The sequence below is a fragment of the Carcharhinus amblyrhynchos genome, chromosome 13, assembly GCF_965287045.1.
Source record: "Carcharhinus amblyrhynchos chromosome 13, sCarAmb.v2.hapA, whole genome shotgun sequence".
NCBI lineage: Eukaryota > Metazoa > Chordata > Chondrichthyes > Carcharhiniformes > Carcharhinidae > Carcharhinus > Carcharhinus amblyrhynchos.
In genome coordinates, this window is record NC_137336.1 from 30500930 (window position 1) to 30645108 (window position 144179).

The following is a 144179-nucleotide window of genomic DNA, read 5'->3' on the forward strand; positions in this document are numbered from 1 at the left end:
TGCCCTTCAAGGGAATGCTCCTTGATTGCACCATCTCCGCTTTAAAGGCATTGTTCCATGCACTTTTTCGCCAGTTTTTTACTTCAATTTGCTGGGGATGGATCTGTTCTCACCCCCATTCATAAGAAGTAGGAGCATTTGGCCCCTCGGGCCTGCTCTGCCATTCAATAAGATCATGGCTGATCTTTTTGCGGACTCAGCTCCACTTACCTGCCATTCACCATAAACCTTAATTCCTTTACTGTTCAAAAATTGTAAATCAGCCCTTCTTCATTTTGGTATTTTTGAAGTAGATTGCTCTTCATCCTTTTCCATGGCCAACCTAACCTTTATGATACTATGATCTGGCTGGAAAGTTCCAAAACTGCAATTTGACCTACTTGATTCAGCAGGACCATATCTGTCCTTCTTTATTGGGTCAGAAACATAATTATCAGGAAAATTCTCCTGATTATACTTCAGAATTTCTCCGCCCCCAACTCCCCACCCTGTACTACTAAGTTAAATTTATTTATTAGTGTTACAAATAGGCTTATACTGCAATGAAGTTACTGTGAAAATCCCCTAGTTGCCATATTCCAGTGCCTGTTCAGGTACACTGAAGGAGAATTTAGCATGGTCAATGCACCTAACCAGCACATCTTTAGACTGTGGAGAAAACCGGAGCACCAAGAGGAAACTACACGCAGACACAAGGAGAACGTGCAAACTCCACACTGGCAGTGACCCAAACTGGGAATCGAACCCAGGTCTCTGGTGCTGTTAGGCAGCAGTGCTAACCATTGTGTTATCCTCGGTCGATATTGGGTTAAGTGAAGTCCCCATTATCATCAGCTTTTAGTTGTCCTTAACGATTACAGCCACCTCCCTCCTTTCTTTCATTCCTTTCTTTCCTTCACATATCATACCCAGGAATACTTAACACTGAGTCATAAGGATGGTGTTTACAGTGGGGAATTCCAGAGTGTGGGCCAGAACATTGGGACTATAATTCGGACAAATGCTCAGGTTACTTTTCATTTTAGGGAATAAATGATTACATTGTCCTTCTCAAAGTCATTAAGAATGGGAAATAAATGCTGGCAGAGACAACCGTGCCCACATCGCATGAACAAATACATTTAACAAAGTAAATATACTTACCATTCATTCACAAAGCAAACAAAAGATTTTGAATTAAACCTCACATCCAAATGCGGGATTTACTGCTTTCTAATATTTCTACTTACTTCAACAAACCACTGAAAGAAGTGTTTCACACCCTTCAGTTGACAGAGTTGCCAAGAGGCATATCACAATGCTACAGGAGGAAGACAAAATTGTGAAACGACCATTGTGATAATTACAATGCATATTAAGTTTGAAAACAAAGGATAAGACGATAAATTAGGTGAAGGTTCTTTAAAACATTTTAAAATAATAAGGCAATGGTTTCTTGAGCATTGCAGGCATGAAAAGGTTTTGAGAAACTGGAAAATATTTGGTCAACCGCAGACTTTTATTTAGAAAACTGACTCAGTGCAGTTCTTAATTGTGGTTGGTTTAACCCTGAGCACAAAGTTCTATTTTCAAAACTTTTATAGTTCTCTCATGTTCTCAATGTAATATTGAGGGGGGACAAGTCAGGGGGAGGTGCAATTGTAATGATAGTTGCACTAATTTAAATGTTCAAAACATTAATGAAAATATTGAAATTAAAATTTAAAGTTTTTGATTGTTTCTTTCATTAAATGTTGTAAATAATTATAAAATAATAACTTGTTGAAGTATCCTTTTTTCCAAATCACAGAGAAAAGTGCTGGGACGTGAGACGAGATTCCTTCATGAATGCTTTAGCCAAAGTCTTGAAGAGTTTTCAAAACATGGACTACGCCTGAAAAGAGAAAAGTGCACCTTTCAATCGATGAGGTGGCTTATCTAGTTTATAGATTGGATGCACAGGGAGGATCTACGGAGGACAAAATGAGAGCCAGTAAGGGAGTACTGGCCTCTAGGAACACTTCCAAACTCCTTCCCTGGGCTAGTCAACTACTATGGATAGGTGATTCCTCCTCAGTCTTTAACATTGCTGGCACCTTTGAATGTACTGTTGAAGAAACAATAGAAGTGGTGCCTCAAAAAGAGGCTTTCAACCAAGTGAAGCAAGCATGATGATTGAATATCATGCTGATTCATGCATTTTGACCCCAGTAAAAAGTTGGTTCTCACTTGTGATACATCGCTGTATGGGATAGGAGCTATATGAACACATAGGAAGGGTGATGGGTCAGAGTCAACAATCTTCTCAGATATGAAAAAAGGGTATTCTCAAATTGAAAAGGAACGTCTAGCCGTGATTTATAGTATTAAAAATTTCATCAATACATCTATGGGAGACATTTCGCTGTCACAACTGACCAGCTTTTTAAGGAAGACAAAGCAATTCCCCCAATTGCATCTGCTAGAATACAAGAATGGGCATTGATATTGACGGTTTATTAATACACCTTTAAACACAGGCCAGCAGCACACAGCGCATGCAGACACCCAAAGTCATCTCTCATCGCCAAAAAGCCCATCACCCTTCCAGTGCCTCAAGAGATTGCAATGGCCTTGAACATATTAGATATATTGCCGGTGGCAGCAAATCAGTTAAGCTCTAGACTAATCAAGATCCACCATTATCAAGTATCAAAAGCACGATTGGTGGAATGAAAGAGCTGTGGAACAGATGAAGCCTTATCAACGGGAAAGGAGAAACTTAGTTTCAAGGATGGTGTCATCCTGTGGGGAGCAAGAGTGGTCAACCCCCATGTCTGGAAAGGAGTTATTGCTTGAAGAATTACATAATGCCCATTTGGACATGTCAAAAATGCAAACGTCAGATTGAAGATATATAGAGTGGCCTGGCATGGATGCTGACATTGAAAAGATTGTAAAACAGTGCCAACTACAACAAGGACTATCTGCTACAGCCCCTTTGCACACCTGGGATTGGCCAGATCGGCTCATATTGATTTTGTGGGCCAATTTATGGATAACATGTTACTTTTACTAATGGATGGCCACTCGAAATGGCTGGAGGGATGTGAGATGAAATCCACAACGACCTATGCAACAGTTGCAGAACTGTGCCAGTACTTTGTCATCAACAGATTACCAGAAGTATTTATTTCGGACAATGGAACAACATTGATGAGTGCAGAGTTGCAAAACGTCATGTCATCCAATAAACATAAGAACATAAGAACATAAGAAATAGGAGCAGGAGTAGGCCATCTAGCCCTTCGAGCCTGCCCCGCCATTCAATAAGATCATGGCTGATCTGTCGTGGCTCAGTTCCACTTTCCCGCCCTCTCCCCATAACCCTTAATCCCCTCTCTTATCAAGAACCCATCAACCCGCTTCTTAAAAATATTTAGCGAGGCAGCCTCCACCACTTCAACGGGCAGAGAACTCCAGAGATTCACCACCCTTTGAGTGAAGAAGTTCCTCCTCAACTCCGTTCTAAACCGCCTCCCCTTTATCTTGAGGCTGTGCCCCCTAGTCCTACTGTCTTTTTTGAGCGGGAAGAGTCTCTCCACCTCTATCCTATCCATCCCATTCATCATCTTATACGTCTCAATGAGATCTCCCCTCATTCTTCTAAACTCTAACGAGTACAAGCCTAGTTTATTCAGCCTCTCCTCATAGCTCAATCCCCTCAACTCCGGTATCAGCCGAGTAAACCTCCTCTGCACTCCCTCCAGGGCCAAAATATCCTTGCGCAGGTGCGGCGCCCAAAACTGCACACAGTACTCCAGCTGCGGCCTCACCAATGCCCTATACAGCTGCAACAAGACCTCCCTACTTTTATATTCAATCCCCCTCGCTATGAAGGCCAGCATCCCATTCGCCTTCCTGACCACCTGCTGCACCTGCAAGCTGGGTTTTTGCGACTCATGCACAAGGACCCCGAGGTCCCTCTGCACCGTCGCCTGCTGCAGTTTTTCGCCACGTAAGTAATAGTCCTTCCTACCATTCTTCCTACCAAAGTGGACCACCTCACACTTGCCAACATTAAATTCCATTTGCCATTTCCTGGCCCATTCGCCCAGCCTATCTAGATCCTTCTGCAGACTCTCCGCACCCTCCGCACAATTTGCCTTTCCCCCAATCTTGGTGTCATCAGCAAATTTCGACACCCTGCACTCGGTTCCCTCCTCCAGATCATCTATATAAATGGCAAATAGCTGAGGCCCCAGCACCAACCCCGGGGCACCCCACTAGTCACCAACCGCCAATCCGAATAGCACCCTTGACCCCCACTCTCTGCCTCCTATTTGACAACCAATCCTCTATCCACGCTAACACCCTACCCCCAACTCCATGTCCCCTGACCTTCTGCAATAACCTCTTGTGAGGTACCTTGTCAAACGCCTTCTGAAAATCCAGAAAGACCACATCCATCGGCTCTCCTCTATCCACTGCCCTAGACACATCCTCATAGAACTCCAGTAAATTTGTCAGACACGACTTCCCTTTAATGAAACCGTGTTGCGTCTGCCCTATCAAGCAATTCCCTTCAAGATGCCTCGCAATTTCCTCCTTAATGACGGATTCTAACATTTTACCTACCACAGACGTTAAACTAACCGGCCTATAATTCCCCGCCTTTTGCCTGGCACCCTTCTTAAACAACGGCGTAACATTAGCCGTTTTCCAATCTTCCGGCACTTCCCCGGAATCCAGCGACCATTTCTGAGCAGTGCTGTATTCCCCGCTCATCTAACCGTCTTTCAGAATATGTGATACAAAACTTCAAAGCTGGCATAAAGAAATTATCATCGGCATCCGTTGAAACAAAATTAGCAAGATTCCTGCTTGTCTACATGATCATCCTGTACATGGCCACTGGAATAGTTCCTGCTGAGTTGCTGATGGGTTGGAGTTTGAGGACCAAGTTGATCCTGGTAGTTCTATGTTTGGCAGGGAGGGTAGAGTCAAGGTAGAGTATACAAAAAAGGAACAATGATTCATCAAGAATTGAGAGAACACTTCAGTTAGATAATCCAGTTTCTGTAAAAAAATTTGGGAATGGACCAATTTGGATCCCAAGTGTTGTAGAGATCATAACTGGCCCATTGCCCTGTGAAGTGAAAGTTCAGGACAAAATTCTAAAGAAACACTGAGATCATTTAAGAAGACAAGAGTTGTCTCAAGGGCAAGTATTGCAGACTATTCCAATTGTGCTCACTAATAGTGTTGCCATTGGTCAAAGGAGTGAAGAAGGAAGTCAGCCTTTTGTAGAACTAAGTGTTTATCCCAGTGAAACCCTGGAAACAGTGAAAAGTGATGTGTCTGTACACATAGAGAGTAAGGCTTGAGAAAGCCCAACAGATTCTATCTCAACTGTTGAACCACACCCGTTGAGCAATTTGGCTCCCAAAGTAAAAATTCCCTGACAGAGTTTCTGATGAACTGTGTTTAAAAATACTTATTATTGTTAATGTTGGATAAATAGACATTTTTTCATAAAGGACTTAAAGGGGCAGGGATGTAGTCGCGAGCTGTTTTAAGGGGCAAGTGTCCAGAGGGTCATGTGGTTTCATGGTCATCAGTAAATTCTTAATTCCAGATTCTTTTTATTGAGCTCACATTCTACCATCTGCCATGACAGGATTCAAACCTGGACCCCCAGAACAGTAGCTGAATTTTTGGATTCATAGTCTAGCCATAATACCACAAGGCCATCGCTTCCCATCCTCACCTGTCCCTTCCCTCAGCACAATTACGCCAGCAGCTAGCGTGATGTGGAATTGCTCCAACATTCAGCAGGCCATTGTCCTCTTCCTGGGATTTAACAGGCATTGGGAGACTCCCAGAACAAGTGCTCCGGCTGGCAGGTTTCCCTTTGTAGGCTGTTGGGGGGGAGGGGCTGGCATGGACGTAGCGGGATCCCTCCTTCAAGGGCTCCCAGGGCAATCCTTGTTAGCTCAGGATACCATCCCATGATGGCTGCCATCCCCTTCCACCACAATTTGCCAGTTTGGTGTCCAGCAAAACTCGGAGACACATGCATGAAGTGCCTGAGAGCTGCCAGCCTCTGATTGGCCAGCAGCTTTTTCAGGTGGGACTTCCTGTGCCTGAGGAGCAGAAACTCACCTCCAGCCTATTAACAGTCAAGGGGTAGCTGCTGTTCCCCTCTGGAGGTTCCCTCAGTAACTATTAGCCAGAGTGGCCTGGAGAGTGGGATAGAATCCAGCACTTTATATAATTCAGACCCATGAGTGATAGTGCACACTGAAACCTGCACTGCATAGCTATCCCACAGACTATTCCAATTGTGTTCCACTAGTAGTGTTGCCATTGGTCAAAGGAGTGAAGAGTCAGCCTGTTGCAGAACCAAGTGTTTATCCCAGTGAAACTCTGGAAATAGTGAAAAGTGATCTGTCTGTACACATTGAGAGTAAAGTGCTAAAGGGATCACACCAGTGATACATGCTTTAGATTTGTAAAAAGCAAAGAAAATCCTAAACACAAAAGGTTAACGTTGCACTTTATTGTAACTACAAATAACTGGATATTATTCTATAAATACAGACATGTTCTTCTCCACAGGTCAATAACTGTAATACTAAGTGAAATACTTCTGCAAAGTGCATTGGGGTACTTTCTGATGTTAAAGTTGCTATAAAGGTGCAAGCTGTTTGTGTTTAAAAAGCAGAAAGAGACCCATTGAAAAATAACAGTGGAATTTGGAGGAAAAGCAGGAAATTAGGATTAAAAGTTGCTGCCATAGCTGGCACAATGTTACAGCAGGACTGATGGGTCTAATGGTCCACTTTGTGCAGCATACAGAATCATTGTAAAGTAAAAGTAAAAGTTTATTTATTAGTCACAAGTAGTCTTACATCACACTGCGATGAAGGTGCTGTGAAAATCCCCTAGTTCCCATAATCCGGTGCCTGTTCGGGTACACTGAGGGAGAATTTTTAGCATGGCCAATTCACCCAACCTGCACATCTTTAGACTGTGGACTTTGAAACCTGTAGCCATGGGCAGAAAGTGCAAACTCCTCACAATCAGTGACCCAAAATGGGAATCAAACACAGGTTCCTGGCGCTGTGAGGCAGCAGTGCTAACTATCGTGGCACCATGCTCTCCGTACAGTGACATAGACATACAGAGACTTCCTACAGTGCACTAGGAGGCCATTAGACCATCGAGCCTACTGTTTGATTTGTTTCTTAAACATGATTAATCCAGGGCTCTGATGAATATTTATACAATATGCTTTTTGTCCTCATCAAATCCTGATTTTAAGCCAACAGTATTTGAGCCCATGTGTCAGCTTCTTGGGGAGGGATAGGTTTTCAACTTTCCAACTCAATGTAGAATTGGAGCTCATGGGTTGATTTCCCACGATAGTAATGAAAGGCAATCTGAGGAGGTAGCTGCTATAGCAGGCAACCAATCCACAATGCCAAACCACAAGTTGGTGTTTCACAGGAAAACTTGGCTCTTTCGCTGGATTATCTAAACATGGTTCAGTTAAGCAAATATTTTAGTTAGTTAATTGGTAGGGTGGTTGGGGGCTGCGGGTTGGGGGAGGGAGGGAGGGGCGGGGGGAGGTGGGCAGTGGGGAGGGGGGTTGAGTGGTGGCGACAGGAGGCATCAAGTCATATGGCATGGCAGGATGCATCATGCTTATTGCCTACCGGCCTCTGCTGGTATTTCAAATGTGGTAAGGTAGGTATTGGGTGGCCTCCCTGGCCTTAGGCCAATTGAAGTCATTATGTAGGCAATCAATGGCCACTTAAGGGCCTTTTGGTGAGGCTGCTGCTATTTTAACAATGAAAGGTTTGGGGGTTGGTTATTCACATCATGTGGAAAGGCCACCAGGTAAAGCCAAATAAAAATCACCAACCCCGTTGTGCCAATTTTGCCGTGCTGTTTATAATGATAGCATTACTAATGAAAGTGATCATTTCTTTATCTAGCAGAAACACAGCTGACAGGAATCACTGGATCTTGATTGAAAGTCAAACCCCTGTTTGACTGTCCCCTCTCCTGTTGACCTGGCTGGAATTAGCAGACTCAATGAAGACCAGATATCAATGCTGGGAGCTTCCTGTTCTGTTTGGCTTAATGCAACACCATAAAATGCATTGACTCACTGAGCCATTGCAGTGCCACCACTATATCCATTTTGCAAATTTTACTCAAAAACAGGACAGCTAAATTCAAAATCTGAACCATTGACAATCATTCCTTTATATAAAATCTAACAAATGAGCACAGTGCTAGCTTCTTTCCCTCTGATATTTAATAAGTTCACAAGTCTATAACCTGAAACCTCACTCTAGTTTACACAAGTGAGCTTTATAAATGTAGCAGACGTTATGATGTTGTAGGAAATCATTGCCATGTTACTGGAATATCCGAACTGACAGCAATTTTTCTTCCTAATAAGCCACCGTAAGTGAGATATGCCTCTACATTGCTGTCCAAAGGGGATAAAGAAGTGTCTGTAAATATCCTTTAGTCATAACAATTGTGTAATATTTCAATTAACTGCCTAAAGTGCAGTCAGTGTTTGCTCTGATTCACACAAATGTTTGCCCACTTTTGAAATTCTTTGTCTCCCTCTGTCAATATTATTCACTGATGTTTATTTAAACCTAAACGTTTTTTAATCCACTACTAGAGTTGAAATTCTAAATTCCAAAAGCACAAACAAAGCCGAATGCAATCAGGAGTTTGCAACAAAAAAACATTCTGAACGTCTAAGATAAAAGCAAAATACTGCGGATGCTGGAATCTGGGCCAAGAACAGAAAATGCTGGAAAATCTCAGTAGGTCTGATGGCATTCAGACTCAAAATGTTGGCTCTGCTTTTTCTATTCTTTGGCTCTCTTTTCTATTCTATTCTATTCTATTCATTGGCTCGAGGGGATTTTCACAGTAACATCATTGCAGTGTAATATAAACCTACTTGTGACACTAATAAAATAAACTTAAGCTGTACTGTCTCCACGAGATTCTTCAGCATTTTCTTCAGTAAGCATGTGCCGGTTAGGAGAAAGGATGGGAAAGGTAGGATTAGGGAGCCGTGGATTACTAGAGATATAGAAGACCTGGTTAGGAAGAAACAAGAGGCGTATGTCAGGTCTAAGCAGCTGGGAACGGAGAGAGCATTGGAGGAATACAGAGAGAGTAGGAGGGATCTCAAACGGGGAGTTAGGAGAGCAAAGAGGGGGCATGAGATGGCTTTGGCAGGTAGGGTTAAGGAGAATCCAAAGGCGTTTTACTCCTATCTTAAGAACAAAAGGGTGGCTAGGGGTAAAATCGGTCCTCTCAGGGACAGGCATGGGGAATTGTGCTTAGAGGCAGAGAGAATGGGGGAGATCCTGAATGAATACTTTCCGTCGGTATTCACGAAGGAGAGGGGCTTGATGTCTGGTACGGTCATTGAGGGAGCGGTAGACCAATTGAAAGATCTATCAATTACGAGGGAAGAAGTGTTAGGGCTTTTAGATGGCATTAAAACCGATAAATCTCCAGAGCCCGATTGCATTTATCCTAGGCTGCTTTGAGAGGCGAGGGATGAGATTGCTGGGCCTCTGACGCGAATCTTTGTCTCTTCTTTGGACACAGGTGAGGTCCCAGAGGACTGGAGGATAGCGAACGTGGCACTGTTGTTTAAAAATGGTAGGAGGGATAGCCCGGGTAACTATAGGCCGGTGAGCTTAACGTCAGTGGTAGGTAAGTTGATGGAGAGGATTCTTAGGGATAGGATGTATGCGCACTTAGAGCGTTGCGATCTGATTAAGGATACGCAGCATGGCTTTGTCAAGGGGAAGTCTTGCCTTACAAATCTGGTAGAATTCTTTGAGGAGGTGACAAAAACGGTCGACGAAGGACGAGCCGTTGATGTCGTCTATATGGATTTCAGTAAGGCATTTGACAAAGTCCCTCAAGGTAGGTTGGTACAGAAGATTAAAGCTCATGGCATACGTGGCCAGGTATCTAGATGGGTAGAGAACTGGCTTGCAAAGAGGAGTCAGAGAGTAGTAGTGGAGGGGTCTTTTTCTAGCTGGAGGTCTGTCACTAGTGGTGTGCATGATGTGGGTATGCCGGCGTTGGACTGGCGTAAACACAGTAAAAAGTCTGACAACACCAGGTTTTAGTCCAACCTATTTATTTGATAATATACTCACTAGCTTTCGGGGTTACCCCCTTCGTCAGGTGAATGGAGAGTTCTGGCCTCAGACAGAGCATATAAAGCACACGCAGGGCTCAGTACTGGGACCTCTTCTCTTTGTAGTGTATATAAATGATTTGGAAGAGGGAGTAGGTGGTGTGATCAGCAAATTTGCTGATGACACCAAGATGGCTGGATTGGCAGGCAGTGAGGAGTAGTGTCTAGCAATACAGGGGGATATTGATAGGCTGGTTGATTGGGCAGATACATGGCAAATGGAGTTTAATCCGGGTAAATGTGAGGTGATGCATTTTGGCCGGAATAATGTAGGGGGGAGTTAAATGGTAAAGGGTAAGCCCGTAAGGAGTATAGAATCGCAGCAAGACCTGGAGGTGCAAGTGCACAAGTCTTTGAAGGTGGCAGTGCAAGTGGAGAGTGTGGTGAAGAAAGCCTATGGTATGTTAGCCTTTATAGGAAGGGGTATAGAATATAAGAGCTGGAGTCTAATGTTGCAGTTGTACAGAACGTTGGTTAGGCCGCATTTGGAGTACTGCGTCCAGTTCTGGTCGCCTTACTACCAGAAGGACGTGGAGACTCTGGAGAGAGTGCAGAGGAGGTTTACCAGGATGTTGCCTGGTATGGAAGGACTGGGGTATGAGGAAAGATTGAAGAAATTGGGGCTCTTTTCCCTTGAAAGACACCGACTGAGGGGGGATCTAATTGAGGTATATAAGATTATGAAGGGTATAGATAGAGTAAACAGAGGTAAGCTATTTCCTATGATAGAGACACGTAGGACAAGGGGCCATGGACTTAAGGTGAGGGGGGAGAGGTACAACACAGATATTAGACACAGAGGGTAGTGGGCGTATGGAACGCTCTGCCAAGTAAGGTGGTGGAGGCTAACACGCTAGAGTCATTTAAGAGTAACTTAGACAGGCACATGAGTGGGTTGGAGATGGGTGGATATAGGAGATTGTTTTAAATAAGGGTCATTAGCATTGGGGCGTCCCTGGTAATGTAAATGGATATGGTATGATAATAATGTTTTTCTCTTTTCATTCACAGGTTTTAAGTCGGTCTACCTCGTGTCCAACGAGGGGCATACACGCGATGGGTCGTACTGGGGCTGCTCTTGGTTGTTCGAGATTGGCCTAGTGCTTCATGTCGTTAGTGTGTGCCTAAACTGGACAAGATACTGGGCAAGACGACAGCTCAGTGACTATCGCTGATTGCTGTGCAGACACATGGATTTGGGCCGGTGTCTGTGGGAGTTTGCGCATTCTCCCCGTGCTTGCATGGGTTTTCTCCGGGTGCTCCGGTTTCCTCCCACAGCCCAAAGATGTGCTGTTAGGCTGATTGGCAGGAATAAATTGTCCCTAAATCAGATTCCCTCAATCCATAAAACATTAAACAAGGGTTGTGGGTGGAGAGGGGGACTGGTGGTGTTGAGATGGCGGCACGGGCTCGTTGGGCTGAAGGGCCTGTTTCCCGGGCTGATTTTGTTCTTTGTTCTTTGCTATCTATCCCTGCGTACAACCTTTCACTCTGTTTCCACACACATAAGCAATTACAATACCTTTTCCTCAAACCTCTGACTTTGGTACAAAACTGCTAAATAGTTTATTCATCTGCTCCACTTATTTTCTTGGCCATGGCTAAAAGTGTTCATGCTTCATTTTTTGCTCAGTGTCTTTTGATTTGATTTTTGATTTGATTTATTATTGTCACATGTATTAGTGTACAGTGAAAAGTATTGTTTCTTGCATGCTATACAGACAAAGCACAACGTTCATAGAAGAGGAAAGGAGAGAATGCAGAATGCAGTGTTACAGTCATAGCTGGGGTATAGAGAAAGATCAACTTAGTGCAAGATGGATCCATTCAAAAGTCTGATGGCAGCCGGGAAGAAGTCAGCTGGTACGCAATCTCAGGCTTTTGTATCTTATTCCCGATGGGAGAAGGTGGAAGAGAGAATGTCCGGGGTGCATGTGATCCTTAATTATGCTGCCTGCTTTCCTGAGGCCGCAGGAAATGTTGACAGAGTCAATGGATGGGAAACTAGCTTGTGTGAAGGCTTGGGTTACATTCACAACACTTCGTAGTTTCTTGCAGGCTTGGGCAGAGCAGGAACCATACCAAGCTGTGATGCAACCAGAGAGAATGCTTTCTATGGTGCATCAGTAAAAGTTGGTGAGAGCTGACATGCCAAATTTCCTTAGCCTTCAGAGAAAGTAGAGGCATTGGTGGGCTTTCTTAACTGTAGTGTTGGCATGGGGGGAGCAGGGCAGTTTGTTGGTGATCTGGGCATCTGAAAACTTGAAGCTCTCGATCATTTCTACTTCGTCCCTATTGATGTACACTGGAGCATCTTCTCCACTATGCTTCCTGAGGTTGAAGACTATCTCCTTTGTTTTATTGCCATTGTTATAATGTGCTACACTGTGTTAGTCTAGTGCAGTCCACAACACTAGCAGGAACACCAGTTAATTGTAATAAAAAAATGCGTTTGAGTCGTACACAGCAGATGTTAATTTAAGCTAGGATCTGCTGCATGCTGCTTACGTTTGTGCATATTCTGCACATCATTTCAGTTTATTACAATTATTGCAAGCAGTAATCTACCCAGGATTAAAATTTGTAGAAGGCACTGTGCATTGGATGCAGTTAGGCTGCAGCAGAGTCTGGTTGACCCTTTTCAAGTGGTGACCCTACTAAGTTCCTCTCCAAACCATTCACCATCCTGACTTAAAGTAAAAGTTTATTTATTAGTCACAGGTAGGCTTACATTCACACTGTAAGGAAGATGCTGAGAGAATCTCCTAGTCATCAGACTCCGACACCTGTTCGGTACAATGAGGGAGAATTTAACATGGCCAATGCACCTAATCAGCACATTTTTGGTTTGTGGGAGGAAGCTGGAGCACCCAGAGGAACCCAGGCACGAAATAGAGAGAATGTGCAATCTCCACACAGACAGTGACCCAAGCAGGAATTACACCTAGGTCCCTGGCACTATGAAGCAGCAATGTTAACCACTGTGCCATGTGCCACCCTGACTTGGAAAGATATCACTGTTCCATCGCAGTTGTTGTGTCAATACCTTGCAATTCCCTCGCTAATGGCATTGTGGGTCAACCCACAGGACTGCAGCATTTCAAGAAGGCGGCTTACCACCACCTTCTCAAGGGCAATTAGAGACGGGCAATAAATGCTGGACAGCCAGTGACACGTATGTCCCACAAATGAATGAAAAATAACCAATACAATACTGCGATTCCAAATCAACAAAATGATATATGTCTTCTGCTGAGCAGTGACTCCAACACAACAGTTGGAATGTTACGGCTGTTCACGCTGTTGGAATTTTCCCATCTTGCTGCCATGACTGGAAATTTGACTGGGCGCCAAATTCTCCAACCTTGCTGCAGTGGGAACATGGTGTGAACGTTTGGTACAAACACGCCCAACATTTAACATATAACTGGAACATTATATGCATCTGCTGAGTTCTTTAGGATGTAATAAATGGACGATATTAATGTACAAAAAGATTAAAAGAAAGACTTGTGACTATATGGTGCTTTTCATGGATATGGGGAACCTCAAAGCACTTTACAGCCAATGAGATACTTTCCGAAGTGTAGCCATTGTTATAATGTTGGAAAGTTTTACAAGTTTTTAAGAATTGAAGGGAAACTTGTATTCCCATGGAAACACAAGTTGGTCTTTAACTCATTTGTGTATTGACATATGTCTATGAGACTGTTCCTTTCTTACTATAATCAGACACACATTTAACACAGATTTTAGTAACTTCTAATATTTGTTAAACCTGGAACAAATTATAGTGAGAGGGAACTGTTTTATATACATAGCTGAGTGTCCAAGTAATTTAAGGACCAGCTTGTGTTTCCAAAAGGCTGTCGACAGAATTTTTTAGCTTGAAGTTATTTTAGAAATCTTGTATGAAGGAAATAGATGATGAAAATAAGAAATACAATGCATTTCACTCCAGACTCCACAGTGCCATCCATGATAATCAAGGGTAGCAGCTTCTACTGGGTAAATAGATCAAACTATTTTCCATTATCAAAGGAATCAGTTACAAATATTGTACTAAGTGTGTTGACTATTTTGGTGAGTTCCATAAGCACATAAATGATACAAACTAATTTAAGAGGCTTTGTTAACTTCACCTTCAATTGAGTCTTGAAGCAGTTCAATCAGCTATTTGCATCTCAGTAAAGTTGCAAGTACCTTTGTGCTGAGATTCTGGATGCAACAGCAAACAATTAGGAGATGCAGTTGCAAGTAAGATTTCCTGTTTTTGTCTTAACTATGTTGGCTAATTATCTTTTCATTTTTCTCATCTATCCACATAACAGCAAAATTGCAGCTGTGGGAACCGTAACTCACAAAATGACATGGCACTGTTCGAAGCATCTTGAGACCTTTATTCCACTTGTCATAAAATACAATGTCAAATGTTTCAAATCAGCTCAAACAGGAATGGGTCTCATTCTGCTTCTGATTAGGACAAAGGGTTTTCATTCTCTGTAATGGGGAGTCAACCAAATTTCACATTGTGCTCATGGCTTCACATCAGCTATTACTGGCCAACATCAGAGCTCTGACAAAGGGTCATACAGACTCAAAATGTTGGCTCTATTCTCTCTCCACAGATGCTGCCAGATCTGCTGAGATTTTCCAGTATTTTCTGTTTTTATTTCAGATTCTAGCATCTGCAGTATCTTGCCTTTAACAATTAATTTGCCCTTGTTCCTGTCACTTCTGCTGTTATTGAACTTTTTTTTGCCTACACAGGCAATTTCAGTGTAAAAGGGCGTATAGCAAGATTCTTAATACATACATTGTACATTCAATTATTAATATCAGTGGAATTGCCTAGCAGAATAATTGAAATTAATTTATACTTCACTGTGGACACTAGTGAAGAAGACGTGAAGGAATGGCTTACTTGAGTGATGGGCTCAAAAGGCAGTGTAAACCTTCAGTATAAACTTTCGAAAATGAAGATGCTATACAGTACATTGAGAGTTAAGGAGAGAGAGAATAACACACAAACTGGAAAGCTGAAACAAATCCATTGGAGACCAAAGGAAACTAACAGATGGCAAGCAGTCATTATCAAGCTGTTACTGTGGTCTCTGCTCTCTCAAAAGGGATGTCAGTTAAAATGTGGCCTAATGTTAACACAGGCTTTGGTTCTCTTGGAGAGGTTTTGTGGTATTACAACAAAGACATTTGTATAATGAACTCCCCAGCAGATAGCACAATTTTTTTTCTGAAGTCAAATCAAACTGGCGGTGAGGTTCCAGTCTTCGAATGCTCTTTTTGTGTACATGATTGGTTGAAGCATCCACTACTCTACGAGTCATGTATGTTCATGAGAACTGGCTGCCAATGACTTCAGGGCCTGAACATTTACTAGCCAAGTCTGCTGCTTGAGTCCTGAAGCATTTCTGGGTCATTGATTCAGAAATTTTGGAGAATTCATTTGGATTTGCTTGAAGAATCCACCTTCAAAGCCTGGAATAAGTCAGTTTAGGGGAAATTCAACTCGAATAGACCATGAAGGAAAAACAGATAAAATGCTGTGGATGCTAGAATCTGAAACAAAAGCAGAAAATGCTGCAAAATCTCAGCAATTCTGACAGCATCTGGGGAGAGAGAATAGAGCCAACATTTCAAGTCTGGATGATCTGAAGAAGGAAACAATGCTCAGGGTCACACCATCCAGAGATTGCTAAATCAGTGATGTAGCAGAGGGAGTGAAACACTCTAAGTTATGGATGCCCCCCTCTGGCACCTTGCGTCTAGCAGGCATTGTGCACCATTTTGTCCTGTAAGAATTGAATAGTTCTTCAGAATGAGATTAAGATCCACATTTGAGAAATGTGTGCCAAGTGGATAAGGGTGAACCAAGAGATGTGGGTGAATGAGATTGTTAAAGTGAAGGATTGAGTTTTAGGATTGTACACGCAAGCCATTACTGTAGAATGGACAGGGTACAAACTGAAAGAACCTGGCAGTGTTTTGTCTTTTGGGTGGATTAGGGGCACTAAAAAAAGTGCCATTTTCATAAGTGATGTAATCTGAGTGGGAGTCAGTTTAGCTGCACATCTGTTTTTAGAATACTTGCCCTGGAGTTAGTTTTTTTGCACTTTTCTAAGCCTCCCCATAATCTACTCACAGTCCCACTAGTCTAATTGGTTTATGGTCACTTGTCAATCCTGCCAGACATTATAGAAGTTAGTAGCCTTGCTTTACACACTTATGCCTTTGTGGTAAGACAGACTGAAGTATAAGGTGAACAGCAACTGCCCGCATCACGTGATCTGAACAGAAGTGAGGGGTTTGGTAAGTTTGGTTAGTGATTCCAGTAATTTGAAAATAGTTTGCCTTGATGTGTGCTTCAGTTTGACTATTTGCCAATGGATAAAACTACCCAAAGGCTCACGAAGCCCTCATTCCCCCTCATTTCCCTTCCCTCACCACTCTCCTCACCTAATAATTTGAGAAGTCTCGGAGCAGGTATGGCTGTTCCCTGTAATGGTGAGGTGGGGGGTGAGGAGAGAAAGGGCAGCTCTAGGTTGGAAGGAGAGAGACAGCATAATCAGGCCCCCAGGTATTAGCAAATCCCACTCCCCTACTACCCCATTAAAAATAATTTACAGGCAATTGAGCATCTGTGAGACCCTCTCTGAGGAGTTCTGCAATTAAAGAGCTTGCTTCTCAAAAGTCAGGGCATGAAGTTCTCAAACCACCTTTCATCAATCAACATCGCTCATTCAATGGCTAGGTGACTGCAGCCTCAACTTTTCAATTTTCTTTCAAGATCCTAAGGCTATCTCTGCAACAAGTCATTGGATACAGCAAGTACAGGCCTGTATCCATTTGATCACTTATGCCCTTTATAGCAGGGCAGCCTACTTCCTAAGCTTTGAGATGGCATGCTGTTGCTTTCTACAAAGGTTTTACTGGCTCTCTGTGTCATGCAGTATAACCATCAAAAATGCTTTCGATTAAAACGATACAGAGGCTTTCGCTGTGCCACAAAAGATTGGCTGTTCTGCCAGAATACGGTAGCCATCATTAACAAGACAGGGAACAATCTGTCAGTAATGAAATGCCACAATGCGGCATACAGAGCACAGAGCAGACATCTGGAAATAATTTGACTGAGGGGGAAGTCAGGACAGGCTGTGTGATGGTGCAAATCTTCCAACCTCCCTAGATTGGTTCTATGCAGGGGGGAGTTACTGCTTTGGAAGAACGCCTTAAAAGGAGAAAACACCACAAGTACATTTTAAGAAATAAAATGGCTTCTTAAAATCAAAGAGGGGAAAGAGAGGAGCAATAAAGACACTCCACCATATTAACTGCTAGCTGCATACATTCAAGATGACCAATCACTCAAAATACATGATTCTAAATATCAAATATAGATGCATTTCTCTTGCAGTGTAACAAGCATTAAAGTGCCTTCATTATCTGTAAGAATTAAAACAGCCAACTTAAACTTTATTTTTAATTACGTTTGCAGACTGTTGAGAAATGCCAGACATCTTACCGCATGGTTTGCAATTTGTCAAACTTGCACTTTGGACAAAAGACTTAATGAACAGAAGTACGTTCAGCAACATAATTCCACGTGCAGATGTTCTAAACTGTGGGAATTTTAGCCAAATACTTTCTGATACTATCAGCTTTGCGCGACAAAAAAAATTGATATCTTAAAAATCATGGGATTCAACAAAATGCTAATTTGATTCCATGCATGCCACTATAGTAAGGTTCAAAATATGCCAGAGTGACTCAGGCTGAGATAATTGATATGACTTTGATAGATAGAGTCTGAAGCTGATGAATAGGTAATGGAAAAGTTAATATAATTTGAAATATTAGCTACATATAAGAAAGATATGGAGCTAATCACACTTTGAGAGTTGCAGACAAATTCTGGACTCCAAAAATCTAACTGTTATATGTGGTTTGGGAGCCTTGTGTAATGGTGGCCTGGATTTTACTTCAATTGACATACTTGTGGTGGATAGTCTCACCACTCACCAATGTACAACAACAACAAGTTGTAATTATGTAGTTCCTTTGACATAATAAAATGCTCCAATATACTACATAGAAGCATTAGAAAGTTAAATCTGATACCAAAATACTACATAAGATGTTTCAAGTTAGATGACTGCCGAGCAAAGGATTAATATCAAAAGCAGAGATGATGCTGATAAAAATGTCAGGTTACATGACTGAGAAGTAAAAGTAGTAGAAATAAGGGAAATGTTCTCATGTATAACAAGTTTATATTCAAATAACTCAGGTCCCCCAGTGTAACTACTCTATGGCCAGCATATTTTCCACATAGCTATCTGCATCTCCAACTCACCAATCTTAATTCCAAGTCTTTACTACTTGTCCTCTTACACTCAACCCATCTAATGCCTTAATTCCTACACTAGTACTAATGCCTCTTCCAATATTTTTTGGTTTTTTTGTGTCCCTCTCTAACATTACTTCCTGGTCACCACACCCCGGACAAGACCGTTACACCCTCCTCAATATTGTGAGCTTATTGTCCCACATGGAAATTGGTCCTGGCTCTGTTTAGGTGCAACCCCTATAGTCTATACAGGTTTTATCTCTCCGAATGTCCCAAGAATCCAAAGCCTTCTCCCTGCACCAACTCTTCAGCTTTGCTTTCATCTACGCTATCCTTTTATTTCTATATTCATTTGTGTGGAATGGGGAGTAATGCGGAGATTATTACTTACCCCAACGTGCTTTACATTCCTCTCCCTGTTGTGTATTAGAGACATGCATTGGAATTTTACTGCCTTGCCCACCACAGAATTGGAGCGGACAAGGGGCAGATAACGGAAATGTCCTTAGACCTCGGGCACGAATTTCTGGTCTCAATCGAGTGAGGCCGTAAAGTCCTGCCCATGATATGTGGGACAGATTGGAAAATGAATGGAGCTTTATTAATGGTGTGTGATCTCTTCCATTGCTGCTTTTTCTCTCTCTGTTTCCCATGCTAGGTCTATCCAAGTGCATGCATTAATACAAATGAACACCAGTGAGCCAATAGGAATACAGACAAATACACAACTGCACCAGTTTTCTTCTCAGTTATTCTGGCTTGCTGCATTCATCTCCCAGTCATGATGCATAAGAGCTATACACAAATGTCAATCACGACAATGTTAAAACATAAGGATGGGGGAAAAGGAGGGTTTCCTTGACCAATGTGTTCTCAGTCAACTAGAGAGAAGACATTTCTAGATCTAGTACTGGGGAATGAGGTGGGTCAAGTAAATCAAGTGGCTACGAGGGAACACCTGAGGGGGATTTTTTTTACAGAAAGGGTGGTAATAAGCTAGAACTCACTGCCTACAAGGGAATAGAAGCAGACATGTTTAATGGTTTCAAAAAGAAATTGGATGGATACTGAAGGGGCAGCACAGTGGCACAGTGGTTAGCACTGCTGCTTCACAGTGCCAGGGAGCTAGGTTCAATTCCAGTCCTGGGTGACTGTCTGTGTGGAGTTTGTGCACTCTCTCCATGTCTGCATGGGGTTCCTCCGGGTGCTCCAGTTTCCTCCCACAGTCCAAAGATGTGCAGGTTAGATGGGTTGTCCATGCTAAATTGCCCCTTAATGTGGAAGATGTGTACTTTAGAGTGATTAGCAAGGTAAATGCATAGAGTTGCAGGGGTGAGGCGGGGGGAGGGGGGGGGGTGGCGGGGGGGCGGATGAGCCTGGGTAGGATGCCCTGAAGAGAAAGTAGAAACTCAATAGACCAGATGGCTTTCTTCTGCACTGCAGGGATTCTTTGAAATAAACTTTTGATTTGATTTATTATTGTCACATTTATTAGGAGACAGTGAAAAGTATTGTTTCTTGCACTATACAGACAAAGCATAACATTCATAGAGAAGGACAGGAGAGGGTGAAGAATGTAGTGTTACAGTCATAGCCAAGGTGTGAAGAAAGGCAAACTTAATATAGGATAGGTCCATTCAAATATCTGACGGCAACTGGGAAGATGTTCTTGAGTCAGGATTGGTATGTGACCTAAGACTTCTGTATCTTTATCCCGATGGAAGAAGGTGGAAGAGAGTATGTCCAGACTTTGTGGGGTCCTTGATTATGGTTGGACTAAACTTGGAGCACTATGGGAAAAGGTTGGGGAACAGGACTGGTGGATTTGCTCGATGGAAATCTAACGTCAGGTGGAATCTTACGAGATTTTTTTCCAAGTGTCCAGCTAGTGTGAAAACAGGAGAGTTCCTGATCCGTTTTCCGGATGGGTTTTCACTCCCAATCTTATGGACCCAGACATTGAAAATTTGGACTAGACTATTTCTAGCCACTAGAGGCGGTGGGCGGGGCTTAATTCACCAGTAAACCAGTAGCTCAGATCAGAGCCACAAACTGTGTATGCACAGGAAAGCACAAAATCAGCTGCCCCCCTGATAGAACACATAGAGCCAGATACAGCCTCCCCTTCCCCCCTGCAGATATCTGGGACCCCCCTCCCACAACATTATCGATCATCTTACCCCACCCGGCCCCAGGGCCCCCTTGCACTTGGCCCCCTCATCAGCCCCCCATCCCTGATTGCTAAGTGACATGACTCTCTCTTTCCCCTGCCCCCAATCATCACAGAGCCACATTTCTCCCACCCTACCCCCACCCATCAACACACCTGTAAGTGCTGACTTTGCCCCCCCTCCATGGTAACAAGGCAAACTACATTAGAATCGCTGGAATGTTCTAACAGGCATGTGACCTGCCCAAATTGCCTTCAGCTGATCTGCCCTGACAAGGGACTGCTCCATAAAAACTCCAAGGATGGACATACAGGCAAGCAGCAGGAAGAAATAGCCTCCGGGAAGACAGCCTCCCAATCTTCCGATGCAGATCTTGCCAGGTTGCCGGAGGCAGTGGAAGCCCCCAGCAGGACAATGCTCCAGGGAAAGGGATGGAAACCCAGCCTGGGAGGTGGTGGCAGCATGCATGAATGCCAGGCCACTGGCCAGGAGAACCAGGAAGCACTGCTGCAAAAAACTGAATGACCTAATCTGGCTAGCAAGGGTGAGTGTCTTACTTCATCCATCATCTTCCCCTAAATGACCCCCAGATCCTCCCAGCCCTAGCACCCAGCATGCCTTCAGCCCCTGACCCCCCTCACATCTCCCTTCAACCCATGAGTCTCACAACCCTTGCCCCCTGAGGCAACCTGCTGACACCCTCCACATCCCATGCCATCAGATTTTACACTGCTCCTTCTGTCTCCACAGGAGAAAAATCTCCATAATTGCCAGGAGAGGCCGAAAATAGGGTGTGGTGTGCCTGAGACCTATGTCCTCACTCTTTTGAGGAGCGGGCACTGGAGCAGGAGAGTTGGGGATCCACACAATTACTGACAGCCAGGTTGGGCTGGAGCATAGAAGTGATCACCTGCCAATCCTCCAGTTGTTGGAGATGTCTCAAGTAAGTTGTATGCTGCCCAGATTCCTCTCCCTCCCTTGCACTTTCCAGTCCAACCCCCACTACCAACATTGCTTGCTGCTTCTGATACTGGGACCCAGATTCAACGTTAAAACTAGTGGTCAGCACTCAGTCCCGGATCCGTGCTGAGAAGCCGAAGTTGGACCCCGTAAGCAACAACAGCCTCCAACTTTCACACACTCAGAGGCCCGCCTAACATGGCCACCATGAAATAACTCCCCTCTGCAGCATGGAACCGTTTGAAAACAGAGACCCACCTCCTCACTCACCCTCACTGCTCCAGTGCCTGAAGCCTACTTTTATATATGAGGTGTTTTCCTCACTGGTTGCAGCTGCGGCAAAGGCAAGTAAGCTGGGATGACTGGAAGTGAAGCTCATTAATTACATTGTGATGAATGCAAAAAAATGCAAATTAATATTTCACCTGTTTTAGGTGAGGCTCTGATCGTGCCAATTATTTTCTTGGTAAAATGGGAACAAGCGTGAAAAGGAGCGCCATTCTCGCTCGCCGGCTCACTCCCAATTTTACAACATTTTTGTGCCAAAAAGCAGGAGCAATGAGATCATAAAATTCCGCCCATCGATTCAAGGGTCAAATGATCTCCTTCCTTGCTGTAAATGACTCCATATTAATATTCCGTTTTTAGTATGGAGTTCTGCATTGCGTCGGGATCATGTAAATGCAGTAAACCCTCCACTCTGTTAGCAGCCTGATCTGTGCATTTTTAAATATATGAAATATATATGATAAGATAGTTCTCTTCCTTTCCACCCTCTTCATTGAAACATTTGTCATTAATGCTAAAATTGCTAATTCCATTCACCCGCGCTCAGTTGACGTGTTTGTGTAATCTGAATATCTGTTGAGGGTGGAAAACATCGCAGGAACCAACAAGTGATTAGAAGCCATTCCCATCCTACCCCTACTGGAAGCAAATCTTTACTGGCATTTTGGAATAATCCCAAAAGTATCTTTTGCAAAACATGATGATAACATTACGGGCCAGTGGAAAATACGAGCCAGCATGTTTAATCCTTATGCATACATTCCTGTAAGAATGTCTAACTTGTGGAGACGTTTTCCTTAAATCCAGGATTGAAAGAAATAAACATTCAGAATAGAATCGTCAGTGCTCTTTCCAGTTAGCAAGTTCAGTATCCTTTCAGTTTTCAAAAACTATGTGATTGACGATCACTGCTGTCAGTCTAATGAGGAATGGATAGCATGGAAGTTGCCACAAAAAGGAATCCGCTTTCAAGAATTTCACTCTGGGGAAGGATCATTTTCACCGCCTCTGCTGAAAGGTTTTGCCTGATTGCCAGTATGTGCAAAATACTCAAAGCCAGAATGTGTCCCAAATTTTAACATTGTTCCACTATATGAATGAAATTGCTTAATAATATGTTGTCCTATGGGAAGACAGTATCATTCTTTCCAGCGACCATCTGTTTATTTATACTGGAAAATGCATTTTGAAAATAATCAAATGGCAAATGTCACATTCTGTTGATCTCATACTGTGTTGCAATTCCAAACAGTCGGATAAACATAAAAGATCACTAAAGGAACACCAGAACTCTGAGAGAGTGCCAACATGACCCGACTGCTAGCTTCTTGACTCCACACACTTGATAACACTACGAGCAAATTGAGTTCAGTAGCCAGGATTTTCCCCTCCTTCTTCATTGCATATGTCGCAAGATCGGGCTCTGCTCTAACCCTCAGAGGAAATCCCAACAAATTGAAAAAGGTATTGAGAGGGAGAGGTGATGGTCTGGTGGTATTATTGCTGGACTATTAATCCAGAAACTCAGCTAGTGTTCTGGGGGCCCAGGTTTGAATCCCGCCATGGCTGATGGTGAAATTTGAATTCAGTAAAAAAATCTGGAAATAAGAATGACCACAAAATCCATTGTCAATTGTCGGAAAAATACCATCTGGTTCACTAATGTCTTTTAGGGATGGAAATCTGCCGTCCTTACCTAGTCTGGCCCAAATGTGACTCCAGAGCCACAGCAATGTGGTTGACTCTCAACTGCCTTCCAAGGGCAACTAGGGATGGGCAATAAATGCTGGCTAGCCAGCAATACCGATGTCCCGTGATTGGACAAAGAAGAACAGAAAAATGTGGCCTCACCCCTTTGTTTCCTGAACTTTGCACCCTGTCTCCATCTCCTCCATTACTACCGAACTTGTTTGAATTGAATGGAGATTCTGGCCCAAAGGTTTGAGTGAAAACTCTGATGCAAAGCTGGGACTCCGTGTGGCATAATTTGCATCCATGCAAACAAGTAGTGAGGGCAATGGCACCAGACCATTGATCTGCTGATTCCAGTGTCAACACTAACAAGATGTTTCAGAATGAAAGACAATTGCCTTTTCACAGAGCGGAACGGTGAGAAGAATACTTCACTGCCCCTCTCTTGTGTATTGCCTAGAGGGTACCTTTTATGCCTTTGACATAGGACAAGAACTAGGTGCACAACACAGGAAATAATTTGAGGAAAATTTAACTTGTACAGGGACACTAAACTCACACCTCAAATTTTGTCCCACATCTTATGCCATCATTCTATTCTGATTTATATCTGGCTTGATCACTTGGGTAAAAGACTGTCCAGAAATTCATTCAAATACAGTGCACATAGTGTAAAATGACACATACTGCATGAAAAGATTATTTAATGTTAACTTTTGCTATTGAGGTAATAGTGATGGTTTTAAACATGTTTAGTCTAGCATCTTGCCTTGAATTCCGTCAGTGTCTGGGCTCTCTCGACTAGCTTGGGTTCTGATTATGTCATGTATGCTAATTCCACATAGCTGCAGATACTCATCCCATTAATTAAGCCTTAAGTCATATTCCCAGAAACATTAAAGCCTCTCAGCAACTCATTAATGCTAATTCTTCACACAATATGTCGCAACTAAGTATGGAAACCGATCTGTTACAAATTTTGAATATGTTAGGTGCATGGGCCTGATATTATTTTCCAGGTGGCAACTATTAGAACGAAGGAATAACCTGAAAAAAATAGACATTTCTGTAGAATTGCTTATTAATATCAGTGGAATAGGAATTAACAATTCACTGGCCTGTATGATGTTTCCTGGAGAAACACCAGATAGAATTTTTACTTGAAATGTATTTAAGGCACCTTCTTTGTCAGAACAAATAGGTAAGGCCTTTAAAAACATTATACAGGTTCCTTTGTTTTCAAAATAGAGAAGAAGAGTAAACAAGTTATCCTAAACATTAATAAATCAGGAGTATCATATTCAACTTTGGCCTTCACATTTTCTGAAGGATGCCAAGGCTTAAGTAAGGGAACAGAGAAGATTTACCAGAATGGTACACAGGATGAGGGTCTTCACTACTGCGGAAGGACTAGAGGAGCTAGGATTCTTCTCCTCAGAGCAGAATGATTCAGATTTAAAAGCCTGAAGGATTTTGATAGAGCTTTTAGGGATAAACGTGGCAGACAAGTCGAAAGCCAAAGGATGCAGATTGAAGGGGATTGGCAAAAAAAAGGATATAAGTTGAGAAGAACATTTCTTATGCAACCATCATCATGATCTTGGATGAAGTGCCTGAAAGGATGCTGGCAGCAGATTCAATAGTAAATTTCAAAAGACAACGGAATAAAACATTCGATAGCACTGCTGCCTCACAGCGCCAAAGCCCGGGTTCAATTCTTAGGTTGGATCACTGTCTGTTTGGAATCTGCACCTGCTTCCTGCGTCTGCGTGGATTTCCTTCAAGTGCTCAGGTTTCCTCCCACAGTCTGAAAGACGTGTTGATTAGGTACATTGACCATGCTAAATCCTCCCTCAGTGTACCCAAACAGGCACAGAACAACTAAGGGATTTTCACAGTAACTTCATTGCACTGTTAATGTAAGCTTACTTGTGACACTAATAAATAATAAACAAAAAGGAAAGGACATTGGAAAATTGCACAACTCTTTCAAGAAGCCCGCACAGGAACAATGGGGCAAATAATCTCCATTTGTGCTGTCTGGTTCTATGACTCTAGAAACACATCAGTGCGAAACATTAAAGATATCAATACTTAACATCAGAACCAGACTAAAACAGTGAATACAACTGCATGCAGCAATATGATGCGCTTCTACTTTTGATCCAGTTCTTCCATTTTATTTCAAGTAAACAGGCCTGAGAAAAAAAAAACTTCAAGTAAAATTCCATACTTGCGTCAGCTAAAAAGTATATATCATCCCAGTACTGACAGCTCGGTGAAGCTGATACAGTTGTAATAATATATGTTTCAAAATGGATAGGTATTGTAGAAAGGGATTTATTGAGGATGTGGGACTTTGTTATCCCTGAAGGACTGTAGTGTGTTTAACTATGTTGGGTTGTGTAATTGATAGCTGGATTTCACATCAGAAGGTTTAAGATCAAACACTGGCAGGTTTCAGTCTGCCTTTCATTGTGCCGAGGTGCATAAATTAATATCAGGTTTTGGAACATGAGGGATAAAAGCAGGGATATATGATCTAACCTTTCTTGTTCGACTAAGGCAACATCTCCTGCCTGATGTTGGAGAGATAGATTATCATTGTATCCAATAAATGCTTCATACCAAATCAAGATCATTTTCTGTGACTAAGCTCGCTCTCTGTCTTTCTTGTGCAGTTTGATAGTATACCTTGAACATTGTGCCTATGTTTTCATACTGGTTGATTGTTTAAACAGTTCAGTCATCATTAGCGCCAAGTTGCCCTGAAATTGATTTTTTTTTACTTCTCATATCTGAGGAGTAGTGATGAGCTGCAGCAGTTTATTTCATAGAATCATAGAATTCCTACAGCGCAGAAGAGGCCATTTGGCCCATCGAGTCTGCACCGACTTATTGGCACAGTATTTCCCCCGCCCTATCCCCATAACTCCACGCATATTTCCCATGGCTAATCTATCTAACCTAAACATCTTGTGACACTAAGGGGCAATTTAGCTTGGCCACTCCACCTATCCTGTACATTTTTGGACTGTGGGAGGAAACCGCAGCACCCGGAGAAAACATCTGCAGAAAGTGGGGAAAACATGCAAATTCCACACAGACAGTTACCCAAGGACAGAATTGAACCCAGGTCCCTGCAGCTGTGAGGCAGAAGTGCTAACCACTGTGCCAGCACGCCGCCCATATGGTATGGATACACCCATAGTGCTGTTAGCGAGTTCCAGGATTTTGATTGAGCAACAGTGAAAAAATAACAATGTAATTTCGAGTGAGGATGGTGTGTGGCTTGCAGGCATCAGTGTTCTCAAGCAGCTGCTTTTCTTGTCTTTCTAGGTGGTGGGAGTTGAGGGTTTGGAAGGTGCCATCACAGGAAATTTGATGAGTTGTTGCAGTGCATCTTATAGATGACACATCTTATGCCACGCTGTGCCCATAGTGGAGAATTAAATATTTAAGGAAGTGGATGAAGTGCCCATCAAGTGGATAACTTTCTCTGGAATAGTGTTGACCTTTTTGAGTGTTGTTGGAGCTGCACTCGTTGAGGCAAGGGGGAGTATTTCAGCACGCATTGGAATGCAGAGACATGGTAGGCTTTTGAAAAAAGGTAGATCTTGGACATCTTTCAGGAGCTGGCAGTGCCAAAATGAAATATTTATTGATCTCTCAGGATCCCTAACAAATTAATTTCTCAATGGTGGGTACAGCAAAATACCTTGTCCTGCTCTCAACTTTGTAAGTTTGACACTCTGAGCTGGATGTTCACAGAGTTTGGATAACCCTGCAAACTTTTAACAATGGCAGGCCTTATGTGCATGCAGAAGTCCTGGTCCCATTTCTGACAGATCCGGTCTTTGCTAGCAGGGCATAAATCACACAAGCAGGAAACCAAATGCAGCAGGGCTTTTTGAACTACATGCTGAGTTCAAACAGACCCATTTTGGAATTTTACCGCACCGCCTGCCATGGGAATCGGAGTGAGTGAGGGGCAGAAAATGGTCCATTGAACTCAGGCAAGTTTTGGGGCAAGCGAAGCCGTAAAATCCTGCCCTTAATCTGTACATTGGGAATCACATATTGATGGAATAGACAAAATATTGTCTTGAAGGTTGGAAATTGTCTTCTTAACTGTTATGAACTGAAATCTTTAAATCCCTTGCTCTTCAAACTTAGAAAAAAACAGGCTTAAGCTGGCAGTAAGAGTTAAAAGAAATATCATCAGCATCATTGCTTTGATTTATAGGTCATCTGGTTTTGCTTAGAAAAACATAACCATCTATTTATGCAGTTTAATGAAATTATTTGTTGGTGTTTCCAAAGGGTTTCCTTTTATGATTCTGAATGTTTGGTGAGTTTCAAAAACAATTACTTTCTGTGCAGGGTTTTGAGTTTCCAGTTTAACTGACAGTTTAAGAAGGCTATTAAAGGATTAGTTGTCTTTGATGTCAGATTTGAATACAAGTTGTTTTGATAAAAGAATGAAAGTTCAAGGAGATTTAAAAGCTTTGAAAAGAGTTCACAAATGGCAGCTTTTCCACTATTAAACGAGTGTGAGTGAGAGCTATATTAGATTGCTAGAAGTTTAATTTTTTCACACTGGATCAGTAGCTATGGAGGAGGCAAGGGTGTTCTGAGGGAGCATGGGGCTGGGGAAAGCTTGAGGGTTGTTGGGGAAATGAGTTGGCAAGGAGGGGAATTGGGTTGTGGGCGAGGTGTCGGGGCATTTGGGTAAGGGACAAATAGTAGGCCTAACAGCTTCTAAAGTAACTGCAATGAAGTCCCAGAGAATTGAGTTGGGCTTTCTAACCAGCCACTCTCAGCATGCGCCTGCCACTGTTGCCACTTAGCATCCGCATCCAGAATTGAAGCCTTACATAAATCAGTCCCCATCTCTGCAGAGTGAAAATTTGGGCTAACGAGACCTTGTAAATCAAAGCAGGTCTATTGACTTGGAAAATGTCCTGACCTGAGGTACCTGACTTGGTAGTAAAATTCAGCCCTTTATCCAAGAGAAGTCGAACACAAGTTGCATTGTTAGCTTTTTGCAGCACTGAATCTACAAATATGTGTCCTGAGGTCAGGGAGTAAAGCATTTGAGCATCAAAGGATGGATCTCTGGTAAATGTGAATCAGAGCTGGTTGAGGTTGACTCTACTTAATTACTTCTCGGCTAGGAATTCTAACTCACCCGTAGCCATGGGGATATCTGGAAAAAAAAACATGCAGCAAGATTCTTTAATGCTGCTGCTCCCAGAAAGCCCTGTGGATCCATTAGTTTGAAGCTTTTCTGCTGTCCTTGTTGATGACAGTTTTTATTCACCATGGTTTACCACAAGAATCCAGTAAAATTGGATGAATTCTGAGGTGAAGTAAAATATTCTAACTATGGGCAATTTTAACCTGAGTACATCACTTGGCGATTTAGAGAGGAGGATTCAGTATAATATATTTATTGTTTCTGGTGTCTTTTACTTTTCAGTAATACTTTATTTTCGTGACTTGAGCCTGTTCAAATTTAGGAAAAACATATATGACAGGCTGCATTGCAAAAGGATTAACCCAAATTTTCAGCTTGGCAATGACATAGCAATGAAGTATTAACATTGACTATTTGGCAACTGAGTAAAAGCTGTTACTATGACAACATATCCCGCAGTTCCATTGTTTGTGCTTCAATTAGAGTGAGGATATTGAAGATGTTGACAGTGACAGATTCCACAGCTTTAGGAATACAATACCGAGGCACCTTGTTCGGAAATCCCTGTAATTTTATCATGGTGATTGTGGATGTTATGAAGGTATAAGAGGAAAGTAAGAGTTCTGGGGAATGTCAGCAGAGCGCCTGATCATCATTTTATCAGAAAACGGTAAATTTTGTGGAGGATAGGCTACCGTCTCAGCTGGGAATACCAAGTGGTATGGATTGGGAGTCTTCTTCCTCTTCTGCGATCACTTGCTAGTGAACATAATTGTCCATGTGGGCAGCGCGGTGGCACAGAGGTTAGCACTGCTGCATCGTAGCACCAGGGACCCAGGTTCAACTCCTGGCTTGGATCACTGTCTATGTGGAGTTTGCACATTCCCCTCATGTCTGTGTGGGTTTTCCCTCAGAGTCCAAAGATGTGCGGGTTAGGTTGATTGGCTATGCTAAATTGCCCTTTATTGTCAGGGGGACTAGCAAGGGTAAATATATAGGGATACAGCCTGGGTGGGATTGTGATCAGTGCAGAAATGATGGGCCGAATGGCCTCCTTCTGCACTGTAGGATCCTATGATCTATAATCTATGATTCTACCTAGGAAACACCATGTCACTGGTTGTAGGTTTTGTGGGTCTTTGCCTGGTTGATGCGCCCGATTCTAGAGCCATATCTCTGATCACACAATTGGCGGCTGTTTCTGGGAGGTGGGATTTGTCCTTGCTCTCCCTTCTCAGGCTCCTTTTTTGGGGCTTCCTCTTGTAATCGAGTCTTCTGGAAGAATTGTGTCCCTTCAAACAGGAGGTTCCTCAGATCGGTTTCTTCTGAACAAGGGTCTGCCAGGTGTTGCATTTCTTGAAATAAGCCTTCAAGGTGCCTTTGAAGCATTTCCTTTCTCCTCTCCTTGTCTAGATACCTTCCATAAGCTGGGTGAAAAACACTTGCATTTGGGACTCTGGTATCCTAAGCCTGCGGCTAGCTCAGTGGAATTGGCTTCAGATGATCATAGTCTTGATGCTGATGATTTTGGTTCCTTCAAGGGCGCTGTTGTTAGTACACCTGTCATCCCAGCTGATGCAGAGAATCTGTCTCAGACAGTGTTGATGGTACCTTGCCAGGACCTTGAGTTGACACTTGTACGTAGTCCAAGTTTCTGAGCCATACAGAAGAGTTGACAGGATGACTGCCTTGTACACGAGGATTTTTAGTGTCAGTATGAGTGTCACAGTTGTCAAAAACTCTCATTATTAGGCATCCGAAAGTGGTGCTCGTTGATTGGATACAATGTTGGATCTCTGTGTTAGATGACTGGTGGTTCCCAGGTCGGGGTAATGATGCACATTTGGGAGGGTTTCCCTGTTGATCATGGAGGAAGAGACCAGATCTTGCCCTGGGGTTGGTTGGTAAAGTCTTCGAGTCATCTTGAGGTTGAGGCTGAGACTGAATCTTCAGTGTGATTCCACAAAGGTAAAGATGGTGCCAATGGCAGTGTTGCAGAGGTCAGCAGTGATTTCTTCTCTGTCCCAGGTTTTCAGGAACAGCAGATGAAGATGATGGGTGATCTCTTGTCCTCCAAATCTGAAAATCTTTGCTGGTTAGTAAGTTTATGGACGGCACCAAGATTTGTGGCAAAGTGGACAGTGAAGAACATTATCTCCAATTGCAATGAGATCTTGATCAATTGGTCCAGTGGGCTGACGAATGGCAGATGGAGTTTAATTTAGACAAATGTGAGGTGATACATTTTGGTAGATTGAACTAGGGCAGGACTTACTCAGTTAATGGTAGGGCATTGGGGAGAGTTACAGAACAAAGAGATCTAGGGGCACATGTTCATAGCTCCTTGAAAGTGGAGTCACAGGTGGACAGAGTGGTGAAAAATGCATTCAGCATGCTTGGTCAAAATATTGAATACAGGAATTGGGATGTCTTGTTGAAGTTGTACAAGACATTGGTAAGGCCATACTTGGAATACTGTGTGCAATTCTGGTCACCCTATTATAGAAAGGATACTATTAAACTAGAAAGAGTGCAGAAAAGATTTGCTAGGATGCTACTGGGACTCGATGGATTGAGTTATAAGGAGAGGCTGAATAAACTGGGACTTTTTTCTCTGGAGCATAGGGGGCTCAGGGGGACCTGATAGAGGTCTATATAATAACGAAGGGCACAGATCAGCTGGATAGTCAATATCTTTTCCCAAAGGTAGGGAGTCTAAAACTAGAGGGCATAGGTTTAAGGTGAGAGGGGAGAGATACAAAAGTGTCTAGAGGGGCAATTTTTTCACACAGAGGGTGGTGAATATCTGGAACAAGCTGCCAGAGGTAGTAGTGGAGGCGGATACAATTTTATCCTTTAAAAAGCATTTAGATAGTTACATGGGTATGATGGGTATAGAGGCATATGGGCCAAAAAATGGGCAATTGGGATTAACTCAGGGGATTAAAAAAAAGGGCACCATGGACAAGTTGGGCCAAACGGCCTGTTTCCATGCTGTAAACCTCTATGACTCTATGAATCCTGTCCACTCCTGCAGCTTTTCCATTCTTCATGTGTTTAACATGGCTTCAACTTTATCCACGCTTGGTGGAAGTCCAAGACCATCTTTGACGGGCTTTTAGGGGTTTTCCTAGAACATGTCATCTGCAATTGTATCATGGTTTAAGAGTTCCTTGAAGTGTTCTCTCCATTCTCCCTGTGATGTTTTCTCTCTCTCTCAAAAGGGTTCTGTCCTTAATTTGCACCATTTTGAGGCTGAGAGTGTTGGGTCCATATATTGTCTTGGTTTCACTGAAGAAGACCCGGGTGTTGTGCTTGTGGGTGAGGAGTTGCAACTCCTTAGTTTTCTCAATTCACCATTGGTTCTTGATTTCCTAGTTCCTCTTTGTACTTCCTCCTTTGCTGTTTGATAAGTTCTTGATAAGTTCTCCTCTTTGTCTTGCTAGTTTTGCTGGGCATAGAGAGCTTTCCCTTTTCTTGTCAATGAGGTCTTAGATGACTTGTTTAGAACCAGTTTGTGTGTTTCCTGGTCTTTCTTTACAACTTGAGATGATGGCTCTCTTCAGCTCTTTCTACTTTTTCTCCACTCCAGTAGAAAGAATGCTTTGGGAGCAGACCATTTATCAATCCCTCAACCGTTGAATCTGCTCAGTGCAAGGATCTGATTCCGAGATATCTGGTAGATCATAGAATATGAATAGTTCACCACCTATATGGTCAATCCCCTGGACAGAGGATGGTGCATAGTACAGGATACAGAAGCATACATTGAAAAATGACGAATTTTGCTCTAAAAAAAATCCAAATTTTACCTGCTTAGTCTCCCGAGAGGAATTCACATAAAAAAAATGCTTCAATAATAAATGTTCAGCCACACAGCAGAAATAATTATTATGTACTTTTGGCTTTAATGTCAAATTTAATTTGTAGAATTAAAACAAGACATAAAAACAGTCAGTTTAGTACAAATTTACAGCATAAGACAGCTTGAGAGCATTGTTAGCATTCCTTCAGAGAAAGCCTTGACTGAGGTTTTATTGCTATGATCTCGACAGGTAGCTGAGAGAGATTTTTAAAATTTATGTCAGTGACAGCACCATCTGGAAATTGCCATAACCTTCAACAAAATATATTCAGGAGACTGAGAAGAGATAGTGAATTTACAGATTGAGAATAAAACACAGTTTTGGACACAGCTTTTCCAGGTATTAACATTTTTGTTCAGAAATCTGCTGTGATTAACCGGGTAACTATTAATTTCTCCAGAAAATTATCTTACCAATCATTTGGTGTGGCCATCTTTGTCGCAGTTTAGGTCACTCTGAGAACCAAATTCTTCTCAGATATCTGCTAAGAAAGGGAAATTAACTTCTGGTAATACAAAGAACAAAGAACAAAGATCAGCACAGCACAGGAAACAGGCCCTTTGGCCCTACAAGCCCGTGCTGCCCATTTTAACACTCAGTGAGTGCCTTATGCAAGTCTTTAGTCAATCAACGACATTTTTGTTGAGCTTTCCCCTCAACCCTAATAAAGATTTCATATAAGCCAATGTTTCTTTGTAAGCAGATTCCCAATGAAAGCAAAAATAAACAAGGATGTTAATTTCACCATGCAATGACAAATATCTTCCTGGTCAGGATAAATGGGGATGAAGTGGAAATGGTTGAGAGTTTCAAGTTTCTAAGTGTCCAAATCACCTGTCCTGGTCCCTCCCACCAACGCTTCTACTTTTTCAGGAGGTTAAGGAAATTTGGCATATTTGCTATGACTCTCACTAACTTTTACAAATGCACCATTTCTGGTTGTCTCACACCTTGCTTTGGCTCCAGCTGTGTTCAATACTGCAAGAAACTACAAAAGGTTGTGAACACAGCCCAGTCCATCACGCAAACCAACCTCCGATCCATTGACTCTGTATGCACTTCCCATGCCTTGGAAAAGCAGCCAGCACAACCAAGGACCCAACAGACCTCAGGCATACTCTCTTCCACTTTCTTCCATCACAGAAAAGACACAAAAGTCTGAAGTCATGTTCCAACTGACTCAAGAACGGCTTCTTCTCTGCTGCCATCAGACTTTTGAATGGACCTACCTCACAATGAGTTGGTCTTTCTCTACATCCTAGCTATGACTGTAACATTGCATCCTGCACTCTCTCCTTTCCTTCCCCATATTCATTATGCTTTTTCTGCATAATGCACAAGAAACAATACTTTTCACAGTATACTAATATATGTAACAATAGTAAATCAAATCAAATCAAATCAAATCAAACCAGGTCAAATATTTGGAACTGTAATGACTTCAATTACAGGTTATTGAGGTTGGCCTACTTGAATATGAACTCCTTGATTATGGAGTCAATTGATGGGCCAATAAGGGAGACTTTACCTTGTATTTAATTGGGAGCGTCAGTTCTCCTGGAGTCCCAAAGATAAACTGTTGACTCAATGGACTGCTGTTGGAATTGTAAATAAAGGGAGTTTGGTGAAGGGACTTTTGCCTCCAAAGGCTTGTTAGAGGAACCCCTCTGAAAAAGTAATTGGATAGATCTTGACTTTGTGCAATGGTGTAAAACAAAAGTCAAGATCTATCTCTTTGAGTGCGAGTATATATATTCAGTACTTACAATTTCCCACTTGTCTATTCTGAGTCTAGCCACCAGGAAAGCCTCCTCATGAGGAAGGAGGAGGAATCCCTTGGCTACCCTTCCTTGTTCCCAGCAAACAGCTGCAGAGCAGCATTGCCAGAGGCCTCCCACCCAGTTGGAATAAGCTCAGAGAGGAAAATCAAATATGATCGATGGCCTTGGTTCATGTTGTAACCACCCACATTTAGAATGTGACTCAAGTTCATCTAGCATTGGACTGCAATGAGAAAAGGAAATCATCAACAGCTGCAGATGAATAATAAGCTTTATAACTTGTGGCGACCAACTGCAAATTGCCTTAATAATACAAAGATTCCACACAAGCTAGGCAGTGCAGACGAAATAGTTTACGTTCTTCTTTGCTCTCTGCTGTTTCAGTTATGTTCAATCTGAAATGCTGTCTGGGCAGCTGCGTGACGACCAATACCACAACATGGTGGCCAGGAAATGCCTGCACACTTATAGCTGCCGTAACCCACCAAATTGGTTAATTGAGGTTGTCATGTTGGATTGAGTGTCAGTTGATGCAAGGGAACCAGACAAATTATCAAATTAAGCATAGGAAGGATGTGAAGGCATGGGAAAGGGTATGAAAAAGAATGATGAGCATGGTTCCAGGGATGCGGAACGTTAGTTACAGAGATAGATTGGAGAAACTGGGAATATTCACCTTGGAGAAGAAATGGTTGAGAGAAAATTTGATGGAGACATTCAAAATCATGAAGAATAGACAGGAAGAAACTGCTCACATTGGTGGAAAGATCGAAAACCAGACGATCTAAGGTAATTGGTTAAAGATGTAATGTGGGAAAACATTTTGTGCTGCGTATGGTTAAGATCTGGAATGTACTTCCTGAGGGTGCAGTGAGAGTTCAGGTTCGATCGAGGAATTTCAAAAGGGAAATGGATCATTATTCAATTCTGATAGTGCTGTCTGCTGGCTGAGATGTTAAACCAAGGCTTTCTCGGGTAGAGGTGAAAAAAAACCTCATTGCACTGTCTCAAAGAAGGTCAAGTGAATTCTCTGGGGTGTTTTGGCAAATGTCTATCCCTTAAATCACATCTAGTCATTCACACATTTCAGTTCAGATACCAAGGCTGGAATTTGACTGGCACGCCCGCCCCAATTCTGGGGATGGGCGACGCTTAGAGAATGGCCTCGGGCAGGATTGTATGGAACTTGGGCGGACGTGGCAGTAAAATTCCGTCCATGGTAGGGGGGGAGGGGGTGGGCAATCTTACCAAAAGAATTTTAAGTGCCAAAAGAGTGTGAAAATGAGAGAAATTATGCCCTTTTTTTGCCCCCAGGAGCACTGGCTGACTAGGCCGCCACCACCTGGGGGGGTTTCGGTGGCCTCCATTCCTACTGGTGAGGTCATCACATCTGGTCCCCATAGTGGGAACCATGTGTGATCCTTGCTGGTGAGGACCTCGGCTGACAAGCAGGTAAAGTCGAGTGAGCTGTGATGATAGTGTCTAGGACTCTCTAACTACATTAAAATTAGATTTTCAATATTGAAATCCGCTTCGTGCCCTTCGTGGGGGCAAAGCCGATTATGCCAGCAGAACAGAGTCGGGAACATTGCGAGCAATGAAAAACTAGGCACGAGCTCAATTTTTGGCCTCTCACACGATCCTACTGGCTTGCTACACCGATCGACTAGAGTAATGAGCTAGTAAGATTAGCCCCAAAGGCTGGAATTCTCTGATCTTGCCTGCAGTTGGGGCTCCTTCTGTCCCACCACACTGAATGGAGCTATGGCTGAGCACCAAACGTTCTGTTCTCGCCGGCAGCAGTGGTAGGGCAAACGAGATTGAAGAATCCCAGCCATCGTTGAGAAAAAATTAGTTGGATTTTAGTTTTGCATTACAAGTGATCATATTTTAAAAACGTCTAATTGGCTGTAAAGCTCCTTGGGAAATTCGGTGACCCTGAAAGATGCTGTGTAAATAACAAGTTCGTTCTTCAAACAGCTTCTGACAGTGAGGTCAGGTTCTGAGGATGGTGCTATTGGCATTTACTCTGCTGGTTACCTCTAACCAGGATAGCTGGATAGTTGCCTTGGGAATGCTCCTGTATATGCTGGGGCAATGTGCCTCCTTCCTTGCGCTGACACCCTAAGACCTCCACGGAGACACCTAAAAGCCTGTCCTATGAACTATGTTCCCAATACTTCTTCTTCCAGCTGAATGACAGTAAAATCGGCATCAGAGAATGTGACCTCGCTTTAAGACACACATTCCCATTCTAAACAGGCCTCAAGAGACATGCCAAACATTGCTCGGAGAAAATGCACGGGTTACCCGTTTTCCTCATGCAATCAGTTCAGCAGTCACGTTAACATGAGGGTCAGCGGGTCAAATCGCTCAGAAATCATCCTGGAGATGTCATGGGGTCTGCTTTCCTGACCTTTTTGTCCAACCAATCCACTCGGAGCGCCAGGTCATATACTGAGCTCAGTAAACCATCAGCAGCTGTCAAATGGATAGATTCGATTCAGCTGCTGTGTAAAAAAAATCAATGTAATTCTCCTTTGATTTCCATCTCCTGCATATCGAAGGCTGTCCCAATCAATGTATGTTCACTTCCAGGTCAGGAAAATCACTTAATATTGTCTTCTCGTTCAACTGAATGAATTGCATTTCAGAGGCCGTGAGGAACAAATAACAATTTTCCTTATCTTAGATTTATTTTCCCCCTTTCCTCTTTCCGATACGTTGCATTATTCAGTTGCAAGGCAGAAAACAGGCAACTTGATTTCAACCTCTGTCAATATCATTCTGAACCTTGCCATTGTGACAGCAGACTGGGATGACAATAATCTTCATTTTTCTTTCTTTATTTCCCCAAGGCAGCATCTCACTTCCATGTGGAAACTCCGCACAGATATGTGGCACAGTGGTTACCACTGCTGCCTCACAGTGCCAGGGATCTGAGTCCAATTCTGGCCTCGGTTCACCGTCTGTGTGGGTTTCCTCTGGGTGCACCGGTTTCCTCCACAGTCCATAGATGTAGGGGTTAGATTGATTGGCCATGCTAAGTTAACCCTCGTGTCAGGGGGATTAGCAGGGTAAATAATAAGTGGAGCTGTGGGGATAGGATATCCTGGTTGGGACTGTGGTCAGTGCAGACTTGATGGGCCAAATGGCCTCCTTCTGCACTGTAGGGATTCCATGTTTTATTCGATGATCCTACTAGAACCTCAATGAATGGAAACTTGCGTCCTCTCCCATGCCAAGTTTAAAGGTAGCTGGGAGACAGTTAATCAGGTGGGAGGGGACCACACCAACTTCCCACCTCCATTCCTATTAAGCCCAGGTCAGGAAGGCTCGCCCAGTTGCCAATTGAGGCCCTGGAATGGTCAATTAGGCTACAAAACTGGCATCAGTCCGGCAATATGGACAATTGTCCATGTATGTCCTCATAGAATCATAGAATCACTACAGTGCAGAAGGAGGTCATTCGGCCCATCAGGTCAGAACCAACAACAATTCCACCCAGGCCTATCCCCATAACCCCACATATTTACCCCGCTAATCCCTCTAACCTAAGCATTCCAGGACACTAAGGGGCAATTTAGCACAGCCAATGCACCTAACCTGCACATCTTTGGACTGTGGAGGAAACCGGAGCACCCAGAGGAAACCCACGCAGACGCGGGCAAATTCCACACACAGTGACCCAAGCTGGGAATTGAACCCAGGTCCCTGGAGCTCTGAGGCAGCAGTGCTAACCACTGTGCCACCATGCCGCCCCCTGTCCATCAAAAGCAGGAAAAATGCAACCTAGCCAATTAATGCCCCAACAGTCAGCTCGCGATCATCAGCAAAGTGATGGAAGGTACCGCCGATGGTACTATAAAGCAGCAGTTACTCAGCAATAGCCTGCTCACTAATGGTCCGTCTGGGTGCTGCTAGGGCCACCCAGCTCCTGACCTCAGAGCAGCCTTGGTTCAAACATGGGCAAAAGAGATGAACTCATGAGGTGAGGTGAGAGTGACTGCCCTTGATGGCAATGCAGCATTAGTGTAGCAATGAGGAGCCCTAGCCAAACAAGTTAATGGGAATCAGGGTGAAAGCTCTACACTGACTGGAGTCATACCTAGCACACAGGCTGTAGTGGTCAATCATCTCAAGCGCAGAACACTACTGCAGGAGTTCCTCAGGATAATGTCCTAGGCCCAACCATCTTCAATTGTTTCATCAATAACCTTCCCGCCGTCATAAGACAGAGGTGGGGATGTTCACTGATGGTTGTAAAATATTCAGCACCATTTGTGATTCCTGTTACAACCAGTGAGGTTCCCCAAATTTGTTAATTCTGACGACGTCACTCAATTTGTTAACTTCTGACTGGGATACCTTCAAATTTTTATTCTTTAGTGAGGAGGGATGAATTAACTCCTTTTCTTTATTCAACCCCCTCAGCTGTCACAGCAAGATTAATATATGTAAAAAAAATCCCTCCTTCTATGAATACCATTTCCCAGTTCCGATATTTATGTTTTAAGAATGAGCCAATTTAACCAGGCTTTCTTAAATTCCAGAAAGAGTGGACTTATTAATTACTAAATACAAGGAAATGATAAGCACATGTATATACTCTCATACTGATTAGAAATGAGAATAGTCCAAAGGAAGTAAAAGACAAAACAGTCCTTGACGTGTCTGTGAGGGGTAGATGATGAAACCTTGTGGCCATTGCAAGTCGTGATTACAGTAGGGTTGACTTTAGCAGGTGAATAGTCATTTTTGAGGTTCCAATGTTCTGCAGTTTAGCTGAGAAACTGCCCTGTTTCCTTCTCAGCTGTGACTTTGCTGACTTGGCTTGATTTAGCAATCAGTGAGAAAAATATCTGTGAAAAAGCCTTTGCAGGACTGTCTGCTGCTGGCTGCCTTTTTGCTTCAGTGACACACACACTGACACCCCTAGAGCTAGTCCACAGCCGACCAAGCTTTATACCATAGGATCTAGGAACAGAAGTAGTCCATTCGGCCCATTGAGCCTGCTCCACTATTCAATTACATCATTACTGGTTAGATAATTCTCAACTCCACTTTCCCTTCTCATACCATAACCGTTGCTTCCCCTATTGATTAAAAATCTGTCTATCTCATACTTGAACGTAAATAAGCCAGCCTCTAGAGCCCTCTGTGGCTAAAAAAAACCCCACCATAGATTCAGTATCCTCTTTGCAGCTGGCTTCTATCCCAATCTTTATATATTCCTTGAAGGCCAAAACCCACAAATCCATTTGGGACAATGCTTGCAGGATTATTTTGCTGAGATAATAATTAGATCCCATTATCTCCACAGGACACAGTCACTAGTTTTTTTTACCTAGTTTACTTCTTAGTTTAAAGTAGGTATCCTCGTTTGGAAAACAGATCGTGGTTCCATTGGCTTTTTTTTAGTTTCACCCACCAGCAATTCAGCCAATGACTGAATTTAAATCCTCAGCCATCTTTGCCTTGTATGCCCATCTTTCTTTTAAACTCACAGATCTTATTTAAAGGTCAATATTTTGTACATAAGTCAATGTTTTTTCATCATGACACTCCTTAGATATGGAAGCAGTCCCTGTTCAAATGCAGAAAGGCTTGGATCACATTTAGGCGTGGGCTTTATATGGCAAGTTAGATTTGTGCCACACAAGTACCAGACAATGACCGTTTCTCACAAAAGATAATACAAACAACTGCCCGGGATATTCAATGGCATTACCATTGCCGAATCCCCCACTCTCCTCCGCATCCTTGGAGGTTACCATTGACCAGAAACTGAACTGGATTGGTTATATAAGTCCCATGAATACAGGAGAAAGCCAGAGGCTGTGATTTCAGTAACACATCTTCTGACTCCCCAAAGCCTGCCCACTATCGACAAGGCACATGTTTAGAGTGTGATGGACAGTCTTCACTTGCATTGATAAGTGCAGTTCCAACAACACTCAAGAAATTAAACACCATCCATCACAAAGCAGCCCATTTGATTGGTTCCCCAACCAGCATCTTAAATATTCCCTCCATCACTATTAAAATTAATTTATTAATGTCACAGGTAAGCTTACATTAATATTGCAATGAAGTTACTGTAAAAATCCCCTAATCTCCACACTCTGGCACCTGTTCTTATTATGCTATTATGTTCTTACTATGTTCTTATGTTCGGTTACACAGAGGGAGAATTTAGCATGGCCAATGCACCTAACCAGTACATCTTTTAGATTGTGGGAAGAAACCAGAGTACCTCAAAAAAACCCATGCAGGCACAGGGAGAATGTGTAGAATCTGCACAGATGGTGACCCAAGCCAGGAATCGAACCCAGGTCCCTGACACTGTGAGGTAGCAGTGCTAACCACTGTACTACTGTGCTGCCCACATTGCTGACATATGTTGGCAGCATTATGTACCATTTCCAAGATGCACTGCAGCAGCAAATCTTCAAGGCTCCTTCAGCAGCACCTTCCAAACTCACGGCCTCTACCACCATGAATCTCTTCACTATCCCAGCCTCTACAGTGTGTGCAGTGTCAACCTCCGAGCTGGTGGCTGCCTGTGTAAAATCGAGTGATTCTTCATTTTCATGTTTGCACTGACTGAGATGGTTCCAGTTCTTGAATATCTACCATGAAAATGAGACTAGGTTTGGGTTGTGATGAAGGAAGAGGGAAGTCAGAAGCGTGTGTTTATCACATCTTAAGAATCAAAAGAGATTATGACATGAGGGAGGAGTGGAATGAGAGAACGAAAATTAGATATGCAGACACCCTCATCATCACAGTGACTGACTACAGCCTCAGCAATATTTCCCATTCCCCCTTCCAGCACTGTCACCTACAGGGAGGATGAGTGGCTGAGGAGGATGGAGGGGGGGAGGGGTGGTGTTAAAACATGCAGATGCAGTTTTCCTCCTCCAGTTCTTGCTGACTGCCTCCTGCTATGCGTTAGCTTCCACAGCAAGAAAGTAGGAAGCAAGTCAACACGTTTGGGCTGTGTGACTGCCACAGTTGGATAGCTGCCAGTGAGGGTGAACTGTGACTTGCGGGTGTGAGGCTAGCAACAGTGCCGAGTATGTGAGGATAAGGAAAAACTCGTGAATTTTAAAGGGATTTTGGGGGGGTGGGTGATGGTATGGGGGTGTAGAGGTGGGGGGCTGTGGTTGTGGTGAATGGTGATTTGAGCAGTGATTTTGTCTGATCATTTTGTTAGAATGTTTGATTTATTTGTCAGCTATGAGTAGTACAATCAGTAACACCACAGCTGCAGCCTAACTGGATCTGAGTAATGTGTGTTATTCCAACAAATTTTAACATGCCAGGTCTCTTGTCTGGCTGACTGTTGACATGGTGTGTGTCATGATATCATTTCATTAGTTCATTAATGCTTCGATAGCACTTGCCCATTTTAACTATATAAAGGTTGCCAAAAGATTCAGCTATTAAGCTGAAAGAACAAAGCTTAAAAAGAATTCTGTGCGCCACTGTTTTGATAGTGGCATTATTCAGTTTGTGCTGCACATTTTTAAGTTGGCTGTGAGTATTACTTTCAATATCAATGTCCAGGGCATTTAACACAGTGAATGCAGGTGACCATTTTGTGGACATCCTGGGAAGAACTTTCCTGTCCCACCTGCCAGGGGAGTCATAGCAGGCAGAACACAGACCATCTTAAAGTCCGTTGACCTTGGGCGGGACATCCAGACAGCATGGTGGCACGGTGGTTAGCACTGCTGTCTCACAGCGCCAGGGACCCGGGATTGATTCCCAGCTTGAGTAACTGTCTGTGTAGAGTTTGCATGTTCTCTTTGTGGGGTTTCCTCTGGGTGCTCTGCTTTCCCCCCCACAGCCTGAAAGACGTGCTGGTTAAGTGCATTGAGCCGAGCAGTTGCCGGAATGCGGGGAATTTCACAGTAACTTCATTGCAGTGTTAATGTAAGCCTTACGTGCGGTGAGCAAATAAACTTTAACTTAATTTTCTGACTTTGGGGGCGAGTGTGGCTGGAAAATCCCTAAATAAAAAAAAACAAAGAAAAAGTGGTTATTTACTTGTAAACAGAATCAGCTAACAGTGAAAGGAGAACTGCAAATGGAAGATTGGAAACGTAACACCACTATTCAATGAAGGGAAGACGATTCAGGAAAAGAGCATTTCCAAAGTAGCAAGGGAAATTTCAATGCTCTGGAACAACATTTTGAATAAATAAGTGAAGCAGAGTGGGTCAGGAAGGGCCAGAGAGGCAATAGAGTATCAGTGACTCAGTAGCATCAGGGAAAAGTGCCCAGAGCATGGAACATTTACACTAAATTAGATGAATTGATAACAAATTAATAAGATTATTCTAATAGCTATTATGGAGACAAAATGAAGTTAAAAGTTTATTTATTAGTCACAAGTATGGCTTACATTAACACTGTAATGAAGTTACTATGAAATTCTCCTCCTCACCACATTCCAGCACCTGTTTGGCTCAATGCACCTAACCGACACATCTTCCAGACTGTGCAGAGGAAACCAGAGCACCCAGAGAAAACCCACACAAACACAGGGAGAATGTGCAAACTCCACACAGACAGTGACCCAAACTAGGTATCAAACCTGAATCCCTGGCACTGTGAGGTAGCAGTGTTAACCATTGTGCCACCTTGCCACCCTTACCAAATTGGGATTCAAATTCCAGGATACTTAGCTTTTAGAAGTGATGGATAAATGGGGAAAAGGAGGATAGGTGACCCTGATAAGGAAGGATGGGATAAAGACAGAAGAGTGACATGACCTAAGTTCAGAAAAACAAGAAATAGAGTAAAGTTGAATGGAACTAAGAAACATTGGTGGGATATAGTTGAAGAGTGTGGTAGAATATAAATCGGGACATGAGGCACATGTAACAAGAGTAATACAGTTTTCATGGGACACTTTAACCTTCATACAAGTAGGAAAACCAAAAGTGTAATAATAATGTGGAAGATGAGTTCCCCGCCATTTTCAGATGGGAGGGGAATTGGGAGCAGGTTCTAAATAGCATATCCATTGTTCACTGAGGCAACTGCAAATGTTCACGTGTAACTGCCTCAATCAGATTTGACTTTGCTCGTGCCCAACCTCTTTAGACCTGGCCGGAAAAGAAAAACAGCACTTGTTATTTCTTTCTATTGATGTAAACCTGAAGACCACCATTATAGGATTAGTGCTGTGTAACTGATTTTACAACCTATCATAGTGGGGTGCCTTTCATTTCAGTTTGATTGACAGCTCAGAATGCATATAAAATCTTTGAACTGAGGCAATAAATACAAGTTATTCTTCTAAGGGATTTATGAAAGTTAAGTGTAATTTTTAATCAGAACTTTTTTCTGATGGTGAATTCGTCATTAGACATTTAAGAACTTTATCGAATCTCAGCATTGGGGATCAAATTTAGATGTGAATTATACTGTAAATGACAAAACCCTTCGGAACATTAACATACAGAGGGATCTGGGTGTGCAGGTCCACAGTTCCCTAAAAATGGCAACACAGGTGGCCAAGGTGATTGAGAAAACATATAGCATGCTTGCCTTCACAGTCGGGGCACTGAGTACAAGAGTTGGGAAATCAGCTATATAAAACCTTGGTTATACCGCATTTGGAGTATTGAGTCCAATTCTGGTCACCACACTACCAGAAGGACGTGGAGGTTTTGGAGAGAGTGCAAAAAAGATTCACCAGGATGTTGCCTGATCTTGAGGGTGTTGGCCATGAGGAGGGGTTGAATAAACTAGGATTGTTTTCACTGGAAAGATGGAGGCTGAGGGGAGACCTGATAGAGGTCTATAAAATTATGAGAGGCATCGACAGGGTGGATAGTCAGAAGCTTTTTCCAAGGGTGCAAATGTCAATTACAAAGTGGGTAGGGCACAGGTTCAAGATGAGAGGGGGAAAGTTTAAGGGAGACGTGTGGGACAGCTTTTTCACACAGAGAGTTGTGGGTGCCTGGAACGTGCTGCCAGAGGAGGTGGAGGATGCAAGCACATTAGCAACATTTAAGAGGCATCTGGATGGGTACATGAATAGGGAGGGAATAGAGGGATATGGACAGAGTAAGAGCAGAAGGTTTTTTTTAGTTTAGTTAGGCCATGATGATTAGAAGACTCAAGGGCCTGTTCCTGTGCTGTACTTTTCTTTGTTCTTTGTTTTTTGGGTCCACCCATAATGGATACTGTGTGGGGTGGGGGGTGGGGGGGGAAGTTGCACGGATGGTGTAAGTGAATGGGGTGGTGGCTGGGGGAGGTAGGTTTGCGTAAGTTGGCACTAAGTTGGCATAGGAGATTTGAAGGGGGCATGAAGGCTATAGAGAGTGGGTGAGAGACCATGCAGTGGCATGGATGTGGCATGGTGTCTGTCTGGGGGTGAGGGCTGGAAAGCTTTTGTTTTAATTCCTTTTTTTCATTGTTTCAACAAAAGCACTGAAGCTGACATTTCACCCCAGCTGTCTTCCACTGACAACTTTCAAACTCTTTCCAGGGTGGCAGCCATGACTCCTGTTTTCCTCTACCCACTCCCAATTCCTGAAGCAGAACTTTTTAATTTATGCTCTAAGTGCTGCGGCAGATGTGAAAAGCATTGGGTTTTCACATCGTATCGTTTGCTGCAGATTTTGATTAATATTCACCCAGGAAAAGCACACTGGAAAACTGGTGGGTGGCCTCATATTTGCCTGCCATGCCCTGACCTCACTGCTACCCAGCCCAGGCACCATTTTTTAAGAGCACCACTACCACTCTATGGAGCCCAGGACTGCTGGACAGCAACAACTTGGCTGCAAAAGCCATGACTGCTGCCCCAAAGTTCAGCAATGCCTCCCTGGACTGCCTGGCAGACACAGTTGAGGTCTGCTGTGATGCGTTCTACAACTTGCTCTGGCCCCAGGTTCACCAAGCTCACTACTCTTGCTTGGGAGGTGGTGGCAACAGTGGCCAATGCCAACTCCGCACACAAAAGATCCACTACCCAGTGCAAGAAGAGGAAGAATGATTCTCATCTGTGCCCCCAGGGTAAGTCCATCATTTCATTACTCCTATCTCACTGACTTGTTCACCCATCACACATTCACACTCACCCCACATACACCATCATTCACTCTCTTACATCTCTAGAATATTCTCATCCTGTCCATGGTTCCACTCACCACACACACACATGCCAGGCATCTTTATCATCTACCTTGGCATGCTTTGTCTCCATCTGTCTTTATGCAGAACAAGCTCACACATAACAACAGGGAGAGGTCCAAGATCAGAGATGAAGCGCCCAATATTAGGATCCACACTTCCTTTGAGAAGTGTGCCATCAGGCTGGCTGATGGGGATGTGGAGTATGCCTGTTGCAACTGGGAAGTGGGAGGTGCACACTAAAGTAAGGATCCTGGTCATCCCATAGACAACAACACTGAGTGCTTTGTCCTGCTTTCAAGTCATCTGCCAGGCATTAATTTGCTCTCATTCACAGGTACATCTGGAAAGTGCCCAAGGACATTCATAAGCTCTTCCCTTAGTTCCAGTTCTGAGGACACCCCAGATGAGGAACATGTGAACATCCTCTTTAAGACCTATCACAATAAGTTACAGGGAGACAGTGGCAAAGTGGTTTTGTCATGGAACTAGCAATCCAGAGGCCCAGAATAACAATCTGGCACCCGGGTTCAAATCCCACTATAGCAGACAGTGAAATTTGAATTCAATAAAAATCTGCATTAATAGTCTAACGGTGACCAGAAAACCATTGTTGATTGTTCTAAAAACCCTGGTTCACTAGTGTCCTTTAGGGAAGGAAATCTATCGTCCTTACCCCGTCTGGCCTACATTTGACACCAGGCCCACAGCAATGTGGTTAACTCTTAAATGCCATCAGGGATGGACAATAAACACTGGACCAGCCAGTGATATCCATATCCTGTGAATGAAGTAAAAAGAAAACAGCGCTCACTCACATCCTCCACCAGTGCAGAGACACACACCTTGGTGGGTTCTAGATCTGGAGCAGCCTTGTGATCACAACCTGGTATACAGCAGGCAGAGACAGGGACACTGAAGATCACCAGCGCTTGGGGAACTCAGATTCTGCTGGTTCGGAGTCAGATGACAAGCTTCCACACTCGATCACAAACTAGTTGTATGAAATGCAGCAACAGTGGAAGGAATAAAGGGATGTTAGCTGTATTCCTCAGATTGCAAGGAACAGTGAGGAATCTGTCCGTGTTTGGTCCAAGGTGATAGCACTAGCATGCCAATGCACTAAGATTAACACTTGAAAGTTGGTGACTGCCGTGGAGACCTTGGTCCAGGACATTGGTCCTGCATTGCTGCAGGTACAGCAGTGCCTTTCCATAACCTTTTGTGGCATTCATCGGGATGGTGGGGAGTGGGGGGGGGGGCAGAATGCCAGCTTGATCTCACTCCAACTGCCCCTTCTCCTCAAGAAATCAGTGAGGGGTCCTCAGGAACCTATAGGGAGGACGTTTATTAGGTACACAGCCTGAAGCCACCCACATGACTTCTGAAATGTCCATCCAATTCCAAACCCTTCTCCCTGTTCCCGCCCCCATGCTTCCAACCATCAACTCCAGCTCCACAGCCCAAAGAAGGTGCTCATACCCCATGGTAGGATGCCCAAAACAGGCTGATGCCCTCCAGTTCTGGGCTCTTGAGTGGACGCACAATGCCAAAGTAATCATAGACATCTGTGCATATTATTCAGCAGGCTGCCTCCACCTCCGCCATGGATGCTGGGAGAGCAGAAAGACATAGTGGCAATGTTAGAAATGCTTTGAACCCCAAGTTAATGTTACTTATGACTGCTAGGTAATCAACATTAGAGCGCAAAGTGAAAAGGCAACCATAGATCAAGATGTAAATTACAAAGATATAGGAGCACTACCATAGCACAGTGTTAATTACATGCTTATAATGTTCACTAATGCAACACATTTCACATCACTTTTGTGTATGTGTCCTTATGATGATCTGTGTGGCTGTTAAACAAGAGTGCCATCATATCCCCCAAATGTCACAGATATCGCTATCTTAAAAGTTAAAGTTTATTTTTTAGTTACAAGTAAGGCTAACACTGCAATGAAGTTACTTTGAAATTCCACTGGTGCCTCTTGTCTACGTGCTCTGCTTCCATCACGTAACAGTGTGTGCCATTCACACATCAATATCATCAGTGATGTATCATCTTTCATGTAAGGTTTATTGTGGGAGACCTGGCTCACATGCTTTGCATGGTCATGCATTGCTAATTCTTATTTGTGTAAAACTGGGGCTGATGTGTATTCCCAACTTGCTTGCTTTTAGGAAATTCAAGGCCTACTGTAGAAGGAGAGACTAAAACAGTTCCTCTCCGAAGCTCAAATGCGCTCCTGTGTTTCCAATGTTCCAAATGAACATGTTGGCGAGCTCACCAATAATTGTGAGGATCTTGCCACCTCAATGTACTTAAGCTATGCCCCTTTTAGTCACTTATGGTCATACCACTAATGCTTTCATCCTCCAGAGTGTATTACCTTTCAGTTGTCTGCAAGGCTCCATTCACAATGTAGGGATACAGTGTTCTGTGTAGCCTGAACTCAGCACTCACCAAGGTCAGTGATACTAATTACAAATAGTGAGATACTGCACTCAGTGGAGCTTTGGAGCAAGCTTGGAAGCATAGGATGGATTGAGAAAAACAATTGGATAGGAGTGAAGATGTAGCAAGTCTGATCAATGTTCTTTATTATCAAGTGAAGGCAGGAACAGCCATGATAGCAGACTGCCTGGGTCAAGGTGAGAATTGTTGTAGTAATGCAGTGGCTAGCAGTGCAATGCTTTTAAGTTTAAATTTATTTATTTATTGTCACAAGTGGGCTTACATTAATACTTCAATGAAGTTACTGTGAAAATTCCCTAGTCTCCATACTCCGATTCCTCTTGTGACACAGTGGTTAGCTGCCTCACAGTGTCAGCGACCCGTGTTTGATTCCCAGCTTAGATCATTGTATGTTCAGAGTCTGCATGTTCTCCCTAAGTCTCTGTGGGTTTCCTCCAGATGCTCTGGTTTCCTTCCACAGTCCCAGTAAGTAGTCTCACAACACCAGGTTAAAGTCCAATAGGTTTATTTGGTAGCATGAGCTTTCAGAACACTGCTCCTTCATCAGGTGAGACTACTTACTGTGCCTATCCCAGTCCAACATTGGCAACTCCACATCATGGCTCCCACAGTCCAAAAGATGGGATGGTTGACCATGTTAAGTTCTCCCTTGGTGTACCCGAAAATTTGTTAGATTCATGAGCTATATAGCAAAATCTTTTGTCTGATTTGTCACTGGAGTGTGAAACATTATACAAGTTGTGCCAAGGATGTGCAGTGGTATTGGGGAAAAGAACAAACAGCGGCATACAATAAAATCAAACATTGATGATGACAGCACTAGTGCTGAAGTACGATGATGTTTATGCTGAAGTCTCCTTATAGGGTGACACCAGTCAGGCAAGTCTTGGAGCAACCCTAATGCAGCAAGGACAGCCAGTGGCATTGGCATCCAGCACATTAACACGAACTGAACAACGCTACGTTCAGATGGAGAGAAACTGCATGCTAATTTGTCTTTTGTTTGGTCAGAAAAGGGGGATGTTTAGGTTTTGAAATGTAACAGTACCCCATGTTGCATCTGGTTTGCTGTAGTCAGGTGACCTTTGCCATGAGGTAATCTCTGTAAGCTGCCATCTGAGATCAGTTCAATCAAGACCGACAATGAGAAAACACCGAGAAGCTCAGCTGTCTTTAATCACAAAACATTGCCCACCAATCCATAAGATCATTAACAAGGGACTGATCAACCAACTTTCCTGCTCAGGTGGATCAGGAAAGGGTTCATGGTGGTGTTGGGAGAAAATAATATTAGGTCTTCACAGATGAGTCTGACACTAACCTTACTTGACACAGGCGTGAATGCAGCTCAACAAACACTTGATACTTCAACAGAAGTTGAAAGTCTGTCTGATTTTCACTGCTTAGCTGGGGATACTTACGTCAGTCATATCATGTTCGCACTATCCTCACTAAGATCAGCTGACACAGCAAAATCAAAGGTTCAATGTTGAATCCGCGTGGCTTCTGTGTTTCTTTTTGGCTCAGTGCCACAGGAGAACATAGGAAACTTGGTCCCCATTATACTACAAAAATATCTCCTCCTTCGATGCCAATACAGCTAGTGTCAAGATTTTATGTATTTGTTCTCCTGTCTTTGAAGTGCCGTCTACAGAGTAGAATTGTCTGAAACTCCATCCTTTGCACAGAAATTCAAACTGAGTGTTAGTTATTACTTGCAGGATTGCTCCATCACGCCGTACACCATGGGAGATCAGCCAAAAACAACATTGCTCAGATGGTCTCTTTAACTGCAAGAGTCAAACTAAAAATAAAATAATTTTGGTGTATCTGTCAATCAAAGAAGCTAGCAGATCTCACATAGAATTACTCACAATAATTTTTTATTACAACAACAATGTTATACAATCTTTAAAACCTACTGCCAATGTTCTTTGATTAAACTGATCCATTACCTTCATAGAATCCCTACAGTGCAGAAGGAGGCTATTGGGGCCCATCCAGTCTGCATTGACCACAATCCCACCCAGGCCCAATCCCCATAACACCATTTATTTACCCTGCTAATCCCGCTGACACTAAAGGCCATCTTAGCACGGCCAATCCACCTAACCTGCATATCTTTGGGCTGTGGGAGGAAACCAGAGTACCCAGAGGAAACCCACGCAGACATGGGGAGAATGTGCAAATTCCATACAGACAGTGACCTGAGGCTGGAAATGAGGCCAGATCCCTGGTGCCATGAGGCAGGGACTAACAACTGTGCCACCGTGCTGCCTTCTTGTTGGGGCGATTTCCATGGAACCTCGCTGCTGGGTTTTCAGGTGGTGGGCAGATCTTAAGTTTTACCAAATGGGCTTTCTGTTGCTCCCATGCCTACTCCTGATCTGTCTGCAATTTTACAGAATATTGAGTGGAGGGGGATTGGCGGGGGGGGGAGGCGATGGCGTATGGAGGCCAATCCTAGGGCAGCTCTCCTACCCCAACTGAGGCCCTGAAAGTGGCCAAACTGAAGAGCTGCTTCCATCTGATGTGAAATTTGGGACGTGATGGGAAAGGAATAGGGCCTTCCATCACTGTCACAATACCCCTTCCCCCGTAAGGATTGACCCCCGGGTGCTTCCTCTTGCCTTCACTTCTCCATCAAGATGCCCAATCTTATTCCTCCCACTTCACACACTCCTTCAGGTCTCCTCCCTCCTATCCCTTCAGTGACAACCCACTCATCCCCCACCTTGAACTTATCTCCATCCTGGTTCCAACACTTAGTCCCATGGATCTACCTGTACTCCAAACATTGGCACTAATGACTTGTTTTGAAAAAGAAGGGAATCACAATATCAGTGAAAAGATAGACAAGATTCCACTTTTTTAACTTTTACCATAATAAACCACCAGAATTCAAACATTAATTAAAAGGCAAAGGCTATTCCAAATGGAAAGATAACCATAAAAGAACCACAGAACCATAGCATCTCTATAGTGCAAAAGAGGCCAGTCCGCACTGATTATCTGAAAGAGCATCCCATCCAGGCTCTCCTATCTGAAATTAAGCAACAATTTAGCATGGCCAATCCATCTAATCTGACTGCGGGAGGAAACTAAAGAACCCATGGGAAACCCACATAGGCACAGAGAGAACGTGCAAACTCCACACTGACAAAAATAGCTGATACAATAAAGGTACACTTCATCTAGTTACAAATATTCACATTATTTCCTGCATATATGTGACAGCACATGATACCTCAGTTTTTGTTTCAATTTGACCTTCATCGTGTACAGTTTCTTACTTCCCAGGGAATCATTTTAGCTAGCCCTTGATTCACCTCTACCAGAAGTTGTAGTCCATCTGAAGACCCTGATGATGGTTAGCACTGATGAGGCACATAACAGCTAACACCCTCTCACTTGGGCCGTTGCAATCCTGATGGTGAAGCTATCCAGAATTCTCTTTTAATTGACCAACATACTCACCCACTTCACAGTCTGATTCTCTGGTATTCATCTTGCTCACACATTTCCTCACCCAATGTGCCAGGAGTTGTATTTTCTTCTTGCTGCCAAACAGAAAATGATTTTATTTGTAGAGAGCTCAGCTTGCTTCCCTGACACAAATTCTGTGCTCTGAACTGTCTGCTACAAGATGGTCTAGAACCAGAAACCACTGCAATTAGCTTTCCATTTACTTTGGGCTTCAACTTTCATCCCAATAACAACTTCAAGTTACATGGGCATTTATTGGATTGTAATGATGCCTTAGTCTGGAAACCAATTACTTGTCTTTCAGAATACTCCCCAGTTTCACTTTGGTCTGAAAGTGGGCATCAAACAAGAAAGAAATGTAGGCTTTTCCCAAAAGACGTGGGTCATCAGACTTAGATTAGGTGTATCTCGAATTTTAAAGTGACAGTCAAAGAATTGCAGGAAAAGAGCTGAGGACTGGGACTAGCTGAGGTGCTCCTGCAGAGAGTTGGTTCAGATGTGGCAGACTGGATGGTCTCCTTCTGTGCTCTGACCATTCTGCAAGCACAAAAATTGATTTACTGTCCTGTTCCTACTGCCAACTGGCTGACGGTGAACTGGACTTCAGCCTGAAAACGTCAGAGAGAAACAGAGTGTCTTTACAAATTGTGGTTCCCTGATATCATTGAAATGCTATTTTAACTGGGTTGGATGGAATACTGCCCAGTGTCAAATTGCTTTGTAAAGCCTTATGATTGTCCTCAGAAACTGACTGTCTGGAGTTGTTACAAGGATTTAAAAGGGAACTTATCTGAATGATTATAGAGTTGATTGTGATGTAATGTTTATGGGACTTGCACGGCATTGGTAAACTATCACATGGAGGTTTTTTTTCTCTCATTTTTACATTTAATTATCTTTACAAAGCACTCTTTTCTTCTCATAGGTGGCAGTATTGCTTATATACTGTGTTCTGAGGGACAGTTAGGAGAGGAGAGCTCCAGGAAGCAGAATAAACAGTATTTGAGCCTGTTGGAGCACAGCAGCTGAGTATCTGCATATTATTCTATCTCAAGGGAGGACAGCCAATTCAATGGACTAAATTTTGCCTGAAAAATAATAGTGTGTTTATGATGTATGCCTTTATTAATGCATAAACCAATCAGCAAATTCAAGGGATTAAAGATATACCAACCTTGCAAATCTCCAAAACTTGCTGGTCCATTAACATCGCTCCACCATTTGCTTTGTATAAACAGCACCTTGCCTTAGTCTTCCCACTACTTTTAAGAACATGCTGGATTTTCTCATTAATTGTTCATTAAACTCATTAGAGAAAGTTAGAGTAATTAAGAGTGTAAGTACCATTTTAATGAAGCGACAACTGTTAATGCAATGCCAGCCAACTTCTCTGGCCATGAAATGAAGCAATTTGAGGTATTAGAAACTAAAAAGATCAAATTTTACTTTTTAATATTTTTATTCTTACCATTCTTTCTGTTGTTTTTATACTACCCATCCAACCTTTCTTTCCTTCTCTTTGTTTCTTTTTCTATATTTGACTCAAATTCACACTGTTTCTCCATATTTCTCAATCCTCAAACCTCATTGGTCTTACACTAAGATACTAGATGCCCTTTTAGCCCCGTAGTATGTTATAAATTCACATTTCCAACAAAAATGTTTTGAACTAAAGGGTATGGAATAAAATCTATGTCAAGCACATGCCATGAAATGTCTTGCTCCAAAAGGATTTGGAGTAATTGCACTATGGCAAAACATTTACGGACCTGACTTGCACAAGGTGGCTTGGTCAGAACATCAGGGGGAAAGGAGCTGTAATTTGGAAATGCATCAGAGGCTGTGGAGTTTCAGCCAAGCAGTTTGTTATTAGTGCTAATGCCTTAATTAATGTTCCCTGCCTGGAGGCCCAGCCTGACTAATAGTTGGGTCTTCAGTTGGGCAGGGAGCCAGCCACTGATGATGGTTAGAAGAGCAGGTAACATCGCTGCTGGAACTCTACCACCTCACCCGCCATGGAATCGGCAGGATCTGACAATGGAAATCTCCACTGACCTCGGGTGGGAATTTCCAGTCTTGCCCGAACGAGCCTGAAAACTCCCACTCCATGCCTAGAAATTGGGGTGCAGTGTGTTGTGGGTGCCAGTAATCTTGCTGCAGCTGTATAGGGCATTGGTGAGGCTGCAGCTGGAGTACTGTGTGCAGTTTTGGGCGCCGCACCTGCGCAAGGATATTTTGGCCCTGGAGGGAGTGCAGAGGAGGTTTACTAGGCTGATACCGGAGTTGAGGGGATTGAGCTATGAGGAGAGGCTGAATAAACTAGGCTTGTACTCGTTAGAGTTTAGAAGAATGAGGGGAGATCTCATTGAGACGTATAAGATGATGAATGGGATGGATAGGATAGAGGTGGAGAGACTCTTCCCGCTCAAAAAAGACAGTAGGACTAGGGGGCACAGCCTCAAGATAAAGGGGAGGCGGTTTAGAACGGAGTTGAGGAGGAACTTCTTCACTCAAAGGGTGGTGAATCTCTGGAATTCTCTGCCCGTTGAAGTGGTGGAGGCTGCCTCGCTAAATATTTTTAAGAAGCGGGTTGATGGGTTGATAAGAGAGGGGATTAAGGGTTATGGGGAGAGGGCAGGAAAGTGGAACTGAGCCACAACAGATCAGCCATGATCTTATTGAATGGCGGGGCAGGCTCAAAGGGCTAGATGGCCTACTCCTGCTCCTATTTCTTATGTTCTTATGTAATGGGATGCTGTGGGGGGTTTGCTGATCCGAGGTTCTGATTGTACCAATTCTTAGAGGGAAGGTGTACAGAAAATCCTGTGAATTCTGAAGTGTTGTAAAGTATTGTAAATATACCTGTTATCGATTTGGCACTAGTGTCATCTAAGGTAAAGAGTAAACCAGTGAATAAAGATGAGTGAAGGGTGGAGCCAGTTGGAAGTAAGGACAGCAGGCTTAGTGGTGGAGGGAGGGAGACAAGGGTTTGCGGATATGAGGAAATTGGAGGCCTTAGAAGGAAAGTGATTGGTGGGGACCCCTGACTCAGAGACTCCTCAGGAAGGGACCTGGATCTGGGAAGCACGTGTGACTGCACTCAGTTCCTGAATCTGCCATTTGTCTGAAGGAATCTGCCAAGTTCTCCTGCCTGACAGTAATTAAAGTTCAAAAGTGGAATGACAATGAGGTTTGCAATGTCTTTCTTGTATTTAGAGTTCATACCTCCCTCCTTGAATCCGATTGGCCATCTTCTGTCCTCACTTAAAGCCAGAAGTAGACAGGTCGGAGACAGATTTGTATCAGGGAACAGATTCCTGACACTTTAACAACCCACTTGACACAAATCGCCTAGCTTTTCTCAGTTAATCATTCAGCTCAATGTCTATACACATGTCTACTTCCATTAGGGAACTTATAATGATCCAGTGCAGGAACTCTAGTTGATTATTCTCTCCCTGAGTTTAGGCACCAATGCCAATTCTCATGCCTTTCAAGCTCTGTAGTTGAGATCAGCTAATGCAGCAAAAGACCAAAGCTCAAATCTGTTCTTTTTCGTTTTTAGCAGCTCAATTGTTCACCACATAAACCTGCTGAACCAGCAGGGGATCCGAACATAAATCTTGAGTTTGTTCAAACATACCTGTGAAAAATATTGACAGAACTCTTGCTCTCAGCTACAAGCTTCTTTCGTTCATTGAATTGAGTGGCAGAATATGCTTAAGGTGCTGAAAGATCTACTCCTATTCTTACACCCCTATACCCTATATGCCTCTTTTTATCTTTAAGCTCTTATGTTATCTCTTAATTTCCATGTTTAGCGCCATCAACTTTGAAACTTCTGTTTCATTTGTTTTAATCTCAAAAGCTTAGATGTTATGTAACATTCTGCCAAAAGAAAGCAAACAGGAAGAGAGAGAGAGAGAGAGAGAGTGGTTTCTTTAATGTTTCAGTGACAAAGCTCTGGGTTACTCTCCAAGTCTGTGGGGTCCTGACCTGCCCACTAGTTACATCAGTTAGGATTTTGCATGTTAACTGTTCCTCTCCGCCCCCTTTAGCTTGGGGTCCTATAAATTACAGCTCTGTTAAAGGCAGCCTCTTACCTCAGAAGACTGCTTGGGTTTTGCAGACGAAAGAAGCTGAGGTCTTTAGTCAGCATGAAGTATTTTGTTTTATTCGCTTTTCCTTTGTTTTTAGTTTGCGTAACATTGACTAGTGCTTTTTTACCCTACAAACAAGTATTACAGCACAGCAGGATCAGAGGCAGACAACATGGGTAAGCAATTTTTAAAGAAAGTTTAACAAAAGTTCTGTTTGAAAGTACTGTGCATCTCACCTTTAATTCAACTTAATGTAAATGCAACCAAAGGTGTACAGATATATGCAGGCACACAAAAGTGCATATGAAAAGCCAATTAACTTGATTTTAAAACATTTTCGCGCAAGAATCAAGGAGGCTGAATTTTACATTCAAATTAAAATATATTGTAAAAGCAGAAGTGTAAGACTGTTTCTGTCCACTAAGAATAAAGAGAACCCCAAATGATTACTGCAACAGTGTTGGCAATGTTGTGTTGCTTCATATATAGCTTTCAAAAAGAGTAAAACTGAATTTGATGTGACAGTTTTTAATTTTGTCTCGATTTGAAACAATTATTCGATTGTAGAGCTGGGCAGTAGATGGATTATGCTGTGGCTGCTTCCTGGAAAGCACTTAGTCACCATTCTTTGCTTTAAAAAGAAAAATGTGTGTGTTCTTCCTCAGCCCCAATGTATGTGCTATGCAACAAGTAACGGGATCCAACAAGAAGTACTTCACCAACTGCAAACAGTGGTACCATCGGAAAATCTGTGGCAAACCGACGTAAGTAGCACACAATTTAGATTCAATCCTAAGTATCAGCATAAAATTTAGAATGCTTAGTAAAATTGGAAATTTTCGGTTTATAATCACAAGTGGGCGGTGGAATTGGTCTGAATAAAGTTCAAATTACTTGGATTTTTCTGCCAAAGTAGTTTCTCTGTGAATTTGTAAATAAGTAAGTTTTTCATATAAACAAAATATTTAGAAGTTAAATATTTGGCCAAAATTGTGCCAATGTGTGATGAAAGAATATACCCTGATAATTTATTTTCACAGGTTAAAATTAACAATATCTAATTTTATCTGGCTTTCCCAGGGCTTAATTTTGAAATTGTAAGTCAGGACTGTATAAGTAAATTGCAAAGGACGGTTTGATGGTGGACTTTGTGTTTTGTACAAATGGGTCCTGATTTCCTCAAACAGGTAATAATAAAGGTTCCATTTCTGTGCTGTCTGGATAAAGTCAGCACGTTGGCTATAAAAACGCAATAAGTGGCAGAATGGAACTTCTGTGGAGGAAATTATTATCGGCTGTAAGCGATTTTGAATGAATTATCTCAGCACCTGAAAGGGTAGTCTATTTGGCACAAGTACAGGAAGCTGTGGTAAATGCCCTGCAGCGTGAAATGTTGACAAATCTTCTTTTGTTGCTCAAGCTGTAAGTTTTTGAGTTAAGTCTGGCTCCAGACACCACACAGGCGCGTGGTGCCACTCACATCAGCAGGCCACTGGAGAAGTAAACTGATGACAGAGATCTGATTTCGTGGAATATTTAAGCTTAAATTGGATCAATATGATCCAGACGTTCCAAAGGAAGCTTTGTGGGTTTGCTCTGCAATATTTGCATGATGGAAGGGCAGATGTTTCTGGTTCTTCAGCATGTTTTACTGTAAATCAGTTTGTTCTTTACAAAAATCTTTTTGAAATAAACATCACACCCATGTGGCAGCATCATTATTGAAAACAAATGATATAAAGAGACAAAAATGTTTTATGACACTCCCGCATGCAGATCAATAGATTACCTCGTGTAGCAGGGGCAGAGTATATGCTGAGGAGACACCTGACAAGATTTCACCCAGTTGTGGAATAATCAAAACATATCAATCGTGGATCATGAGGACAATTTATTGCTGGGATTATTAGGGGTGGCGTGGCAGCACAGTGGTTAGCACTGTTGCTTCACAGTGCTAGGGATCTAGGTTCGATTCCCAGTTTGGGCCACTGTCCATGTGGAGTTTGCACTTTCTCCGGGTTTCCTCCGGGTGCTCTGGTTTCCTTCACACCCTGAAAGACATGCTAGTTAGATCCATTGACCCGAACAGGTGCCGGACTGTGACGACAAGGGGAACTTCACAGTAACTTCATTGCAGTGTTACTGTAAGCCTTACTTGTGACTAATAATTTAACTTTAAAAATCATATCCATATATTTTACCTTACATTGATAGGCACTCGGATCAATTATTCCATACAGGAAATTAAACATACACGTAGATCTATTATAAATTTTATTTTGAAAGTTAAAGGTGAGAGGATTTGCTTTCATGCAGTCACCTTGGCCTCTGGAATAGTTAGATAACAACTGTATCATCCAATCAATTTTACATTTCAACTGTCATAATCAACATTGTGGCTGGGATTTGCATCTACAGGGGGCATGATTTGCAAATCTCCCTATGTTAATTTTTGAGTGCAGCGGGCTGGGAGAGTTGCATGGGGGGAAATTTGCAGGATTCCCGTGAATGTTAGCGCCCCACTAGTGTCTCCCAGCGCCAGATTTCCAGCGTGGTCTGCCTTGCACCAAAAATCGGTGGGAGGCAAGGCTAGCATTTAGATGATATTTTACAAATCATTTTAATGCTATTCGCGGGCCCGGCCTGAATTCCGTGGGCCCGCTAGCCTCTCCCAACCTGCCAAAGTGTTTCACTCCAGTGGGGTTTAGAGTAGTATCCCACTTTGGGGACAAAGTGGCACGACTCCTCTGGAGTGAAGAGGGGACAATCGGTGACCTCCAAAGGGTCGGGCGGCAGGTAAGGGGATGCCCCTGGGCATGGGCACCCTGGCAATGCCCACCTGTGCCCCTAGCACTGCCCAAGGTGCAAAATGCCCATTCCCAGGGGCACCTTGGCACTGTCCATTAGGGATGGGGCTGTTGGGGGCGGGGCCTATTGTGGGATGGGGCTTGGGGGCGATCGATGAGTCTGGGGGTCCTGCTACTACTCTGCATCGGGGATCATTGCGGGTGGGGGTAGGCTAGTGATTGGGAGGAGGGGTGGGTTTGCCGTGGTGATTGACACTGCGGGGATGAGTGGCAGGGGCTGGAGATTGGGGGTAATGCCAGGAATGGTTGGGGAGGCCACGATGAGGACATGAGGAGCTTGGGGTGGTGGCAGTACTGTGGGTATCTGTGGACTGCATGCTCAGAGACCTGCTGGTTACAGCATCCTGGACAGAAACAGGCCCCACCCCTGAAATCTAAGATGCTCACGCATTGCAGATTGTGGGAGATTTTAGTGTGAACTCCACTGAAAAAAATGTGAATTACTCCAGTTTTTCTGCAAAGGCAACACTTAGACCCTGATTTTGTTGATATGGCTGCCAGAGGCTTGTAAGATCGTGCTCATATCCAATGGGCAATGCTGTTCTGCGAGCCTCACCTGCCCTGATTTCAGGGCAGCCGTGCTGGTAAAATCAGGGCCTTAGAATTTTTTGGGGAGAATCCCGCCCTACACCTTTCCTCTCTAGAGTTACACTTCCATGAAGAAGGAACAGCCTGTAAAATTAAAAATCAGTTGGATAATAAATCAAAGCTATCACATCAGACAAATACTTCAGTGAAGTTAAATAAGTGGGTTTATCACATGAAGAAATACTTCAGAAATATCAAGAACTCCAACCATTGTAAACTTCAAAAACCATAAAGAATTAACAATCTAATCAGTGTATATGACTGTACTGTAGCTCTGAGACACAGCCATGCACAGTGGTGTTTCCATTTGGTTCATTTTTTCCCCACATTTAAACTAATTGCATTTTTTAATGACTGCCGGTGAGTATTTTTTTTCTAAATTGAATAGCATAGAATATCTTTCATGATTCCAGGTTTAAACCGCTCATTGATGCCACTAAATTCCAACTTTGTTACTCATGTTAGCAGTTTGATACCGTAGCCTTGGAGGAGATTTTCAATTAGCTTTCCATGTTAAAAATGGGATGACGAGCCATTGAGAAAAAAAAATTGTCTACCAAAGACTGCATGGCACAATGTTCAGGTAGACTTTGAAATGCAACATTTGTGTTTCTGCCTGAAATAGGTGGGAATTATATTAAAACACTTTGTCTTGAAGAGCCCCAATGTTATTTTTGTGTGCCAATGTTCAGTACAAACGTCTTACAAGTTTCATTTGTTGGCATCAGGCATTGGTTTAACCAGTGCTGCTCGAAGGGATCATTCAAGGTGGCACAGTGGCTAGCACTGCGGCCTCACAGCTCCAGGGACCTGGGTTCGATTCTGACCTCCAGTGACTGTCTGCGTGGAGTTTGCACATTCTCCCCATGCCTGCATGGGTTTTCTCCGGGTGCTCAGGTTTCCTCCCACAGTCTAAAGAAGACGTGAATTGGCCATGCTAAATTATCCCTTAGTGTCCAGGGGACTAGCAGCATAGAGTTATGGGGATGGAACCTGGGTGGGATTGTTGGGAGTGCAGGCTTGATGGGCCAAATGGCCTCCTTCTGCACTGTAATGATTCTATGATTCTTAGAAAATAGTTTCAAAAGATTTTACAGGATTTGATGGGAGGGGCAGGGGCAGGTGAAGCATGAAGTTAAACCTTGTTTCCTTGCTCTGTTCTATTCCTGTCTCTTGTGTTAAATAATGGAAATCAGTGTTAACTTTGTGCTGATGGCTTTAAAATAGAACTAGCAGCCCATTTCTTATGATGCGGTGGCTGTCAGCATTTAAAATCGGGATTTTTCATAAACGTCTAAACTACCATCTGTTTCAGGCAATGGGCTTTGAAAACTGCTTTACTGTGCCATTTGTCATCCTATGATATAGGTAGGGCTCTGACTGCAATTTAAGGGAAAAATGGATGAAGTACGTGCTAAACACTCCATCCATGTGATTTGATTTGATTTATTATTGTCACATATATTAACATACAGTAAAAAGTATTGTTTCATGCGTGCTATACAGACAAAACATACCGTTCATAGAGAAGGAAACAAGAGAGTGCAGGATGTAATGTTACAGTCATAGCTGGGGTGTAGAGAAAGATCAACTTAATGCAAGGTAAGTCCATTCAAAGGTCTGACATAGCAGGGAAGAAGCTGTTCTTGAATCAATTATTATGTGACCTCAGGCTTTTATATCTTTTTCTGATGGAAGAAGGTAGAAGAGAGAATGTCCAGGATGCGTGGGGTCCTTAATTAAGTTGGCTGCTTTGCCGATGCAGCAGGAAGTGTAGACAGAGTCAATGGATGGGAGATTGGTTTGCGTGATGGATGTGCTGAGATCTTTAGCCATCTAATCAATTGTCCTTAAAAGAATGTTCCTCCTGGTTCCACTAAAAATGTTAAAGGTCAATGAAGCTCATGCTCCGTATTCCATGCCCGCCCCTCATCCACCCATTCTGTCACTTTGCCTTCACCTCAAAACCTACTTGTAGCCAAGTGTAATGTGTGAAACAGACAACATTATACTGGCCACCAGCTAACATTCCTCAGTGATTTGCCTGTTGAGAAGCTGCAGTTTGCTTGTTGAATGGAAATATGATCCGAACTACAAAATAGCTTGAGTCTGGGTGTCATATTTGTGGGAACAATAATTATAATATCTTTAACTTTCTCTTTCTCAATGCCTCCCAGGTTTATAATCTCTTCAGCTCTTTCATCTTTTTAAATATCCTTCATTGATGTTATTTTGCTTTTTTTGGCTCTTAAAATTCCTCCTCCCTTTGAAGTAATGATTTGACTGGATAATTGTGTGCAGGCATCTATACCCAGTGTCCATTCTCTAAGTGTAATCTGTGAGAATTAGTAGATGGTTAAAACATAGGGCCCGACATTGCCAAGACTAGTCCCTGCGCACACCCACTGTACAAACTTGGATTTGCCATAGATATTTCTCAGACGAATGGCATCAGTTACTTTCATGTGAGTTGACTCTCATTGTCTTCTGTCTATTGTACAGTAGTATAACCCAGTAATTGTAATATTATCTGAACAACATATTTGTGTCTGTTGAACAGCAAGGTTTCTGTGATAAGTACAAACAGATTGATGATTCTTCTTGCTGTACAGAGCTGTCTCAGTAAATATTACTGCCCAAAAAGGTGCCTCTGTCTCAGAAAATTATGGAAATCTGTCTGGTGCCATCATTTAGTGTGAGGCATGGTTTCATAAGATTGGAGTTAACTTTTATGTGTAATGATAGTGTCTGTTATGGTTAACCAAAAAATTCATATTAGAAACGCTTGAGCAGACTGTATGGAAGTGGCCTGAAACTATCTCTTTATTGTCGGTGGTAATGACCTTCCAATTAGCATGAAACCATATTTAAGCATATCTGTCTATTATTGATAGTTACAGTGACATTTGAAAAATGAAGGAATTCCAGTAAAACAGCAGACTTTGCAGTAACGGTTAATATTTTACTCTCATAATGCAACCCAATGTACGCAAACCAGACCGACTCCTATAGTTTTAAGACATGAAGAGAAGGAAAGTTCTCCCTCGAGGCCAATATTTATCCCTCAGCCAACATCTATAAACAGATAATCAGGCCATTATCTCACTGCAGCCCATGGGACCTTGCTGTGTGCAAATTGGCTACTGCATTCCTTACATTTCACCAGATTTTAAAAAGTAGTTAGTCGATTGTAAAGAACTTTGGGACATCCTGAGGTCATGAAAAGAAAGCCATTATTGTATTTATGTATCCTGCAAAACAATTGATCAGTGCTTAAGCTGCTGGTATGGCCACAAGCCTGTTTACAGATTGATTCCTTGAGTCAGAGATAGTGGTTGGAATTTTGTTGCTGTGTAATTACCGGCTACAGCCGTATTTTACATTAATTACATGATAAATACTGCGAGCATTTTCACCCTTTTATTCTCTTTGTTAGCAGTTAATGGTTCCTCATGTCATCTTTCGATACTTTTAAAATATGAATTCTCAAAAGTGAAGATTTCTGTTCCTGTGTTATACACATGATGGGTTAGAAATTCCTTATATTTATCCTGCTAATTTCCCTAATACTCAGGTTAATTTATCATGGCCAATCAATCTAACCTGCACATCTTTGGACTGTGGGAGAAAACCCACACAGGCACGGGGAGAATGTGCAAACTCCACATGGGCAGTGACCCAAGGCCGGAATTGAACCCAGGTCCCTGGTGCTGTGAGGCAGAAATGCTAACCACTGTGCCACCCCCATTTGGGCCATTCAATATTGGTTCCAATTTATAACGTACACTTCATATCTAATGCCAATATCAATTGGGAAGCATGGTTTGGTGTTAGGCATCGATGTGTACACCAGCATTCAGTTCCATTGCAACCAATGGAATTGAATATCAAGAGGCATTTAAACAGTATCTGATCCAATACTACCTCCTCTCCACTACTGGCAAAGGTGAATTTCTATCTCATATTTTTTAATTTCAACAGCATCAAGGCTAACCCTGGATTTAAGATTTGTTTATGCATAGTGTCTGAGATGATTTTTCTGTTGTTTCCTTGTATGTATGATTTGCATTATATATGATGTGTACATTATAAATTGGAACCAATATTGAATGGCCCAAATGGGGGGCGGCACAGTGGTTAGTACTGCTACCTCACAGTACCAGGGACCCGGGTTCAATTCTGGTCTTGGGTGACTGCCCGTGTGGAGTTTGCATATTCTCCCCATGCCTGTGTGGGTTTCCTCCCACAGTCCAAAGATGTGCAGGTTAGGTTGATTGGCCATGATGACTTAACCTGAGTATTGGGGAGTATCAGGGAGATTAGCAGAGTAAATCTGAGGAGTTATGGGAATAGGGCATGTGTGGCTGGTGCAGAATCGGTGGGCCAAATGGCCTCCTACTGAATGAAGTTGAGTATTTTTGGCCCTTTTTGAATCGACCCCCCCGTCCTCACACACACACACACACACACACACACACATCACATTTTACCTATCTGGCCCTGGTGAACCTGCTGAACTTGGCTATTTCCTGGAACTCCATCGTCAATGCATGGTGTGGGCTGCACTGTAGTACTGGAGTGATCACCACTTCTGGTGGCACTGGTGAACTCTTGGCTCTGGGTGCCAACTCTTGGGCAGTGAGACACCTGCCTCTTACCAAGATATCCAGGGGCAGGCAGGGACCCATCTGGAACTGGATGCAAATAGAATTGAAAGTAAGGATAGTGAGTAACTCAGATTAGAAATCCTTACTAAGTACAAATGATTTTACTATCTAATGCATTGAAAGTTTCACTTGTATACTTTGTGGTATAGTTATGTGGTACTTGTGGCTGAGCAGATATTAAGATACCTGCATCTTAATTTGGTGAATAGTGTTCAGTGCATAGAATTGCACAATAGATAAGTAGCTCATTTGGTCTATCATTTCTAAGTCTGGGAAAGAAAGATTTGCAATTGCATTATGTTTATCATCATTCCAACATACCTTACAGCGAATGCGTACTTTTGCAGAGCACTCTGTTGTAATGTAGGAAAAGTGGGAGCCAATTTACACACATGACAAGATCCCACAAACAGAAATGGGTTACTGACCAGCAAATTTATTTGGGTAATGTTGGTTGAAGGATAAATATAGGACTGGACATCCAGAAACCTCCCCTACTCTTTAAATAGCAGCAAGAAACCATTGCTTTTGCCTGGTTTTATGTCTCGTTTGACAGTTGAGACGTCCAGCAGTGAAGCACTGCCAAGTTGGGTTCACTTAATAGGTAAGTATCACATGCTGATTCTTAATTAATATCTTGCTATTAATATGTTATTAACATCTTGACAGGGTATATTAATCACCTATCATATCATAATTCTACCTGGCAACATAAAGATAACAACTTTAGGACTTCTCCCAAAAAAGTTATCGGAAGAATCAGTTAGTGAAATCAATTAGAATCATTAGTGAAATTACCACTCATAGCACATCTCTAACTTACAGAGCATTGGATCAAAATATGAAATACATATATGAAAACTAAGATTAAGGATGCTGGCTAGAATTGGAAATTCTATGCAGCCCACAGGAATGAAACCTCTACAGAAAACCAGAGCAGCCAAGAAGACAAGATGTCATAAATCTTACACGGGGAGACAGTCATCACTATGGAGAAACCAATGATAGCAACCACAGCTGCATGTTCTTTGAGTTAGAACATTTCTCATTTAGCAAATATTTTTATTCCTTGGCGCTTGTGGTCATTTGCGTATGGTTCTCGGAACACTGAAAACTCCTGTTTGCTTTGCTGCAACCAAAGTTATGAGATTCCCTCCTGTTGCAGTATTTCAAATGGCAAAGCAGCCAAGTGTGAAGGTAACAAGGTTTATCCTGTTAGCTTCTAGGAATATAAATGAATTACAGAAACCAAAAGCTGAACTGTGGACTAATATTTCTTTCAGAAAGTACTGGCTTATTTTCAATTTCTGGAGACAATCCTCCGAGATCTAGGTGGAAACACTGAGGGGAGTTGGGGGCGAGGGTAAGTTTTGGGGTAAGAAGGCCTAATTTATGCATATGGACAGGCTGCAGCTAAATTTAGCAGGCCTTTTCAGTTTAGGCAGCAATTAGTGTATGCCCCCTCTCTACAGTGAAATGATCCAGGCATAATGGAAAAAAGAACAGCCCAATTGCTACCAACAGTTTTGCATTATCAATCGTATCAAAGTTGACCCCATTGTTTATGAAAGAGCTGTATGAAGAAGAGAATATGTGAAACATCATTTAGCATTATATATAGAATTTTTAAATAACTCAGCATATGGTGAGTTCTTGGCTTAACATAGAGGGCTTGGTTAAGTGCAGGCAATTGGAAATTCAGGGATTGTTGAACTGAAAACATCTGACAATTTGGCAACACACCTCTATTATTAAAAATGGAATCTGATCACAATTGTCTAGATGTTCCCCTATATTTACTTCTCTTACCTGTCTGATTAATTTCCCATTATTAGGTCCAATAGTCCTCCCTATCTTGTTGAACATTTTATATTCTGTGTAAGAAAGGAGTCCCACATAGAATGTTATTTCTCTGTTCCCTGTACCTCTATGGCTATCTCTTCTTGCCAGATTATACTGGGGTAGTTAAAATCTTATACTCTGTCCTTTACCCCTTGTGGCCATGTGATGATGCAGCGACTTATAGGTCATGTGTTGGAAGTGTGGGAGTTCTCCCAGAGTGGAAACACTTAAGAGTTGCTCAGAGTACTGAATAAACTCCTGTTGTTATAAATCTTTGGCTACCAGTCATTGGAACCCAGTATTTCTATGTAGTGTCAGGAATTGGCAGTATGGCACAGAGACTTTACCGCATCGACCTGTTCATGTTCAATAAAAACGTTGCAGACAACTGGTCCATGTTTGAAAAGGAATGGCGCATCTGCTGTGGCACCAGGTTATCAGACAAATCCAAAAAGGGCAAAGCGTACACCTTTAGTGAAACTAATGGGCCTGAGACCATCACAAAGTCTTCTGTCTTCCAAATAGAGAAAGGGAACCCCAAGATACTATTTGAAAAAAATTTTTAAAACATTGCTTGCCAGTGAAGCACATGATACTCGACAGGCACATGTCTAATAAAACAAACAGAAGATTTGATGAATCAATGCAGTCATAGACTGCAACTTTAGAAGTTTTAGCAAAAGAACATGTGTTTGGCATATTCACAGATGAATTAGTCAGAGATCGCATAGTCTGTGGGGTTCACATTGGTGTTGTTCTCAATGCAGCTACTTCAAGAGAAAGATTTAACATTGCAAACAGCCGTCAGTGTCTACATGGTAAATGAGCAGCCTGGACAAATGCAGCAAGGACTTAAGGTGGGGAACAGAGGCATGCCCTGCCTCATCTGCAATGGCATCACCTTCAGAACAGAAGAGCATGTTTGCCGTTTGCTAAACACTCCAATAAATCTAACAAATGGAACCGATTTAGAAATTGCTGCAGACCAAAACCACAGGAGTTACACTGCAAACAATGAGTCCTTCAAAGTTCGAAGTGCGACTCTGGTAAACTAATTGGAGTTCAGCCAGAGCAACCAACTACTGAGCCTGCAACCACAGTCCAGTGTGAGTGTCAACATCATCACAGAGAAGGCTAAAATCTCCACCACACTGAGCAGTGTTTGCAGCGAAGTAAAAATTGACACTGGAGCAAAGTGCAACATATTGCCCAGGCAAATGCTGCACAAAATAGGCCCATGCTTACATCAGTCTCCAACACCTAGATGGACCTTGTGGCCTGTGACAGACAAATCATCCTTATGAAGATGTGGCCACTCCTTTTTTGCATACAGAGTAGCTTCAAGTTTCTTACAGTCAACCTGAATGTAAGGCCACTGTTAGGTCTTTGGGATAACATCACACTGGAGCTCATCCACTTTGGTCCAGGTGCACCGGCTCTGCGTCACGAGACCCCAGAAATTATGAAGTGCAATGTCCTGTTCAACTGTGATGACATTGGTCAGCTACCTATAACATACCACATGAGAGTAGATGATTCAATAGCTCCAGTAGTTTGTTCTCAGAGAAGGGTTCCATTAGCCATGAAGCAAAAGTAGTCAATGAGCTACGTCAGATGACAACACTGCATAACATAATTCCCATAAATGAGGCCACAGACTGTTTCCGCAATGGTGGCTGCCAGAAAAAAAGAAGGTTGTAGGGGAGAGCGGGATTGTGATAAGAATGCTGGTGGGACTTACTGAGTGGAGGAAGGGGGAGTAAGATTTGTGTTCCAATTGAGGTACCCTTTAAAGATGGTACCCCGATCTCAGTGGAACTTATCGCTGGCTGTAAGAATCCCTGCTTCGCTGGAGTGTTGGCGTAAACCCCGGAGCACAGGCAGGGTGGAAGAATGCAAGACTGTTCAAAGTCTATTATTGTTATAAGTCCTTGGAACCCAGCACTTCTGCATTCATTTCACACATTTGCTTATATATTTCTGCCTTTGCCTCCTTTTCACTCTTTGCTGCATACAGTATACCTCTCATAGTGAGATTATCCCTTTCTATCATTTATTTCAATCCATCTGAATTCTATTTTTATCCTTCTGTTAATTATATCCCTTTCTCTACTGTTATTATGTTATCTCTAATTAGTGCAGCTGTACTACCCTACTGACTGTCTTCCCCATCCTTTCTGGGTATGTAATAATCTGCAATTTTTATTTGTCAGTCTGTTCCATATATGCAGTTTTAAAAAAAAATCCTCCCTGGTTAAATTCTGCCCAATGTGGAGATACCAGTGTTGGACTAGGGTAAACTTGTTGGACTTTAACCTGGTACTGTGAGACTTCTTATCAAACTCCTCCCTACAGATCATTGTCTCTAGTTCCCCTCCTTTATTTTGGATGATATGTATGTCACTATGGAACGTAAAATAATTGAATCTTGTAAACATAAAATCAGGATGTAGTTTAATCTCACATGATTAAGGTTTTTTTATGAATCTGCAAACTGTCATTAAGTATCTTGAATGAATGTTGTTTACTTTCTACAAAGGTATAGGATGTTGATTATTAAATGTATCATCATGCCTGTTGCCACATTATGAAATGAGATGGGCAAGATAGTCTTGAAGAAGGAAGTGGACTATAGAGCTAAGATAGTTTGTTACATGTTGAATAATAAACAGATTGGTTATCTGAAAATGTTATGGGATCTTGTTTGCACTAACACTTGTCATCTTAGGCTGCGTGCATGACTAGAGTCCTAAAAGGGTCTTGATCTTTCTTTTACAACTTACGGGGAATCAGGATTGAAAGGATTAATGAATTTACATCTCCACCCAGAGATAAGTAGGGAAATATTGTTTGATTCTTTGTAGTTCTGTTGCTTATAGATTTGTTCACCACAACAAAATTATCAAGCTTCAGACATATTTGAAGTCAGATTCAAATTATCTCACAAAAGTTTAAAATGTCTTTAATTGTTCCTTCATATTTATTATTGGATTCTGGCTTCAAATCCTAGTTCTTCAGAGTCAGTGATGAGGTACAAGCTTTTGGTTATTTTGAAGGCACATGGTGTTCAGTCCAGCCGTGCAGTGTTGTGACAAAGGTTTCCTTGTGTGCCTCTTTTTATACTCTCTCTGATGCTGAACAGGTTTTGCTTAAGCAACCTCTCAGTAAGTACCTTTCCATTGTTCTCTAGGCTGCAGCTTGAACCAGTTCTAACCAGCCCTATAGCCACAAGCCTGTTTGCAAACAACCTTTTGTCTTCTACCACCGGTTACAATAGTTCAGTACTGATGCTTAAATCCCTCAGTTCCCCTTTGAGACAATTAATGCTTCAAGTAGCTAATCAGAATCACACCTAACAGGAAAATTATCCTGGCATGAACTACTTGCAGTTACCAGCTTAAAGAGCAAGCTTAATCACACATACAATCCTAAGCAATGATGTGGAGATGCCAGCGTTGGATTGGGGTGTGCGCAAAAAGAAGTCCCTCAACACCAGGTTGAAGTTCAACAGGTTTATTTGGAATCAGGAGCTTTTGGAGTGCTGCTCCTTACCACTTGCCTGTATCTGCATCGGGTTAAATAAAATAGGAGACCCTGATATTGGGGACTGGAGTAAAGGCTGCATGAGTACAGCAGGAGACAATACACTGAAAAACTTCTAAAATGATCAAGACAGGTGAGAGGAAACAGCTAATATAAATAATTCTTGTATGATCCATATCCATACGCTTCCCTCAAGCCACCTGAAAATATCCCAAGGCTTTGAGTCAGCCTTTAGGGTTTTAACCTGTTCATGGATGTCAGATGGAAGCAGAAACATTGCTCAAATAGTTAGGGATATAGGTAAAACATTCATGTCCAACCACTGCACATGTGCCACCTTTTTTGTTCAACAGGAGGTCTAAGGCCATTCAGTTTTGCAACACCATTCTCCCAAGCTGAGCTAGCTCAGCATTCATGGCAGCTATGGCATTTGCCGTGCTATTCCCTATTTTACTTAACAGCATGCACCAGACGCCTTGCTTCGTCTAATGCTACTATGGCTCCATAATTTGGGATAAGAGCAGAGAAGAAATATTGTGTGGGAGCGACTATAACCTCTTCGGGGCCGTAAAGATCACATTTGGGTCAGTGAGGATCTCGAATATGGTGAACCAGTCCCTAACAGCGGAGACTATGTAAGCACTATACCATGATCATGACAAGTGAGTCGGCAAGTGTTCATTTGCCTTAGTACCATTTATAAAGGTCTGGTCAATGTTCCAAACCACGAGTGAAGTTGTCCTTATTCCTTTCTTCGCAGACAGTGACATTCAGAGCCCATGTGGAAAAACTATATTTACAATGACCGAAATAAGGGCAGTTCCATTGTTGACCCAGCACAGTAGTCCATTGGGAGCATAAGATAACTTAATAGGTACATTTGCTTTATCTTTAAAAGTTCATATTCTTGTTAAGATACAGATACTTGACAGCACTCTGTACAGTGACATAATCAGAAAATGTGAATGGGATGGCAATCATAGGATATGTATGGGGTTCCCTGGGAAGCAAAGCACAGACCCAACAATCTTTTTGATCTATGACCCTAGCATATGCACGTGTGACCTGTTGGAAGAGGTTAGCACCCGGGGCGTCATAATAGTTGCCATATAGTTGGGGGTTGGGGGGGGATTAATGATGACCAAGCCCTGGCTAGAAGGCATGACAGAATAAAAAGCTGCACTTTCATGTCTTGTTTTATGGGTGATTCGTGTACAGTATGATTTAAAACAATGATAGACACACAGATCATAGCAATAAATCTGAGCCTTACAATTAGGTATTCTTGCCTGCCGAGTGATTCCTCTGTTATCTGAATGATGTATGCAATATATCTGTTTTGATGTGATTGATGGGTGAGAACATAATATGTTTCTTCTGTGTCTATAAAAGAATTCTGCAAAACGCAGGTATTAGTCCATCCATTGATTCTAAACATCAACTATGTCTTGCTCTTTTCCTCTGCAAGTGTCTTCACCTCCCCCCGAAGAGGAGGATGATTTAGCAGCTTCGCTCAGTGTCTTCTGGCTGTTTGGTATCTTTACAGTCCGTTGCTCAGTGGCGTAAGCAAGTAAGGAAGAGGTTACCAGCACATCTCCTCATCTCGTCTATTCTGGATAACACTTAATCAGTTTGCAGTGATTGGCGTGAACCCACTTGGAGTTTTCCGGCCACTTAGTAATACCTTCCCACTTTTCCCCCAGAGGCTGCTTCTGTGGCTCCCGGATTTATACCCACAGGCCAGGAACCGGAGAGTGTCTTCCTTCTGATGGGTCATCCAAGGTAGCCTAAACCTGTTGGTGAGCAACTCTAATAGATTGGGTTAATTCATAACAATAATCAAAGAGTCACTCATTCGATGAACATCAGCTTTTCTCAGATCTGGTGTCCCAGGTAGCGGCACTGGTCTGCCCGTGATGACCTCATGTGGGTTCAGCCCTATTTCCTTGTTGGCAGTAGTTCTGATACTGCAGACCATCATCGGTAGGGCTGTCACCCAGTCAGTCCGGGTCTGATACTTTTGAGACCAAACTTCTTTGGTCCATTTCATTCTCTCTCTCAATCATCCTTGAGGACTGCAGATGGTGGGGGCAGTGATATGACCACTGAATGTTCAGGAACCTGCACACTTCTCGACACACTGCCCCTACAAAATATGTCCCTTGGTCCAAGTGAGGTGTCCTTCTTGGACACAGTAGGATGTCTTTCACGAAAGTTTTGGCAGTGTGTGAGGCCGTGGTCTTCCTGGCGGGAACTGCCTCCACCCACCTAGAGAACTTATTCACAACCACCAAGAGTTCTGTGTCCCCTTTACAGGTTGGTAGTGTGACATAGTCCACTTGTGAGTGACAAAAGGGTCCTGGAGGAGCCGGTGTTTCCAACATGGGTAGTAGACAGCTGCTCCTATGTTATTTTTCTGACGCAGATTTCAGCCACTATCTTACTCTGAATGTGAGTTCCACCATGTGTGGAAGAAACTCTGAACTATTTAATGCATTCCAACATGTCCAAACAAGTGATGAATCTGCATCACCAAATAAGGAAGGAGTTACCACTCAATTACTTCCATTTTTCCAGACACCATCATTGAAGAATTTTGCTCCGTTTTCCATCCACTCCTACTTCTCCTCACAGCTTCACATGTCTTGCATTTCTTCTATCTGTGACAATGTCTGCAGTGTTGTATACACTTGTCACTGCTTTGTTTCATTATCATTTTGTCTGCCCTCCATAGCGGCTTGTCTTTAGCTTCATCTGCGAACACATTGTCTTTAACTTCAGGAATATCTTCTGTTTTGTGTGTGTGCTTTACATTTGAGGATCGCGAGCTCACTTGGGAGCTGTAAAGTTTCCAGAAGCCCCTGGACTAGTAGAGAACTTTTAACAGGAGTACCAACCGTAGTAAAGAAGCCTCTGTTTCCACAGTTGGCCAAAATCATGTAAATGTAAATATTGGCATTCTGACCTCCAGCCAATTTCAGTAAGCGCCTTTAGTTCTGCTTGTTGGGCTGAGGTACTTTCAGGCATCAATCTCTGTGCTAATACAGCATTTTCTGTTGTCACAGCCCAGCCTGCCTTCCAAACTCCATCTTCCACCATGGATGACCCATCTGTGTAGACAAGTCAGTGTAAGTCAGACGGAGGAGTTTGGGGAAATACTTTGCTGCAGTTCCAAGTCTTGAATAATATCTACACAGTCATGACCTTCTTCTGATTCTTCCCCTTTGGACAGCATGGTAGTTTGTTTGGTCTTGAGAGGACACATATGAGCTACTTCTCCTTCGCTGTCTGAGTCAGAGCTGGAGTCCTCTTGGTGTGTATCAATTTCAGCAATGAGTCTCCTCCTATTCTCTCTCTACCTCCTCCAAATTCAGATACACACTCGCAGTTGGTGGAACTTGTGGGAGCAGTCAGGACAAGTTGCCAACTGTAGCTGTACCTCTGCGAGGACTCTGTTTAACTTCTTCAGAGCTCTCAGTTCTTCTCTCAGCCTTTTTGCATCAGCTTCTGCTCAGTGTCTCCACTGACGCCCCTCACTGATTTTCTCAGACACAACAAAGACCTTCTATTTTTCCCTACCTAGCTGGGAAACTCATCCCGATGGATTTCCTCCCACATTCTGAAAGATGTGCTGGTTAGGTGCATTAACCCAACCAGGTGCCGGACTGCGGTGACTAGGGGAATTTCACAATAACTTCATTGCAGTGTTAATGTAAGCCTTACTTGTGACAAATAAATAAATAAATTTTAAACTTTATAAAATAGATAAAGATGCAATTTTAGTGTGATTATCTCTTGCTGTTGCAACTGTGACTTTATCACCATACACACAGACAATTTATTTTTCGTATCCCTTTCCCAAGTCATTTTTTCAAATGCCCGTTTCACATCCAGTCGGGGCATACCCCATTGCGATCGATGTTAATAGTAAACTTTCTGTCTTAAACTGCTCTTTGTTTCTCCAACTGAAACTTCTTTTCCAAATATTGACTTACATAATTGCACATCTCTTATTACTAACTTCAGGGGGCTCTGTGCCTCCCTTCACAGTTGTAGATTTCTTATGCGAATTGGCCATTTTATTTTACAAAACCCACATAAAATGTAACTCATTTAAATGAGGCATCCAGTACTTTTTTTTTAAGAGATACCCTAAAGTCTTGAAATTCCTCAGAGTATAGTGTACCCAATTACTTCATCAACTGACTTCTCCTATGATGTATCATTTGAGATAAAAAAAAACTCATTGATCTTAAGAAAAGAAAAGGATGAGAGCTTTACTCCTTTATGTTGCATGCATTTTTGTTTTTCTTTCTCTTATCTTGACTTTGGTGCCCCCTTCCCTGATCTTCAGATGTTAATCACCCTGCCCGACTATACCAAACATTGGATTCTGGCTTCAAATCCTGGTTCTTTGGAGAGCCCATGATTTTGAAGGCACATGGTGTTCAGTCCAGCCATACAGTGTCATAACAAAGAAGGTTTCCTTAAGTTCCTCTTATTTTTATACTCTCTCTGTTGCTCAAGACATTTTGCAACTTAAGCAACCTCTCAGTAAGCACCTTTCCATTGTTCACTAGACTGCAACTTGATCCAATTCTAACCAGCTCCACAGCCGCAAGCCTGTTTGCAAACATCCTTCTGGTCTTCCAGCACAGGTTGTAACAGTTCAATGCATGGTGCTTCTGATACCTCATTATGTTTAGTCATTGTATTTTTTTCCCTGACCATTTATGTTACAATGCACTCACCTGACGAAGCAGCAGCAAGCGTTTGCTACCAAATAAATCTGTTGGACTTCAATCTGGTGTTACAAGACTTCTTACTGCATTTATGTTCCACTCATTCCTTACCTCTTTTGCTTGTTTTATCTTCAGATGTATGCTATTTTCAGCAGAACCCTACCATCAGTTTAAAGTCCTGCAGACACTTTAATTGTCCTTTCCATTCTGATTGATCCCACTCTGGTTCCAGGTTGAGTTAGTCCATTATACAGCTCCTTCCTGTCACAGTGCTAGTGCCTGTATCCCATATTCCATGAAATGGCATCTATTGTTCTGTCAGTTATTTCCCTTTTATTTACTTCTATCTCTATAAAGATATATTTATCATCAATTCTCTGAGCTAGCCAACACCACTTGTTGAATTTTATTTTTGATACGTTCTCTGGCTTTGAGACTGCTTCTGAATTTTGAATAAAAGCAAATCACCGCTGATGCTGGAATCTGAAACCAAAAGGGAAAATGCTGGAAAATCTCAGCAGGCCTGGCAGTATCTGTAAGGAGGGAAAAGAGCTGATGTTTAGAGTCCAGATGACATTTTGGCTTCTGAATTTTGAAAATGTTTTTGGGTAAAACTCATAAAATGTACTTCTGTGTCTATTTTAATTGCATCACACAGAATGATGGATTTAGCAACAGCGATTCTCACCCCATGGTCAGAAGGTTCAAGCCCCATTCCAGAGATTTGGGCACATCATCAAAGCATCTTCAAATACTGCCAGAATGCTGTCTCTCATACAAACTGTTAAACCGGAGTCTGCCTGCTCTCTCAGTTGGATGTAAGAGATCTGATTTCCCTCTTTGATGAAGAACAGGGGAGTTTGCCCTGGTGCACTGGATGACACAACGGTTAGCACTGCTGCCTCAAAGCGCCACAACATAAGAACATAAGAACATAAGAAATAGGAGCAGGAGTAGGCCATCTAGCCCTTCGAGCCTGCGCCGCCATTCAATAAGATCATGGCTGATCTGTCGCTGCTCAGTTCCACATTCCCGCCCTCTCCCCATAACTCTCACAAGTGGAGAACGTTGTTAGGAAGGCTTATGGGATGTTAGCCTTTATAGGAAGGGGCTTAGAGTATAAAAGCTGCCGTCTAATGCTTCAGTTATACAGAACGTTGGTTAGACCGCATTTGGAGTACTGCGTCCAGTTCTGGTCACCTTATTACCGGAAGGACGTGGAGTCTCTGGAAAGGGTGCAGAGGAGGTTTACCAGGATGTTGCCTGGCATGGGGGGACTGGGTTACGAGGAGAGACTGAAGAGACTGGGGCTATTCTCCTTGGAAAGAAGGAGATTGAGAGGGGACATGATAGAGGTATATAAGATACTGAAGGGAATAGATAGAGTTAATAGTGAGAGACTGCTCCCTAGACTGGGTACGAACACAAGAGGTCATCAATTAAGGGTGAGGGGGGGGAGGTATAATTTGGAGGTAAGAGGAAGGTTCTTTACACAGAGAGTTGTGGGGGTCTGGAATGCGCTACCGAGTAGGGTGGTGGAGGCAGGCACGTTGGACTCGTTTAAGATGCAGTTAGATAGGCATATGAGTGAAACGGGAATGGAGGGATATGGTAGGGGCTATTAAATAGGGTAAACCTCGGGAGACACCGGAAGGGCAGGCTGTATAACTAATATGTTTTGTCTTTATTCCACAGGTGGAGGTCCACCTCGTGTCAAGCGAGGGGCATGCACACGGCAGGTTGTGCGTGGGCTGCTCTTGGAAGTCCAGGAGTGGCCTAGTACTTCATGTCGGTGTGTGTGCTTGATCCTGGACCGATAGACGGGCTCCACAACAGCTCAGTGACTAGCACTGCTAGCTGTGCAGATACATGGATTTGGGCCTGTGTCTGTGGGAGTTTGCGCATTCTCCCTGTGGTTGCGTGGGTTTCCTCCGGGCGCTCCGGTTTCCTCCCACACCCCAAAGATGTGCTCTTAGGCTAATTGGTTTCCACCAAATTGACACTATTTCTTCCCTGAATCTGACTGAGTAGGGTCCCATTCGTAGACATGCAGGGTAGAATAGGTGTAGGGCGATGCGGCGGCGCGGGCTCGTTGGGCCGAAGGGCCTGTTTCCCGTGCTGGGTTGTTCTTTGTTCTTTGTTCTTTGTAACCCTTAATCCCCTCTCTTATCAAAAACCCATCAACCCGCTTCTTAAAAATATTTAGCGAGGCAGCCTCCACCACTTCAACGGGCAGAGAATTCCAGAGATTCACCACCCTTTGAGTGAAGAAGTTCCTCCTCAACTCCGTTCTAAACCGCCCCCCTTTTATCTTGAGGCTGTGCCCCCTAGTCCTACTGTCTTTTTTGAGCGGGAAGAGTCTCTCCGCCTCTATCCTATCCATCCCATTCATCATCTTATACGTCTCAATGAGATCTCCCCTCATTCTTCTAAACTCTAACGAGTACAAGCCTAGTTTATTCAGCCTCTCCTCATAGCTCAACCCCCTCAACTCCGGTATCAGCCTAGTAAACCTCCTCTGCACTCCCTCCAAGGCCAAAATATCTTTGCGCAGGTGTGGCGCCCAAAACTGCACACAGTACTCCAGCTGCGGCCTCACCAATGCCCTATACAGCTGCAGCAAGACCTCCCTACTTTTGTATTCAATCCCCCTCGCTATGAAGGCCAGCATCCCATTCGCCTTCCTGACCACTTGCTGCACCTGCAAGCTGGGTTTTTGCGACTCATGCACAAGGACCCCGAGGTCCCTCTGCACTGTCGCCTGCTGCAGTTTTTTGCCCCGTAAGTAATAGTCCTTCCTACCATTCTTCCTACCAAAGTGGACCACCTCACACTTGCCAACATTAAATTCCATTTGCCATTTCCTGGCCCATTCGCCCAGCCTATCTAGATCCTTCTGCAGACTCTCCACACCCTCCGCACAATTTGCTGTTCCCCCAATCTTGGTGTCATCAGCAAATTTTGACACCCTACACTCGGTTCCCTGACACCCTACACTCGGTTCCCTAACGAACCCAGGTTCAATTCCAGCCTCAGGTGACAGTCTGTGTGGAGTTTGCACATTCTCCCACATGGGCTTCCTCCCGCAGTCCATGTTAAGTTGATTGGCCATGTTAAATTGCCCTCTTTAGTGTCAGGGGATTAGCAGGGTAAATACATGGGGTTGCGGGGATAGGGCAATGGTAAGATTGTTGTCTGTGGGGGCTGATGGGCCAATTGGCCATCTTCAACCCTGCAGTGATTCTATAATTCTGGTAGTTATAGCTCGAAGATTACGACTAAAAGATTCTGTACACAAATAGATTGTTCTCCCACTATTGTACAAATGTCACTATATGCGGAAAAGTCCTTAATTTGCAGTGGAGTACTTTGGAAGGTCCTGAGGTCATGGAAAGCAAGTTATCTTTTTTCTGCCTTCCACAGAAAACAAAACATGGAAAAGGCTCTAAGTTCCAACTCTATACCAATGTTTCTGCTCCTCATCAGTTTCCTCCCAAGCGACTTCATCAGCATATTGTTCCACTCTCTCCCTCCTGTCTTTATCAAGCTCTCACTAAAATGCATTTATGTTATTCATTTCAATGAGCACATGTGAAAGCTATTTCCACAAATTCAACAATGTTAAATCCAGGAAATGAATGAAGATATGTTGTTCTGTAATGAGCTGAACATCTGGCTAACCTGGGATAGAAGGGAAGAGAAGTAGAGAAGAACTTGTTTCCAGTTGGTTTCCACTGACCCTGTTCCTGAATCCAGAACTCCCAATGCAGTTGGGGGTGGGGGAGTGCTCCAAAATCAACTATTTATATTCATAAAGCACCCTTAATGTCATAAAAAATGTTTCAATGAGCTTTATAAAGCAGAATTTGACACTGGGAGAGGAGGGGTGAAGGGCAATTGTGGGATAGACTGAGGTCCGGTGTGCCTGGATGCAGATCTGAGGCAGCCACAGGGTCTGTTTGACCCACAATGCTTCTTTGGGACTTTGTCTCAAGTATATAATCTGGGTTGCCCCTGGGGTTTGCTGCAGTGCGAGCACAGATTGAAGTACACTGCAGAATCCAAGCCAAATTTTGGAGATCAGGAAATTGCACCATTAAATTAATCATAATAAATGAATAAATCAACATTTTGTTTTGCTTAGCATGAATAGGTTGTCAGGAATTAAATAGAATTTACACGCAGCTTTGTCCAGATTGTCTGTCTTTATTTATGTGAGTGGCTACAATGCAGAATAGGAAATTTTCAGAAGATAAAAATAATTCGACTGAATAATGTTTCCAACTGCAATTACTCACAAAGTTAAGCAGAAATATTCCAATAAAGTCAATCTTTATTAGATCAGCACTACGGAAGAAGAAATCCCTCCTTTTTGAAGCATTACATGGAAGACATTCCCAGAGAAAACTGAACAATTACAATGAATTGTGACAACATTGAACATCCATCCAAGAGTGAAGGAGTGGCTCAGGGCATAAATTCCCAGTGATAATAAAAATGCAATCAGTGCGTGTGTATCAGCTTTCTCCATTTTCTTTATAAAACACAGGTAGCCAAGGTGATTAAGAAGGCATATGGCATGCTTGCCTTCATCAGCCAAGGCATTGAATACACGAGTTGGCAAATCATGTTGCAACTGTCTAAAACCTTGGTTGGGCCACATTTGGAATATTGTGTGCAGTTCTGGTTGCCACGCTACCAGAAGGACATGGAAGCTTTGAAGAGGATACAAAAAAGGTTCACCAAGATGTTGCCTAGTCTTGAGGGTGTTGGCTATGAGAAGAGGTTGAATAAACTAGGATTGTTTTCACTGGAAATATATAGGCTGAAGGGGGACCTGGTAGAGGTCTACAAAATTATGAGGCGTAGCAGAAATGAATAGTCAGAGGCTTTTTCCCAGGGTGGAAGTATTAGTTACAAGGGGGCACAGGTTCAAGGTGAGAGAGGAAAGTTTGAGGGAGATGTGCAGGGGAAGTTTTTCACGCAGAGTGGTGGGAGGCTGCAGCACGCTGTCAGAGGAGATGGTGGAAGCAGGCACATTAGCAACATTTAAGAGGCATCTGGATCGGTACATGAACAGAGGGATGCCGGCCAACTAAGGGCAGAAAGTTTTTTTTAGTGTAATTAGGGAATCATTATCGGCACAGGCTTAGAGGGCCAAAGGGCCTGTTTCTGTGCAGTACTTTTCCTTTTTCTTGGTAAAAAGTGAGGTTTTATTATTTGGGAAGGGGTGGGGGTAGAGGGAGGTTCCTATTTTTCAATTCAATGCTCACTGGCCACCCCTTATGCTCACCTATTCTGCGCTCAAATAGTGTGTCATGTCTGACAACCTTGGAAAATGTCTCTCTCACTTGCCTGGGCTATCGCCACATCCATCTGGGAAGCGTCAGAAAGCCCTGGGAAGCAGCAGTGAAGGCCTTGAGGGGTCCCAGTAGGAGGACGGAGTTTTGCAGCATTCTTCTCCACCTCCAATCTGTGTCCGGGGCCCTGGCTCAACTGCTGAAGGCCTCAGTCAGCTGAAGCCTTTAGTTTCAGCATTGAAGTTATTGTTTGTGAGGCATACTTCGCAAAAAATAAAACACATGCTGAAATTTGAACTAATCCAAATGTTTGCATTGTCCCAACTCTGGGCAAAACGATCAAGTCTGAGCCCAGGAGAAGCTGAAGGTTTCAAGTACAAACTTAAGTTTTTAAAAATCATTAAAGCTGATTTATTGGCTGCATTTTAATTGTTGCTGAGAAATATGTAATTGCTGCAAATTTTATCCCATATAAATTCTTTGGTTTGAAAAATTGAAGTTCAATTTACTGAAGAAAAATGTTCCAGAAAGCACAGTGAATAATTTCTGAGAACCAAACTGTGTCACGCATCATAAAGCCCTGATTCAGCTTATAAAATTATTTAGTTTTATTTATGTGATTATTTATATAATATAAAGTAGAAGTTTATAAAATTTTGAGGGATATAGATAGAGTGAACAGCTGAAAGCTTTTTCCCAGGGCACAAATGACAATTACAAGGGGGCACAAGTTCAAGGTAAGGGGGGAAAGTGGAGATGTGCAGGGGAAGTTTTTTTACACAGAGGGTGGTGGCCTGGAATGCACTACCAAGTGAGGTAGTTGAGGCAGATACGTTAGTGACATTTAAGATTTATCCGGATAGACTCATGAACAGACGGGAACTACAGGGACACAGGTCTAGATTGGACAATGTGATCGGCACAGGCTTGGAGGGCCAAAGGGCCTGTTCTTGTGCTGTACTATTCTTTGTCCTTTGTACAGTGCAACCCATAAAAGCAACAGGTACAGTAATAACTTGTAATAAGTCCTCAGTAAAATGCATGGCCTGTATGATAATTTTATTACATGATAGATGTGCTTTTCCAGCTTCAGCGTGGTTACTTGATAATCTCATCTTTTTCTACGGTGTCAACCATGTAAGCCCTCGTAACGTATTGCTAGTAGTTTGAGATATTAATGCACAATTGGTTATAAACCATTCTGGCGAATGTTTCCTGTTTATGTCTTCATGGATGTTGTATTTTCTATTTACTTGAAAAGTTTATGCAAGCTGCATTATCCTTACTTCATGCTTGAGGGAGAACTCAGAATTGCTTTTGTCTTGTAAGTGTACTGGAAGCATTAAATTAGGTTTCTAACTACTTTTTACCAAAGGCATAAATTAAGCAGTTGTACTTGTCATACAAAGGTGCTTATTGGTCATGGAGTAAGTATTGTCAGTGTCAAGTACAGTCACTTTGAAATACTGCCAGCAAAAGGTAGCTACACCAAGAGTACTGACAATGTAAAATACTGCTCATAAAAAGTAATTAATAACAATGTACAGCCAGTGTAATGCACTGCCAGTGTAAATTATTGCCAGTGTAAAGTTTGTTCATCATTGTGCACACAGCTTGTCCACTGTTCACAGATATTGTCAGCAAACAGTTCAATGAGAACAGCTTGTCCCTGTCCACGCTGTCTAGTCCTTTTATGATTTTAAACACATCTAACAATCTTGTCTCTTTTCTCTTTTTTCTGTGGAGAATAATTCAAATCTATTCACTTTACTCAAGTCCCGCTGGCTTGGAACTATTCTTGTAAATCTTTTCTGTGCCTCTCTAAAGCCTTCACAATGTACTGCTCAGAGATGGACACAATCACTGGAATTCTACCACCCTGCCTGCCATGGCAATTGGAGCAGGCAAGGAGCAGACAATGGGAAGGTCCGTGGGCCTTGGGCGAGATTTTGCGGTTTCGGGACAAGCGAAGCCACAAAATCCTGCCCCTTACTCCAGTTGAGATCAAATCAACAATGTTCACAATAACTTCCTTTGCTTTTATACCTGTGACCCTATTTATAAAGCCCAGGGTCACATATGCCATTTTAACCACTTTCTGAAACTGCCCTGAGACTTCCAACAATTTGAGCACATAGAACCCCAGATCTACGCATATGCCATGGCTAATCCATCTAAGCTACACATTTTGGGACACTGAGGAGCATTTTAGCATGGCCAATCAACCTAACCAGCACATCTCTGGAGTATGAGAGGAAACCCACATAGAGTCTGGGAGAATGTGCACACTCCATACAATCATCCGAGGCAGGAATTGAAGCTGGGCCTCTGGTGCTGTGTCACTGTGCTGCCTAGGGTATAGAGTTGAAAGCACAAACAACTGAGCCAAATTGGACTGAGGCCCAGGGACATGATGTTCTTCCAATTTTTTTTTCAACTAGTGGCTGCATCAAGTTTGGATGGACCTAATTCCCTTTATGAAGGATCCCTAACACATCAAGTCTTAGGCTTGAGTTATGTTGTGCATTGAAATATGTTATTGTATTCAACACATCTCTGAGACACTGAAAGTACCCTGTTAACAAAATGATCCCTCCTTACAGTATTAGCCGAAGACACTTGTTTCCACTGTAGTAATTCTAATTCATATCTAAACTTTAGTCCTGATCAAGACTTGTTCAGGTACAACTTAGTGCAGTAAAGTTTTTATTTTTGCATGAAAGATAAAGTCAACTTTCCATAATTAGAACCTATTTAACTTGTGTTTTGCAGTGTTATAAGGTACGACTGCTGTCCGGGATACTCAAAGGTGCGTGGTGAAAAAGGCTGTCCTGCTGGTAAGATATTAGTAAGAATCAATACATCATTATTTTATCACAGAATTCATTGATTTAATGATTGAATTTGATACAGACGAAGTGCAGTGCTCTTTTGGAAAAGGCTGAGCCCAAAAATCGAAACAGTTTGGGAGTGGAATTTAATGTTCATTCTGACAGACCCATCCACAGCTGGTGGTGAGACCAACTGTGGCTATTTCTGGGAGCTGATTGTTGTGATTATGTTACAATTAGGCAGCCTGTTGGCTGTGTCAAGGCTCCCAGCTCCACCAGGGGAATTGCCCGCCACACTTTACAATGCTGGATGGATGTCCCATCTCTGAGAACTGCTGGCCAGAGGCAAGTAACTCTCTAATGGTCAGGCTGCCAAGGCAAGGGGAAGAGGTGGGTCTTTTTAAGAGTGGAAGGTTGCATCAGCACGGAGTCATTCCTTTGCCACTGGCAGCTTTCTCTATTGAGCGCAGAGTGCTTGAGAAGCTCCCCCCACCCTCTCAATAGACTGCACGTGTGACTGTCAGGGCTTAGAATTAGTACTTGCTATATAATAGTGAAATCAAATATCTTTTCACACAGGCTTATGGAAATCAGGTGTTCTGACCCTCCGCCTCCCGCTCCACACACACACACACACACACACACACACCACCTCCCACCCCACCCAAAGCCTGGATCCTTGGTCAATTGAAAGTTTCAGTGCTCAGACTGATGGATTTTTCTTAGATAAGAAGCAAAGGTGGACAGTTATAGTTGAGATATAGATCAAGAGTAAGGTAATTGCACAATGGAATAGGCTCAAGAGGCTGAATGCTAATGTTCTGTTCCTTTGTTCCACTGTTTATGCTGCTATTCCTTTATTCCTAAATTTGTTACCAATAAAGGTGCTGCTACAACTGGTAAATGCAATTTTAAATGGAAGTGATGTTTTAGAGCAGAGCCATAGGTTTAATTTTCATCCAGTTGATTGACTCCGTGTTTCCCTACATTTGCCATCAAGTGACTCACCTCCAATCTCCCAACTCAAATCTGTATTCAACATTGAGGCTGTTTCTAAGTAACATTTAAATCGTTCATATTTCCAATTCCATTAGAATCATCAGTTAAAATTGTATTCATGAATGCAGACCCTCCATGGATCCAAAATTGCAAACATGTCCTCCACCAAAGCAGTTTGCCTTGCTGAGTCTTGATTTCTGGTTCCAATACATCCTGAAATCTTGGTGTGACATGTATAGCTTCATAATATCAATTCCAATATGAGGCTTGTTAGAATGAATTTTCCTCTGAATTACTGTCTGCCATAGAAAGCTACTTGCGAGTTGACCTCCCCCTCATCACCACCAATAATTGCTTGTCCCATTTGAGGCCTGCGAGTTGCGCCATTCACTGTCTATGCAGTGAATCAATGGGACATACTAATCTCTGTACCCAACAGCCTCTGTCCAAATCTATTACCATCAGCGTATAAATGGCTGAAGGAGCGGCAGCACAATTTCCCCAAAGTGCACATTGCAGAGCACTCTGGAGTTGTCACACTGGGAGATTTCTGATATGACGCACAAACTTACCTCAGTGTTGAGCATGGAGGTAGGGAATCCGGCAAACCTTGGACTTTGCAGGCTGCACATGTGCAAGGGCTGCACGCTGAGAGAGGCACTGAACCCTGGTATAGCTGTCAAGGGATGAAATGGGGAAGGTCCCTGTCTAAGACCATTCAGCCACGGTGAACTAAAGGATAAAGAAAATGACAGCACAGGAACAGGCCCTTCGGCCCTCCAAGCCTGCACTAACCATGCTGTCTGACTGAACTAAAACCCCCTTCCCTTCCGGGGACCTACCCTTCTGGGGACCATGTCCCTCCATTCCAACCTATTCATGTATTTGTCTAGACACCCCTTAACTGAGTTTTATGAACTGAAGGGATTGAAATTATATAGAAACCTCCACAGGCTGTATGACTCACTGAATGTTTTCTATGAATATTCTATGTGTTTCAGTTGTATTGAAGCACCTCAGAGTGCAACTTGATCTATATAGACGACATTTTAATATCTTTGTACCATTTGTAAGGATCATTTGGAAATGTCAGGAATGTTTCTTTGACTGTAATAAAGCACTAACTTGATGTATGTAAAGAACCTGAATATTATTGCACTTTGTGTGCTGACTGTTTTGGAACGTCTGTAATGTTCTTTCAGATGTTCTATGAATCAAATACATGTTTGCAAAAAGAATTTGGGCAATTGTGCATCTTTAACTTCTTTGGCCCAAGACAGGCCCAGTGCTCCTATGCACGAGGAAAGGAAAAATGATGCAAAATTCCAGGTCCGGTGACCCGGAACAGAGCACCATGGAATACTGTGACCCAGAGGAGGGGCAGGGAGAGGTCCCAATAGGAAGTCCCAAGTAAAGGACAGAGCCAAGTCTCAGTTAAGTTAAAGAAAAATAGAGGAGGAGAGGAACTCGCTCCAAGGAAAAGTGCTGTGGGAGCAGATTTTGGGTGAAGACAGCAACCAAAAGTTTGTGACTTCTGTGGGCTATTGGGGACAAGGTACCGTTTTGGAGCAGTAGCTTTCTGCTCAGTGTGGCTGAAGATCTGAAGTTGTAACTGCAAATTTAGTGCATTCTTGCAACCCAGAGAAATGGGACCTTGAGACAAGATTAAAACCCTATGAGTGGGCCATTGTTGATACCATCTGAGTTTGCTATTAGAAGAGCAAGCAGCACAAGCACTGAAGATCCAAGAAGGCAGCAGAAGCTTGATGACTCCATGCTGAGGCCTTTGGAATAATTGTTCTGCTTGGTGTGGCTGAAGAGCTGAAATTATACTTTTAAATAGATGCTTGAGAATCAACTTGGGGATCCAGTGGAACAGAACTTCAGAAGACAAGATTTTAACCTTTTGAGATGGACCATTATTGAAGCCATCCAAGTGGGACTGAGATTTGAAGAGAATTCTAAGGTGTGATCTTTGAAGGTGAATCTTGGAATCCTTTGAGAGAAATAGAGTTTCAACGGGATTAGTTGACTCGGTATTACTGACTTTGGTTGGGATATTGAGAAATCCATGTAATCTGTTTTGGTCGCATTTGGTAATTGTTGCATAGTGTGGTGTGTTAAACTACAGTTTGCCTGTTGTTCACTTGTACCTTACACTTAATCTGATTGTATAAGATAGATATTGTAAATTGGTTTATGTTTCTGACCTTGCACAGCAAACTTTATTTTTGTCCGCTAGGCAAGTGTCGTAAATCTTAAATTTTGCTTACCTGAAACAAAGCATTATTGGTCTCTAACTGGATCCTAGCAACAATTTGCAAGTGTGGCCAATGATCAAAACAAGGTTCGTAATGGCTAGAACAACTTGCTTCTACTGATCTTTTTGAATTTCCAAACCTCGTTTGGGATATTTCCATCTCTATTGACATTATCACTAGATGTGACACTATAAGCCTAAATCACTCTCAACAGATTGTGTTAACACATTGTTTTATTTAGGCTAGGCACATAGGAACATTTATATATTGATTGAAGCTTAAAGATATCAGTAGCAGGATTCTTTGTGTGTGCTCTGTTCAGAGGCAAAAGTGAAGCTCAGACTGGATCACATGACTCCTCCCTCGTGATGGCATGCTGTTATCTCTTAAAGATATCTTACAAAAGAGAAAGGGAAACTTTCTTCGGGGAGTACCCTTTGTGCAACGGGGGAACTCCCCAAAGATAGTACCTCACTTCCTTGGAGGGCCTCAAAATGGCTTACATTAACACAGCAATTAAGTTACTGTGAAAATCCCCTAGTCGCCACACTCCGGTGCCTGTTCGGATACACTGAGGGAGAACTTAGCATGGCCAATGCATCTAACCAGCACATCTTTTGGACTGTGAGAGGAAACTGGAACACCCGGAGGAAACCCATGCTGACACAGGGAGAACATGCAGACTCTGCACAGTCAATGATCCAAGTTAGGAATCAAACCCGGGTCCCTGGTGCTGTGAGGCAGCAGTGCTAACCACTGTGCCACCATGCCACTGGAGCTGTCATGGTAGGCAGATTGTGACAAGAAGCAGCCTTTCAAAAAGATTTAACGGATGTTGGGCAATCTTGGACCGTGCGGATCAGTGTTATATGAATTACTCACACCTGAATAGCTATAGGAAGGACCCCTGACTAGTGCTATTTAAAGAGCCAGTCATCTAACTTGCTGAGGTATTTAGTTGGTGGAGTTGGAAGGGAATATTACTGCATCCTCACAGCGCGAGCAGAGGAGTTTGTAAACCAGGACATGAAGATCTACAACTGCTTCTGAACATGAGGAGATAGGAATTTTAGAAACAGGAGTGGGAGGAGACCATGTGGCTCCTCAAGTTTGCTCTGCCATTCAATACAATCATGACTGACTTTCTGTCTTGATTCCACTTTCTTGCCTACTCCACGTATCCTTTGATCTCCTGGGAGACCAAAAGTCCATCTATCTTAGCCTTGAATATAGTCAATGTTAGAACTGTTGATTTGATTTATTATTGTCACATATATTGAGATACAATGAGAAGTATTGCTTCTTGTGTGCTATGCAGCCAAATCATTCCATTCATAGAGTACATAGGGAAGAAGGAGGAGGTGCAGAATATAGTGTTGGAGTCACAGGGTGTAGAGAAAAATCAGCTTAATATCAGGTTAATCCATTCAAAAGTCCGGCTGCAGGGAAGAAGCTGTTCTTGAGCTGGCTGGTATGTGATCTCAGATTTTGGTATCTTTTTCCCAAAGGAAGAAGGTGGAAAAGAGAATGTCCTGTGTGCATGGGGTCCTTGATTATGTGGGCTGGTTTCTCCTACCCACTGAACATCCACTACCCTCTGAACACTGCAATCCTTCATAAGAAGACAGCGCACAAGGGCCATGTGAATCGTGCAAGGGCACAGTGACACAATTCTGACCTTCGACATCTGATGCATTTGGGATTCAAATAAACAATAGCAAACTCAATAACCATTGCATCTTATAACTCTTAGCATCACTTTGTTCTAGCAACTAATCACATTATTGTACTTGAACACATTTTGACATTTTATATATATATGATAAAATTTTATTTTTGTCCTTTCTCCACTTGTACAGCTTTACCAATTGACAATATCTACAACACTCTGGGAAATGTTGGATCCAGCAGCACTCAGTTGTATTCTGACCGTGCAAAACTTAGACCAGAGATCGAAGGACCTGGAACTTTCACAATATTTGCTCCCAGTAATGAAGCCTGGGCTGCTCTACCTCAAGTAATCAATGCCAACTTTACTTTTGACTTTGTCTTCAAGTACATGAAACCCTCATTGGCAGAGTCAGATATTGTCAGCTTGTTCACTTGTGTATCATTGATAAACTAGTTGGTACAATTACCCACTTTTTCCAACATCCAGAATAGATTAAATAAAAATAGGCATTTATGAAATAACTTTCACAATCTCAGGATGTCCCAGTGCATATTCCGACCAATGAAGCACTCTTGAAAGAGTAGTCACTGTTGCAATGCTAGAAATGCTGGAGCCAATTTGTGCACAGCAAGGTCCTGTAAACATCAGTGAAATAAATGAACGGATCACTATCTTATTTTCACCTGAGAGGGCAGATAGGATCTAGATTTCAAATCTGACTTAGTTGATGGCGGCTCAAACCAAAATGCAGTCCTTCTTCAGCACTGCAATGAAGTGCCAGCCAATAGATTGTGTTCTGCCCTAAGTCAAGTTGTTTCCAGTAATATGAAGTGAAATTAATGACAAATTCTGTAAATGAAAAAGTTACAATATATGTTACAGAAATTAAGTGAACCATTGAAATGATCATAAAATGCATGAGTCAATATTATTTCACCTCCTCTTCCCACCCACCCCCTCCCTTCTCCCCCCATCCGTGTCAGTACATTATATTAGGTTAATCAGTCAGTACATTGCCCAAGAGGCCATTGGGAGTGCCCTTGCCTGCATGATGTTAATAGGTTGGTAATGGGGCCAGCATCCATACCTGACAGGACTTTGCACTCTGTGCGCAGACTGCTACCTGGGGAGAGAAAACCAGCATGCCTCTTTCCAGCTATACAGCCAACATTCTCTCCATGTTCACTGGCACACTGATATGGTATTTGCCGTCATCCTGGCAGGACGGAGCCTGATCAATCCGGCAACGTCAGCTCCATAGATATGGCAGCCCCCTTTTCACAGGGCAAAGGGTAGCGTAATCTGCATTAAAACAAAACTGCTCCCTCCCCCAATGAACAAGAGGAATGCAATCTTCCACAAGTACTGGAGCAACCCCTTTCTCACTGCCCCCCCTCATCCCCTCTGCCCCATTAGCACTGGGGCAATCCTCCTCCCTACAAGGGATAAGGGGAACCTCCTAATGCCAACCTCCAGGTTGGCATTGCCAGGGTATCATGCTAGGGTGCCAGGACAATGCCAGGACATGTTTCTCTCCCCCCGAGGGGCTTACTTTATGCCTCTGGCGGGTTCCTCTTGACTGTTTCACACTTTTAAATATGTGTTGTAATCCTCGCCAATGTGATTCACGTCAATGAAGGGGGAATCTTTACCTGGGGGATTATATGGTGGGGAGGCCTTTTAAATAGTGTTAATTTATTAAAGTGAATTTGAATGGGCAGGAACATTGTTATGTCACTGGTGATGGACGGGAAAATCAGAGAATGAGATGTTGCTGCTGAGATTCCCGGTTCCATGCTCTTACAGCATTTTTACACCAGCATCATCATTTTGCCTGTGGCAAATCTGGTGGAGAATTCTCCCCACCGTCCTGCTAATATCGGTAATGTGGCCAGCTCCATGTGTAACATTATTAATCCGGGGCCATGGGCTCACCTAGGTCATAATAGAAACCCTAAAATTATTGTTTCTTTTCTTAACCTGTGGAGGCCAAGTGAAGAATGACAAGTTTCACTCTAACTGAAATAGGATTAAGCTAGGTGCTTTCCTTTTGTGGCTTTACCGTGCCCTTCCATTTGTGTGGCTCACCAGCACATCATGTGAAGTGTCTGCTTATTGAGATCTGAAGGAGAAAATAATAGAATCTCTACAATGCAGAAGAGGCCATTTGGCCCATCGAGTCTGCACCAACTCTTTGACAAAGTCTCTTCCCTACCCTATCCCCATAATCCCACAGTCATTTCCCAGAGCTAATCCACCAAACCTTCACTAAGGGGCAATTTAACATGGTCAATCCCCATTAACCTGCACATCTTTGAACTGTGGGAGGAAACCGGACCATCTGGAGGTGTGAAGCAGCAGTGCTAACCACTGTGCTGCTGCTCTGCCCCTACCTGTTACTAGATTGAATGGCTGCACCATATTTTGTAGTTTGATCTAATTGCCTTTTTCCTTAAACATAGGAAGTCGTTGATGCTCTCGTAAGCAATGTCAACATTGAGTTGCTCAACGCCTTACATTACCATATGGTCGACAGACGCATTCTCACAGATGAACTGAGGCATGGTGTGACATTGCCTTCAATGTACCAAGACTTAGATATATATATACACCACTATCCCAATGGCGTAAGAAAAGCTTATTCTTAACTATTCTGCAAACACAATGTACTTTTTTTGTTCCTTTTTATATTTTTCACCATTTAAAGTGTTTTCAAAGACCAATTCCAATCCTGTCTCTTTACATTGCTACAGATTGTTACAGTCAACTGTGCTCGAATACTGAAGGCTGACCAACTTGCAACCAATGGTGTTGTGCATGTCATTGACAAAGTCATCACAGCTTTTACAAATACCATTCTGGATACTCTTGAAATTGAAGATAACTTTCAACAGCTTAGAGTATGTATAAAGGAATTTACACTTGAGTTAAAGTAACAGGATTATTTTATTTATGCTGGACAAAATGTTTATTTATTGATATTGTAATTTCTAGGATTCTGCATCTAGTATCTCCTAATCTAAATGCTTAATTTCACAGCCATTTTTTTCTGCTACTTTTGCTCATATCTTTTCCCAAAAGTAGGAGAGCCTAAAACGAGAGAGCATAGGTTTAAGGTGAGAGGGGAGAGATAGAAATGTGTCCAGAGGGGCAATTTTTTCATACAGAGGGTGGTGAGTATCTGGAACAAGCTGCCGGAGGTACTAGGAGCGGCGGGTACAATTTTGTCTTTTAAAAAACATTTAAATAGTTACATGGGTATGATAGGTATAGAAGGATATGGGCCAAATGTGGGCAATTGGGATTAGCTTAAGAAAGAAAGGGCGGCATGGACAAGTTGGGCCGAAGGACCTGTTTCCATGCTGTAAACCTCTATGACTCTATGACTCATAAAAGAAAAATTGTCATTAATTATGGAGTCAATATAATTTTCCCATATTTTTCACCAAATGAAAGTTTATTACAGACAAATAACATAGGGAGGAGAAGAAATGTACAAGACAATAACCTTAAAACCATTTTAACTTGACCTGGGATTCCAAAATCTCTCTGTCTCCTTGAAGACCATAAGACGTAGGAGCACAAGTAGGCCATTTGGCCCATCAGGTCTGCTCCACCAAGTGCAAATTAAGGTCATGGCAGGTAAATGAGGTGGAATAGGAATTTTGCCCCACCATTTCCCCAAGGTTTTGCAGGCTCAAATGCAAAAGTGCCTGAAGAAACAATCATCGGCCCTAGTGCTTGGCGTCCTCAGATCAGAATGTCTGAAGGCAATAGGCAGCAATCTGAAAATCAACAAAAAATGCCTCGCTTTTTTCAGGAATCCACTGATTGTTTCATACTACAGGACTTCTCATTACTTTTTTGGACTATTTCCAATATTGCAGGCTGCTTAGACCTGCGGCAGTTGGTGTCTTCACATCTTGATTCTAGATGAAGTTTTCTGGTGGGAGCATGCCTGAATCTAAGCCATGCTGATCTGATTCCATAAATTTGGTGAGGTCCAGTCAGGTACACAGCAATCCCCTTCCTAATTCCCAGAAACAGGGTGAATGGGGCAAGGAATAAACCCAAAAATGTCGCCATGATTGTTGATATAGAAAGCCACAAGGGGCTACATGGTGGTTAGCACTGCTGACTCACAGCACCAGAGACTCAGGTTCATTTCCTGCCTTGGGTGACTGTCTGTCTGTGTGGAGTTTGTACGTTCTCCCTGTGTCTGCGTAGGTTTCTTTCAGGCACTCCGCTTTCCTCCCACGGTCCAAAAATGTGCATGGTTCCATAGATGGGCAATTTAGCATGGCCCCTCAGTGTCCCAAAATGTGTAGGTTGGGGGGATTAGTGGGGTAAATGCACAGGGATAGGGTGAATGGTGGACCTGGGTAAGATGAATGTGAGAATGTGCAAACTCCACAGTCACCCAGGGCTGGAATTGAACCCAGGACCTTGCTGCTGTGAGGCAGCAGTGCTAACCATGGTGCCACCATGCTGCCCTTGAATGATGAATTTGTCTGAATTTCCAGCCATCAGGATATCAGGAATTCTTTCTGTTTTCAAGTCTGTTTCCTTTGGTACCATCCTGATTAACCAGAGGTTTCTGATTTCAAAATCTGCTTTGGAATTTGGGCTGTGGTTATATTGACACAAGGGACACCCTTCAGTTTTGGTGATGTTTTTAAAGTTCCCATCCATGGACAGATTAGGATCCTATGCCAGTTGAAGCAAAAAACAACCTCAGTTCCCATCTATTATTTCCCAGAAAGAATCCATGCAATCATTGAACCAAAAGAAATCATTGCAAGATATAAAGTGTCATCTCAATGGGTGGAAAGAAATTGACATGAGGTTTGAAAGTTCACGCAACTGTTATCTTTCTAATGCATTTTATTTCATAAATTATTACCTATCCTAAGGTTGATTTCACTAATGTGCACTGCTCAGGGAAAGCCCTGACTGCTGAATCAATTTATTGTCAAATTCTTTGGGTGTGAGATCACAGGAAATTCTTCTGCAATTTCCTAACATCCTTCCAGTGTTCAACTTTCCGCAGAATCAAAATACGTTTATAAAATCATAAGAACATAATAAGAAACATAAGAACATAAGAAATAGGAGCAGGAGTAGGCCATCTAGCCCTTCGAGCCTGCCCCGCCATTCAATAAGATCATGGCTGATCTGTCGTGGCTCAGTTCCACATTCCTACCCTCTCCCCATAACCCTTAATCCCCTCTCTTATCAAAAACCCATCAACCCGCGTCTTAAAAATATTTAGCGAGGTAGCCTCCACCACTTCAACGGGCAGAGAATTCCAGAGATTCACCACCCTTTGAGTGAAGAAGTTCTTCCTCAACTCCGTTCTAAACCGCCCCCCCCTTTATCTTGAGGCTGTGCCCCCTAGTCCTACTGTCCTTTCTGAGCGGGAAGAGTCTCTCCACCTCTATCCTATCCATCCCATTCATCATCTTATATGTCTCAATGAGATCTCCCCTCATTCTTCTAAACTCTAACGAGTACAAGCCTAGTTTATTCAGCCTCTCCTCATAGCTCAACCCCCTCAACTCCGGCATCAGCCTAGTAAACCTCCTCTGCACTCCCTCCAAGGCCAAAATATCCTTGCGTAAGTACGGCGCCCAAAACTGCACACAGTACTCCAGCTGCGGCCTCACCAATGCCCTATATAGCCGCAGCAAGACCTCCCTACTTTTATATTCAATCCCCCTCGCTATGAAGGCCAGCATCCCATTCGCCTTCCTGACCACCTGCTGCACCTGCAAGCTGGGTTTTTGCGACTCACGCACAAGGACCCCGAGGTCCCTCTGCACCGTCGCCTGCTGCAGTTTTTCGCCACGTAAGTAATAATCCTTCCTACCATTATTCCTACCAAAGTGGACCACCTCGCACTTGCCAACATTAAATTCCATTTGCCAGTTCTTGGCCCATTCGCCCAGCCTATCTAGATCCTTCTGCAGACTTTCCACACCCTCTGTGCAATTTGCCGTTCCACCAATCTTGGTGTCATCAGCAAATTTCGACACCATACACTCGGTTCCCTCCTCCAGATCATCTATATAAATGGTAAATAGCTGAGGCCCCAGCACCGACCCCTGGGGTACTCCACTAGTCACCAACCGCCAATCCGAATAGCACCCATTGACCCCCACTGTCTGCCTCCTATTTGACAACCAATCCTCTATCCACGCTAACACCATACCCCCAACTCCATGTCCCCTAACCGTCTGCAATAACCTCTTGTGAGGTACCTTGTCAAACGCCTTCTGAAAATCAAGAAAGACCACATCCACCGGCTCTCCTCTATCCACCGCCCTAGACACATCCTCATAGAACTCCAACAAATTTGTCAGACACGACTTCCCCTTAATGAAATCAATTGTAAGGTGCGTAGTAATTCAGAACGAATATGTCAAGAAGATAACAGCTATTGAATTTTGAAACTGTCGCTGATTATTTTGTCCAGTATAGAAATTTCAGACATTGGATTTCTTCTCTGTTCTCATGTACTGTGTGTTGCAGGCTGCGGTGGCTGCTGCCGGTCTCGAGGATATGCTTAGCCGGGAAGGGGAGTACACGCTCTTTGCTCCCACTGATGAAGCATTCAAGAAGATACCACCTGCCACTCTGAATAGAATTTTAGGAGATCCAGAGGCTTTGAAATGTAAGGTAGAACTTAACAATGCAATACAGCTGTGAATGCAAATCAATAAGGTATCTAATATTCTGCTTTCTTAGTAGTCTCACATACTATTTACTGAAAAAAGGCCATTCAGTCCAGCAGGTCCAATGCTAGTGCTTATGCTCCACCCAAGTCTCCTCCCAACCCTTCAGCATAATCCTTTATTTCTTTATCCCACCTGTACCTAAGTTCTCCTTAAATATATCGATGTACTGACTTGTGGAAACAAGTTTCTCATTTTAACCAATCTCCAGGCTATAAAGTCTCTCCTGGATTTCTTAATCTATTTATTACTGTCTCTGAATAACGATTCCTGAAAACTTTGTGCCACATTTTCATCAAACCTTGTTTAGACCGCACTTAGAGTGCTGCCTACAGTCCTTGCATAAAGGATATCGAAGAACCATGGGGGTTGCAGAGATTTACTAAGATAAAGCAGAAATGGATGGGTACAGACATCAGGAAAGGATTGATAGGCTGAGTTTCCTTTCTCTCGAAAAAAGGAGGCTAAGGCATGATCTAATAGAGGTATTTAAAATTGTGAAAGATTCTGATAGAGTGCATACAGAGAGAATATTTCCTCTTGTGGGGACAAGTATAACTAGAGGCCATCAATATAAGATAGACACCAAGCAATTTAATAGGGAGTTCAAAAGAAACTCTCTTACCCAGAGAATGATGAAACTACAGAGCGCTTGGCCTCAAGGGCTGGTTGAAACAAAATACAAATGAATTTAAAGGGACAAATCTATGAGGAAAAAGGGATAGAGGATTACAATGATAGACTTAGATGAAGAAAGATGGGAGGAGGTTCTAGTGGATCATGAACACTGGCAAGCAGTGATTGAACTGAATGGCCTGTTTCTGTGCATTAAGTATGATGTAATTCTGGTCTCCCTGCAAGTTAGAGCACCTTCTGCACATGCACTCTATCAAAGCCTTCATCAGATTAGCTCATGGGCTTCTGTTTTCTTGAAAAAAGAACCAGAGTACATTCAGTTGTTCCCTAGCCATGTAACTCCAAACATTTAGCATGGTTAATCCCTCCAACCAACATGTCTCAGGACACTAAGAGGCAATTTAGCAAAAATCTGGAATTAAAAGTGGTGACCATTGTTGATCGTTGTTAAAACCTGTCTGGTCCTTTCATGAAGGAAATCTGCCATTCTTACCCGGTCTGGCCCAAATGGCCATGCCACATCCCATGAATGATTTTTTTTCACAAAATTAACCGAGCAACAAATGAGTGAAAATTCTGCAACTGCATTATTTCCACAGCTTTGCTGAATTATCATATTTTGAAAAAAGTGCAATGTGCAGAAGCTATCATCTCAGGCGCACCCATGGAAACTTTGGAGGGTTCCTCACTGGAGGTAGGCTGTAATGGTGACAGTCTTACAATTAACAACAAGAATATCATTGCCGACAAGGACTTACTGACAACAAACGGAGTCATTCATACAATTAATGAACTACTGATCCCTGATTCTGGTAAGTTTGTGGTGTCATTATACTGCCTCATTATCAGTCAATATTGTAGGAATTTGCTGTAAGGATAAACGTTATCTCATTGTAATAAATATATATTTATTTATAGTTACTTATATAACTGAAACCTTTGAGGCTTGTGGAAATCCACTAACATTTGAGTTGCTTTCTTAAAATTATGAATGAATATAATTTATGTTATTCTTAATATCATTACAATTTTACTTCAATCCAGTTCAATACATTTTTGGTTCAGGGAAACAGTTCACCACCACCATCTGAAGGGCACTGAGAGAGGGCCAATAAATGTTGATTTTCCCAAAGACACTCCCAACCCATAGAATAATGAATTTGTAAAAATGCTTGTTTCTCCATTGTGACTTCAATGTAAAATATATGATGTTTTTAAGGTCAAAAAAAGCCTCAGCTTCCTAAGCCTGTTATTGTAGTTAAGGGTTTATAATGTATTTAGCATTCTGGTGACCCTCATTTGAACCTCTTCTAGAGCCGTTACCTCACCTAGGGGACCAAAATTGGAAATAATAACGTAAATGAGTCTCAGCTAAGAATTTATAAAAGAAGAGTACCATACCTCATGTTTGATCCTTTTAGGATGCAATTTTGGCACTAACACTTTAAATGCTTTTGCATTAACTTTATGTCACTATTCATGAACGTCAGGAATTTATGCTATGGCACTCAGACCCAGACTTTCGTTCCTGGGTCGGATGTGGAGTGGTGGGGGAATGCCAGGCTTGGCAAGCCCAACCTCTTTAAAAAAAAGCCCAAACTTCTGTGTGTGGGGTGGGTTAGAACAGGAGTCAGGGTGGATGACCTGGGACATCGTGAGAGGAGGAGGTGAACCTGATGCAGGTTGGGTGATGCGGGGCATATATATAGGCCCACAAAAATGTCTGTTTGAGAGGTAGGTCATTAATGATTATGTCACTGTGCCTCAGAAAAGACACGTGCATCTCCCAACACAATGCGCCGAAGAAACGGAATGGGAGAATGAGGCCCAATGAATCATTTTCCATCGCATGATTGTAATGAGAAAGAAAGGCGATACATCAGTGATTTTAGGCCATGGATCATGGAAAATCAACATCCAATCACGTTAGAAAAATCCACATCAGAAATGCACATTGTGTAACATTTACTCACATTAAATAGAGAATTGACCGCACTTATTATTCAAAACACCAGATAGTCTGAATGGAGCTGCAAAGATTTGGAAAGTGTCCCACTGACTTAGGACTAGGCCACTTGCTCATTGATTATTTTTATGAAGTTACACTGTGGAAAATATTCCTTTATGATACAACTTTGAATGTCTAAACATGTAGGATATAAAAATGTCACTTTAAATAAACAGCAGGTGAAATCAAATAACTTCTTCTTGAAAACATCACAATCTTTGAGATATTTAAGATGATAGCTTACACTATAAGCTACTTTATCCATGTGCTGGGCGGAAACTATTGGAATCGTTTGCCAGCTATTAAATACTTGCTTCAAACCTTTGATATTAATTTTGCAAATGGAGGGCTCCCGAGAATTAAAACATTTTAAGATGATGGGTGGTTCCATCTATACTTAATTCTTGATGTGAAATGTTGAAGTACAGGCCACCAGCGTACTCCCTTTCAAATTATATAAAGCTTGGTCACTTAAGTGAACTTTGGCCTTTTCCCGTTTGAAACCAGTGCGCAGACAATCTAGCCTTACCACATAATGGGTTGGATTTTATGCTGGGGGGTGGATGGTGTTATAAAATGCAATGCGTCACCTATGTACCACTTACCTGCCCAATCACGCCACCTCCTCCCTGCACCCCCCCACCCCCCTCCCCCCTATACCTGTCTTAAATTTTAGATTCAATGGATGACTTATCCACTCTTGGACTTATTGAGTCCCTTAAGTGCCCAACTAATGGCCACTTAAGGAACCCATTCTGCCCTGCCGTTATTTTAACCAGGGGAAGGAGAGGTCCACATAAGGCAAGAAGCTGACAACTTTGGTTGCCTGAACCTGTTTTGAGTGGGAGAGGATGGGACTCCATTGGTGGTTTCCATTGGAGACGTCCTCCCCAAGGTCATGACCTTTCCCTTCTTCCAATCCCCAAGGCCTCTCAAACTCAACCTCCAAATCCCTTCACTCACCAAACTGGGGCCTGCCAGCATGATACCTTAGAGCAACCTTGAAGTCCAGCTCCATTGACCCACTCTTCCTTCTGGGACAGCCTGCTGTTCCAGCTGTGGCCATACCTGGTGCTGCCAGGTCTACAGGGCTGCTGGTTATCCGATTGGCTGGCAGCTCTTTAAAATGAGACTTCCTCCTGAGATAGGAAAATCTTGCCTTAAACCCATTAACACTACCCTGTTACATGGCTGTGAGGTAGCCAGCAATATCAAGGGCTGACTCCCTTTAATCTTTTAGCGGGGGGCACAGGGGCCACAATACCTCCTAAATCCAGCTCAGTGAAATTGAAAAATCCCAACCAATTCACAAGATCATTGGTCAGCAATGTATGAACTGAACCACATAAGGAGATGGTCAAAGAACTAAAAGCTGGGACTGAAAGTAAGTTTTACAAAGTGTCTTAAAGGAGGTAAATGAGGTAGAGAGGGGGAGAGCTGCAGGGAGGGAATTCTAACGTCTCGGGAGTAGACAACTGCAGGAACAACCACCAATAGTTTTGCAATTTTGATTGGGAATGCACAAGAGGCTGGAATTAGAGGAGTGCAGATATCATGGACGGTTGTGGGGCTGGAGGAGATTAGAGATATGAAGGGGTAAAACCATAACAAGATTTGAAAACAAGGATGAGTATTTTTAAATCAACACATTGCTTGGCTGGGAACTAATGTAGGTCAATGAGCACAGGAATGATAATGGAATGGGACTTGTGGTTTGATTTGATTTATTATTGTCACATGTATTAGTATACAGTGAAAGGTATTGCTTCTTGCATGCAAGAATCAATTCCAGGCTCCCAGACTACCTGGATTCACTACAGTTTGCCTACCGCCGCAACAGGTCCACAGCAGACGCCATTTCCCTGGCCCTGCACTCAACCCTGGAACACCTAGATAACAAGGACATCTATGTCAGACTCCTATTTGTTGACTACAGTTCAGCTTTCAACATTATTATTCCCATGAAATGCATCTCCAAATTCCGTGCCTGCACCTCAGCACCTCCTTCTGCGACTGGATCCTGAACTTCCTAACTCGCAGACCACAATCAGTAAAGTTAGGCAACAACATTTTCTCCACAATCATCCTCAACACAGGTGCCCCACAAGGCTGTGTTCTCAGTCTCCTACTATACTCCTTATACACCTATGACCGTGCGGCCAAATCCCCGTCCAATTTGATTTTCAAGTTTGCTGATGACGCCACCGTAATGGGCCGGACCTTAAACAATGACGAGACAGAGTAAAGGATTGAGATAGAGAATCTGGTGAACTGGTGCGGCAACAATAATCTCTCCCTCAATGCCAACAAAACAAAGGAAATTGTCATTGACTTCAGGAAACATAAAGGTGAACATGCCTCTGTCTACATTAATGGGGACGAAGTAGAAAGGGTCGAAAGCTTCAGGTTTTTAGGTATCCAGATCACCAACAACCTGACCTGTTCCCCCCGATGCCGACACTATAGTTAAGAAAGCCCACCAACACCTCTACTTTCTCAGAAAACTAAGGAAATCTGGCATGTTAGCTATGGGTCTCCCCAACTTATACAGAAGCACTGTAGAAAGCATTCTTTCTGGTTTTATCAATGCAGGAGCTTGGTATAGCTCCTGCTCTGCCCAAGATCACAAGGAACTACAAAAGGTTGTGAATGTATCCCAGTCCATCACGCAAACCAGCCTCCCATTCATTGACTCTGTCTACACTTCCTGCTGCCTTGGCAAAGCAGCCAGCATAATTAAGGACACCACACACCTCAGACACTCTCTCTTCCACCCTCTTCCTTCAGGAAAAAGACACAAAAGTCTGAGGTTACGTACCAACTGACTCAAGAACAGATCCTTCCGTGCTGCTGTCAGACTTTTGAATGGATTTACCTTGCATTAAGTCGATCTTTCTCTATACCCCAGCTATGATTATAAACTACATTCTGCACTCTCTCTCTCCCTTCTCTATGAACGATATGTTTTGTCTGTATAGCATGCAAGAAACAATATTTTTCACTGTGTTAATACATTGATAACAATAAATACAGTCAAATCATACTGTAATGAGAAGGAAAGGACAGAGTGAAGAATGTAGTGGTATAGTCATAGATAGGGTGTAGTGAAAGTTCAACTTAGTGCAAGGCAGGTCCATTCAAAAGCCTGATGGCAGCAGGGAAGAAGCAGTCCTTGAGTCGGCTGGGACCTACCTTCAGAATTTTATATATTTTTCCCAATGGAAGAAGGTGGAAGAGAGTATGTCCAGGGTGCATGGGCTCCTTAATTATGCTGGTTGCTTTTCCGAGGCAGCTGGAAGTATAGACAGTGTCAGTGGGTGGGAGGTTGGTTTGAGTGATGGACTGGCCTTTGTTCATGATCCTTTGTAATTTCTAGCAGTCTTGGATGAAGCAGGAGCCATACCAAGCTTCTGCTCTGGTACAACCAGAAAGAATGCTTTCTATCATGCATCTGTAAAAGTTGGGGAGACTCATAGCGGACGTGCCAAATTTGAATGCGGGCTGCAGTCTACAGAGGGTAGAATGTGGGAGACCAGCCAAGATCGCATTGGGATCATTAAATATAGAGGTAACAAAGGCATTGGAATGATATTATGGAGGTGGAAATGAGCTGTCTTAGAGAAGCTGGAAACCCATCTCAAAATCAAATGTGACGGGATTGTGAACAGACTGGCTTAATTTCAGGCAGTTGCTAGGGAGAGGGGTGGAGTTGGTAGCTAGGGAATAGAGTTTGGAAAAAGAACTGAAAACAATGGTTTCAATCTTTCCAATAGTACTTGGAGGAAATTTCTGCTCAGCCAGTACTGGATGTTGGATTAGGAAAAGTAAAGGTAGTGGTGAATAGTTTGGCATACATTTTGTGCTGTGCCTTTCGTATAGAGTTCACAACATCTTTTATGTTCATTTTCATTTTGACAATTTCCCCCACTGCTGACTTATTTTCTGACCTCTGAACCCTGGATTACTTTGAGACGCTTCCTTGTCGAATCAGTATTAGTTTTCCATCTGACTTGGCTGTTTCCTGGAACAAAATAAAATTGCGGGCAGTTAACAGCAAAGTCAGTGTGACAGTTTGATTATTTCTTTTATTGCAATTATTTGATTTGTGCAACATTTGGTATTTAGTTATTAACTTCAGTTCTTTCACTTCTTTACAGTCAGAAGTCAAGCATAATGTTTGATCTAGGTGTTTGAAACACATTTAATTCTGATGAAAAGGTATAACTCATTGGTGCACAAACAATAATTATATCCATTTGTATTAAAGTCATTGATAAACTGCAGCAAGTTGACAAATGGAGCTACAAGGCACATTTGTGAAAGCGATGCATTTGATTTAGTAAAAGCTTTCAATTCTTTAAGCATATTATTCTTCAAAATATCTTGCTGACTTTCTGCTACAGTTATTCCAAAAGACTCATTTATCTTGACTGTTTTACAGCTAAGACCCTGCTGGAATTGACTGAAAAACCCGGTGTAACAAAGATTGGCGAGCTCTTCAAACAAGCTGGTCTGACTTCCTATTTAGAAGGGAAAGAACTTTTAACGCTACTTGCTCCTCAGGATGTGGCATTCACGGGTAAGGGGAACCTGTGTACTGTTTATGTTTCAAAAAGAAAATCTAATTAACTGTGCCCTTTTTATTTCAAAAACATTCAACCAAGCATGGCTTTCAAAGAAACAATGCAAATTGCTCAGTGCAGTTGGACAGCACTGTTCTTGAGTTAAGGATCAAAATGACTTCTGTTTTGTTGAAAATCATAGAATTCCTATGGTGCAGCAGGAAGCCATTCAGCCCATTGAGTCTGCATTGATTCTGACCCAGGTTTACCCCGTGTATTTACCTGCTAACCAATATATTTCAGGATACTAAAGGGCAATTTAGCACAGCCAATCCACCTAACCTGCCTGTATTTGGACCGTGGGAGGCACAGTGGCACAGTGGTTAGCACTGCTGCCTCACAGTTCCAGGGCACCTGGGTTCGATTCCCGACTTGGGTCACTGTCAGTGTGGAGTTTGCAAGTTCTCCCCGTGTCTGCATAAGTTTCCTCCGGGTGCTCCAGTTTCCTCCCACAGTCCAAAGATGTGCGGGTTAGATTGATTGGACATGCTAAATTAACCCTTAGTGTCCTGGGATGTGATAGGCAAGAGGGATTCTAACTAAGCGGGGGTATGGCCTGGGTGGGATTGTTGTCAGTGTGGATTCAACAGGCCAAATGGCCTCCTCCTGCACTGTTGGGTTTCTACGATTCTAAACAAGGATGAGTAGAGCACCTGGAGGAAACTTGCTGCTTTCACAAACAGAAGAAATTGTTAATCTAATAGTTCCAACTAAATGAAAAGTCAAAGGTCTGGCAAAAATAAAACTTCAGCTATCTGTACTAATCTGCATCAGTGACTATAATTTCATCAGTACCACAGGTTGATCAGTGAATTTATATTATTCGTTGAGTCTTTGCAATGGTTGAGTTCCTTGTGGTATATTGCTCAGAACGGATGACACAGTAGAAGAAAAGAGCCCTACTGGACTCGAAACATTAGGCGTGATTCTCTGGCCTCCCCTCAGCATTTTAATTCACTGGTCTGCAGTTCCCTGGTGGCGGAATGCTCTGGCCCCACTCTTATCAATGGGAATTCCCGTCAGGAAACCTGTGGCACAACGTGTGCCACCGGTAGGACCAGGGAACTCCACTGGTGTGAATGGCCAGAGAATTTTGGCTGTTAACTCTTTCTCTGTCCACCAATGCTGCCAGCCCTGCTGAATTTTTCCAGTATTTTCAATTTTTATTTCAATTTTCCAACATCTGCAGAAGTTTTAACAAGAACCAAAGAAATTACAGCACAGGAATAGGCCCTTCAGCCCTCCGAGCTTGCACTGACCATGCTGCCCAACTGAACTAAAACCCCCTACCCTTTTAGGGACCATATCCCTGTATTCCCATCCTATTCATGACTTTGTCGAGACTCCCCTTAAAAGTCACTATTGTGTCTGCTTCCACTGTCTCCCCCGGCAGCAAATTCCAGGCATCCACCACCCTCTAGTTAAAAAAACTTGCCTAGTACATCTCCTTTAAATCTTGCGCCTCACACCTTAAACCTATATTCCCCAATAATTGACTCTTCCACCCTGGGAAAAAGCTTCTGACCACCCACTCTGTCCATTCCCCACATAATTTTGTAGACTTCTATCAGATCAGTTTGCTTTTGTATTGGATGACAGGGGTACTATTGTTTAGCACATTTTGAATGATCGTAACTGAATTGGGAACAATTTCTTTTGTTGATATGATTTTTGAGATGAAAATGCATATGTCATTGGGTTAAAGGTAGATACTCGTGTGAATTCCCTGCACTAAAGAAACATTAGTCACTGAAAATTATGCACATTAAGTGAATGAAATTAGTTATGTAGGTATCATGTCAGTAGGAGCTATAATATTCTATGATTAATTTGGTTCCAGTTCAAACTGAATTTCTGAATTGCGTTCCATACCTTAAGCCACGCACTCACCGTGCTGGCACAGAATATTTCATATTAGTGTAAGGAAGTTTGAGCTTTCCCAATCTTCTGATTGGTATATTGGTTGCCCAGACTCTAAATGATCCTGGAATGAAGCAGGATGAGGCTAACAAGATGCCTTGTGCCACTTTGTTCTTGTACCAGACCCTGATATCAAATTCAGATCGGTCTCACACTGGGGCTGACGATAAAATTTGCCAAAAATGTCATTGACAGGTGAAGTGCAGATGCCATTGCTGTATTGCCATGAAGTCTGAGCAGTATGAAGGCTGACAAAGTGGCAAGTAACTTACACACCACAAGTGCCAGATAATGATCATCCCTGACGAGAGAGAATCTAACAAACTCCCCATAGTATTCAAAGGTATTACCAGTTTGAATACCCCACCACCAACATCATGTGAGTTACCATTGATCAGAAACTGAACTGGATCAACCATATAAATGCTGTGGCTGCAACAGAAGGCTGGAGGGTGGGAATTCTATAGCAAATAACTCGCCTCCTGACTCCACAAAATTGTTCACCACCTACAAGGTACAGGTCAGGATTTTGATAGAATAGATATGATGACTCTATTTGCCTGGATGAGTGCAGATCCAATAACATGCAAGAAGCTTGTCAACATCCCAGACACAGCTCAATGGCACATCCACCACCTTAAATTTTCACTCCTTCTTCTGTCAGCACACAATGGCAGCATGTGCATCATGCACAAGAGGTTCTGCAGCAGCTCACCAAGGACCTTTGACAGCAGCTAACCCATGATCTCTACCATCTAAAATGAAAAGAGCAGCAGACACATGGACCATTACCTCCAAATTCCCGTCCATATTCAATACTATCCTGCCTTGGAGCTATATTGCAGTTTCTTCAGTGTAGCAAAGTCAAAATCTTGGAACCCCTTTCCTAACAGCACTGTAAGTGTAACTACACCATATGGACTGTGAGGTTCAAGTTTCTTTTGACCCCTCAACAATAAAACATGACATGGTTTTGGGCAAATTTTGAATGATCTCATCGTCCCTTTCAGATCTGCTGGTTATTTCACTCAATAAGTGGGCTAGTAGAAACAGATTGACATGTAAGTGACGTATGCTTATCCAATTATGTTTCAAAATTAGGGATAGGCAACAAATGCTGGATTTGCTAGCGATGGTCAAATCCCAAGAACAAATTGAAAAAATGTCCTGGTCTCATTTGCATCAATCTGTTTGGCTGCTTGTTGTACCAAACAAACACTCTGATGGTGAAAGGTGATCAGCTGGCTCCTTTGAGGAGAAGCGAGCTTCCTAGATGGGGGATGGGAGACAGTTTATACCCAGAGCGAAATATTTCTGTGGGGTTAGAATGAAAATTTGTGTATCTTCTGACCCCTCAAAACTAAAACAAAATGAATAAAAGATTTTGGGCTAATTTTAGAATGGTCCTGTAGACCTTTTCAGGGTAATTCACTCAATAAATGGGCAGAACATGAGCATCATTTATTATTTACAATTATGCTTCAACATTGTTGTGGCTTGCACAGTGGTTAACACTGCTGCCTCACAGCACCAGAAATCCGGGTTCAAATTTGGCTTGGCTCACTGTGCAGAATCTGCATATTCTTCAGTTTGCATGGGTTTCCTCTGGGTGCCCCAATTTCCCCCCACAGTCCGAAAGGCTAGGTGGTTAGGTGCATAGGCCATGCTAAATTCTCCCTCAGTATACCCAAACAAGAGTGTTGTGACTAGGGGATTTTCACCATAACTTCATTGCAGTGTTAATATAAGCCTAATTGTGACATTAATAAATAAACTTTAACATTGAAATTGGCGCACTATATATGCCATTGGATCCTGATTTGTATATCAAAATAGACTGCGTACTTATTACCTGTGTGTTCCAGCTTCACAAATAAGATACTTACTAAAGTGGCATAAGGCAAAGCATGAGCATAATCAGAGCAGTAAATAATCTGAAGACACTGCAGGCTGTTAAATCCCAAGATGGTCACAGCTAAAATTACAACTACAGTGCCAGAATTGCAGCAAAACACAACTACAGTGTGAATGCACTGTAATTGGATTCTTCTGTTTGTTAGTCAAATGGCAAAAGACTAAAAGTACTTTTGTCAATATTAGATAAATCTAATGCCTAGAAGGAATGTCTTTGATGGTCTTTGTGCATATTAATCAAGGTTCAGTTCCTCGTGGAGATATAACTTTTTGACCACTTTAATGTTTAGTTGTGTAGAATTTTAGACACTTAAGATATTACAAATCTAAGAAGAATTGTTCTTAAGTTGTTAATATGCTGACATGAATCAGCAGTTCTGTTCAACAAGGAGTCTTGCTCCATTTATTTCATAGCTAAGCGGTTCTTTGACACTTCAAACTTTAACAATAGCATTCAATATCTGTGCAATTGAGTTCCTGAAATTCTCTCCTCTTTGTACAAAGAATGTGCAATATTGCAGGGTAGTGAAGCATGGATTTATTTTTTGATTAACAGCTTCTCAAACTGGCTCAACATAAATATGTTTTTAAGTGAAATACTTTCTCTTGAGAGTGCTCTGCTATGTTTTGTACAGAGGAACCATCAGTTATAAATGAAGATGTGAGGAACTTACTGATGAGCCACATTGTGAAAAATCAGCACTTCTCCAAGTATCTGTACCATGGGCAGATACTTGAAACCCTGAACGGCAAAAAGCTGAGAGTCTTTGTGTACCGTAATGTATGTGTATTTTCATTTTTTATATGTATTACTGTGCAGAAGAGCAATAATTGAAGGCACTTGTATCAAGGATAAATATCTAACACATTTGAACCTGGTGGCTAGGGCAAGAATTTTCCAAAAATGCCAGTTACAATTTGAAATGTAACTCATTTGATTGGAATTGAAGTTTTGATTGAGCAAATAACAGATTCCATTTCAGCATGACACATTCTTTTAAATCATTACCTGCTAAATGCATTTGTGTACAAGGTGAATATGTCAGCTCAGTGTTTGAGGTTTTCAGACGGTCTGAGATATAAATCAGTACACTTGATGATAATCAGTATTTTGCAGTGCTGCACTCATCAGCATGGCATGGTCCCACTAACCTGCCAGGCCAACAACTTTTCTCATGGAGCATAACGTTCAATTTCAATACACATTGGCATTTGTAGATTACCAGTGCTTGCAGACACAATTATGGAATGAAATAAAATGGCTTTAAGTGATTTTCAGAATGGAAATCAGAACCTTTTGTCCCAACACTATGATGGTAATGATCCAATACTAGTTAGTTTTTTAAGTATAACTGTTCAAGATAGGACATTGGAAGCCTAAGGTGCAAAGCGTATAAAGTTTGGCTAAAGAAAATACCTTCTGGCCATCAAATTCTCTGTTCTCTTTAAGGCATTATGTATTGAAAACTCATGTATTGCTGCACATGACAGAAGAGGGAGATATGGGTCAATGATGATAATGGACAAGATAGTGACTCCACCAGCTGGAACAGTTATGGATATTCTGAAAGCTGATGATCGTTTCAGGTATGGAGTCAGATAAAGCTGAATGGTTATTTCCAACAATGGTGCATAAGTATTTGTGGCTTGAATAGCTTACTGAGTAAGCTTTTTAATTAAAATTACAATGAGACGTTGAAGGAATCCTGCAGTGATGCAGTCCATGTAGCACAAACATATTGGCCACCATTTGGTAGGATGTCAATCCATAATTCAGCACTACCTATTATTAATTTGATTGATAAAGGATAGAAAATAATGGAGTAAGCTATTCCAGCAAGCATTCTTCGGTTTTGGTCAGCCTTGCTAATGATGGAGATTTGGCAAAAGATACCATAGAATCGCTGCAGTGCAGAGTCTGTACCGACTCTCCAATATAGCATCTTACCTCAGCCCCATCTCCCTGCCCTATCCCCGTAACCCCAGGTATTTACCCTGATAATCCCCCTAACCAACATACTTTGGGACACTAAGGGGAAATTTAGCATGGCCAACCCAATTAACATGCACATTTTTGGACTATGGGAGGAAACCAGAGCTAATCCTCCGAACCAACACATTTTGGGACACCAAGGGAAAATTTAGCATGGCCAATCCACTTAACATGCACACCTTTGGACTGCGGGAGGAAAGAGAGAACCCAGAGGAAGACCACGTAGTCAGTGGGAGAATATTCAAACTCCATACAGACAGTCCCCCAAGGCTGAAAGTGAACTCAGGTCCCTGGCACTAACCAATGTGCCACAATGCCATCCCAATTAATGTGAAAATCTGCTCATTCTCTCAACTGGGGATAATGTAATGGTATAGAAAAACAAAGAGGAGAAAAAGTGGAAAGGAAACACTTAAAAATGGATACATTTTTGTTCATTGTTGTTGATCCCAATGGTGAATTCAATAAAACATTAAGAAAATTAATCTGTTAATGAGAATATTTTGCTTTTTGATTATTGCAGTATGTTAGTAGGAGCCATCCAGACTGCAGGACTGACTGAAACTCTCAACAGACCTGGCACATTCACAGTCTTTGCACCAACCAATGAAGCCATCCTTGCTCTACCTAACAGGGAACGCAACAGAATGATGGGTAAAAGCTACAGCATCCTCATCATGCTTTCAATACATCTGAAATATTATAGCATATAATTTCAATCTGTTTGGAAGGTTTCATTATGCAAATGATTAGTTAGTGTACCTGTTGGCAGCAGTAGTAATTTGCAAACCTCTTAAGATATGTAGGTTTTCTTAGTGCGTTGGGACATTTTTCCCCAATAAGTTCACCACCAGACTGCAGCTTGAACACGGGTAATTCCTTGTAGTGCATTTATGATGCACTTTCATTTTAAACATATTCTGAAAAAACAGGGAATCATTTCTTGAGAAAAATTATATTGTATTGCAATTTTGGAAATTGATCATGTACTAAAAATTAACCATTTCTATTAACTTTCAGCTTACAGTCTAGCCATTCGCCCTTGCAGTGACATTTTCTGTTAGGCAGAATTAAAGCAGTCTCCTGCTCAGTTTAGAGTTTTTAATTTAGTGTTTTTGATTGAAATATTGTTGATTATTCTTCCCTGTTATACTAGCTTAATTAACCACTTGAAGTTAAATCAGCCTCTCAGTGTGTCAGATGTATGATTATACCCTGTTAGGTTGACCAAAGTACATTGGACTGACATCCTTCCTCTCCAACAACATTATCTAACATAATTTGGGAAACTAGACATTAGAATTTAAAAATCTAATGCTTGATTAACTTTCTCACTGGGTATATCAGAGCAGTCAGGAAAGCAGTCCTTCACTGTCAGTTTGAAACTGACAAGGAAGTTAATCCCAATGTACATATATTTAAAGAATGGTTGCTTTTATAAATTGAATTTCAAACACTTCGCTAGAATCAGAGAAGAATTGTAAAATCCCTGCATTGCAGCAGGACTTCGTTTGGCCCATCAAGTCTGCGCTGACCACAATCCCACCCAGGCCCTACAGAAAATAGCGAGGCATCTTGAGGAGAATTGTTTGATAGAGCAGACGCAGCACGGTTTCGTTAAGGGGAAGTCGTGTCTGACGAATTTATTGGAGTTCTATGAGGATGCGTCTAGGGTGGTGGATAGAGGAGAGCCGGTGGATGTGGTATTTCCTGATTTTCAGAAGGCGTTTGATAAGGTGCCGCACAAGAGGTTATTGCAGAAGATCAGGGGGCATGGAGTTGGGGGTAGGGTGTTAGCATGGATAGGGAATTGGCTGTCAAATAGGAGGCAGAGAGTGGGGGTCAATGGGTGCTATTCGGATTGGCGGTTGGTGACTAGTGGAGTGCCCCAGGGGTCAGTGCTGGGGTCTCAGCTATTTACCATTTATATAGATGATCTGGAGGAGGGAACCGAGTGTATGGTGTCGAAATTTGCTGATGACACCAAGATTGGGGGAACGGCAAATTGTGCAGAGGGTGTGGAAAGTCTGCAGAAGGATCTAGATAGGCTGGGCGAATGGGCCAGGAACTGGCAAATGGAATTTAATGTTGGCAAGTGTGAAGTTGTCCACTTTGGTAGGAATAATGGTAGGAAGGACTATTACTTACATGGCGAAAAACTGCAGCACGCGACGGTGCAGAGGGACCTCGGGGTCCTTGTGCATGAGTCGCAAAAACCCAGCCTGCAGGTGCAGCAGGTGGTCAGGAAGGCAAATGGGATGCTAGCCTTCATAGCGAGGGAGATTGAATATAAAAGTAGGGAGGTCTTGCTGCAGCTGTATAGGGCATTGGTGAGGCCGCAGCTGGAGTACTGTGTGCAGTTTTGGTTGCCGCACTTACGCAAGGATATTTTGGCCTTGGAGGGAGTGCAGAGGAGGTTTACTAGGCTGATACCGGAGTTGAGGGGGTTGAACTATGAGGAGAGGCTGAATAAACTAGGTTTGTACTCGTTAGAGTTTAGAAGAATGAGGGGAGATCTCATTGAGACATATAAGATCATGAATGGGATGGATTGGATAGAGGTGGAGAGGCTCTTCCCGCTCAGGAAGGACAGTAGGACTAGAGGGCACAGCCTCAAGATAAAGGGGGGGCGGTTTAGAACGGAGTTGAGGAGGAACTTCTTCACTCAAAGGGTGGTGAATCTCTGGAATCCTCTGCCCGTTGAAGTGGTGGAGGCTACCTCGCTAAATATATTTAAGACGCGGGTTGATAGGTTTTTGATAGGCAAGGGGATTAAGGGTTGTTGGGAGAGGGCGGGAATGTGGAACTGAGACACGACAGATCAGCCATGATCTTATTGAATGGCGGGGCAGGCTCGAAGGGCTGGATGGCCTACTCCTGCTCCTATTTCTTATGTTCTTATGTTCAATCCCATGTATTTACTCTAATTCCCCCTATGGGGCAATTTAGCATGGCCAATCAACCTAACCCGCACATCTTTGGACTGTGGGAGGAAACTGGAGAACCCAGAGGAAATCCACACAAACACGGGGAAAACATGCAAACTCCACACAGTCACCCACAGAATCGAACCTGGGTCCCTGGTGCTGTGAGGCAACAGTCCTAACCACTGTGCTACCTCTTCCTTGTTTCTACTACTCACCCTTGTTTCTCTAATTGTATGTTCACTTATATCTTTTCATGAATATTTTGAGGATATCCCTGAGCTGTTTTTGCTTTCCTCCTTGGAATCTCTTATCTCAATCGTGTTCTGAGTAGAACTGTTGTTTGGGTGTCTGGAGTCAGTCGAGCAAATATCCTTCCCAGCAGAGGTTTTGAATGATTAGTGCATGAAATGCATGAAAAGAACCATGAGTTGATAAGTGTCAAATAATATTCATATCATACAAGTGGCAGACAATAATTTTGTCAATAAGAGAAAGTTTAATCACATATCCTTTATAGTATTGCCAGTAGATTATCCCCATGCCTATGGGTAATTTGCTGGAAGTGAGGTAGTGTTGCAGCCAAGGAAATGGAGAAGAGGGTTGGTGTGATGACACAACCTTGGTTCCAGTCTTCGCTGAGGAATGGTGTGTGAAGATTCCACTGGTGAGGATTGCAGTTTGCTGGTCATCATGGAGTAGGTGAAGGATGGTGACAAATTCCTGAAAAAGCCAAATTTGAGGAAGATAGTGCATAAGCCTTCACAACTGACAGAGTCAAAGATACAGTAAGAAGTTCCACAACACCAGATCAAAGTCCAACAGCCTTATTAGGAATCATGAGATTTTGGAGCGCTGCTCCTTCCTCAGGTGAGTGATGTAGGATAAAGGAGCAGCGCTCCAAAAGCTTGTGATTCCAAATAAGCCTGTTGGACTTTAACCTGGTGTTGTGAGACATCTTTTCTGTGCCCACCCCAGTCCAACACTGGTATCTCCACATCATAGAGTCAAAGATTTTCACTAATCATTCAAAACCTCTGCTGGGAAGGATATTTGCTCGACTGACTCCAGACACCCAAACAACAGTTCTACTCAGAACACGATCGAGATAAGAGATTCCAAGGAGGAAAGCAAAAACAGCTTAGGGATATCCTCAAAATATTCATGAAAAGGTCAAACATCCTCTATGACTTGTGGATGTCCCTAGCTTCTGACCAACTGAAATAGAGAAGTTTTATTTTGGAAGGCATTGAACATATCGAGAAATTTCAAGCAGAGACAAAGTTGAGACAGCAAAGAGTGTATAAACCACTTGTGATAACCCCCATGAGGTTCATGGGACATCACTGATTGATCTCCCTGTGGGACTTGTTGAATATGAGTTCCGCTGGTAACAGGCAGTGGCCTACCCAGCTGGAACTAATTGGTTACCCTTTTTTAAGGCAGGCTCAGGGCTGGGCCTGCTGAACTATAGTCCCATGCAGGTCGTACTTCTATTTTGCATCATGTAATAAACTGTGTTCCTTTCCAGTCAGGTTTCTTGAGTCATTAAACCACCTACCCAATTCTTCATGCACTATTGGACCTAATAGCCATATCGGAACCATTGAACCCTGAAGTCAGTACAGTGACTGGCAAATTTCACACCACAAACATCCTCAGTGACATCATTAACCAGACACTCAGCTGGAAAGACCGCATAAATGTCATAATTACTCTATTAGGACAGAGGCAGATGGTTTCACTTTCATCACCTCTTTTCACCACCTCCAAGTAACAGATCAGAGATTAACTGGAATACTCTCTGCTTCTATAGGTGGATTCAGCCACAACAACATTCAAGAAGTTCTAAAGTATCAAGGACAAAAATCTACTTGATTAACACTTCACCTATCAATCTAACAGTCCACTGGAGTCACAGTAGGCCTGAGTTTGACAGGGAGGTGGCAGAGCAGATGGTTTATAGAAAATTTACCAGCTGAAGTTGTTTTGGCAGCACTTCTGATATCCAGGACCTCCATTACCCAGAATGTATCCACCACCTCCAAGTCATGCGTAATAGTGACTTGATACTGCTGTTCAGGCTCCACATTCTGGAACCCTCTACTGTTTAGCAGTTCAAGAATCATAGAATCCCTACATTGCAGAAGGAGACCATTCAGCCCATCAAGTCTGCACTGACCACAACCCACGCAGGCCTCATTCCCACAACTCCTCATATTTACTCTGCTAATCCCCTGACGCTAGGGTTAATTTAGCATGGCCAATCAACCTAACCCGCACATTTTTGGACTGTGGGAGGAAACCCACGCAGACAATGAGAGAATGTGCAAACTTCACACAGACAGTGACCCGAGGCCGGAATTGAACCCGGGTCCCTGGCACTGTGAGGCAGCAGTGCTAATCATTGCGCTACAGTGCCGCCCCATGTAAGAAGAAGCCCATTTCTATGTTCTCATGGGCAACTAGGGATGCGCAATAAATCCTAGGCATTAACCAATGCCCACATCCTGAGACCTAATTATTATAAACACCTGACACCAGAAGACAGAATTTTACTCTAAAAGAAAGCAACAATTGTGCACCTATTCTACAATGAGCTGCCAGAGTATAACCAGACCTTGTAGAACATACCAGAACAGATCAGCAAAATAACATTTTTTTCTTTCTTTTAACGTCATGTAATTTGAATTTGCACCAATGTCATAACAACATTCAACAGTTCGATTTGAAATACGCCAGATTCTCTTCAATTTGTCGCACACTGAGTAACTTATAAACATATCTTCCATAATCATAACAGATGGGTTTATACTTGAGGGTCAATTGTTCACCTTAATTTACGGAAACGTGTATATCTTTTTAAAAGCTGCACAAATAGATGAATTGTCACTTTTGAATTTGAAGTAACAGTTCTTCTCAACTGGCTCTGCACTAATTCAAATAAACATTTCTGGGATAAGCAAAACCAGTCATTGCTTCCTGAGTCAAGGTTAACAAGCTGTTGACATTATTTGGTCTGGTCTCCTTTCCCATCAGGTGATCCCGGCTTGCTGAAGTACCACATCACCGAACAAATCCTGGTTAGTGGTGGTGCTGCCAGCCAGATTACGCTGTTGAAATCCCTCCACGGCGCGAAGCTGGAAGTGGGAACAGTTAAGTGTTCAGCTTCTTCCCACTCAATTCCGTCATTACCTCACTTTGGTTTCAATGCTGTGAATAAACAGAATTATCGTGTGATCCCTTTCAGAAAAAGCACGTTCTCCAAGTGAATAAAATTCCAGTCGTAGAATCCGACCTGATGGCAACAAATGGTGTGATCCACGCTATTAACCGAATCCTGCAGCCCTCTGGTAAGGAGTAGTTTGAATAGAATGAAAAAATCTTCGACACATTTTTTAATGAAAGGACTGTATACACTGCATAAGCAGCCTGTAATATTATAGGCTACACTGGAGAACCAAATGACTTGAGAAAAATTGAAAACCTTTCTTCTTGGGCTTGGTTCATTATCTTCCCCTTCCTAGCTTTCTCCAGCCAAGAGAACAGGAAGTGTTCTAAAAAAAAATGATTTTGTGTGGTGTGGGTGTCACTGGCAAGGGCAACATTTATTGCCTGTCCTTAATTGCCCTAGAACTGAGTGGTTAATTCAGCCAATTCAGAAGTCCATTGAGTATCAATTACATTGCTATGGATCTGGAGTAGCAGATAGGCCAGACCGGGTAAGGATGACCAATTTCCTTCCCTGCAGGGCATTACTGATGATTTCTGTCACCATTATTGAGACTGGCTTTCAATTCCAGATGTACTAATTTGCATTGAAATCCCACTAGCTGCCATGATGGGATTTGGATCCATATCCTCTGAACATTAATTTGGGCCTCTGAATTACTGATATTACCACTGTGCCACCATTTCTCCCAATCTGATGAGTTTCCAGTCTTCTATCAATAACACTTGTCAACTAAAATAAAACCAAAATACACTGGCTAGAATTCTCTGGCCATTCACACCAATGGGATTCTCTGGTTCCACTGCGGTGAGCGGAGATTTGGCTGAGCACTAAATTCTCCGTCCTCGCTTGCAGTGGCGACGGGATGTGAACAGCCCGAGAATTCCAACCTATGTATATTGAAAATATGGATTAAAAACAGAAAATGCTGGAAATGCTCAGCAGCTCAGGGAGTATTTGGGGAAAGAGAAACAATGTCTTTTTTTTCAGTTCTATCATCTTTCAGCTTACAGGTGTAAAGATGATGGACAGGATTTTACAGCCTCGCTCATTGCGAGACCATAAAATCCCGCCTGAGGTCAACGGACCTTCTTATTGTCCGCCTCTTGTTCGCTTCAATTCCTGTGGCAGGTGGGATGATAAAATTCTAGCCAATGTATCCGTGGATATCATATAAAAAGAAAACAAAAGCCTAGAACTAGCAGGTATAAACATGTGAATTTGATCTGAAATTATGGACATATGCGTTTATTTTGGACTATGTTCATTTGGAGAGCCGGTGCAGACACAGTAAGCCAAATGGCCTCCTTCTGCGCCATAACAATTCTGTGATTCAGTATGTAATTAATTTTAAAAATTACCATCAGCTTTGTTTTAAACCAGAAATTTAATTCAGGTAATTCATTGTTAAGGGCTCCATAACGGGTCTTAAACAAACATATTGTTTCATTTACAAGCCGCAAGACAACCAGAAAGCCGGAATGGCATGGAGATCAGCAGTGAAGATATCCTTCGCTTTGGAGTCAGCCCAGCTAAGGTAAGAACTCTATTGGTGTTAAATGTGAAAGTATTCCAAATCCCTGCAGGGAAACTTGGAACACTGGTTCTTAACTGTTTAGTTTGCAGTTTGGTATAGTTTGAGGAAAGAGATGAAAACCAAGAAGGGAAATTCCAGTCTCCTTGTAATCATTCAAAAAGTAAAATATTTTATTAAACTGTAAAACACACAACAAGAAAGGCAATACAGAGCAAAAATTACACTGAACTACAATAATGGCTACACACACGATGCACTTAGATGAACCCCATTTTATATCTTTCCACTATTGTAAACTCTGAGAATTTACTTCCCCACGCAACATCCTGTCGGTTTTAACTGAGCCAAATCCAGCAGTTACCACACACAACCTGTATATGTCTTTTAGGATTTAAAAAACATAGTTTAGAGTAGCAAACCTTCTCCAGAGTAACTGGGGATGAGTAATAAATGTTAGCCGAACCAGCAATGCCCACGTCGCATGAATGAATGAAAAAAATACCATGGTTACATGAGCAGGTCAGAGGCTGGGAATCCTGAAGAGATGAAAGCACCTCCTGACTCCCAAAATCCAATCCACCATCTGCAAGACAAAAATCAGGCGTGTGATGGAATCCTCACATTTTTCTGAATGAGTTTAGTTCCATCTACATTGAAGAAGTTTAAAATTATCCAGGACAATGCAGCACACTTGATTGTCACCCCTTCACCATCCATTCCCTTCACCACTGATGTACAGTGGCAGCACTGTGTATCATCTCCAAGATGCACAGTAGCAGCTCATCGAGGCTCCTTCAGCTGCACTTTCCAAACCTATGAGCTTTACCACCCAGAAGGACAAACATAGTAGATACACGTTCATTGTTGCTAGGTTAAAATACTGAACTCACTCCCTAACAATACTGTGGGTACACCTATATCACAGACTGCAATGGTTCAAGAAGGAACATAAGAACATAAGAACATAAGAAATAGGAGCAGGAGTAGGCCATCCAGCCCTTCGAGCCTGCCCCGCCATTCAATAAGATCATGGCTGATCTGTCGCTGCTCAGTTCCACTTTCCCGCCCTCTCCCCATAACCCTTAATCCCCTCTCCTATCAAAAACCCATCAACCCGCGTCTTAAAAATATTTAGCGAGGCAGCCTCCACCACTTCAACGGGCAGAGAATTCCAGAGATTCACCACCCTTTGAGTGAAGAAGTTCCTCCTCAACTCCGTTCTAAACCGCCCCCCTTTTATCTTGAGGCTGTGCCCCCTAGTCCTATTGTCTTTTTTGAGCGGGAAGAGTCTTTCCACCTCTATCCTATCCATCCCATTCATCATCTTATACGTCTCAATGAGATCTCCTCTCATTCTTCTAAACTCTAACGAGTACAAGCCTAGTTTATTCAGGCTCTCCTCATAGCTCAACCCCCTCAACTCCGGTATCAGCCTAGTAAACCTCCTCTGCATCACCATCTTCTCAGACAATAAAAATGCTGACATAAGGAACAACACTCATGTCCTTGAAAGTGAAAAAAAGCTTCATAATACTTCATTTAGTCCAGCCAAACTAGTGATGGATAGCAGAACCACATGTGCCCTGACACATTTTAATGTGAGTCCCTTGAACTTAGAATCATGGAAACCTTAAAATCATAGAATTTCTGGAGTGCAGAAGGAGGCTATTCAGCCCTTTGAGTCAGTATTAATGTTCTCACAGTGCATCTTAATCAGGCTCAGCCTCCCACCCTATTCCCTTAACTCAACGCATTTACCCTGCTAATTCCCCCAACCTACGCGTTGCCCTTAGGGGTAATTTACCATGACCAATCTGCCTAACCTGCACATCTTTGGACTGTGGGAGAAAACTAGAGCACCTGGCAGAAACCTGCAGACATGGGGAAATCAAACAAATATCACACAGGCACTCACCCAGAACTGCGATCGAACCCAGGTCCCTGGCATTGTGAGGTAGAAGTGCTAACGACAGTGCCATCCTTAAGAGACTTAAGATGAGGTAATGACAATTATAAGAAAGAGTAAGAATTTAACTGGGCTTGGACTTGAAAGACATAGTGAATGTATGAAGAGTGTGACAGCCTGTGGCAAATGTAGAAATAAAGGCGAGGTAATGACAAATTTGAAATTGTGTTTGTGAGTGACTTGTGGGAGTTTCCCAGTAGTGGATGCAGAAGGAAGTGAGGTTTGAAGAGGGTTGAAGTTGTAAACCTTGAGGGATGCAAGGAAGTGATTAGATCCTAATGAGAGGAATGATGCCGTGAGCAATAACAAGTTCAAGGGGTGTCTGTGACTATCTGTAGGAAAGCTGATAGGGAGGTTTGCGGATGGGAAATTAAGAGAACCAGAGGGGAGTGAAATTGGAGGAGGCACAAGTGAAAGATTGAAACTATGGATTCTGAGAAGTTACTCTTTGCAGAGACTGACAGAGTAAAGACTGAGGATGTCTTAGTGAGAGACTCATTGTGTGTCTTGGGGAAACTGTACTCTCTATCAAGGAGACACCTTAGATTGTAAAAATGAGCAGCACAATGGTTAGCACTGATGCCTCACAGCACTAGGACATGGGTTCAATTTCAGCTTGGGTGACAGTCTATGTAGAGTTTGCACATTCTCCCTGCGTCTGAGTGGGTTTCCTCTGGGTGATCTGGTTTCCTCCCACACTCCAAAGATGCACAGTTTAGGTGGATTGGCCTTGCTAAAATTGCCTCCTAGCCTTAAGAAAATTAGCAAGGTAAATGAGGGAGTATTACGGGGATAGGGCCTGAGTGGGATTGTTATTGGTGCAGGCTCGATGGGCCGAATGGCCTCCTTCTGTACTGTAGGGATTCTATGAAATCAATGCATAACCTACACCTCCACCCTTGAAAGAATGCATTTATGGGTAATTGGCAACAGTTTTGTTAGTCAGCTGTAGTCAGCTTCTTCTAAAAAATTAAATTGTTATGTACCAGAGTGTCACATTTCTTATTAAGATGGAACAAAAATATTAACGTATTTTTTCTTCTTCTGGGCTGTAGGTTCCACGTCCTAGAATACGGAAAGGTATGCAACAAATCCTGAAATATTTCTATAATTTTGATTTTTGCAACGATAATAAATCTCACTGCATATTTTAATGATTCATTGTTGAATGTACTGTAAGTAATATAATACAATTTTATTTTAACTTTCAGTCAGAGAAGCCATTCTGCAAAAGAGCAAGTAATAGGACTGCAAAAAGCAGCCAATTGATCATTGCATGAACCTTTCAGGAACTCTGAATTCTGTGACACAGATTTTTCCCAATTTGAATGTTCATGTTCTATAGCATGTCATTTTGTCACTATAATGTCATATTGCTTGCTTATTTGTATATTTTCAGGATTAGGATTGGAATTGCGGTGTTACTTTTTTTGATGTGTCACCCGAGATTACATTTAGCATTCTTATTAATGGCGGGGTGCTGGTGGAGTCTAGTTCGAAGCTATAGCAAGTCTACCAGCGAGGTTTGCAGAGCTGGAACATAGAATATGCGTGTATAAGTATGCGTACGTGTTAGTGTTTGTATGCATAACCATATGTGTGTCTGTTCACATGAGTGTGAAAGTGCTGTGCATGTGTGCGCATATCTGTGCATATCTAAATTGTGTATGTATTGCATGTATGCTTGTGTAACATATTTGTATTTGATTCTGTGCGTGCTCATACACGTACCATTCGGCAGTATGTTTTTGTGGACCCCTCTTTGTTTCCTAGATTGCTTGTAATGAATATAACCCAACATTTACCTGAAAAGAAATATTATCTACAATACCACATTTTGTTTCCATTTCGTTTTTAATTTTATTTCCTTCTATTATGCACATGTTAGTTTGTGTTTTTGACCTGAGTGTTTCATGTCGCCGTTATGATGCTTGCATGTCACAAGCTGCGGTCTGGCTTTGTGCTATATCCCTTCGACTTTGGTAAGGGTCATAAAATATATAAATATATATATATATTTCCAAACACGTTGGAAATCCTTTTTAATAGTATATTTATCTTGGAAATTTCTTCTGTAATATTTTCAAAAATATTCATTTCTCTGAAACAATTTGCAACTACAATAAAATGTTCATTTTTTAGAAAGCGTTCTTATTCTTTATTACTTAATTATTAATCAGTATCTTAAGGTATTGATACCACAATTATTTGATTGGTTTCTTGAATGATTCTGTAATTCTTAAAAATTCTTTCATGGAGTGTGGCTCATCCAGTTTTTATTGCCCTTGAGGGGTCATTAAAGAGTCAAACATATTGCTGTGGTTGATTTCCTTCTCTAAAGGGCATTAGTAAATGATGGGGTTTTATGACAATCAACAATGGGTTCTTGGTCATCATTGAACTTTTAATTCCAAACTCTTTATTGGATTCAATTTTCACCATCTGCCATAATAGGATCCAAACCCAGATCCCCAGAGCATTCCCTGAGTCCCTGCATTACAGAATCACAAACTTATACAGTAGAGAAGAAGCCCTTTGGCCCATCAAGTCTGCACCAAATGTGTAAAACATCTGACCCAACTATCTAATCACATTTACCCATAGCCTTGAATGTTATGATCTGCCAAGTGCTCATCCAGGTACATTTTAAAGGCAACCTGCCTCCACCACTTTCCCAGGCAGCACATTCCAGACCATCACCACCCTCTGGGTAAAAATATTTTTCCTCCCATTGCACCCCCCAAACTTCCTGCCCTCACCTTGAATTTGTGTTCTGTCATGACCGACCCTTCTACGAAGTTGAACAACTGCATAATCCTGTACTCCTTGATCAGGTCACACCCGCAGTCTTCTCTGTTCCAGCAAAAACAACCCAAGTCTATCGAACCACTCTTCATAACTTTGTTCCATCTCGGGCAATATCCTGGTGAATCTCCCCTGCACCCTTTCCAATGGAATCACATCCTTCCTCCAATGTGGTGACCAGAACTGCACACAGTACTCCAACTGTGATCTCAACAAAGTTCTAAACAACACCAATAAATCAAATAAGTCCCTACCCTTGCTTCAACAATGATTTACAATTTATAGTTTGAAAATACCCACCAGGATTCGCTGATCAGCTGTTCCTGTTCGTTCTGTGTCATGTTCTGAACTATGACATCACCTCATAACTCTGCCATCTGTCCCCTTTTTACCACTGATCCTGCCACCTCTATCAAAAAGGTAAGTGCTATAATCTAGTAACAATCACTCAGCTTTGCCCACTACTCACCAAATCAACTCTCGCTTGGTGCTTATGACACTACCTAATGGGGGGAGTTCCCTTCACGGGGGGCTGTTACAGCAGGGAGGCCCACTAATGACATTTAAATGCCTGATAATGGGGTTCCTGACCTTTCATGACAGAACCCCATTAGTTCAGTGGCAGGTGGTGGGCACAGTTTCAATGGGAAGTCCCACCAATGTAAAAGCTGTTTTGGGACTCCCATTGGATTCTCTGCTCCCCTTCACCATTCCTAACTGCCAGAAAATTCTCCCATTGGCTGTTATCTGCTTTGCAAGATTTCCAATCCACAAGTAAATTTCATGAATCTTAAAGGAAGACCACTATTTCTGATTTCATTTAACTGATAATGAGGCGCATTGTTGTGCATTTTACTTACTCTGGCTATTCTGTACCTGGAGACTGCATGTAGTCCCAGCCCTGGCTGTTGTTCATACTGTTGAACCTTCAGAATTGCTGGCCAATCATTTGGCTGTGGCCCATTTTCCAATCCCTGATTGACCATTTGCCTCAGTTTCACCTGAGCCCCATTTGAAATGTTGAAACTTTGACATTTTTGTTTACACAATGTCATAGGGCATTACAGTGGTTAGCACTGCTGCCTTATAGTGCCACAGGCCTGGGTTCAATTCTTGGCTTGGATCAGTGTCTGTGCGGGTTCTGCACATTTTCCCCATGTCTGTGTGGGTTTCCTCCGGGTGCTTCGGTTTCCTTCCACAGCTCCAAAGACATGCTGGTTAGAAGCATTGGCCATGCTAAATTCTCCCTCAGTGTACCCAAACGGGCACTGGAGTGTGGTGACTAGAGAATTTTCACAGTAACTTCATTGCAGTGTTAATGTAAACCCACTTGTGACAGTAATAAATAAATTTTAAGATTCATGAAGCAACTATACACAGGGTGAATGCCAGCATCAAACCTGCGTAGCGTAGCTTTCAGGCAAATACTTTATAATTATTACCTTAAAATGCCGGCTTCTCATGCAACATTCTGGTGTGAAACTGATGATAAATTGTTGTACTATATTAAATAGCCATTTCACTAGTAATAATTCCAAGGGCAATGCACTTTATAAACTAGTAGCTTAAAACAAAAATATTTTACCTTAAAAGGACGGGAAACATCCAGGGCACTTAACAGCCTTGCTTGAATGAAGTCACTTTATTTGTGTATAAATCCTTTTTGATCTCCTGTACCAGAAAATCTCAGCAGACAGCTGTGATAATATATGAAAAAACATGTCCCACTATTTTATTCTGAATTGAGTTCCAACCAAAGAAGCACATTGGACCAGAAAAAGAGATATTAAAACAGCCTGAGATGTAATCTGAAGAAAAATGGTATTGACAGCTATACCTGGAAGGAAACCATCAAAGTGAGCAAACTGTGGTGATCTGTTTGCCTGTGGGAGTCAGTGAGATTAAACAAGTTCCAGTTGCCAAAAGGGAGGATAAACATAGATAGAGGAAATAATTTCAGTCCGCGATGACGACTCCATCACTGGGCTATGCGTTTCGCAACAAATCATATCTCAGCAGGATTGGTTTACAGAGCTATCCAATGCTCACCAAAGACCTGGCCAACTTTACAACTCAAAATATTCTTTGGGATGCAAAATAACCTTACACGGTTATCAAGGAGATTATAATGGCAAAGTCAGTCATGTGTCTCTAGAAGTCTGGCGGCTGCACAAGCTGCTATTACCAACACCTGCCCCCCCCCCGCTCAACCCCAAAACCCTCCCCCGCCCCTACCCCTGGCCCCGTGCCCATTTCTCATCTGATTTTTAAGCTGTTTTGAGAAAACTGTTGTCACCATTTCTCAAGAAATTCGGTAAAAGTCATTAATCTCCTTTACTTTGATACATTGCCCAGTTTTCTTAAATCTCCATAAATACAAAACCCCTACTAATCTGGGGATGTGGCCAGTAACATCTATTCTATTCTCAGCCAATTCTCCAGTTCCTGGAATGAAGAATGTAAGAAGAACGGGCAGGAGTTTTTATTTTTTAATTTTTTTGGTTTTTATTCCAATTCAATCCAATCAAGTCCAATTCAGAGTCTCAACAAGTTGAAACATTCCCAATCCAAGCTGACAAGACAGGGCTCTCACCTCCTGTCTTGGGCTTGATCTACATGATCCAAGCTGATTGGAGCAGGTATAGCTCCTCCTCCAAGGTTTGATCTCATTTGCATCTTAGCCAAAAGGCCGAGATGCCACTTTTAAAAATTGCTTCAAATGAAGCTGATATGTAACCTAATGACTTCAACCAAGCACAGCATGCCTACACTACACTTGATCTTAGCCAAATGGTTTATTTTTTAAAATTAATTTACAGAAAGTGGGTGTCGCTAGCTTGGCCAGCATTTATTGCTCATTCCCTAGTTGCCCTTGAGAAGGTGGTGGTGGGCTGCTTTCTTGGTATATCTGCAGTTAGGGAGGGAATGCCAGGATTTTGACCCAGCAACAGTGAAGAAACAGCAATCAATTTCCAAGTCAGGCTGGTGAGTGACTAGGAGAGGAACTTCCAGGTAGTGGTATGCCCAGAAAGGGCACAAACCTGATTTGAAAGAATTTAAATTAATTAACATCTTATTAAAAGGCTTAATGCTGCATCTTCTGGGAACGTCAAGTGTTCCCCCAGTGGGAATCACGATAGGTCTCCAGCAGTTGAGATGAACATGTATGGAGGCAGGTGTAGCCCTTGGGTGGTTAGGGACATGGCTGGACAATGCAATTTTTGATTTTGATTTGATTTGATTTATTATTGTCACATGTATTAACATACAGTGAAAAGTATTGTTTCTGGTGCGCTATACAGACAAAACATACTGCTCATAGAGAAGGAAACAAAAAAGTGCAGAATGTAGTGTTGCAGTAATAGCTAGGGTGCAGAGAAAGATCAACTTAATGCAAGGTAGGTTCATTTAAAAGCCTGATGGCAGCAGGGAAGGAGCTGTTCTTGAGTCGGTTGGTACATGACCTCAGACTTTTGTATCTTTTTCCCGAAGGAAGAAGGCGGAAGAGAGCCTGTTCGGGGTATGTGGTGTCTTTAATTATGCTGGCTGCTTTGCCGAGGCAGCAGGAAGTGTAGACAGAGTCAATGGGTGGGAGGCTGGTTTGTGTGATGGATTGAGCTACCTTCACGACTTTTTGTAGTTCCTTGTGGCCTTGGGCAGAGCAGGAGACATACCAAGCTGTGATTCAACCAGAAAGAATGTTTTCTATGGTGCATCTGCAAAAGTTGGTGAGAATCGTAGCTGACGTGCCAAATTTCCTTTGTCTTCTGAGAAAGTAGAGGCATTGGTGAGCTTTCTTAATTATAGCGTTGGCATGGGGGTTGTTGGTGATCTGGACATCTAAAAATGTGAAGCTCTCGACCCTTTCTACTTCGTCCCTGCACCCCCCCCGGCACCTAGCAGCAGGTTGGCACTGCAAAGAGGTGGGGGAAGGGGTAGTGCGAGGACTGTGTGTCTTCCCCTTGTTTGCAGGAGGTTCCGATGTCTGTGGGGGAGGGGTCCTGTCACTTTACTTTGAGATCAGGACATGAGGGAGCAGACTTCATCCTCTTATTGTCCGAGGAACTTGCAGGAACCTGATTTACAGTGGTAGTGCACATTACTCTGTTTCCCATAGCTCTGATCATGTTGCGGATCCAGGGGGACTGGCAGTGCTTCCCCCAGCCATACCTGTTACAGTTGCACAGACAGCTCACCTATTCCCCTGCCATCTTTATGAGGATAGAGCAACTCTCTCCGACTAATCCAGGAAATTGCCACAACACCTTCAAAAACATTTCAGAGTACTTCCAGACACTTATACTTAATAATTACCTTCCTTGCAGTTTGGGAACTACAGGTTAAGGAATATGAATCGTAAAGGTAAGCAGAGTGACTGACAAATATATTGCCTGGACATTCATGATCCAAACAGTGTCCTAACTTCAGATTGGTCTATTGGGCAATGTGATATCAGGATAGTGTTCCAGGCAGCTTTCTGGTACATGCTGGAGATATTGGTGCAGGCACCCTTCTCAAAAGAGTATGCCATGTGGGCTGTCCCAGAAGTGATTGGCAGAACACCACACCTCAGTGAGATGATTCTGGGGCTCCAGAGTTGCTATGAAAGTGAAATTCTTGCAAGTGTTGTTTTTCATGTGAGGCCCTGTCCATCCTCTTGAGTGGACCTAACATCCTTCAGCACCATCTCCAAGAAGAGCTTGGGAGTTTCCCCCTGCATCGTGGCCAATACTTACCCCTCAATCCACATCACCAAACAGATTATCTGGTCATTATTGTACTGATATTTATGGAAGATTGGGGAATATAAATGGGCCGTGCATTTCCTTTAACAATAACTATATTTTAAGATTATCTCATTGGCTGTAAAACACTTGGGACATTCTATTGACGCAGAAGATGCGATATAAATGCAAATTCTTTTTTCAATTTTTCTTTCCCACATGTCTCTCCCCTCGCCCACCCTTCAGCACACACAGACATACAAAGACAATATCAAAAGACTGCAACTAATCGATGGTTACAGTTTTCAGAGCAAAACACTTTTGGGACCTGTTTAAAATCTGAGTTCCTTTTGATGTACATGGCACAGCTTATTCAGCTATCTCCTACAGGATCGACTGCTTCTTCTACTTTTGATGAGGAAACATTAAATGCACAATTTCTCTTTGCCTCATCTGTATGGTGCTTTTAAGTGTTGCATCTGACTTAAATCAACTTTTGATCTTGCTCAGACATGCTGCTGGCAACATCAGTTTAGGCTTACGTACATTATAATTAGGGATGTACATTTGAAATTCAATTCTGACCCAACTAAATTTTACTGAAGTCAATTTCCGGGATATGTTTGGCTCTGCATAGATAATATCTTGCTTGTTAGTGATCCAGCTCCTGAAAGCATTTATCTAACTGCTATTTGTCATGAGGAAGCTGGCACTTTAATGTATTCGGATGAGCATTCTGAGATTGCTCTTTGGTTCATCGAATTGAGTGACTTAAATTGAAGTATAAGAATAAGCTGAGCAATAGGAATAAGTGATTTTAAAAATCACTTCAATTAATCACACAACCCAAAATTTTAAGCTTGTTTAATCTTTCCTTAACCACACATTTAATTGTTGCAATGTACAAGATGCACCATGTCTCCTTCAACAGCATCTTCCAAACCCATGGCCACTACCATCTGGAAGGACAAGGGTAGCAGACACATGGGAACATCACTACTTGGAAGTTCCCTTCCAATTCACTCAGCATCCTAAGTTGGAAATATATCGCTGCTCCTTCACTTTTGCTGGGTCAAAATCCTGGAACTCCCCAACTGCACTGTGGGTGCAACTACAACACATAGACTGCAGCAGTTCAAGTAGGCAACCTATCACCATGTTCTCAAGGGCAGCTAGCAATGGGTAATAAATGCTGCCCTATCCAGTGAAGCTGACACCCGTTGAACAAACAAAATAAATTGCTGCATCCATCTTAGTCAAGTTTACTTCATTAATGATGCTACAGTTACAATCAGGTGAGGAAAGGTGGTATGGGTCCTCTTTTCCTGCTCCTCGCATGATGACAACAAGTTTATTCGAAGAATATGCTTGCCAATTCAATGAGTGATTAACCATTCATTTGCTGTAGAAGACACACACAAAAGACAGGGGTGGGGAAGGGGGGCAATTCTCCCATCCTGCTGTGCTGGTTTTTTTTAGTGCAGTGGGCCAGGATACTCAAGTGGAGGTCGTTCTGCAGGTTCCCCGCTGGACGCCACGGCCTCCGCTCATCTCCCAGTGACAGATTTCCGGTGCAGTCAGCTCCGCACTGGAAATCAGCATGAAAATACCTAATATATTCAGCAGCTCGTTCAAATATCACTTCTTTGCTATTAGTGGGCACGGAACTGAAATCTCCAAGCCCACTAGCCTCTTCCACCATGGCCAGGAGTTCCCTCCAGCAGGGTTTACTATGGCTCCCCATTTGCAGGAAGCTGGTAACTGGACCCTATTGGAAATAAGGTGGGGGGGGGCAATCGTGGCGCCCACCCCAGAGGGTTGGGTACCGGAGGAGTGCCTCCTGAGCATTGCCACCTGGGCAGTGCCAGCCTGGGCCCCCTGGTACTGCCCAAGGAGCAAAGTGCCAATGCCAAGAGGGCACCTTGGCACTGCTCATTGGGCATGGGGCAGTACCAAAGAGGCAGGATATCAGGAGGGTAAATCGGTGGCATTGGGGGGTTCTGCTGCCACTCTACAATTGGGATTGGTGGGCAGGGAGGGAGACCAGTGATCAGGACTAGCCGTCGGGGTGGGAGTGGGGGTAGGGGGGGAGGTAGGAGGGCAGCCTGTTGTGCGGGCCAGGGCTGCGGTGGGGGGAGGAGGAGATCTGGGTGCCAGCAATGGGGGGATGGGGAGAAAGCAGGAGATTGAGGTTGGCTGAGGGGTAGTAGGGAGGAGTTGGGACTGGGCCCGGGCATGTTCAGGAGGCCTGTGATCGGGCCGGAGGGGGCTTGCATAGCTTGTGATGTGAGGGTCATGGGGCTGGCCAGCAGACAGAGGCCACTGCACATGTGGTGTTAACAGATCCGAATAAAAACTTCAAATTTGAGAAGTCCCCTGAAAAGTTCCAAAGCATTGGCACATTGGACATAAAATAGTAACTGTGTTTCTCTCTCCCGAGTTCCTGCCAGACGGTTTGGATTTTTCCAGCACTTTTTTGTTTGTATTTATGTCCTCTGTTGTGCATAGAATACATGCACCAAAAAATACCATTTAACTGAAGCAGGCCATTCTGCTATTTATTTTCCACTCCAGCTCAAGCTGATGAAGTTTACAAACATCGGAAGAAGAAATAAGATAAATTCAGTGTCAACTGCTGATGCCAAAATGCCATCACCTTGGGTAGTTAAATATTATGGCCTTGATTTTAATGAAAAGTGCGATGAACCCTTCTTGACCTTGGCTATATAAAGACCCAGTGGATTTAAACTCCTGGGCCTCATTTAATTCCAGAGGTCAGTCGCCCCAGTGGCCAAGAGTGTTCATTGACTGGCAGGAAGCCTGAATCAAACAATAACAAAGGCAAATCAAAGATAGGAGGTTTCTTGAGCTTTCATTAGTGCTGGAAAGGAGAGGTGGAGTCTGGGGCACGGGAGTCCTAAACTTTCTTTGTGGTGCTCAGTGGAGGACTACTTAAAAAAAGAAGTGGAAAAAAACGTACTAGATTGCATCTATTCTGAACGTCTCCCTATTCTCCAGCCTAGGTTTATTGGTGCCACACTGTCTACTCTTACACAAGACAAATGGTACTTACGAGCTGCAATCCTGAGTGAAAAGGAGGACAGCAAAGGGAAAACAGTCAGCATTATTAAAGAGATCCAAGCACAGTATTCAAGTCCGGGAATAGTCCTCAAAACCCGCACTCACTGAAAGTAAAATGCTCAGTGTAGGGAAAAGAAATCTGTGCTTTAAGCTGACATAGAACCTGTATAAAAATCAATGATATGTACATAATTTACCAGCATTGTGAACCATTATAAATCAGAAAATCTGAAATGCAATGCTAATTGCATTGATACTTTTATGTTTTATGTATTAACATTATTTGTATTTATATCCCGGTGTCTTATACATAGGTTCCATACAAAAAAAGGTGTAAATAATCCTTAACAAAAGCTGTTAAAAGGCCTTCTGACTCCTTGCACTGATCAGGTTTTATAGCACATATACCTTGGGACTGCACAATCCCCTACAGTGCTATGAACAAACTGCATGAAAAATCTATGATTATGGCTCCTCAATTTCATGTCAGCCCGGCATGACTCAAAATGTAAATTTTCCAAAATGTGAAACTGCATTAAACTTTCATAAATTTGCAAAACAGGATGCAGTTACTGTAGAACGCCAAGGAAAAGCGCTGGGATTTTCTTCACACAAATGAATTTAAAGGTTTGTGTGGTCTATGAATATTTGAAAGTCAGGCACCGGTATTCTTTTATTAAGGTTTTTAAAAAATCAGACAAAAATAACTAGAATGCTGCAGAATGCGAACATTTAATTATAATTTTCGGGTTAAGGTTCCTCAGTGAGATTCATGCTTTGGAATGATAACTCTGGTCTTAATAAATGGCAATTACCATTTCGCTACACTTCCTCTGTGGAAAATGTTCTCACTTTGTTCTTTATTTTATCCTGTTGATGGTTTTATCTTGGCCACCATTCTTCCAGCAGGTCTGGAATAAATTGGGTGAAAACACAAACCTGAGTGCACAGTAATTTTTATTTTAAGCAACAGGCTTCAAAAGCCTCGTACCATGATTCCTTTGTTTCTTTGTGCATCATAAACATCCATAAAAAGGCCTATTTAGAAGCTTATCATTCATCATATAATTTTCATCTGTTACACGTTATCAAACACAAGTAAGTGAGCAGATGTTTTATTTCAAACTATCCAGTAATTATTATTTTGATGCTGTGGCTTATGCCTTGTGAGACTTCCTGGGGACTGAATGGCCACACTTCCGTGATATTCAGTTTCGTGGGGGCTGTCCTATTGGTTTTGCTACTGTCTATTTCAACACAGTAAACGTCCGCCTGCACCTATGGCATCCAGTTTCCCGTCTAAATCAACATCCTTTGAAAAGAATGAATTGAATTTGCTTTCCTGATCGATTAACTTCTGTTTGAAGAGAAGCGATTGTTTGAAAGGGAGGCTAATATGTGGAAATGAAAAGATAAAATGCTGGATATTCTCAACTGGTCAGGCAGCATCTGTGGAGAGACAAACAGAGCTAAAGGTTAAATTCACCGTGTAAGACATTTCTGGATGTGTCAGAAATGTCTCGCAAGAGGAAGGAGTTGTATGACCCCACTAATCACAAAGCGCTAAAGGTTTTCTAATACTGGCATCTCTGGATGCTGCTGTTGCTATACCCCAATATTGATGACATGACACATTTAAGAGTCCATGTTTCATTTTGTTTACGTGCAATCGACAGAAGCATGATGAACCATACCTAAGTGAATCCCAATGTGAATTTATCACTGCTTCTCTGTCCTCTTACAAGAGCTTCTACAGGATTCTCCCTCTCTCTGGGCCTTATTTTACCGTGTTGATTCTAAGTGCTGGGCAGACTTGAATCTGGCAGTGTTTCAGATCTGACTTTTAGACCCGTTCTGAGGTGCCCCCATATGCTCAAAAAAATTAGGAATTTTGAATCGTGCTGCACAAGCCTGTGGGCGGGGCCAAACGTGCCCAAAATGCTGCAGCTCCGATCGACGCCTCACGCATATGCGCAGGAAAAAAAAAGATAGAATGTGGTAGCCATGCCACATCCCTCCTGGACCGGATAATGCCTCACCCTGGCCCCCACAGACATTGCCCCTAACATTATGGAACCCCTTGTCCCTCCAAATCCCACCACCCAGATCGATTGAGGCCCCCCCACTTCCCCCTACCAATCTCAGGCAGAGTGGCAACAACCCCCTCTCCCTTTACCTCCATTGATCCCAGGCAGAGTGGCAGCGGACCCCACCTTCCCCGCACCTCCCCCCAACTGATCTCAGGCAGAGTGGCAGCGGACCACCCCCCTTCCCCTGCACTGATCACAGGCAGAGTGGCAGAAGAACCCCCCTTCCCTCCCACTGATCTCAGGCAGAGTGGCAGCAGACATCCCCTTTCTCACCCACCGATCTCAAGCACAGCGCTGTTGAACGCTAAGCACCTACCTCCTCACTAAAACTGGCGCGCCCAAATCAGACTTTTATGGAGCAGGTCTGTTTCACACCAATTCTGGATGGGCAAATGTAATGGTAAAGGGGGAAGCACCGGTAAAATTGGGTGAGCAGCCCATTAAGTCAATTTAAATGTATGCAAATGCATTTAAAAGGCCGTCGCACCCTGGCACAGTCCTGATCACATCCATTTTTGGGCCTTGATAAAGGGGGAACGGAGCAGGGAGGGGTGTGGATCGTGCTACTTGCCTCACACCTGACTTTACCAAGCTTTTGCGCCTGATGCGCGGGCATTAGCACAGACTGCGCCAGATAAATCTGCATAGGGGCAGCCTGCTACATGAGAAGCTGAGGCGTCAGCGTGTGTCTCAGTTAGAGGTGCTGAGGGGGAGACATCAAGATTGGCTCTATTTACATAGTCGCTGCCTGACTTGGCCCTTAATGCTTAACGGTAGCTCACCTGGCTGATGTCCATGCATTTATGTACCATCACTGCAGTGGAGAGGTCAATGCTGTAGATCATTTCATTCTTGTTGTTCGTGCCCGCTTGTGACTCCTGCTTTCATTCCATTCAATGGCCTGTAACCTATAACTTTCCAAGAGGTTGGGAAATCATAAGAACATAAGAACTAGGAGCAGGAGAAGACCATCTGGCCCCTCAAGCCTACTCCGTCATTCAATAAGATCATGGTTGATTTTTTCGTGGACTCAGCTCCACTTACCCGCCCGCTCACCGTAAGCCATCATTCCTTTCCTGTTCAAACATTCATTTATCCTTGCCTTAAAAACATTCAATAAGGTAACCTCAACTGTTCCACTGAGCAGGAAATTCCACAGATTCATAACCCTTTGGGTAAAGAAGTTCCTCCTAAATCTGCTCCCTCTTATTTTCAGGCCATGGCCCCTAGTTCTAGTTTTACCAAATCTTTCAGTTGAGGAACTCATGTACTCATTGCATTCGTCCATTCTCTGCCTAGGGGGCTGCAGTACCTCAGGGAATTCTGACAGATGCTCACAGATTTCCCTTTGCACTTCAAAAGCATCCATTCTGTACATTACCGGCGAGCGTAGGTGAGCATGGCTTCAGCAGAGTCCTCCATGCGCTGATAGGGGCTGCCCACTGCTGTCTCTTTCTCTATCATCTACTCATGCTCACAGGATGTGAAGCTTACCTGGTGCTATCCATGCCCAAGGCTGCACTGAGTTACATGTCGCCGTACTAATCGAGGCTGAGCTTGATTCCTGTGATGATGTACACTCAGACAGCCTTTCCTCCATGGATGTTAGCATGGCCGCCACAATCGGCTGCTCCTCTGACAATGGCCCAGTGGAAGAATTAATCAGCTCTTACCCCCCAGCTCTGGGAGCTCATCAACTGTGATGAATTAGATAACCACAGCATAAGCAAGGAAGCTGCTACAAGCCACATGCTTGGACTGGGCACCAAACTTAATAATTCGAAGTATTGAGTATAAAAGTTGGAGTGTTATGGTAAGGTTATATAAGGCATTGGTGAGGCCGAATTTAGAGTATTGTGTACAGTTTTGGTCACCTAGTTACAGGAAGAATGTAAATAAGGTTTAAAGAGTGCAGAGAAGGTTCACAAGGATGTTGCCGGGACTTGAGAAATTGAGTTACAGTGAAAGGTTGAATAGGTTAGGACTTTATTCTCTGGAGCGTAGAAGAATGAGGGGAGATTTGATAGAGGTGTATAAGATTTTGATGGGTATAGATAGAGTGAATGCAAGCAGGCTTTTTCCATTGAGGCTAGGGAAGAAAAAAACTAGAGGGCATGGGTTAAGGGTGAAAGGAGAAAAGTTTAAAGGGAATGTTAGTGGGGCTTCTTCACGCAGAGAGTGGTGGGAGTGTGGAAGGAGCTGCCGGATAAAGTGGTAAATGCAGGGTCACTTTTAACATTTAAGAAAAACTTGGACGGGTTCATGGATGAGAGGGGTGTGGAGGGATATGGTTCAAGTGCAGGTCAGTAGGACTTGGCAAAAAATGGTTCGGCACAGACAAGAAGGGCCAAAAGGACTGTTTCTGAGCTGTAATTTTCTATGGTTCTATGGAATATTGCTGCACATTCTGTAATTATACAGTTTGCCTGCAGCCACACTTATGGCTGACATGTACCCTTAAAATGGGAAGTGCCCAGCTCCTGGTTCCTCCTGAACATGCCCACTGTCTCCAACTGGACATAACTGGGGAGTTGGATCATAATGAATCGCCTCTGTCAATACTCAGACGTCACACAACTAGCTCAAGCTGCTTCGGGACCTGGGAACAATTCTGATGTTGGATCCTTGACAGTCTCGGGAGAATTAAGCTCAAGATGTTTTGATTTGATTGGATTTGATTAACTATTGTCACATGTATTGGTACACAGTGAAAAGTATTGTTTCTTGCACACTGTATAGACAAAGCATACAGTTCATCGAGTAAATGAGGAGGAGGGAAGGAGATGGTGCAGAATGTAATGTTACAGTCATAACTAGGGTGTAGAGAGTTTGAAAGAGTTAGAGTACAGTTTTCAAAGCATATAATGAAAGTAAAGGATAAAATTGGAGGGTACGCTGAGGACAGCTCGCAAGACGTTGCCTCATTCCATTGCCTGCGTTCAAGTCAATTCTGCTTTATCAAAACTGGAAAAAGTTAAAGATATGACAAGTCTTAAGCAAGTGCAGAGGGAGGGAAAAGGGACAAGGAGTAGAAAGAATGGCAGATTTAGGGAAGGAACACTGCCTGGTCTGGCCTACATGTGATTCCAGAACCACAGCAACATGGTTGACTTTCAACTGCCCTCCAAGGGCAACTAGAGATGGGTATTAAATGCTAGCAAGCCAGCAATGCCCATGTCCCACGAATGAATGAGAAAAAGGTCTGACTCTTGGAAGTTGGAATGATTTAAATGATAAATGGATAACTGTACAAGACAAAACGAGATGGTAACAGGACAAGTAAAGAAACTGTGCAGTAGTGTTATGAATTGAATAGCAAGTGCTAACTCAGAACAGATGTTGTAATTCAAAGCTTCAGCTCACAGGCCTGCACATGCTACTTCCTACTGTGGCAGGATTTTTATTTTTGTTTTTATTTCAGATTCTCAGCAAAAACAGTATTTTGCTCTTGTACTGGTAGAGCTGTGTTATTTTTATCCTCCAGCAAGGATACGTCTTCCTTTTGAACTGAGTGTTTGATTAAAAGCTCAACAAAAAAGGAAATTTAAAATATCGTAACAGCTGAATCAGCTATGCTGAATAGCAAATTGGTCTTTAGACCTTTCTTCTATGAGGTTTTAAACTAAAAAAACTCTCAGGAAGAAACATACATAGTTGAATATAATAGATCTAATTCTCTCAAAGATTCTTGACTATCAGAACTTAGGACTCATTATTAAGAATTTGAAAAGAGTTATATTTCAAGAGGTTTACAGTTTGAGACTAAACCTTTTTAATGGTTGCAGTATAATACTTTATTGTGAGTTTAAATCTTGGATTACATTATAATATTACATTGAATACTACAAAGTTTACATGCGAGATAAGTTTAAAAGTACTCTTTGCAAATCCACTTTTGTCATAAAATTGTCAGGAAATATAAACAAACAAAAACACAGTTTTATATTTGCAATACAAGAGTCCAAAGGTAGCTTTTGCTTTTTTTGTCTCAGTTTACGGGAAGATCTAATTGACCTTAACCCTTTAAATGCAAAAATCTGACTTCCTCATGAATTTTGCAGGTCTGACTTAAATTTACTTAAGTTTACTAACGTAATTTAAGAAAATCTGTGACTGTTGAGAATAAGACCCTTATTGTGTATCTGAATGTTAATGTCCCTTTGCTCTGGACAATTATTCAGAATCAAAATAACTTATTGTTCTGGATCAGGTGCCTTGTTATCAGCTTAAGCCTGGTTAGCTGTCTGAAAAGACCACACTTTCAAAGCTTGTTGTCTGTGGCTATGAAAAAAAAGCATACTTAATTCTCACAGAATACTTTTAGCTGTAATCAATTTGAGTTAATTTTTTAACCTTTCCATATACTTTGACAGGTGGCACATTTGTTAGCACTGCTTCTTCACAGCACCAGGAAATTGTGTTCAATTCAGGCCTTGGGTGACTATCTGTGTGGAGTTGACACGTTCTCCCCATATCTACACAGGTTTCTTCTGGGTGCTCTGGTTTCCTCCCACAGTCCAAAGATGTGCAGGTTAGATGGATTGGTCATGTTAATTGTCCTTTAGTGTCCCAAGATGTGTAGGTTAGGGGAGTTAGTGGGGTAAATACATGGAGTTACAGGGGGAGGGCCTGGGTGGAAAGCTCTGTTGGAAAGTCAATACAGACCCGATGGGCCAAATTATCTCCTCCTATACTGTAAGGATTCAATGTAGAGACCAAATTTGTCAATTCCTTAACAGTGCTATGCACAAAATTCAATGTTAGCAATTAATATTAGACAATGGAACTCTTTCTAAATTTCAAGTGCTTGATACTCTCTTATCGAAACTTACACAAATTTCCATTTGGGAAGAACAGATTTGAATGAAAACAACATAATCAAGTTGTTAAAGATACCAGCTCTTCCCAGATTTGCTATTTCAATGACTGTCACTGGGGATTGTTGAGGAACGGCTGGTTACTGATGCAGAGCAACGCCAACATTCCTGGTTCAATTCCTATAATGACTGAGATTATTCATGGAGGCCCTGCCTTCTCAGTCTTGCCCCTCCCCTCAGATGCACTGATCATTATGTTAAATCACCACCAGTTAGCTCTCCCCTTAAAAGCAGATGGTCATCTGGGACTATGGCGACTTTACCTTTACTTACCTGCAATATAGGCGCTTCTGATTTAAGACAGCAATGGAAAGGTATGAAGATCTAACCTGAACTCGCAGTTATATGAGAGACTCAAAAAGACTTTAAAGCGAATGAATGTAAGACAATGGCCTATGCCTTGGTGGTCAACACTGTGAAGCATCACATGGTGTTGCTCAGGAATCCCACTCTGACATGGCAGTCTCTGACACATTTGCTGCAGAGGAAGACAGATCCATATCTGCTCCATGCGCTCCAATCCTTCATGTCCACTCTGGACTTGAGTCATGATACTAGCATTCACGTGGATCGGACACAATATAGTGATAACAATTCAGCCACATGTAGCAGTCACATTGTACAAAGGAGTTAGATTCTCATAGAATAAGTTGACATGTGTCACAGTAGGGGGGAGCTCTCCATCTCAGTAGTTGGAGCTTTGAACTGCACCATCTGTTCTGAGTTAGCAGTTGCTCTTCATTTCAGAACATTACTGCATTCACATTGTAGCTGTTACAGCTGGTTTGAATCCTCAGCTGAATTCATCTCATTCAGTTATTCATTTTGTTTCTACGGATTTAGGATTCTTCCGACTCTCCTATATGCTACATTAATTCTGGCAAGTGCTGGGCAATCTGTAAACACTTAAGGAAAAAGAAACAATTCATTGTCCATTTGTAATAGAATATGGATTGAGGCACAAGGTCAGGGAGTCAGATGGCAAAAAGATTCATGCCGCAATACCGCGCTGCATCATTAACATGTGCCTTCCTTCAGGCACAAGAATCCTGTCCAGAAGAGCAGAAACCACATTTCAATAGCAATGTTGTATCCCAATGATGACACAAGTCAGCTTCCTAATAGAATAGATCATTTTGATGTTTTTTAAACACTTTTGAAAAATGTCTACTTGTACTACAAAACTCACACAACATTTGAAGATCTTCCTCAAAGGCTGCAAATGCATGCACTTACTGAAAATTTACCATGGTCATTACTTTGACCTGGGGCCGTGGTCAACTTGGGTGAGGTTAGCTTTCAGCAAAACAATTTATACTTGTCCTAACTTGTGTTTAAAATTCCATAATCTTTTGCACTTGGTTCGAATGATTTTAGTCGGTTTAGGCTGATAATAAGGACACAGGTAATGGTGGCATAGTGGAAATGTCACACGACCAGCCATCCAGAGGACCATGCAAGCTAATGCTTTGGTGACATGAGTTTGCATTCACCATAGTGAAACTTAAATGACAACTCTGCAATTGAAAGCTTGTCTCAGAAATGAGAACCACAATGGTAGCGGTAAAGCTATCATTGATTGTCTTTAAAATCTACGTGGTCCCCTCATGTCCTTTAGGGAAGACAATCTACCATCCTTGCCTGGTCTGGCCTCTATGTGACTCCAGAGCCACAGCAATGTGGGTTGACTTATCACTACCCTCTGAAATGGCCAAACAAGACTATGGATGGGCAATAAATGCTGACCTTGACAGTGAAACAAATATCCCCTGAAAGAATAAAGGAAGGTCTAGTGGCGAAACCTTTCTGCTGCTTGAAAAGCTGACCTGGAAAGCAGATAATCTGCAATGGGCAGTTGGCTACCTGTTTGGAAACTGCCTGTCGTCTAGCAGACTGTCAAACCAGATTCATCATTCAACAACCCGTGAAGCTGTAAAATCTAAAGGCAATAGACAGCTGTGTTTCTCAGAATTACATTAGGTCAGCAACCATTCACAGGGTATCAATTGGATTGGTTGACTGCCTAAAAACAATTGTCACTTCCAGTAAAGGTGGGGAGAAGTTACATGGTCTGGCTGTCTCTGCCCACAATATCAAGGTTCAGCAAACTGAATAGAACAATGCTTAGGCAGCAAGGTCCCTAGACATTCTGTTGGGAATAATATATCTAAAGTGACCCTTTTGTCTCCCAGGCCTTAATATAAATTCCCTCCAATTTGCCAAATACAGCTAAGGCTGGTTGATCTTAATACCATGAGATCAGAACTGTTAACACATCACATGCTATTACTCATAATAAAGGCTCTAAATCAAAATTTTAGCATCACCAAAAATACATTTTTCTCACATTGGTATTGAGTTCAAGTAAATTTGGGATTTGATGTCAAGTATGCAGCCAATATTGCAAAGGTTATGAATTCAAGAATGCAGGCAAGGATAGCCTTTTATTTAACCCTATATTTCAAGATGATGCGATTAATGGATAATGTTAGATTCAAGAATTTGCTGGGGTCTTGGACAAGTTTATTAGGAGTTCATTCAAGATGTATACTAGCTTTTTAGTCTTGCTCACCCTTTCTCTCTCTCACAAGATATCACCAGTTTTTCTTCTTTCTATTGTTCTGACACACTATGTTATTCATTACTCCAGAGAACACTCATTTACATCCATTGGTTAATTAAACAAATTATGAAAGGTGGTCATTCTCCTTTTCTTTCACTTCCACCCTCCTCAGAGAAAGAGTCACCTTCCAGTTCCTTCTCTTCATTCAGAGTCAATATTCTTTGTACAGTCATGTTGTGCAGCACAGAACAGGTGATCACAATACAAGATACCCTTGTTGGTTTAAACTGGAGGGCATCATCCAACAGGTCAAGATAACAGAAGTGGATCTTCAAGCAGGCTTGTGTTGGTAAATGGCCCTGGATGTAGCACCTCTCTGCTTGCTGACTCTTAGGAGGTATATCCATTCTCCATTCTGCCTTGATAGGTTCTTCCTCTCCTTGCAGCACCTCTCCATGCCCCTCTGGTCTCTTCCTGACCAGTAGGATGCATCTGCTGAGGCACTTCCTCTCTACTCTCTCCAAAGTCAGAGTCCCTGCTCATATTTCAAATAGCCAACTAATGCTCATTCATTCACTAGCTTCTTCTACCAGCCTCTGATGCCAGATTGATACCATCAGTTTAATGTCCCGCTCACAAATACAGGCTTCTCAGCACCACTGATGGCAACTCCATGGCCCTGATTGATTGGCTGAGTATATACCTCCATTTCTTAAACACATTGACAAGGGCATCAATTGGCCCTCATAACTCCTCGCTGTGTTCATAGAGTTGCCAATTGTGGTGAAATGTATTCCTGGAAGTTTCATCACATAACATTCTTTCCACATTCCAACCATTCATTGCCTAACACACCCATCCTAGTAATACACTGCCTTTCTATATCACTTGGAAACAAGATAGACTCTGCCCAATTGGATGATATTTGATTATCAAGCAAACAACCTTTTCCTTCCCTATTTTCAATATTTAAGTTCAGAATTTAAAAGTTTTAAAACTACAGTCCCATTCATAAAAACGTCTTTACTACATTTACATGCTTCAACTACATCCTCATAAAAACAAACATTTAATTAACAAACTCTAGAAATCATAGTTCCACTTCAAAAAGTCAATAACTGCTCAATCAACCTGTGAAATAGAAGGTATCCTACTGTGAAAATGCAACGTTGTAAAATTAGTCATATAGAGCTAATCCAGTAGTAGTAATCCTCAGATTCCCTGATGCCACAGGACTCTCAAAGACATAAACCTATCTCGATAGTCCCCCGGACCTGAGGAATTCAAGTGATGACAGTGAATCCACAGTCCGGGCATCTTAATGGGCTTAGTCCAGTTCAAAGTGATGAAGTCAGAGGCCAGGGAATATAGAGCATGCGTGACCTCTTAAATTCACTTGTGGGCTGACGATTGAGATCCCACGTGGATCATTGTCGAGTCTGAAATGACTCAGTGGCAAAGACATTTGTGGCTGCCATGACTTTCACAACCACAGAAAGTGGATGTCCTCGTCCTCCACTTGGCATGAGGTCTGCAAGGACATGGCAGACGTGCTGCGCTGTTTCATTGTGCAGATGGAGTCTTCAGTACACACAGTGTCCGACAGTTCTAGGAAGGTCATCCGGACACTGTCCACCTGAGGTTTCCTTCTCCAATGTCTTCAATCCCCCACTCCTTGGCCTGATATGTAGCCCTGTTTTGATCCTGACCAGCGACCTTCTGTTCTAGTGCAGGCTCTATCCTGAGTTCGGCTTCTCAGAGTTGGCACTATCTGCCTGTCTCCAGTGCTGTAATCAGAATTATCAGCTCCTACTAAGATAAATCAGTCGCATAAAGTTTGAGTTAAAGTTTATTTATTAGTTACAAGTAGGCTTACATTAATACACAATGAAGATACTGTGAAAATCCCCTAGTCGCCGCAGTCCGATGACAGTTTGAGTACAATGAGGGAGAATTTAGTATGGCCAATGCATCTAACCAGCACATCTTTTGGACTGTAGGAGGAATAATCTGGGAGGAATGGGAGAGAGAGAGAAAGAGGGAGATAGTTACGTGATCCATGCGGTGACTCTGAATCCCTCCCAACACCCCTTGTCCTTATGATTCTGGAAGCTGACAACAGTACCTCATATCCAGCAACCAACCTCATCACAATTCTCTGCTGCCCATCACACATCATTGCTTGGCCAGCCATGGTCCCTACCCTTGCCCCTTCAGTGTCGCCCCTGGCCTTGTGTCTGGTTGTTCCCTTCTTTCACATCAACAGCAGTGGGGTCCATCATGTGTTGTGGCAGTTACGTGCCCATGTGAACCTTGAGGATACCTGGATCCCCCAGGACAGTTGGGTGGCCATTGCTGTGAGGCACTATCCTCTCCGTCCCGATGCCCTGAACCCAACCTTCACCCTTGACATGTAAGAATCTAACCTCTCACATTAACTTAGAGAAAATGGGCAACTGACATTGGTAAGGGTTAAATGATGTCCAAGATTATTTGGGACATGCACAGGATGGATAAGGAGCAGCTATTCCCCTTAGTTGAAGGGTCAGTCATGAGGAGATGTAGGTTTAAGATGAGAGGCAAGAGGCTTTAGAGGGGATGTGAGGAAAATCTTCTTTACCCAGAGGGTGGTGACAGTTTGGAATGTGCTGCCTCGCAGGATGGTAGATTCAGGTGGCCTCACATCCTTTAAAAAAATCTGGATGATCACTTGGCACATCAGAACATTCAGGGCTATGGGCCAGGTGCTGGCAGATGGAATTAGGTGGGAGTTCAGGTGTTTCTAATGTGTTGGGGCAGACACGATAGGCTGAAGGGCCTCTTCTTCACTGTACAATTCTATGATGGCCTATTGGTTAGTGAGACAAGACTCTCAACAATGTTAGAGTACTCTGAGGCAGAGAAGAGTAACACTAATAATGTACCATTAATACTCAGGCTTGGTCATCCCAAGCTCTAATTGCTATCCTGGCGTTATATGGAGGACACTTGGGAAGCCACTATATGACCCATACAACCTATGACTACAGCATTCCTCATATCTCCCAAACCTAACTCCTCCGCCTGATCATTACTATCCTGCCTTTTCTCTCAGGATGCCTTTGTGGACATAAACTTGATTACCTCAGTGGGGCCAGAAAGATCACATTCAGAGTTGCTGAGTTCCACGAACCCCATTTTTGGCCTCTAACCAGAATTAGCAGCCATAGCAGGATTCACGTCCATGGTGAACGGGCCCAAAAATAACACAGCCAACGTCTTTGGCATTTTTTGAAAAATAATTTGTACTGTCACTGGGGATTTTCTTAACCTTCTCCAAAGGTAAGTCTTCTTCAGTTTGCAATAGGTCTGACAGAATGTTATCTGTAGTAGCTCCTATGTTGCAATGATGTATCAACTCAGCTTTAAGATCACCATATTCACAACTTACAGCCTATTGACATAAGTAATTGATAAAGGTACCTACTGGGTTCTGGACACTTTTGTTGACCTTGGCTCTTTGATAATTATTTAAATTTGAAACATAACAAAATATTATAAAATTATTATCTTCTATGGACACACTTTGGTGATTTTCTACTATCTTACAAAATCTTCAGTTTTGGCACCTTTTTTCAGGCCAGACTTGCAGTCTTCTTTTTAAAAGTTGATTTCTGGAGATCTCAAAGTCTGAAACAGCTGGCACCAGGTTGTATGATTGCTGTGACTGGCTAAGGAATGATTGCAGAGGCATAGATTTAACTGACCAACAACTAGTTTATTGGATGGCACAGCTACCTATAGGTACACAAGGCTACAGATGTTACACATTCTAAGCCATGAGGTTTTCCCTTCTTGACTTTTAGTTACATGTCTTTTACTTACGTGGATTGTAATATTTCTCCAATTCTGCACATGAACTCGTTCAACCTTCAGTATCTTAATGCGACTGATATATTGATGGCAGGTGAAACTAGAACTTGGGGGCGTGGCCTCAAAATAAGGGGGAGCAGATTTAGGACAGAGTTGAGGAGGATCTTCTTCACCCAAAAGATTGTGAATCTGTGGAATTCCCTGCCCAGTGAAGCAGTTGAGGCTACCCCATTTAATGTTTTTAAGGCAAGGATAGATAGATTTTTGAGCAGTAAAGGAATTAAGGGTTATGGTGAGTGGGCAGATAAGTGGAGCTGAGTCCACGCAAAGATCCACCAGGATCTTATTGAATGGTGGAGCAGGCTCAAGGAGCCAGATAGCCTACTACTACTCCTAGCTCTTATGTTCTTACGTTGAATGGAGTCACCAGAAAGTTAACATTACTAGCTTTGGAGGAGAGGTTATATACATTAAACTTGGAAAATGAAAGGCTAAGCAGTGATTTGATTGAGAAATTTAGGATTTTGAAAGGAACTAATAGGGAATATAGGAAGAAACATATTTCATTAGCATATAATAAGGGGAGATAGCCCAAAAATTATGGTGGCACAGTGGCCTCACAGTGCCAAGGATTTAGGTTCAATTCCCGGCTTGGGTCACTGTCCGTGCCGAGTCTGCATGTTCGCCCTGTATCTATGTAGGTTTCTTTCAGGTGCTCCGATTTTCTCCCACAGTCCGAAAGATGAGCTGGTTAGGTGCATTGGCCATGCAAAATTCTTCCTCAGCGTACCCAAACAGATGCCGGAGTGTGAGGACTCAGGGATTTTCACAGTAACTTCGTTGCAGTGTTATAGAATAGAATCCAAGTGAAAGCATCTTCCTAGAATAAAATCCCTACAGTGCAGAAGGAGGTCATTCAAGCCCATCAAGTCTGCACTGACCACAATCCCACCAGGCCCTATCCCCGTAAACCCACATATTTACCCTGCTAATCCCCAGACACTAGGGTCAATTTAGCATGGCCAATCAACCTAGCCCACACATGTTTGGACTGTGGGAGGAAACCTGAGCGCCCAGAGGAAACTCATGCAGACACGGGGAGGATGTGCAAACTCCACACAGATCTGAGGCTGGAATTGAAACCAGGCCCCTGGCATTATGAGGCAGCAGTGCTAACCACTGTGCCACCGTTAACGTAAGCCTACCTATGACACTAATAAATAAAACTTAAACTTAAAAAAAATCTGAGCCCAGGCTATTCAGGCAAGTAAGAAAGTGCCTTTTCATATAAATGACACCATAAATGTGAAATTCTCTTCCACAGAGAGCAGCGGATGTTAGTACATGAATAATTTTAATTCTGGGAACAATAGATTTTTGCTAACCAAGGGTTTTAAGGAATGTGGAGCCAAGGGAGGTGAACAAAGTTTAGTTACAGATCAACCATGATCTAAATGAATGACTGAACAACCTACTCCTGTTCCTATGTTTCTCTGACAGGTCATTCTGGTGGATGACAGATTTTTAAGGAGGGAATATGACAGTTGTTTTAAAAGTGGAAGAGGAGCGATGGGAGAGAGGGAAGCTCATGCGTCAAGTACAGGGGAGGCTTGGAATTAGAGAAAGATAGGTAAATGGCGCGGAGACAGGTCAGGAGAGCTTCAAGCAGTGCATCTCACAGGCATTTAGTCAAACTGAAAATAGAAGAGTGCCAAGAATGATTTGAGGAATATATTTTCTTCCTATGAAAACAATGCACAAAAAATATTTTAATGGGCTCAGAGTGTGCCTATGCCTTTGGAAGAAGAAAATTAGCCATGGAACCTGCTTTTAGTTCATGGAAGGATGCATTCCTCAATAGCTCATAATTGAAAATCATTTTAAATGCTCGAATCACTATAATAATAATGATATTGTTTGCTTTCAAGCGAGTTCATGCTTTGCACTGTGGGGTGTATTTTGTTTTACAAGTCAACTAAACTGATTCCTCGTGTGCAAGTCCAGAGCTCCATGTTGTTAATATTTAAACTAAAATGCCGTTGCAGTGGAATGCTAATGATTCAATTTGGAGCATTTCCATCTCTCTTTGCACTAAAGGCAGCTCTGAAACAGAGCAACTGCAAGATAAATGAATAATAAAGCATAATATTTATGCCAACACTCAATTTTCGAATCAACTCAATAAGTCTCAAGTGCCTTGTCCCTGATTAAAATTAACAGAACAGAAATTGGAAATTTTGAAGAATGCTCCTAACTCAGTAAGAACCGAGACGCTTCCATTCATCAAAGTAGAAATAATAATTGAGCAAAAATGCATTTATCAATGGGTAATAAATAAATTGATTCTGATAAATCTCCACTGACATCAGTGGAAATTGTTACGGTCCGGTTAGGGACTAGTAATTTTCCACAGTTTAAAGCGGACAAAATAAACTTTACAAATTCAGATAAGTAAAACAACAACATTATTTATCTTTTACTCTAACATTCAGAATTATCATGAGATAATTATGAGTTAACCAGAAAACTATGCTTGAACTCACCACACTAAATGGTAGATGTGGGCAAGATAGATCTCATGTATTTCTCAGCAATCCACCCAGACATGACCATCATGAGTCACAATATTTAACTAAAACTCTGTCTTCAGCAGAAGGGATTTCAACTCCTCACTTTTGAAGATCCAACCTCTGAATTCCCACAGAAGCTGCTGTGACTCAAATTGTCTCACTGATTTTTTACCTTCCAATGCTTCAATCTCTTCTCCTGAGATTGTGTTCCATGGGATTCACAAAGCTGCACTCCTGCTTCTAATTGCCATCGCAATTCCAGCTCTTTCTCAGGTCTTTCTCTAGGTTCACCAAGCTGACTCTGCCCGTGTTTTTCTGAACTCTAATCTCCCAACTACACCAGACTATACACGGCTTCCACATCTTCTAAGACCTCTAACTTCCCCCAGCAGGGAACCAGTGATCTTCTACTGCACCCTTTGCTCACAAGGGGATTTCTCAAAGCCAGGAATGTACTGAATGACTTCAGAGCTTCTCTGTGAACTGCAAAACACACAAGGTCCAAAATGCAACTTTCAGCTGAACTGAAAGGCTCCCAGAGCTTCTTTGACGCCTTAACTGCTTGCAAAATGCCATCAGCAGCATCTTTTATGTATCCAGTCTCTTCCCCTGCTCTAGGACACTCAGGTAACTCAAAATACAAAACCTTCTTAAGGTCTACCCACCTCCATGACAACATAGTCTTTCAGGGTTCACTGGATGCTTTTAAATTAATTTAACTCTAACTTCCAAAACAAAACTACTCTCTGCACTGCATTTCTGTGTAGACATCATAGGCGAGATTCTCTGGCCTCCCAGCCATATGGTTCCCGCCAGTGGGAGGTGGCATATTGTTTGCTGGTGGCGGGATTCTCTGGTCCCACAGCTATTAATGGGAATTCCCATTGATGTCACCCCACACTGGCGGGAAACCATGGATGGGGGGTGGGGGGTGTTGCTGCTGGGACTGGAGAAACCCACCAACAAGAATAGCCAGAGAATTGCTACCCACATTTCCAATTTTCCAACTAAGGAAGCTCACCTGTTACTTTAGAATCTTAAATACCGGCACG

At 42.6% G+C, this 144179-nt stretch overlaps 1 protein-coding gene across 1 annotated transcript; it reads left to right on the plus strand.

The window, feature by feature from the left end:
- Positions 1 to 55761: 55761 nt before the first annotated feature.
- Positions 55762 to 118710, plus strand: tgfbi (transforming growth factor, beta-induced). Its single transcript, XM_080201468.1, has 17 exons — positions 55762 to 55943; positions 56433 to 56531; positions 82089 to 82153; positions 87267 to 87424; positions 89542 to 89706; positions 89833 to 89979; positions 93611 to 93752; positions 95049 to 95261; positions 100899 to 101036; positions 105549 to 105694; positions 106364 to 106500; positions 107430 to 107560; positions 112870 to 112985; positions 113081 to 113183; positions 114520 to 114599; positions 117621 to 117645; positions 117777 to 118710. Exons 1-17 carry the CDS (start codon positions 55825 to 55827, stop codon positions 117806 to 117808), a joined length of 2016 nt encoding a protein of 671 aa, XP_080057594.1. The 5' UTR covers positions 55762 to 55824; the 3' UTR covers positions 117809 to 118710.
- The last annotated feature ends 25469 nt before the right edge of the window (positions 118711 to 144179 follow it).

Coding starts and splice junctions, on each gene's coding strand:
- tgfbi (XM_080201468.1), top strand. CDS start 55,825: ATGAAGTATTTTGTTTTATTCGCTTTTCCTTTGTTTTTAGTTTGCGTA. Junction 56,532..82,088: donor AAAATCTGTGGCAAACCGAC/GTAAGTAGCACA, acceptor TGTGTTTTGCAG/TGTTATAAGGTACGACTGCT. Junction 106,501..107,429: donor AAAGCTGATGATCGTTTCAG/GTATGGAGTCAG, acceptor TGATTATTGCAG/TATGTTAGTAGGAGCCATCC.